General features: G+C 40.5%; 3 protein-coding genes across 3 annotated transcripts; 1 reads left to right on the forward strand and 2 right to left on the reverse strand.

Annotated features, from left to right (window-relative positions):
* Nucleotides 1-3,963: 3,963 nt before the first annotated feature.
* CRLF3 (cytokine receptor like factor 3) lies at nt 3,964-43,085 on the reverse strand. Its single transcript, XM_080825310.1, has 8 exons — nt 42,908-43,085; nt 30,206-30,413; nt 27,310-27,397; nt 26,649-26,826; nt 23,080-23,302; nt 22,227-22,359; nt 6,514-6,626; nt 3,964-5,411 (listed from the first exon to the last, which is right to left on the reverse strand). Exons 1-8 carry the CDS (start codon nt 43,022-43,024, stop codon nt 5,155-5,157), a joined length of 1,317 nt encoding a protein of 438 aa, XP_080681436.1. The 5' UTR covers nt 43,025-43,085; the 3' UTR covers nt 3,964-5,154.
* Nucleotides 43,086-50,940: 7,855 nt separating this feature from the next.
* Nucleotides 50,941-95,374, forward strand: ATAD5 (ATPase family AAA domain containing 5). Its single transcript, XM_080825311.1, has 23 exons — nt 50,941-51,391; nt 55,505-57,405; nt 58,601-58,709; nt 61,035-61,199; nt 62,960-63,086; nt 63,585-63,666; nt 70,015-70,199; nt 73,395-73,552; nt 74,353-74,512; nt 74,969-75,295; nt 77,201-77,297; nt 78,618-78,697; nt 78,928-79,070; nt 79,168-79,318; nt 82,782-82,955; nt 83,233-83,366; nt 84,269-84,362; nt 85,506-85,570; nt 88,303-88,483; nt 91,441-91,622; nt 92,568-93,427; nt 93,877-94,035; nt 94,139-95,374. The coding sequence occupies exons 1-23, from the start codon at nt 51,326-51,328 to the stop codon at nt 94,215-94,217; spliced, it is 5,679 nt and encodes a 1,892-aa protein (XP_080681437.1). The 5' UTR covers nt 50,941-51,325; the 3' UTR covers nt 94,218-95,374.
* A 2,379-nt stretch (nt 95,375-97,753) lies between these two features.
* Nucleotides 97,754-105,248, reverse strand: TEFM (transcription elongation factor, mitochondrial). The gene is made up of 4 exons (XM_080825312.1): nt 105,170-105,248; nt 103,718-104,181; nt 100,537-100,686; nt 97,754-98,597 (listed from the first exon to the last, which is right to left on the reverse strand). Exons 1-4 carry the CDS (start codon nt 105,234-105,236, stop codon nt 98,160-98,162), a joined length of 1,119 nt encoding a protein of 372 aa, XP_080681438.1. The 5' UTR covers nt 105,237-105,248; the 3' UTR covers nt 97,754-98,159.
* Nucleotides 105,249-111,661: the final 6,413 nt, after the last annotated feature.

Raw genomic sequence — 111,661 nt, forward strand, 5'->3', positions numbered from 1 at the left:
GAAGGGAAGCAGGCTCCCCACTAAGCAGAGAGCCCGATGTGGGGCTCGATCCCAGAACCCTGAGATCATGACCTGAGCCAAAGGCAGAGGCTTAACCCACTGAGCCGCCCAGGAGCCCCTGAAATTTTTTTTTAATGGTCAAGGCAACATTGTCTAGTAAGGTTGTAAATGTATATAGAGAAAATATTTAAGAAAGAAAATTTTGCTGTAAATGGAGAAAGATAGAGATGTAAGGATTATTTCACTTGAACAGATGAAATGATGACATCAATTAACTGGTAAGTTTTATATCCCCTACTCTCTGAAAGTGGAGTGTTCCTACGACACTTTTCATAAGCTCAAACGGGGTAAAGTGAACAATATCCCCTGCGTTCCGAAAGTTCACATTAAGCCACTTCACTTTACCAAGGACCTACATTAGTACCTGTTTTCGCTAACGCAAAGAAATCCAAACAGGACTTTCCTGATTAAAAAAGCTATTACCATACTAATGTAGATGTAGATATAGCTCCACACAGATCTGTATAAACACACATACACAATACATATATGTAATATATATAATACACACATATTAATGTATATATATACACGAATATACATGTGTGTTTATATATATATGTGTTATATATACATATATATGTATATATGTTATATATACATATTTTTAATACCTAGAACAATTACTGAAGAAGCTACAAAAAGAGACACTCAAAAACACTACAGATAAATCAAAATGGAATTCCAAAATATGTTGAAGTAACCCATGAGAAGGCAGAAGAAAGCAAGCCACGGGCGCCTGGGTGACTCAGGGGTTAAGCCTCTGCATTCAGCTCAGGTCATGATCTCAGATCTCAGGGTCCCGGGATAGAGCCCTGAATCTGCACTGGGCTTCCTGCTCAGCAGGGAGCCTGCTTTTCCCTCTCCCACTCCCCCCCCGCCCCCCACCCCCACTTGTGTTCCCTCTCTTGCTGTGTCTCTGTCAAATAAATAAATAAAATCTAAAAAAAAGAAGAAGAAAAAAAACCCAGAGAGGACAGAAAACAAAAAAGAAAAATGACCAACTTAAGCCCTAACGTATCAATAATAAAATTAAAAGTAAATGGTCTAAAAAGACCAAACAAAACCTGGAGATTGACAGAATAAATTAAAAATGAAACAAAAAAACCCCATGACTCAGCTATATGCTATCTACAAGAAACTAACTCCAAATATATTAATACAGAAAAGTTGAAAGCACAGGATGGAAAATACATATCATGCAAACATTAATTAGAGGAAAGGAGAGGTTAGATTATTTTCAGATAAAATGGACCTTGGAGGAAAGAAAAATACCAGAGATAGAGAAGGACATTATGATAAAACAATCCTCCAAAAAGATACAGCAATCCTAAGTGTGTATTCGTAAGACAAAGGCGCTACAAAAGATATGTCAAAAACTGAAAGAACTAAAAGGAGAAACAGACGAATGCAGTTATAACTGGTGACTCTGACACTCCCCTCTAGAGAACTGATAGAGCAACTAGACAGAAAGCCAGCAAAGATACAGTAGAACTCTACAAGATCAAAACATTCTACCCATTAATAGTAGAATATGCAAGTCTTTTTTTTTTTTTTTAAGATTTATTTATTTATTTATTTGACAGAGATCACAAGTACACAGAGTAGCAGGCAGAGAGAGAGGGAGAAGCAGGCTCTCCGCTGAGCAGAGAGCCCGATGTGGGGCTCGATCCCAGGACCCTGAGATCATGACCTGAGCCGAAGGCAGAGGCTTTAAACCACTGAGCCACCCAGGTATCCCAATTTGTCAGTTTCAAAACAAACACGCCATGCGACTTCTCCGCACCCCTCAGCCCCTCACCAAGACCTCACATACCACGCCCCTCGACACGACACACGCGGTTCTCACCTCCACCAGAACTGTAAGTTCCTTCCCTTCTGCTTCAGATGCCAGCGCCGGGCTTCACAAATTTCCACTCACCTTTTGAGATTGACTTTGCTCCCTGAGATCTTCAGGCAGAGACAGTCAGCCTTTCCTTTCTCAGTGGCATTCCAGCAACCGCTACCTTGGATCCCACTGGGGATTCTTATCTACCCCTGAGCCTTTCCCCTTAGTGTCCACTCTTCCTGGGAGCACAACGGTCATGAGCAGGGGCCGCAGAGTGGATCAGGTCTGGGCTAGGATCCCAACTAGACTAGTTACTGGTTCTGACCTTAGATAAATTAGTTCACATCTCTTGAACCTAAGTTTTATTGTCTGTAGGGTGAAAAAACAGTAATAACAGGATAGTAAGGAGCACATGTGGATTAAATGATATAATAAATGTATTTTGAAAATTTAGCATTTGTGCCTGGCACAGAGTAGGAGCTCAATAAATGTAAATTCTTATAGTTGTTATAATTATCATCACCTAAACACTCTCGTCTCTCCAAGCACACAACGGACTTGCAATATAGGGTTCCTTTATCTGTTTAAAGAAAATGAGTTGGCTTTGAACAAAATTTTAAGTTCACAGTTCAAGGGCGGGGGGCACCTGGCTGCCTCAGTCAGTGGAGCATGAGACTCTTGATCTTGGGGGTTATGGGTTCAAGCCCCATGTGTGTGTAGAGATTGCTTAAAAATAAAAATCTTCAAAAAAGAAAGCAATATTTAAATTATTTTCAGAGGTTAAAATATTACAATCCACATCCATCTAGAATTAAGTTAGGTTTTAGTCATTTCTGCAAAAAGGCAGATCCTATATGTATAAATTTAAGACGTGACTCTCCTATGGAGGATAAGAAAAAAATGACATTCAGTAAATATTTGACAAATGAAGGGAACGAGATGAAGATGTTCTGGAGAAAATAATCCATCGCATTCATTCAACCCAACATTTACTGTACACATGTTATGTGTTGGGCACTATGTTCGGTATCAGATACACAGAATATAAGAAAGTATAAGTAACTTGTCACAAGTTACAATGAAACCCGTATTAAAATGACCAGAGAAAGGAGCGCCTGGGTGGCTCAGTTGGTTATGCATCTGACTTAAGGTCAAGATCTCAGGGTTCTGGGATCAAGCCCCCTGTCAGGTTCTGTGCTCAGGGGGAAGTGTCCTTCTCCCTCTGCCCCTCCCCCAGTTTGTGTTTTCTCGCTGTCTCTCTCTCTAAGTCTTTATTGGATAGAGAGAAACCACATTAGCAAGCACAAAGAGGGGGAGAAGAAGCAGAGGGAGAGGGAGAAGCAGGCTTCCTGCCAATCAGGGAGCCCAACACGGGGCTCGATCCCAGGACCCTGAGATCATGACCGGAGCCAAAGGCAGATGCTTAACTGACTGAGCCACCCAGGCACCCCAGTGGAAAAAAAAAAAAATTTTTTTTAAAGATTTATTGAGGGGCGCCTGGGTGGCTCAGTGGGTTAAGCCGCTGCCTTCGGCTCGGGTCATGATCTCAGGGTCCTGGGATCGAGTCCCGCATCGGGCTCTCTGCTCAGCAGAGGGCCTGCTCCCCTCTCCCTCTCTCTGCCTGCTTCTCTGCCTACTTGTGATCTCTGTCTGTTAAATAAATAAATAAAATCTTTAAAAAAAAATAAATAAAGATTTATTGAGAAAAATCTTAAAAAAAAAACCAAAAACCAAAAAACAAAAAACAGGGGCACCCGGATGGCTCAGTGGGTTAAACATCTGCTTTCTGCTCAGGTCATGATCCCAGGGTCCTGGGATTGAGCCCCACATCGGGCTCTCTGCTCAGCAGGGAGCCTGCTCTCCCTCTCCTTCTGCCTGCCTCTCTGCCTAGTTGTGATCTCTCTCTCTCTGTGTCAAATAAATAAATAAAATCTTTAAAAAAAAACAACAAACAAACAAAAACAGAGACACTAGAAATCCTTTTCTCCCTTTACCTAAAAGATTAAAATTGAATTCATCAAATCTCACAGAAGAAAAAAACACACACATTTAACTTTTTGTTTTTTATTTTGTTTCAGACAGCTGGACGAGGCATCTACATTCTAGCACATCTTAACAATCACTAGACAAATGAAAGACGGCTGACTTATATATAAAAAGGCAAGGGGAAAAGGTCATGATTGTCTAACAGGGAATCTGAATCCCCAAATAAATTATCTTACAAAAATATCAAACTTGCTTTTCCACATTTGTACTGTTAAAAATGAAGGAAAAAAATTCACATTAAAAAAAATCTGTAGGCTGGTATAGCGAGTTAAGATAATCATTTTTACATACCTAAGTAGGTCCTTCAAATAAATATCTTAAACAAATTTTAAGTCTTTCAAAAAAATAGGTCAAGTATTTATCTTATATCTGTTTGGTCCACTAAAAGACCGTTTATAAAACTGACATTAAACTGGACTGTAGCTCATACCCTACAGGGTGTAACATACACATCGCTGAGGCTGGCTATGCACATGTGCACGTTACATATATGTGAACGGCTACTGCTGTAATTACATACTACTTTCATGAGTAGTTTTACCCTGTAAAAATCCTCTAATCTAGCATGAATCAAACTGCACTGAGAGAAAAAAGAAAATATTCTGCCTATTGTAGACATTTGCTCCATAATTTTTAACGCAAAAATTATCACACTTTTGGGACTTTAAAGATTACTGAACGTGAGATAAAATTCAATACTGCTTACAAATACCTGAATATGGAGAACATATTCACCACTCATGCGGAGAGCACACAAGTGATGTTAAGTTACAGAACTCTAGCTTCTGGCTGCTCTAGTCCTACTGTTTGATCCTAAAGTGTTACATGGCCTGGGATCCTTAAAAAAGATAGAAATTTAATAAGATAATGTTACATTAAGTTTTTCTGTTCTAATAATCAACTTTTTAAGAAGTATACAGTGGAAGGGTGTCGGGCTTCCTGTATCTCCACATACTTTAAAAGCCAATTTCATTTTTATCATGATGCTGATATTTCAGTTAACACTATGCTGCAAGACTGACTGCACTACAATTTTGTCCACAATAGTCAAATCTCTTATCGCTAATATACTCCAAAATAAATCCAGTCAACAATTTCCATTTCCAATGGCTTAAATGAGAGATGAATCTAACAATTTTTTCTGAACCAATTAAAATTAAACTCCGCTGACGACAGCCACATTTAAAACCCTGCAAAACCAAAACCAATCACCCAAGAATCTAAAATACCAACACTTTCCATCCAGGATAGAAAAACGAGCAACCAAAATAAAGAGAACCACAAGACTGCTCAAGTAACCAATCAAAAACCACCTCTCTGTTATTTGAGCTAATAGTTACTCGAAGCTTGAAGTTTCCTCCTTCGTTATTATTGGTGGATCCTAGAGTCACAGCTTCAATGTCAAATGTGACAGTGGACCCAGAAGTAACTGCTGGCAACTGATTAGTCATTTCTTTTCCATTTACAAAAACTGCACCTAAAATGTTAAGGTAAAGAGTCATTTACATTTGAGCAATAATGAAGAATGGAAATGGATTCTAGATTACCGATAACATAGGTAATTTCCCAACTCAGATCAAGAAAACATTTTGGAATGACAACTGGTCAAAGAGAATGCATTTCAATATGTTAATTAACCCCCACCCCTCCCAGGCAGGAGAAAAAGCTAAAGCTTTAATCATATTTTAGAATTCTAGTCCAGGGTTCTACTCTTCTAGAATGGGAGACTGAGTTTCCCACATGGATGGTATCAAAAGAAACTTGACTCCATTACAAAATTATATCCTGTGGAATAGCAATATTGTTGCACATGAAATAAACAAGAATCTTGTTCTACCTACTGCTTGACCCATACCACAACATACTAACACATCTGGAGAGGGGATTTCAAAAGTGTGATTACTGTAGCGGCGCCCGGGTGGCTACACTGGTTAAGTGTCTGCTTTCAGCACAGGGCATATCAGGGCTCTGGGATCAAGCCCTAAGTTGGGCTCCTGCTCAGTGGGGAGTCTGCTTCTCTCTCTCTCCCTCTTCCCTTTCCCTTCTCCTTCTTTCTTTCGCAAATGAATAAATGAAATCTTTTTAAAAAAAATTAAAATAAAATTAAAAAAAAAATAAATAAATGTGTGATGACTATAGAGTAAGGGGCCAAAGAACCCTAGGGAGATATAACAAATTAAGTAAACTCTCTCTTCAGTTCACCAATTGTTGTTGAATTCAGATGACCTATGCACACGGAATCCAGACATAGACTGTCTAGTGCAAATCCCAACTCAGTCACCTCTGAGCTACGGGAGTTTAAGCGAGTCACTCAACCTCTCTGTGGCTTGGTTTTCATCACCTATAAAATGGGTAGAATACTACTTCCCACCTCGACAAATTGTTCAAAGGAGTAAATGATTTATTCTTTGTAAAGGGAAGAGAGTAATAATGCCTGGCACATAGGAGCCATACAGGTATGTCATAAAGACTTAAACTTTCTCATCTCCTGCTACAGATGTGTGGCGGCTGGAAGAGATTCATATCTTACTCCAGCACTTCACATACTTTGAAGAGAACAGCAGTCGTGCGTCTCTTACCATTTGTACTGATGCACACGGCTTGGTCCCGCTGCAGAGAGTCGTATCCATTCTGTTTTTCTGCACACACTCCTATACTGTCTCTTCTGTCTGGCTGCCCCACGGTTTCAACTCTGGAAATGAGGTAGAGAGAGATCATTAATTGTCTTCTTCTTCCCCTTTTGTTAATATATCTAATAGTCACTAAGGTTAAAAAGAGCAATCTCATCGGGGCACCTGGGTGGCTCAGTGGGTTAAAGCCTCTGCTTTCGGCTCAGGTCATGATCCCAGGGTCCTGGGATCGAGCTCCGCATCGGGCTCTCTGCTCAGGGGGAGCCTGCTTCCTCTCTCTCTGCCTGCCTCTCTGCCTACTTGTGATCTCTGTCTGTCAAATAAATAAATAAAATCTTTAAAAAAAAAAAAAAAGCAATCTCATCAAACTTGCTCTTAATAATACCCAACGATAATTCAGCAGTTCCTAAATTCCAGGCACTGAGCTAAAAATTTTATATCTATATCAAACATCTCACTGAATTCCCCTAATAACCCATGAGGTAGGTGCTGTTATTACCATACCCATTTTAATCCATGAGAAAAAACAAGATTAAAAAGAGGCTAAGTGGGGCGCCTGGGTGGCTCAGTGGGTTAAAGCCTCTGCCTTCAGCTCAGGTCATGATCCCAGGGTCCTGGGATCAAGCCCCACATCGGGCTCTCTGCTCCGCAGGGAGCCTGCTTCCTCCTCTCTCTCTGCCTTCCTCTCTGCCTACTTATGATCTCTGTCTGTCAAATAAATAAATAAAATCTTTAAAAATAAATAAATAAATAAAATAAAATAAAATAAAAAGAGGCTAAGTAACCTGACTCTGTTCACCTGGCTGAGTGCTGGACCCAAGACAGGAATTCAGGCATTCTGACTGTAGACGCTATGGGAGCTATTCACAGCTACGACGGCGCATTCCCATTTTTATGTTCTGGCTCTAGACACACAGAAAACTTGTCATACTTGCCATGATAAGACATGTGACTGTTACTGCCTGCCATCACACCTAAACCTTCAAAGTGAGAGTCTATGCAGTGGTTTGATTACTGTTTATCAACTATTAAAAGCCTCTAAAAATAGACATAACTTTTAAAAAGTAGGCAAAATAGTTACTAACACATTTTGCTTGCCAAACTTCATATGTGGAAGGTTCAAGCATTTCTTTTTGTGTTTTAGTCTCAAAATACATCCTTATGCACTCTAGAAATAGGAAACTTACATATAAAGTCAACCTGTATCTCTACTACCAGATGCATCTTTGCCTCCGTTCCAGAAAGCCAGACTTTGCAAGTATAGAAAAAGAAAAATTAGCAAGGAACAGAATGTAGCTGTACCAAGGGAAGATGTGATTATTTATACTTGTTATGTCCTGAAAATGTCTTTTGTTACAAAGTGGCAAACACGTAGGATCAAAATAAATATGTGGGCAGGTTTCTGAAGTCATTTCACTTAGTTCTAAGCCAGCAGTCTTAAGAAGTACAGAGGAGACTGATGTCAGCAAGATGGCAGACTCCTAAGTCCCAGTCCTCCTTCTACCACAGAAACACTGCTTTAACAATGATATACAGACCAAAAAACCTTTATGAGATTTCTAGAATCTAGTTAAGAGGCTGCAGTCCCTCAAGGGACCACAAGCTGAAAACAGCTGCAGTGAAATGAGTAAAAAGAAAAATTTCACTTTCCCAAGTCAGTCCCTCTCCGAAGCTACACAGCTCAGTGCCTGGCAAGAACACCCGGGCCTCTGACTTTTCCTTTGGGACAGGGAGAGAGAGAGGAGTGGAGCGTGCATCCAACATTCCAGCTCTTTGGAAAGTTGCCTGAAGGACTGGTTTCTGTTGCGCCTCATTTAGAGCATGGACAGAACAAGCACAGTATGGTTGCCTGAATGCTGCTAAGACCAAAGAAATGATAGGAGTGGCATCTAATAGCCAGTACATTTTGGGTGTGACTCAGAGCAGGTGCATAACTTGAGGCTTGTCTCCCTGGGAGGAAGAGAGAACTGAATGTGCTTCTGCGCTAGCTTTTCACAGGGATGCTATCTGTCTCATTGGATGTGGGCACTGACGGGGAGCTGGCAAACTCTGGATGCCTGGTGGCCACTGAGTACAAGAGAGAACAGGGCTGCTTGCTGCTGTGTATCAGAGAACAGGCAGTGCCACAAACAGGCACCAGAGGGAGCAAGAGATACGAGCTCCTGAAAGACCCAGGAAACTCTCTGGTTGAGAAATTGTACACGCTAGCACAGGGAAGTCACATCCTCCCAAAAGAGGTGTCAGAGGCTCCCAGCATCTCTAGCTGAATTCATCTGTGAGGGTCTTTTCCAGCATAAAACCAGGTCAAAAACTGGGAGAGGTAGATGTTTTCTCCTATGTATAGATCCCAACACAAAACCGTAAGACATTTGGAGAAACAGGAACACATGGGACAAACAAATAAAAAACTAAAGTGGATCTCAAAAAAATTATCCTTAAAGAGGGCACCTGGGTGGCTCAGTTGGTTGAGTATCCACCTCTTGATTTCAGTTCAGGTCATGCTCTCAGGGTTGTGAGCTCAAGCCCCATGTCGGGCTCTGCACTCACCCCTGGCAATTCTTTCCCCCTCCCTCTCCCAACTTGAGCTCATATGCACGCACTCTCTCTCTCAAATAAATAAATAAAGTCTTCTAAAAAATTATCCTAATAAAGTGGAGACATGAATTATCTGACAAACAATTCTAAACAACCATCATAAAGATGCTCTACAAAGTCAAGAAAATAAGACATAAGTAAAATTAGAATACCAACAAAGAGATGAAAAACATGTATCTAAAAAAACTAGACAGGTGTTCTGGAACTGAAGAGTACAATAATAACTGAAAAATTCACAAGAGAAGTGTAACATTACACAACCAAGCAGAAGAAAGAAACATCAAATTCGAACACAGGTCATTTGAAATTATCCAAAAACAGGGACAAAAGAAAAAAGAATGAAGAAAGTCTAAGAGACTTATGGAGGGGAGAGAAAGGGGCAGAATGTTCATTTAAAGAAATAACAGTTGAGGGGCACCTGGGTGGTTCAGTGGGTTAAGCCTCTGCCTTCGGCTCAGGTCATGATCCCAGGGTCCTGGGATCGAGCCCTGCATCGGGCTCTCTGCTCAGCAGGGAGCCTGCTTCCCCCCCCCCCAACCCCGCTGCCTGCCTCTCTGCCTACTTGTGATCTCTGTCTATCAAATAAATAAATAAATAATAAAATCTTTAAAAAAATAACAACTGAAAATATGGAGCAGGAAATGGACATTTAGATTCAAGAAGCCTAACAGACACCAAATAGGATAAACCCAAGAAATCACAGTGAAACACATTATAATCAAATTGTCCAAACTCAAAGACAGAATTTTTAAAGTAGTAGGAGAAAAGTGACTCATCATGTACAAGGAAGCTCACATAAGACTAACAGTGAGGGGACCTGGTGGTTTAGCCAGTTAAGTGTCTGACTCTTGACTGATTTCAGCTCAGGTCATGATCTCGGGGTCATGAGATCAAATTCCAGTCGGGCTCCACACTCAGTTGGGAGTCCGCTTGTCCCTCTCCCTTACCCTCTGCCCCTCCCCCTCCTCTCTCTCAAATAAATAAATAGCAGTAAAAAAGAAAAGGCCTTCAATGCAATGAGAAAAAAAAATCTTGGAAAGAAGAAAAAAACTAATTTGAATAAATTACAAAGTAATTCCTAAAAGCATCTGTCACTGAAACAGTATGTGATAAAGAAGACAAGCACAACATAAAAAGTTTACAAAAGTTGCTCTGAACATGGAACGAACCAGGGAAGTAAATAGCTAATATATCTGAGACACAGAATTATTTTCATAGTTCACTAAGAAAGAAAAGAGGTTTAAAATCACTGAATTTTTTTTAAGATTTTATTTATTTATTTGACAGACAGAGATCGCAAGTAGGCAGAGAGGCAGGCAGAGAGAGAGAGAGGAGGAAGCAGGCTCCCCAAGGAGCAGAGAGCCCGATGCGGGACTTGATCCCAGGACCCCGGGATCATGACCTGAGCCGAAGGCAGAGGCCTCAACCCACTGAGCCACCCAGGTGCCCAAAATCACTGAATTTTTAAGTTGCAAGACAAGTAGTGAGGACATCATAGCCTCAGACACTGCTGTAGCTGTTCTCTCACAGAAAATTAGTTTTGTAAGAAACTATATGAAAAAGAAAAATGCTATACAAAATAATTTATGGTAGCGACCTCCTCTATTGCATGTACAACTGAAATACAATTAATAAAAAATTAATTTACACGGGGCACCTGGGTGGCTCAGTGGTTAAGCCTCTGCCTTTGGCTCGGGTCGTGGTCTCGGGTTCCTGGGATTGGGCCCTGCATCGGCCTCTCTGCTCAGCAGGGAGCCTGCTTTCCCCTCTCTGCCTCCCTCTCTGCCTACTTACGGTCTCTCTTTCTCTCTGTTGGATAACAAATAAAATCTTTTATTTATTTATTTATTTTTAAAGGTTTTATTTATTTGACAGACAGAGATCACAAGAAGGCAGAGAGGCAGGCAGAGAAAAAGAGGGGGAAGCAGGCTGAGCAGAGAGCCCGATGTGGGACTCAATCCCAGGACCTCGGGATCATGACCTGAGCTGAAGGCAGAGGCTTTAACCTACTCAGCCACCCAGGTGCCCCACAAATAAAATCTTTTAAAAATATATTTTAAAAAATTTAATTTATGAACAAGTTACTAGAAATACATCCACTGCATAGAGTAAAGGAGTAGAACATCCTGGGTAATAATTTTTCTTAAAGGTAAAATATTCTGAGAAAACATGGCCCAAAACAGGAGCAATTTCGAAGGCAACTAGAAGGCTAATCCACTATCCCTATTATTCCGCACTTTGGCTCACCTTGTTTGGATTTTTTTTTTCTTTTTAAAGATTTTATTTATTTGACAGATGGAGATCACAAGTAGGCAGAGAGGCAGGCAGAGAGAGAGGGGGAAGCAGGCTCCCCGCTGAGCAGAGAGCCCAATGCGGGGCTCGATCCCAGGACCCTGGGATCATGACCTGAGCCGAAGGCAGAGGCTTTAACCCACTGAGCCACCCAGGCGCCCCACTTTGTTTGGATTTAAGTGACACATTCTCGTTCTTACACAGTCTCAAAAGGTTTTTCTTCACAGTCAATGCTTGGAGCAAAATCCAAAAATTCAGTTGCTTACCTGATAAATATACGAAAAATATCCAACTTCATGATAAATGTAAGAAATAAAATGAAATTTTTATTTTAGCCTAGCAGCTACAGACTGATTAGAAACAACAATACTCAATACTGACAAGTATGACATCAATTACCTTGGTGCAGTGACATCAGTACCCTCGCACACTGCTGAGAAGATTGCAGAGTGCTTCCAGGAACACAGACAGTCAGTCTGTGTGTCACTAACAGGAAAACTAGCCCAAGGAATAGAGAATGAGCCTTCTATCAACAAGATCCCTGCCCGGCTTGTCGCACCAGGAATAAGAAAAAGAAAAGGTGCCTTATCAAGTCATTGGAAAGAAGGATTTCTGAAATATATCTGAAACAGAAATACACTGATAACTATACAAATCCTAAAATAGCTTTTGTCCCGTCTCAAAACAAACCTGGTAACATGGATAGTCTTCTATCTACTACAGAAATTGGAAATCTTCCAACAAAGAAAATTCTAGGATGGCAAATTGGTGAGTTCTATCAAACATTTCAGGAAGAAATAATACTAATTTTACACCAAAAGTTCTGGAAACAAAAGAGGAAGAAACACTTCCCACCTCAATTAACTTTTTTTTTTTTTTTTAAGATTCTATTTATTTATTTGACAGAGATAGAGAGTACAAGTAGGCAGAGTGGCAGGCATAGGCAGAAGGAGAAACAGGCTCTCCGCTGAGCAGGGAGCCCAATGGGGGCTCGATCCCAGGACTCTGGGATCATGACCCAAGCCCAAGACAGCCACTTAACTGAATGAATCACTCAGGCGCCTCTCCACCTCACTTTCTAAGGCTGGTTAAAACCAAAACTGAAAATGTCATAAGAAAAAAAGAGAAATAGCTTTCTCATGAAGAGATATAAAAATCCCCCAAAAGTATTAAAAACCAAATCTGGCAGTACATATAAAGACAATACAAGACAAAGTGGAGGTTCTATGGGGAATGCAAAGCTGGTTTAATGTTCAAAAATTTATCAATTTATTTCACCGTATTAACAAAAGAAAAGCAGCATAATTACATTAACAAATGTATAAAAATTATTAGACAAAATTAAACATTTACTTATGGACAAAACTCCCAGCAAAGCGCAATTAAAAGGGAACTTTTTATTTTGTATATTTGAGAGAGAGAGTGAGAGAGAGAGTGCATGAGTTGGGGAGGAGCAGAAGGAGAGGGAGAAGCAGACGCCCCATTGAGCAGGGAGCCTGATGTGGGGCTCAATCCAGGGACTCCGGGATCATGACTTGAGCCAAGGGCAGACACCAACCAACTGAGCCATCCAGGCACCCCAAGAAGGGAACTTTCTCAACCTCACAGAAGGTATCTACAAAAACCTACAGCTCGGACACCTGGTTGGCAGTCAGTAGAGAATGCAATGCTTGATCTCAGGGTTATAATTATGTTCAAGCTCAATACTGGGTGCAGAGATTACTTAAAAATAAAATCCTTAAGAAAACAAAACAAACAAAAAAACCCTACAGCTAGCATCATCCCTAATATGAAAGACTGAATGCTTTCCTGCTAAGATGTGGAATAAGCATGTAAGCTTTCAACACTGCTATTCAGAATCACATTTCTTATAATAATAATATGAGACACGAAAAAGAGAAATGACAAAACAGTGATGAAAGACTTTTTTTAAAAACTAAGAAATTACCATATCTGCGGACTGAAACAATCAAAATATTAAAATTATTAAAATATTAAAATTATTCCCAAACTGATCTATAGATTCAAGTCAATCTTGATTATAATCCCAGTAAAAAAATTTTCTTTAAAATAGACAACCTGAATCTAAAGTTAAATAGAAAGAAAGAGGAACTAGAATACTAAAACAAAAAGAGAAGGAAGTTGGAAGAATCCTACTACTTGATATCAAGACTTACTATAAAGGTACAGTAATCAAGATTATAGTTCTGGGAAGGGGCGCCTGGGTGGCTCAGTGGGTTAAGCCTCTCCCTTCGGTTCAGGTCATGATCCTGAAGTCCTGGGATCGAGCCCCGCATCAGGCTCTCTGCTCAGCAGGCAGCCTGCTTCCTCCTCTCTCTCTGCCTGCCTGCCTCTCTGCCTACTTGTGATCTCTGTCTGTCAAATAAATAAATAAAATCTTAACAACAACAAAAAAGATTACAGTTCTGGGAAAGGAGAAACACATAGCTCAATGAAACAGAGTCAAGAAACAGATCCCCACACATACAGTCAATTGATCTTTGACAAAGGTAAAAGGCAATTCAATGGAGAGAGGACAGTCTTTTCAACAAATAGTGCAAGAACTACTGGACTAGATCCTAAACAAAACTGAATTCAACCCGTATTTCACATATTATACTAAAAGTAATTCAAAATGTCTCACAGATCTAAATATAAAATTTAAAAACATAAAGCGTCTATAAGAAAACAGGAAAAAAATCTTTTTTTTTTTTTAAAGATTTTATTTATTTATTTGACAGACAGAGAGAACACAAGCAGGCAGAGAGGCAGGCAGAGGCAGAGGGAGAAGGCTCCCTGCTGAGCAAGGAGTCCAACACGGGACTGGATCCCAGGACCCTGGGATCATGACCCAAGCCAAAGGCAGATGCTTAACCCATTGAGCCACCCAGGCACCCCACAAAGGAAAAACATCTTTTGACCTTGCATTACAGCAAAGACTTCTTAGATACAATACCAAAAGCACTGGATGAGAGCATAAATTGTACTTCATCAAAATTAACAACTTATAATCCACAAAATACAATGCTAAGAAAATGAAAAGATAAGCCTCAGACTGGTTAAAAAAAAAACAAACAAAAACAGAAGACTTATACTCATCAAATTTCAATAATTAAAAAAAAATGTTCTAAATAGGCAATAGATTTGAAAAGACACTTCACCAACGAAGATATACAAATGGAAAATAAGTGAGCATTGGAAAAGATACTATCTTTGGCTATCAAAAGGAAAATTAAAACCACAATAAGATACAACTACATGTATATAGAATAGCTGAAAGCAAAAATAAGAGGGGGTGGTCTGGCTGGCTCCGTTAGTGGAGCGTGTGACTCTTAACCTTGGGGTCATGAGTTCAAGCCCCACACTGGGTTTAAAGATTACATAAAAGAATGAAATAAAATATTTTTGAAAAAAGAACATAAACAAGGGGCGCCTGGGTGGCTCAGTGGGTTAAAGCCTCTGCCTTCGGCTCAGGTCATGATCCCAGGGTCCTGGGATCGAGCCCCGCATTGGGCTCCCTGCTCAGCAGGGAGCCTGCTTCCTCCCCTCTCTCTCTGCCTGCCTCTCTGCCTACTTGTGATCTCTGTCAAATAAATAAATAAAATCTTTAAAAATAAAAAAAAAAGAACATAAACTGACAATACCAAATGCGGGTAGGGATGAAGAACAACTGAAAATCTCGTAGGTGCTGGTGGGAACAGAAAATGACATGGCCACTCTAGAACACAGTTTGATAGTTCCTTAGATAAACCCAGTCTGACCCAGCAATCACAATCCAAGATGATTCATTTAATCTAAATTTTTTGATCTAAAAACTCTCCAACCTGGCTCTTTCCACTGAACTCCAGATTATCCAACTGTCTCCTCAGCATCTTCACTTGTAGGTCTAATAAGGAACTTAAATTTAATATGTGAAAGAACAAAATGATTATTTACCCAGAAATATGCTCCTCCTAGAGTCTTATAAACCTCAGTAAATGATAATTTTTCCCAACAGTTACTTAGACCAAAAACTTATCACACTTCACTCGTCATACTTGACTCACCTACCACAAGCAATCCACTAGTAAATCCTGCCAGTCCTTCCTTTAAAATATATCCAGATTCAGGGGTGCCTGCGTGGCTCAGGTCATGATCTTGGGGTCCTGGGATCGAGCCCCGCATCGGGCTCCCTGCTTGGCAGGGAGTCGGCTTCTCCCTCTGCCCCTCCCCTCTATTCGTTCTCTCTCCTTCTCTCTCTCAAATTGATAAATAAAAGTCTTTAAAATATATATAGATTTGACAAGATTCTGACCATTCATCATTACCTCCACTGCCCCATCCTGGTTCAAGCCACCATTAGCTCTCACCAGCATTATTGCTCTAGCTTCCTGACTAGTCTCCCGGCTTGTACCCATACCACTTCCCAGACTATTTTCCACACAGCAGCCAACCGACTTATAAAATATAGGTCAGATGAGGTTTGCTCTGTGTCCTCCAAAGGCCTTCGACCTCACGAAATCACAGCAGAGTCCTACAGGGCCAGACTGTCAAGATTTGAATCTTGGCACTAGTATTAATAGCCTGCACAACCTCAGGCAAGTTGCTTAATCTTTTTTTTTTTTAAAGTAGACTCCATGCTCAGTGTGGAGCCCAATGTGAGGCTCAAACTCATGACCTGATACCAAGACCTGAACTGAGATCAAGAGTTAGGCATTTGGGGAACCTGGGGGGGCTCCATCAGTTAAGTGTCTGCCATCCCTCTCCTTCCCACTCGCGTTCTCTCTTGCTATCTCTCTCTCAAATAAATAAATAAAATCTTTAAAAAACAAACAAACAAAAAGAGTAGGGTGCTTAACTGATTCACCCACACCCTCCAAGTTGCTTAATTTTTTGACATCTCAGTTTCCATATATATAAAATATATCTAATTCATGAGAATGTAATGAGGATTTATAGACATCAACTCATTAAGCACTTAAGAATTAACACACAGCGGGGCCTGGGTGGCTCTGTCAGTTGGGCATTTGCTTTCTGCTCGGGTCATGATCCTGGGGGTCCTGGGATGGAGCCCCACATTGCACTCCTTGCTGAGCAGGAAGCCTGCTTCTCCTTCTGCCTGCCACTCCCCCTGCTTGTGGTCTTTCTCTGTCAAATGAATAAATAAAATCTTAAAAAGAAAAAAAAAAAAACAACTAACGCACAGTAAGGTTCAACAAATGCTAGCTGGCTATTAACATTTTGTATAGTCTAGCTCAACTTGTGAATTCATGAAAAGTCAAATGGAAAGCATGTTCCTGTCCCCAAAATAATGGAACATAAACCTGATTTGGTGAGGCCTGTCTTGTTAGGGGGAGGGATGGAGATCTCTGCAGTATCAAATATCCTCCCTGTAAATGGGCACAGACGACCTCCAAAAGGGTATTTCTTTGAGTAATTAAAAACGAAATATAGGGACACCTGGGTGGCTCAATCTGTTAAGCATCTGCCTTCAGTTCAGGTCAGGATCCTAGGGTCCTGGGGTCGAGTCCCACACTGGGTTCCTTGCTCAATAGGGAGCCTGCTTCTCCCTCTCCCACTACCTGCCTTGTGTTCTCTCTCATGTGTGCTGACAAATAAATAAATAAAATCTTCCAAAAAAAATGCATGTTTAAAAAAAAGAAAAAGAGATATATACAGCCTGTTCAAAGGCTTTTCCTACCTCTCTGACCATACTGCTTGTCTCCATTAACCTGATCCAGACTTACTACTTGCTCTCTGTACTTTTTCCTGCTCCGTATCTTTGGTTCTTGCTTTGTTTCCCCACGTGAACTGTCCTTTCCACCTCTAGCTGCACTAAGCCTTAACCAATCCCTCAACTAAAAGTAACTTTTCCTTCCTCTGCATTGCAGAGCAGTCTAGATCTTTCTTTTTTCTTTTATTTTAATATTTTAAAGATTTTATTTATTCACTTATTTGTGAAAGAGAGACAGCATGTGTGTTGGGGGAGGAGAGGAAGAGGGACGAACAGACTCCACCCTGAGCTCAGAGCCTGATACAGAGCTCAATCTTATGACCCTGAGATCATGACCCGAGCCGAAATCCACAGTCAACCCACTGAGCCACCCAGGCGCCCCCAGATCTTTCTTATACTAATTTATAAACACATTACTCTATGTTGAGCCGAAGATTCTGGGGTTTTTTCCCCCCTTTTTTCTTAAATGCCACATTCCCAGCCAAGTATAATAGATACCATCTGAATGGAGAAAAGGTTGAACGAAATCACTAGCCTCATTCAAAGACTGGACTTGATTAGAAGATCTGTCCTTACATTTTAGAAAAGTAGTTTAAGACAGAGAGAAAATGGGTAGGAAAAAGGCGTAAGAAACATTCCTTAGATTATTTGGAAGAACTGTTATATGTGAAGACTTCAAAGCAGATACACTTTCATGATATCATGAAACACTCCATCTAGAGACAAACTAAAAGCCAGAGTATATAATTTTACAGGCCATCTACTTAGGAAACCAGCTCTCTTACTTCACCCAAGTCTATATAATCAAGAGTCATGAGGGAAAACTCTTCTGTCTGGCATTCCCATATCTGTCATAAGAATCAAACTCTAAACTGAAAGGTCTGTATATCATATTCCTAGGGGAAACTACTTTAGCAAAATATAAAACCTAACAAAGCTGTATTCTCCCCCAGGACAGTGCATTCTCTCTCAGTATAAGGAGAAACCAAAAAGATTTCAAAGACTCTAAATTAACTTTTTTTAAAAAATTTATTTAAGTAATCTCTACACCCAATGTGGGGCTCGAACTCATGATCCCGAGATCAAGAATCACATGTTCCTTTGAGCCAGACAGTCACCCCAAAACAAATTAACTTCCTAATCCTAGTAGGGACTATGCCCTATTCCTAATCTTCTCAGGAAAGATGAAATTAGTAAGTTTTTTTTTTTTTTTAATATGAGGAGCTAACAGAATTGAAGATACACCTGGTGATGAAAGAAACCAGCCTTATATAGAAAAAGATTTTTTAAGCTTAAATTTATTCAGAAAAGGGCATGCTAACACTTAACCAAAGGTAAGCATTAAACCAAGTGGCCCCTTTCTAACAGTTATCAACCGCAGAATTTCTAAAGTAAAGCCCCCAAATTCTTGGACACTTCTCCCATCAAGAAGCAGGGTCTATGGGGTGCCTGGGTGGCTCAGTGGGTTAAGCCTCTGTCTTCAGCTCAGATAATGATCTTGGGGTCCTGGGATCGAGGCCTGCATGGGGCTCTCTGCTCAGTGGGGAGCCTACTTCCCCCTCTCTCTCTGCCTGCTTCTCTGCCTACTTGTGACCTGTCAAATAAATAAATAAAATCTTTAAAGAAAAAAAAAAAAAAAAGAAGCAGGATCTATGTCCCTTCTCTGGGATCTAGACTCTGAATGAATGGTAGAATGTGGTAGAAGTGATATTATGTCAGCTTCTAGGCCCAGGCCTTAAAAACTGGCAGCTTCTGCAGCTTCCATTTCCTATCTCTTGGGATGCTCAATCTTGGAACCCAGCCACCATGCTGTGAGGAAGCCCAAGCAGCCCACAGAGAGGCCTGCACGGGGAGAGACGCCCAGAACCGGAATCCATTTGCCAGCCATGTGAGTGAGCCATCTTGAAAGCATCTCTAATCAAACTACTGCAGCTACTAACACAGAAGCAGGGATGAGCTGTCCTCACCAAGCTCTGCAAACTGCAGTTTCCTAATCTCTAATCTCTAATCATCTCTAATCAAACTACTGCAGCTACTAACAAAGAAGCAGGGATGAGCTGTCCTCACCAAGCTCTGCAAACTGCAGTTTCCTGAGTAAAATAAATGACTACTGTTTTAAGCTTCGAGTTTTTGGGTGGTTTGTTACACAGTGATCAATAACTGTAACTGTAACATTAAATTTTTACTTTTAAAGAAAAGGTTTATAAGAAAAAATAGCTAGCCTGTTCTTGGCTCTTGATTCACCACCTCACGTGACCTGTGGGGAGGTTAAGAGCACAGACTTTCCAGACTAGACTGGCAGGATTTGAATACTTAAAAGTCCCATGATCCCTGTGCTTCTGTCTCTTTATCTGTAAAAGGAAGACAGTAACCTCCTAGGCTAGGCTGTTTGAAAGGACGCTGTTTTAAAGAAAGCAGGTGGTAGAGAGGAGAAAGTAAAAATATGGTTTAAAAAACAAAACAAAACAGTAAGATCAGGAAATCTTGGAAGCAAGGAAAGGGAAAGTAGGACTGTTCAGACAGAAAATCAAAAAGAGGCCTAGCAGGAGGGGGTTGCTTAGCAGACCTGGCTGCCAAATGAGACCAGGCTCTAGAGACTGGTAGGGCCTGCCAGTAACAGGTTTCTTGGCTTCTACAACTCTGCGCATTCCAGCAACTTCAGCAGGAATGGACTGAGCTGAGTAACAGGGCACTGCCTGCAGGAGTAGAATCTTCCTTCTAACTGTGAGGCCTTCACACACCCTCAAAAAGCTGAATAAAGTTTTACCTTCTTTACTCAAGTGGACCCAAGTGCTCCTCCCCCATAGAGGCCGCCCTGCACCCCCATCTTCTGGCTTCACTGCTGATGCCTGCAATTCCTTTCAACAGGGAAAGAAGACATTTCCATTCCACATTCAAAAGAAAAATGACAAAAATGCAAAGGTCTGGCTACGGTAATAGTGAGCCAAATGAAGTTGGAGTTAATCACCCTTCCAAGTGGGGCCTGGTTAGACATCTTTGGAAAAGGAGGAAGAATGAATGATTTCTTGAGGCCTACCAAATGCACTAAATCCACCTAACTACCTACAGATAGTAAGTGGATTTTCATCCATTTGGGTAATTTCCAATGTCTTAAATATTTACTGAATGATAGAAAAAAACAAACCGGAAGTATGCCATCTATTAGACCTTCCTGTGTCCACAGAGGAAGGATTTAAAGTCAGGGGAGCATCAGGTCACCATCATCGGGGGGAAAGGGTCATAGAGGAGGGAAAAAGAAAAGAGGGAAGCATATGGACACAGAGAAACTACAGACTGCAACACTAACTCGAATCGCGTTTACTCACTCTGCTGTGAAAAAGACAGAAAGAAAAGATACAGGCTAGCTTTGCCATTTACCAGCGATGTGACTTTGGGTGAGTGACTTAACTTCTGTGTACCTTAGTATTCTCATCCCTAAAATGGGTAATTACACCTATTTCATTGGGTTATTGTAAGAATCAAATGAACTGATATAAGGGCTTAAAACAGTACCTCATGTGCAGTAAATGCTATTTAATTATTAACTACAATTAGTATTACTAAGATTACTATTCTTGCTGAGACACCTGACCTGAAGAGATCAACTCAGGAAGCCCTACCATTAGACAGGAGCACAATGTTCTCCGGAGATTCGCTAATGGCAATATTTCTAGAAACAAAGGACACAAGCCAAAAAAGGGCTTGTTAGCATACAAAACTCATGAATTCACCTTTGGGAAATAACTAAGTGGACTTCAGGTACTAGACTCTTTATTTCTTCCTCTCTTTGTCAGTATTTTTCTGGTTATTAAGTCATTCTTCATAATTTAAGGGGTGAGAGATATCAAAAATGAGACAGAGTGGGGGGATGGGGGGAGGCACAGGGTGGTTGGGTTATGGACACTGGAGAGGGTATGTGCTATGGTGAGTGCTGTGAATTGTGTAAGCCTGATGATTCACAGACCTGTACCCCTGAAATGAAACATTATTATGTTAATAAAATTTTTAAAAATGAGACAAAGTATAAACCAGTGCATTCTGAAACTGATGATAGTTCAAATGACTTGGCTGGTGCAGAACACGCCCACATTAGCTTACATGAAGCTTTCAGTTACTCTCCATGCTTCATATGACAAGGGACTGAGAACAGGAACTTGGAGCAAGCATTCACCATAAAACCTCATGATCTCAAGGCCTACAAATTAGAGGAGAGTTTGCTACCCTAATTTTCCAAATCAAAACTGTGGGTGCCTGAGTGGCTCAGTAGGGTAAGCGTCTGCCTTCAACTCAGGTCATGATCTCAGGGTCCTGGGATTGAGTCCCACATTGGGCTCTCTGCTCAGCAGGGAGTCTGCTTCTCCCTTTCAACACCCCCCTTCCCCCTCAAGTGCTCTCCCTCTCTCTCAAGTAAAAATCTTCAAAACAAATAAACAAACAAACTGGGCTTTGCTTTCTAGGATGAGCTATTCAGAAATAGGACTATAGAGAATATATCTCAGAACATGAAAACAAGGAAATTATTTAATACAGGAAGAAATGGATAAAGAAATAGAAAATAGATTGGTGGTAGGAGAGCTTGCTTTTGGTTTTACAGAGAATTATACACATATCTATGTACGTACACATGTATTTTATGGATAACTATATACATTATGTATGTAATTCTCACTACATTTACACTGAAAGGTTGTCTCTCACAGAGACCTGCTCATATCGCTTCACAAAGGAAAAAAATTCTTGGCCTCTGATTTTTTAGGATTGACTTTTGAGAGGTCGTCTACTTACCTCTATCTCTCCAGAAGAGATAAACATAGTATGTGCTATGTATGAGGCATAAGCAAGGCATCTTTTACACTTTATCTCAGTTCATCTTCGTAATAGCTCTATGAACAGGTCTGAGAAAACCACAGCAAAGAGAAAAGAGGAACTCTCCCCAGAGTAACACTGCCTATAAATGATGAAATAAACTCAAGGCTACTTTGAATCCAAAGCTCCTATGCGTTCTATGCACGTCACTTTACTGCCCAAGTCATGACAAACAGATACTGTAACATCTACTTGCCTGAATGTCAATGTCTGCCCACAGAAGTAAGTTGGAGCGCTGGAGTAGAGCACACCTGAGGACTCAGAATCATTCCGGAGGGCTATATTTCTTCGACTACTCAGGCTGTACCCCTCGAAGCCAGCGGTCCACTCTTTTTAGAAAGCAAAGAGATCAAAAATTATTAAAACCTTTTGAGGAGTATCTTCAACACAGACACATTACATATAACTTGGAAGCAGAAGAGGCTACACCTAGGGGTCATGGGCAAGTTCTATAAAGCAAGAGATTCAGTGACAGGGTATCCTGGTTAATCTTAAAAAAATCACAAAAAATGTGTTAGTCTATTCCTGCACAGTTCTGGCAGGAACAGACAGAAGATCAAGTGAGTGCTGTCTCCTGGCTAATGAAATCAGGGTGAAGCATAATTGAATGTATTCCAAGCCTGATTAACAACTAGTTAACAAATGAGTCTGAATATTTTCAAGCAGTTATACAGGACAGACTGATTTCAAATCATAAGACCTCCATTCAGATAGTCACTGCAGGTCTGGAAAATCAGTATCTTTTTTTTTTTTTTTTTTTTTTGGAAAATCAGTATCCTATCACAACACTTCAAATCTTCGGATTTGGGGGATGCTGATAATCCTCCTGGCACTATTTCTGGACTCTGGAGATAAGAACGGATGAAAAGGTCTCAAAATTCCCATCAAGTAATTTGAATAGGAGATGTTCCACGTTGTTCTCACCAATGCAAGTTTTACGGTCAGAAAACCTGGCTGGCGGTGTGCAAACACTGTGCTGCCTTGAGCACAGACGGCGCCAGCATTCTGAGACACAGCTGGGCTTCAGGAGAGAGAAGGCAGCAGCATACCATGAGGCACCAACGTGGAGTGACCCATCTGGGGAACGCTCCAAGGACTCCACTCCTGCCGGCCATCTCCTCGGGCGCAGACTCTGAACTGATAATCAACATTGGGGTCTATGTGCAACACTATGAACTCGGTTTCAGAGCCGACATATACGTCCTCAAAATGATTGGAAGTGCACTTGCGGAACTGCAGCCTGTAATCCTGGGCGGTGAAGTCGTCATCCACCTAAGGAGAAAGGCTTTGTTAGGTAAAGATCAGGGAGCAGTTTCTCTCAGCATCATGGCTTAAGAATTCTGGGGCCATGCACAGAAGCCCATGTGCTGAACATGGGCTATTCTCAGGAAAGTCATAGGAAATAAGCCATCATTACTGCCTGTCTTTTCTTTATTGAACCATGTGTTCTACACTTCCCTGTCGGATTTGCAGAACTTGGCTTCCTTTGAAGAAACGGCATGTTTTCTTTTCTTTTCTTTTTTTAAAGACTTATTTATTCATTCTAAAAGGCCTTAAACATCTTGACTGCCAGAGCACTATCTAGGTTCAATGGTTACAATTTTGTTTTTACCAGTTTTCCCAAGCAGCAATAACAACAGAGTTGACTAATAAAAATGAAGAAAAAACGTAAGAGCACACACACAGAAGGAGGTGGTGGCTGCTTCTTAGATATTGATATTGGGGGCCATGCTTTCCACAGCCATCACCTCGTAGCTGCAGAAACTCCTAACTGTAATGATAGTGTAATCTCTTTGAATCATATGCATTATTATATCAAGGAGTTAGCTATCTTGCATGACTGCGCTCTTCTGTGTTTAGGTATCCCATGCCACTCTTGCTGTGAAATTGAAGTTCATGTAGAAAAAAAACTTTTATTATACGAAACTTTACAGCACTTGTGAAAACAGTTCAGTTTGGTTTATGTACAGTGTAATATTTCTGCAGCTATCATCCAAAATTCCCCACAGACAAGGCTCTCATCCTCATTAGGCATTGGTCTTAGCCTAATCCTCTGGGACTGTTCTATTAAACTGCTGCCAGGATTTTACATCCTGTTACCTCCACTTTCTAGAACATATTCTCTACTAATATTACTGAAACCAGTTTCTACTTCATACAGATTTTTTTTTTTTACAACAGCAATTAAAGTTTATCTTCCACAAGTCAAGTACTCTTTTTTTTTTAAAAGATTTTATTTATTTATTTGTCAGAGAGAGCGAGCACAGGCAGAGAGAGTGGCAAGCAGAGCCAGAGGGAGAAGCAGGCTCCCTGCTGAGCAAGGAGCCCGATGTGGGACTCGATCCCAGGACGGTGGGATCACGACCTGAGCTGAAGGCAGCCGCCCAACCAACTAAGCCACCCAGGCGTCCCCACAAGTCAAGTACTCTTAAGAAAGTGATTACAGTTATCCATTTTGTGCATTACTATTTTAACATTATTGCTTCCTGTACCTGTACTTCCTTTAATTGATTTTGTTCCTCACCATGGTGTCTTGCCTCCCAACCCCCCCCATAAAGGAATACACTGTTAAAAATAATAATAAATAAATGTTAATGTACTTATTTATTCTAAAAGAGAGAGGAGAGAGCACAAGTAGGGAGGGGTGCATGGAGAAGGACAGAGAGAATCCCCAAGCAGAGTCCCCACCAAGTGCGGAGCCTGATGTGGAGCTCGATCCCAGGACCCTGAGATCACAACCTAAGCCAAAATCAAGAGCCGACCACTCAACCGACTGAGCCACCCAGGTGCTCCGAAATGGCATGTTTTCTACACAATAAGGCGAAAGATAAAATATTGGAAATTCAAAGATAAGAATCCCACAACTACCAAAACCAAGATAATTCATATCCAGAATATATAAAGGACTCCTTTAAAACTTAATAGAAGAGAAACCACCCAGTAAGAGAATGAACAAAAGGCACAAATAAGCATTCTAAGGAATTAGAAATATATGCTACCAAAAAATACATTTAACTATATAACCTAATTGGGAATACGGATAATGTAATCTGAAACCACAATGAGATACCATACTGGCAAAAACGTAAGGTTGGACAATGCCAAGCATTGGTCAGGATGCTGAGTACCAGGAACTCATACATTGCTGGTAGAAGGAAACCCTGGTGCAATCACATTGAAAAGAACTTGGCGTTTCTGGTACAGTACAGATCCAATACTCTAGGACCTCAAAAGTTTACCAGGTATATACTTGAAAAATTCTTAGCCATGTATACAAAGGAACATGAATACTACCATTTATAGCAAAAAAACTAGAAACCCTAGATCCACCGACAGGGAAAAGAATAAAAATGCAGTAAGAGTCTTTGTTTTGAACCAACAAAAACATCTATTTCTTTCTTCTACAACAAGGCTTCAGTAAAAAAATCCATTGAAGGGGGGCCTGGGTGGCTCAGTCAGTTAACCATTCGACTCTTGGTTTCAGATCAGGTCTGATCTCAGGGTTGTGAGATTCATCCCCACACTGGGCTCCACGCTTGGCAAGGACTCTGCTTGTCCTTGCAAGCAGAGGGGAGAGGAAGGAGCCCCTTCTCCCCTTTTCTCTCTCTGTGTGTCTCTCTCTTAAATAAATCTTTAAAAAGAAATCCACTGAGGGAGCCTGGGTGGGTCAGTTGGTTAAATGTCTGCCTTCGGCTCAGGTTATGATCTCGGGGTCCTGGGACCGGGTCCTGTGTCAGGCTCCCTGCTCAGCGGGGCAGTGCTTGTCCTTCTCCCTCTGCCCCTCCCCCTGCTTATATTCGCTGTCTCGGGCATACACTCTTTCTCAAATAAATAAAATCTTCAAAAATCCATTTAGGAAAAAGCAATCATTTCCAGACACCCACTCTGAATGATGTATTTGTCAACAGCCAAGACACTTAATGACTTATTTGGACATGATTTCTATCTACAATATGGTAACTCATATACATAATATGATTTAATACAGAAAATTCTCAGCAATGTTGAGAATATGAAGAAACCACATTTTAGGATTTTTTAAAAGATTTTATTTATTTATTTGAGAGAGAGTAAGACAGGGAGAGAGAGAGAACACAAGCAGGTGGAGGAGCAAAGGGAGAGGGTGAAGCAGGCTCCCCACCAAGCAGGAAGCCCCATGCAGGGCTCCATCCCAGGACCTTGGGATCATGACCTGAGCCAAAGGCAGATGCTCTACTGACTGAGCCACTCAGGTGCCCCCCAGGATTTTATTTCAGAAGTATCAGTTCAGTGTGGAACAGAAAATATCAGATACCCAATATTAGCTATCATCTTTTGGCTTTTGTAATAAGCAAAAATGGGAGAGATCTTCAATTTACTAAGGGTTAATTTTGGGAAATCTGTGATGGGAAATACTGTTGTGATACAGAGATTGTTAAATGTACCTTCAAAAACAATTTACCTCAAATGGGAAGAGCTACCTGCTTTTGAGTTCCTGTGAATTCAATTGTAAAGCAAAAGGGACTTTTGTTTGTGAAGAGAAGAAAACGTTCAAAGGTAGTTAACAAAAAAATCTAAAATGCCCTCAGATTTCAAATCCATAATGTTGAAGCCGCTTCCACAATTCTTAATCACGCACCTTACACCATCGAACAATGATGCCTCCTGGTTTCTCTATTAGCTCTTCGATCTGGACTGGTGGGCGAGATGCTACTGTCCCATGCTTGAAAATGTGGTCTTTCACTATGTTCAGAATTGAGTCATCCAACTGAGCGGACAAACAAGGCACATCAACCAGTAAAGGCACTTCTGGTAAGCTGAGGAAACAAAGCTTATGTGTTTACGAGGATTTTAATGAAGGGTTAAAAATATGAAGCATAGTTTAGATCAGTCACATACTACATAATGATGCTGAAGCCCTCAGGAAATAATGCTAATGACAGTAAGGGCTGTGGAAGATATTACATAAAGATTCTCTTCCCAAATGAATATAAGCAAGAAAAGAGAAAATTGGTAGGATCACCACTGTCAAGTTTATACCAAAAAATCAGTTTCAGTACGTTTAGAATTTCTTAAAATTTAATTCTTTTACATATTAGAATTGAAGAAAATCTATAGTAATACTATACCAAAAATTACAATGGCAGCTATTTCATACCACTAATACTGGTATTGGGCAGTGAATCTTGAAATATATATTTTCTATCTCATTTACTCAGAATCTTTAATGGGGGGGAGGAGAGGGAATGCAGGCAGTTTAAATGCTTAAAACTAAGCCTGAACGGCACTAACTCCTTTACCTGTCCAACTGAATGTGTGAGGCCTTTTTGGTAAAGTTCCACAGTTTTTCATTCTGTTCTCCTACACCACCAAGAATGGCAATCTCCCCTACAATCAGGAATGAGAGAATAAATACACCAGAAAAACGGTCACATTATAAAGTAATCACTACAGCTCATGTCTAGGTGGTCTCTGGTTTTCTTGCAAATAATTCTTAAGTGATTCCACAGTCAAGTTCCCAAAAAGTGAAAGTAAAAACTATTTTAGAAGTGACTCTAAGGTGAAGCTCACAAAGAAAAGGGATAAATAATGGTAACATTTTACCAGGAATGAAAGATTCTGCTCTGTATGAAGAAATCTGATCTGTTGACCATTTTTACACAAAGGAGAGGGTCTAGGTCCTTTTTTCCATCTCTCCTACAGAATCTTGATTTACAGAACTCCAACATGAGCCAGAACAGATATTACGCTGATAGAAAAATAGAGCATGGGATCTTTTTTTTTCTTAGAGAGAGAGAGAAGAAGATGCGGGGAGGGAAAGAGGGAGAGGGAGAAGCAGACTCCCCACTGAGCAGGGAGCCTGATGTGGGGCTCAGTCCCAGGATCCTGGGATCATAACCTGAGCCAGAGGGAGACACTCAACTGACTGAGCCACGCAGATGCCCCACGGGCACGAGGTCTCATAAAATCAAATGATACAGCTGTTTTCCTAAAAGAATATCACATATTAGAAATTATTCCACAGAAAAATAAAGAAGAAAAATTATCTAAAGGCATTAAAAAAAAATGACCAACTTCTATGGCCTTCCACACCCCCCATTCCCTCTGAATGTGCCCTGGAATGCCTCAAGTTTTTTGGGACCACAGGACAGGACATTCTCCCTCAGCAAGAGGAAAACAGGACATATTCAACACTGCCTCAAAGACCTCAAAATTCCATAAATAAGTTTTTATCCCTTGGGAGGGAGGAAAGAGGTTGAAATTCAAAATATTTCTGAAGTCTAAAACCATTTAAGCATCAGATGCTGTAACAAACAAGTTTGTGCCTCAAAGGATTTCTTTTCTAAAATAAGAACTTTTGTCAGTCCTCGGGGTGAGGAGTAGATACCCCTGACCCATGAACTGCTTCTGGGTTTGTTTCCCAATGCAAAGTCTCTCAGGAAAGACACTCTGTGGCCCCACGAAAAAGAATTTTCTCAAAGGCAGTGTTATGGTCAGTGGCAAATATGCAGTTCTCACTGAAGATGAGACAAAATGTCATTAGCACGTAAAGATAACAGCAGTGCCGATGAGTGCTGTGAAATGTGTAAACCTAGCGATTCACAGACCTGTACCCCTGGGGATAAAAATACATTATATGTTTATTAAAATAAAAAAAATTAAAAAAAAAAAAGATAACAGCAGTGCCACATTCTAAATGGGACTGAAAGGAGATGAATTTCCAGCAAGAGTGACAGACCGGTGAGCCGTGCACCCTCTTCGTCCCATGTCATTCACAGCACTCAGGGCAGGATGGGTACTTTTCAGGCTCTGGCTCCTTTTTCCTCAATTGTCCTTTCAATGCTGGCATTGCCTACCACGCTCTCTCCTCATAGGACACACTAGCTTTGGAAGATTTACTAGCTCCCATGGAGTCAGATTCGATGTCCACACCATCAATTACCATCTTGCCACACTGATCTCTCTCCGAAGCCACACACCACATGCCCAACTACAGCATCTGGGTATCCTGAGCATCTCAGACTCAACACACCCCAAACTGAATGCCTCACTACCCAATGAAGCCCACCTTTCTCCTTTGTTTCCTACATCAGTAAACAGCACAATTCAACCTGCTCATCCAAAATCCGGCTGGTTTTGGTCATCCTAAATCCTTCCCTTTATTCTTCAACCTAGCTCCAGGCAATCACCAATAATCGACGCTCACTGATAGGTAAACTCGTCAATAATTTTATCTCTAAAAAGTCTTAAAATCAGCTCCACTTTGTCTCCACCATGATGAAGCTCACTGTCTTCTTCATTTCCTGCTGGAGTAGTGCTACATCTTCTCAATTGGCCTCTTTCACCTCCAGTCTTAGGACCTCTAATACAATCTCCAAACTACAGGCAGCATCATTTTTTTAAAAATGCAAATCCGATTGTGTAACTCTGCTGCCTAAAATACCTTCAACAGACCCCTGATATGCCATTCACTTCCTGGTGATGTTGCTTCTGCTTCCAATCGTGCTGTTACCTCCATTTCTTCCTTTGTCGCTTAATGAATTCCTTCAAGACTCTGTGAACTTCTCCCACAGAAAGCTATCCTTCACTCTCCCACAGCTAAGCGCTTTCCCTTCCGTGCTCTTGTAGGTCTTAGATCTCTCTCAGCACGTATGCCTCTCACTGTGCTGTGAGCCCCTAAAGGCAGTACATTATTTAATGTACTTGACAAAGATCTGTGTAAGGGAGGAAAGCGGACATGAAGACAGGAAGATAGCAAGGCAAGATCTGGGCATGCTTTAACCACAATAATTGGCTGCAGATAGGTATATAACCACTACGATTTCAGGAGTAAACACCAATTATAATTTTTAACCTTCTAAAACAATGGAATTAAATTCTATGAACACTCTGAAAAATACATGAACAGACTCAAAAGGACCTTAAAGTCACAGTGTTAGCAGTGAATAAGATACTACCAAAAAACCACCTGAGAAAAACCATTATCCCTTGTCTTATAACTGATTATAATTAACATTTTAACTACATTCACCCTGGGAGACCTCACTGTGTATCTGTCATCCTATATTACAAACTATTCAGAGGTAGGAACATGCTAAGCACCCCACAGATGGCAACAAACCTGCTGGCACCCTGAGAAATTAGCGAAGAGCCAAACTGAATGTGCCCCACTTGATAGGCTCCCTGGACTCCCACCTTCTTGGACTAAGTCCTCTGCAGTATTAACTCCGTGCTCTATGAGCTTCTGGCAGTCATCTAGAGGTTTAATGGTTTCCTGTTCAATCGTGTCCACCTCTTGCAAAAGGGTCACCAATCGCTCATCCAGGAGCTTCCCAAGGGTTCCCTTTAAATCATTAAAATGCTGTTTGAGGACATCTCTTGTCTGTGATGCACTTTCTTTGATCTGAAAAGAAAGAACACAAAAATTCAGAATTGGAATCTCTAGAAAAGGTTAATCCCCAGGTACCACCCCTAATCCCAAGGCACTACACAACGATCACCTTCCATTTGTTGATAAATCAAATGTGATTCATTTGCACAAACTTGCAAAAATGCACAGTACTGGCCTTCATGTAAGACAGAATGGGCTCAAACCGTGATTCTGTCATTCACAAACTACATCCGTCTGGTCCTGTTAATTAAGCACACCACACCTCAATTTCCTTATTTGTTAAATGAATATAATGCTTACTTCATGGAGTTGCTGTTAACAGAATTAAATAATCTATGTATTATATGCTTTGTAAAATTACTGGCACATTGTTGTTCCCAATTTAAAAAAATATTAGAAAGTATCATTATCACACAAAGTAGTTCTTGGCAATAGTATGTTTCAGTACAAAACAATTTTTAAGTAGGAGGGGGTTAAAATTCATTTTACTGAAAAGTAGTACATAAATGGTAAATCAGAAAGCCATACTATAGGGGCATCTGCGGGGCTCAGTCAGTTGAGCATCTGATTCTTGGTTTCAGCTCAGGTCATGATCTCAGGGTCGAGGGACAGAGCCCTGTGTCAGACTCACACTCAGCATGGAGTCTGTCTGAGAGTCTGTCTCTCCTTCTCCTTCTCCCTCCACTCCTCCACACCTCTAATAAAAACTAAATAATAAATAAAAGAAAGCCATACTTTTAAAAAAAATCGCCTAAGGGATAAAATGCTCTCATTATACTAAGAGAAAGCTAAGAATTTATTTAAAATTCAAAGGGGCTCATAGCAGAAAATCTTAATGAAAACACACCTCTGGGACAATAATTTAATCTTTTCTGAGTCATTTTCCTCTTTGCAAATCTCAATGAAAGGTTTACAGACCCCCTCTTCCCAGTAAATGAATATTCCATACCCTAAAGAAATTCATTCAATTTCAGAACTTACAAATTCCCTCAAATCTCAACCATGGCTGGCCTGCAGCAGTAATTCTGAAACTCGGTTTGCAGAAGAATCATGTAGGCTGCCAGATACAATTTAGAGTACAGGGCTCCATCCCAGACCTACTGATCCAGAACCTTTGAGGAGGGCTGGAAGGTATGGACAGAGTTCTTGTCCACAACCACCCCTGTGATTCGGCAGCTCACACTTTGAGAAACATTGCCCTCTGGTCCACAGAGCTCAGATTAAGAGCTGCTGCTCTGGGAGATAGGAGAGGGGAATCTTTACAGCTCACACATATTTTGAAAACGAACCAGTTGTCTACACAGATACACTTTCTTTTTTTCTAAGATACAGACAACACACAAGTCACTCACTTAACAGGAAAATTCTAAAAACCAAATAGTTCTGAATCAAAGCAAACACACATTTTACTTTGGTGATATTACCATATTAGTTTCATAATAACATTACTACATTTATTACTCTAACCCTTTGGCTAACTTTCTTTCCAAGAAAGTCCAAGTTTGAAGTCCAAGCAAATCCACAAAGCACAGGATTTCAACAGTTAATAGAGAAATTTAGAAAGTTTTCCATTTATTCTCTAACACTAAATTTAAAAAGCAGAATACAGGGGCGCCTGGCTGGCTCAGGCAGTTAAGCATCTGCCTTCAGCTCAGGTCATGATCCCGGAGTCCTGGGATCGAGCCCCGTATCAGGTACCCTGCTCAGTGGAGAGCCTGCTTCTTTCTTTACCCCTGTCTGCCAGTCTGCCTACTTGTGCTCTCTCTCTCTGTCAAGTAAAAAAAGCACACACACACACACAAAAAAAAAACCAAAAAAAAAACAACCCACCACCACCAACAACAAAAAAGTTTAAAAATAAAAATTAAAAAGCAGAATATAAAATTGTTTTCCAGAAACGTTCACAACCATGTAAAAACAAAAAGTGTCAATGCTCAAGGAGTACAAAAACAAAATACAGGGGAAAAAAAAAAGATGAGTTTGATTGGCTGAAGTGGATAATGGAAATAATTTTTTCTCCTTTTGACAATAATGTAACTTACAATAGTGTATGTGCAATAAACGGTGGAATTCGTTAAATCATAAAGAAAAAGAGAGACCCTACTATAAGTTTAATTGTTAAGTAGTCTCTGTACACTTACAAGGGAGCTTCCATGAATTAAACCAAAGCCGAAATTTAAATAGAAAGGGAGGGGGCCGTACTCAAAATGTTCTGGTTCATTACTCATCTGTGGGATCCTGGGTCCTTAAGACTCACACCCTAACATACATAGCACCTGGGAAATACATGTTGTTGAGTAAAAATGAAATTAACTGTGTACACGTATAAGGCCTTTTAAATTTTTTTTTAAAGATTTTATTTATTTATTTATTTGATAGAGAGTGAGAGAGAGCAGGAACTGGGAGAAGGTCAGAGGGAGAAGCAGACTCCCCACACAGCTGGGAGCCTGATGCAGCACTCGATCCCAGGACTCTGGGATCATGACCTGAGCCGAAGGGAGTCGCTCAACCAACTGAGCCACCCAGGTGCCCATATAAGACCTTTTTTAAAGAACCAGGGAGAGCATGTCTTATGATTTTGATACATCGCCTGAAATACTGTTAGAAATACAGACTGTTAGGCCCCACCCAGAACTACTGAATCAGAACGGACATTTTATTTTTATTTTTTTAAAAGATTTTATTTATTTATTTATTTATTTATTTGACAGACAGAGATCACAAGTAGGCAGAGAAGCAGGCAGAGAGAGAGGAGGAAGCAGGCTCCCTGCTGAGCAGAGAGCCCGATGCGGGGCTTGATCCCAGGACCCTGGGATCATGACCTGAGCCAAAGGCAGAGGCTTTAACCCACTGAGCCACCCAGGCGCCCCAGAATGGACATTTTAAACAAGATCCCCAGGTGAATCACGACAGACCTTATAGATACCAAAATAAACGAAGACATGTTGAAGCACTGTAATACAGTTCACACCCCCACCACCAAGAGGAAATTCTGCAGTTCAGAAGCATACAATGAGGTCCTGTCTCACTCTTTAACGGATACAGCACACACAGGAAGTGCATTGGTTAGGTAAAGGCAATTTCCTCTTTAGAAAGAATTCAAAAGCTTGAACAGTTTCAGTGTGCAACTATGTTTTGTTTTTGTTTCAGAACCACAGAGGAAAGAAAAAGAGGAAGTACGTGAACATAAAGCAGTGAGAAGACTGGCCAGGGGAGACTCCATTTCCAAGCGCACCTCCTATACTTTCATTATAAACATAGTCCCTTTCGTTTATAGAACACCAACCACTGCTGTTTCATTTGCTTGGCTTGAAGGAACTAAATAAACCATGCGTACTTCTCTGCTAAGTGATTCTTCTTATCTGATGTGGTACCACGGTCCGTGTGTGCCCTGTCTGCTCATTAACTTCACAAGGACTCTGAGAGGTGGGTCTCTACTGTCTACACTGAAGAGGGTGAAGCTTGAAGAAGTCAAATAACTTTCCCAAGGCTTCACAGTGCCAGAAAAAGTCTGACTCCAAGGACCATGGTCTTCCCACTTTTCCCATTTTCAGAAGTTCCCAGGCAAATCTATAAATGATGTACAGACTGCAAACACTTCCTGCTGTAACTTTTATTTCTTATCCTTGCATATCAAGAATCATGTGGTAGATAACCACACAGCCCCAAATGCTACCTAGCCTTTCTAGGGCAAAACAACTGCGATGTTAGTAACAAAGCAGATTTAAGTAGAACAAATGATACACAACTCAAGGTCTTAAAAAGGAAACTGTCATATACACTGTTTATGCTGATTAATAATATTCAAACCAATTTTTCACTAAAGCCTCTACTATAATAGACCATTAAAACTCACTTCCTGGGGCACCTAGGTGGCACAGTTGGTTGGGCATCCAACTCTTATTTAAGCTGAGGTCATGATCTCAGGTTGTGGGATCAAGTCCTGCATCAGGCTCCAAACTTTGTGCAGTCTGCTAGGGATTCTCTCTCCACTCCCTCTACCCCTCTTCCTGAGCGCACACACACACTCTCTAATAAATAAATCTTTAAAAAAAACAACAACTTACCTTTACTGCAGTTTAATCCGTAAGCAATTGTATTTTTAAGGTTTTAACAGGAGGATGAGTTCACAAAATGCCAAAAAGTCATCAAGTTTACACATCGGTACTAAGGTTTGCAAAAGCCTAGTAAATATATACTTCACAGCCCTTGAAGACAACAGTGACTGACACATTTTCCTCCACAGTTTAGCTACTAAAAAGCTCATAAAACCTATGTAGAATTTGACTTAAAACATCTGTGGTCTTCAGTAGCAATATAAAATTGCTACATCAATATAATACAATAATAATAAATATAACAGCATATTTTAGAAAAAAGTACCAGAATCTCCCCTATCTCCTCTAAAACATGCATTTTTTAAAAAGATTTTATTTATTTATTTGACGGAGCTCACAAGTAGGCAGAGAGGCAGGCGGTGGGGGCGGGACGCAGGCTCCCCACTGAGCAGAGAGCCCGATGTGGGGGCCCAATCCCAGGACCCTGGGATCATGACCTGAGCTGAAGGCAGAGGCTTTAACCCACTGAGTCACCCAGGCACCCCTAAAACATGCATTTTTGTAACTTTATAGAAGAAAATAATTTTTAACCTCCAAGTTTAAGAATTTATTTTCCCAACTGGTAATAAGAAACTGAAATAATTTCATTTTATTTTTAAGATTTCATTTTTTAGGGGCGCCTGGGTGGCTCAGTGGGTTAAAGCCTCTGCCTTCGGCTCAGGTCATGATCCCAGGAACCTGGGATTGAGCCCTGCATCAGGCTCTCTGCTCAGCAAGGAGCCTGCTTCCTCCTCTCTCTCTGCCTGCCTCCTCTCTGCCTACTTGTGATCTCCGTCTGTCAAATAAATAAATAAAATCTTAAAAAAAAAAAAAAGATTTCATTTTTTAAGTAATCCCTACACCCAAAGTGGGGCTCAAATTCACAATCCTGACATCAAGAGTCACATGTTCCACCCACTGAGCCAGCCAGGCACCCCAAAACTATTTAAAATTAGACACTGGCTTTAAACACTTAGCTAATAAGAACATAATGATCAAAAATAAAAGACAAAGTAAATATATAAAATAGTCAACTGAAATTGAAAAAGCCAACCAAAATGTTTCTTCTTGGTTCATGTGAAATGTACTGCATCAGCTCTTCATCTTCACACTGACACCAAGACCTTAGTCACTAAAAATAATGATGACGATGACGATGATGATGGTGCAGCAATAGTAATACGGCAACAGCTATCATCTACTGGACACCTGCTGTGTGCCAGCCCCTTACACACATGGTCTCACTTAAATGCTACCACAACCCTATGAAGAAAGCATCTATAAATAACTAACATAGTGGAGTCAGAGACATAAACATGCCCACATCAGAAAGCTAGAACAGTGATAGAGAATTTGAATTGTATGACCCACTTAGGGACTTGTAAGTGCTGCCACATGTCCTTCTTGCCTTTCTTACAGTTAGGCTTTCTTTTTCTTAACGCCTATTTGAAAACATTCAAAAAGAAAATTTTTATTATAGGATTTGGCAGTCTGTTATGTGAGGGGCCCCCAGTGAACCACGAACCACATCTCCTGATACTGTATCGCCGTGCAGTCCTCCCCCCAGGAGCACAGCAGGGCCGTGACGAGCACTTGCAGGCCTATGTGCATAGCCACAGAGTGGGATGGAGGCTGTGCCAGCTCCAGGTCTAGCAGCCTAGCAACTGCCACTCGTGCACTTTTGAGGGTCCTGACCCACCACGTAAGATGTCTGGCTACCCTTCTGGAGAGTGGAAGGGGGAGATGAGAGGGAAGGGTGGGAGGAAGGGAAGAAGGCTGGCAACCAGGCCCAGCCATGCCAGCATTCCAACGGAGTCCTGCAGCCACTGAGGCTCCAAACAGGTAGGTGAATGTTCTTTCTTGAACATTCCAGCCTTAGCTGCCATCTGACTGCAATTACTTGGGTGTTGCCAGCAAAATCAGAACCGCCCAACCCAAGTCCCAGTCACTCCCCAGAATAGTAAGCAAGTAAGATGGCTTTTTAAGGCGTTACGCTTTGATATAGTTTATTATGTAGCAAAAAATAACCAAACCATACGAGAAAACAAAAGTTTAATTCTTGATTATCTGCATTAATGATTAGGGTGCATATGATCAAGACCACGAACAATCTAAAAAGAATGTGTGCAAAATTACACCCACGACATTCATAAAGGCACTTATTCAATATTTATTGAGGTCTAGTATGTGCCAGGAGCCGGGATTATAAAGATGAATAAAGCATGGCCCTGACCTCAAAAAAACTGTCATTCTGGTAAAGGAGCTAGTTGCCTGCACACGTAACTACGATAGAAAGTATTAAGTTCCTTTTTTTTTTTTTTTTTAAGATTTTACTTATTTATTTCACAGACAGAGATCACAAGTAAGCAGAGAGGCAGGTAGAGAGAGAGGAAGGGAAGCAGGCTCCCTGCTGAGCAGAGAGCCTGATGCAGGGCTCGATCCCAAGACCCTGGGGTCATGACCTGAGCAGAAGGCAGAGGCTTAATCCACAGAGCCACCCAGGTGCACCCCCCCCTTTTTTTTAAGATTTTATTTATTCATTTGACAGAGACTGACAGCAAAAGGGAACAAAAGCAGGGGGAGTGGGAGAGGGAGAAGCAGGGTTCCTGCTGAGCAGGGAGCCTGATACGGGGATCGATCCCAGGACCCTGGGATCATGACCTGAGCTGAAGGCAGACACTTAACCAACTGAGCCACTCAGGCACCCCCTCCATCAAAAATTTTTAAAGATTTTATTTATTTTTGAGAGACAGAGGAGGAAGAGCAAGGGGGAGGGAGAGGGAGAGAATCTCTACCAGACTGTGTGCTAAGCCCTAAGCCTGACACGGGGCTCAATCTCACAGTCCTGAGATCATGACTTGAGCCAAAACCAAGAGTTGGAGGCTTAACTGACTGAGCCACCCAGGTGCCCCTTTCTCTATCAAAATCATACCTATACTACAGTTACATTGAAAAAAAAATATCTACACAGAAAACCTGGGCACCTCTGTGACAAACAGTTTGTCATTAACATCACTGATTTTAACATTATTGATTCAGAATACAGGTTTTAATTCTCATCTATATCCTATACCTCAAGTGAGTTTTGAACTCAATAAGCGGCTTTCAGAGTGCCATGTTTAAAGACATTTGTGAAAAGACTTATTTGAGAAAAGACAACTAAAAAGCCAATATAAACATGTGGTCTTCTGAACACAAATATGTGTGTGCAGCTTTTCTCCCCACTCTTGGCTGCTGACTATTTAGTTTTGCTTCTAGAGCATTGCTTCTAGTATTTTGGCACACCTAAGTCAATACATCTCAGCCTACCACCAACAAATGCTCCATAAGTTGCTAAATGCTCCATATAATACTAGCCAAAAGAAAAAAAGATGGATATGAAGTTGCATATACAGTAGTCCCTTAATTTTGCAAAATAATAGGTCTAGAAGGACACAATAAATGTAACAGTGGTTGTCAGTAAGAAGTAGAATTATAGGTTATTTTAAAATTATTTCATCTGGTCTTGGTTTCCCCAGTTCTAGATTTAACCTTTCCTTAGGACAATTCGGTAAGTACTACTACAGTAACATCATTTTCAGACAGATTTTTGGGCTGTTTTGAAAATGGGTAACAGAAGGGGAAGTGGGAGATAAAAGAAGCAATAATAGCGTTCTTTTCTCTGCTGAGCTACTAAGGCTTCCTGCCCTGGTTTTCTGAAATAACATTTCTCCCCCCACTGACTTCTAGATCTGTCCCAGTCTTTAACTAGCATGCTATGAGTTTTCAAACCCCGTGGGAATAACCACCTAGAGAAGACACGGTATTGTATATTAAGAGTATCAAGACTGCTCGTTAAATCTTCAAAAAATTATATGAAATCAACTATTAAAAAATTGAAAACAAAACACTATAAAGACAAATGGTCACATTACAGATATTAAGACATGATAGGATAAGCACTAGCTTATTGTCAATTACTCACTTGTGTATCACTGCATAATTATCTAACAAACCTATGATATTTCAAATGACATTTTGTTTTGTTTAAAGGAGGCTCTATGGGCGCCTGGGTGGCTCAGTTGTTAAGCATCTGCCTTAGGTCATGATCCCAGGGTCCTGGGATCCAGCCCCGCACTGGGCTCCCTACTCAGCAGGAAGCCTGCTTCTTCCTCTCCCACTCCCCCTGCTTGTGTTCCCTCTCTTGCTGTCTCTCTCTTCGTCAAATAAATAAATAAAATCTTTAGGGGGAAAAAAACCAAAAACAATAAAAAGGAGGCTCTATGCCTAACGCAGGGCTTAAACTCATGACCCCAACATCAAGATCATGTGCTCTACCAACTAAGCCAGCCAGGTTTTAATCTTGAGGATAAATAACAGCAATTTATAACAACACACTTACAGTTTGATTAAACTATAGAAATCAATGCAGAGCTGACAAATTGGTAATGGTATACTCTAAGGCAAATGTGCCTCGATTTTTAACGTGCATTTGTATCACACCTGACAATCTTGTTCAAGTAGACTGTGATTTAGTAGGTCTGGCCTGATTCTTGCATTCTTTGCAAGCTCTCAGGTAATGGACCACACCTGTGGTAGCAAGGACCAAAAGGACACCACTGGCCGGAGGTAGGTAGGCTCTTCAGCAAATAGTATCTTAATTAGGTAACAGGATCGGGCCCTTTACTCTGAAGAGAAGAGACTTGCTTGCTTTCATCAAGGCCCTGAGAGATACTGAATCACACTAAAAGGCACATGAAGGCCGAAACGTTCATTTTCTAGCAAGAATTGTAACTGTATACAGACGAGAACAGTAGTATCTCTCACTATAGGCACCTCCATGCCTCAAACTAATCCTCCTTTGATAATGTACAAAGAAGGAGTTTCTGGACCTGCAAAGCTTAAGGATTAGGCCCCAGACGATGGCAATATCGTCCCGGTAGTATCACTCTGTGAGGCCCATCTGACTGGCCAGCTGACATTACCATGTGACATCTTGATCAGCTATCACTTAAAATGAGCGGGAAAGTCAACCCTGTACAAATAAACAAGTAACAAAACCACAACGGAAGTGAAATTAAAAATGAAGACACAAGAATTTAGGTTTTTCCTATTTGTTTTGTCTTTAGGAGTAATAGTCCCAACACCCACGAACAAAGGGAAGAGTAAATCTGCGAGAGCACTAGTCTATTTCCCCTCACCATGGTATTTCTAAGAGCTAGAGGTATCTCTGACCCACCCGGTAAATATTTACTGGGTGAATGAACAATTGAATTTAGGGAGAGTGGGTGTTAATTTCTTCGGTATTTATATCTTAGTACCAAGGATTCCAGGGAACTATAGAGAACTATTCTTAATGATTTCAACATCATTTAGGCCAGGTTGGCTGTAAACATTATCTGGTTTCCTGAAGACAACAAGAACATCTCTCTAGCCTTTAACTTATTTGAACAGTAAGAGTTACAGACTACCAGTACATTCCTACACAGCACTTCCTTTTCTGTAAAGACAGAGGGTAGGGCCTAAACTTAACCACAAGAGAAACTGCCACATGCTGGCAGTTGTTTTTGACAGAATAACAATGTATGTTTGCTCTTCTCCCTTCTCGATTTTCATAGACATGGCTTCTTAACATGAGACAAATTTCATCAGAGATTTTTAAAGCATAAGAAACAAAGGCAAAGACAAAAAGGATCCCAAGGGCTTGAAAGAGTTAAAGAGAGTTACCATACAACTCTCCGATTCCTAAGTATACACTGAAAGAACTGACAACATATCCACATAAAAAACTTGTAAATGAATGTTCACAGCAACATTATTCATAATAGCCAAAAAGTGAAAGTAATCTAAGTGTCTACCAATTGATGAATGTATAAATAAAATGCAGTATATCCATGCAACAAATATTATTCAGCCATAAAAAGGACTGAAGTACTGACACATGCTACCACATGGATGAACCTTGAAAACACGCTGAGTCAGAGAAGCCAGTCACAAGGGGCCACAGGTCGTATGATTCTATTCATACAAAATGTTCAGAACAGGCAAATCCAAACAGAGAAAGTAGTTTATAGTGGTTGTCAGTATGGGATTTCTTTCTGGGGTGATGAAAATATTCTGGAATTAGGTAGTAGTGATGGTTGCACAACTTTGTCAATATACTAAAAAATGCTGAATTGCATATCTTAAGGCATGAATTTTATGGTATGTAAATTATATATCAATTTTAAAAAATCATACACCAAAAGGAAATAAAATCAGCAAGTAAAAATATACACAAAGAGGAGCATCTCTCCTCTCTGCTCATCCTTCCCCCCATGCAAAATCTTTCACTAAAAAGCCAAATTTTAGGTAGTTATTCTGAAAATGACTGAAACCCTAAAAATAGCCTAACCACCAAACAAAAGCAGCTGTTTATTTTGATAACATTCTTGTAACACGGACCTTCCTTAGAATCCAAGCTGACAGAGGACTTATTCTACAAACCCAAATATACACAGTCCACTAGAATTAGCTTTGAGGAGAGACGCCTTGTAACTGGCACAAAACACAATTCAGTTCACAAAAGAGAACTACACTATTAGTCTAGTCAGAGGGCAATGTCATCAGGGACCTGTGATGGATGTTCTCTCAGTGTTTTCGGCCTCCAGCCTGAGACAGTGGGCCTCAAATATAAAACAAAAACCCATTCTGAACTACACTAACTTATAGGAAAGTATCTCCTGTGTTTACATTATTGGATATAACATTTAAAAGAATACAGGCCTGGAAACTGAATTCTAAGCCATTCAGAATGTGATCATTCTAAATGTGTTCAGTGAATCCAAAATTACAGAAGAAATTAATAAGTACTACTTTCAGGTGCTAAGCTCATTCATTTAGTGCCAACTTTACTGTTTCTTAGTTGCAGACACAGTTAAGTAAACATCCTGCTCATATAGAAGATACCTTAACTGGCTGAAACATTAGTCATATAATAAGAGATACTTTAATCTCTTTTGAAACAATGTCCTAGATTTAGAAACTCTATTTCAAAACAGCAGAAGGAATAAGGCAGAGGTTTTCAAATGGAAGTCAAGATGAATACACTGGAAGACTATGAAAAGCATTCACCAAACTGGATAACCACATCTAGGTTTTGCTCCCAGTTTTGATACTAGACTACAAATAATGTCCAGCCTACAGGAGCTCTACAAGGTTTTCAAAATATAGAAAACCTAGAGCATGCCAAGTATTCTTAATGATGAGGATCTCCAAAGATACTGTTTTCACAGCACTATTCTACCAGCTGTACATTTTCAGACTAAGTGCAGTATGGGAGTTACTAGAATGACAACATAGATTACTATCAAGTGCGGGTGCCTGGCTGGCTCAGTTGGAAGAGCATGCAACTCTTGATCTCCAGGTCGTAAATTCCAGCCCTACTGGGTGTAGAGATTACATAAAAATAAAATCTTAAAAAAAAAAAAAAAAACCCCACAGGATTAATATTAAGTGTGATACAGAAAAATCCCACTCACTCAAATGATTCTACTCAGCTGAAACCCAACTCACTGGAAAAACATTTATGAAGATCCTGTGTTAATAGTTCTTTGAGGATTATCTGTGCTATTACACGTAGGCAGTGGGTTGTATCTTTTTTCTGTATATGTTCCAGGGTGTTCCTATGTCTTTGATAACCATGTCCCCACAGAAGAGATAATGCTGTCACTTGAAAGCATAGTTAGCTTAGTTAGCTTTTCCTTTCAGCACTCCTTTCTTTAAATCTTTTTCCATTTCCTTACACTTTTGTACTCCAACCCTCAATTTTCCTTCTTTTGCCCTTCCAACACAGCTCCACCTAAAAAATTCTAAACCATCTAGAATAGGGTTATGTTAATTTTTTTTTTTTAAATGCACTCAAGGTTACATATTAAGTACTACTCTCAGGCATTCATCCCATTCATTTAGTATTAACTCTACTGCTTCTCAATTAGCTCTTTAGTCATCCCCTTCCATATATCCCATTCGGGTTCTCTAAAATCAGTCTTCATCCCCAAGGCAGGTTTGCCCAAAGAATGTCCACCTCCCCCAACTCTCCCCAGTCCTCAGTGCCCTCTGTGCCGACGCCTCGGTTTTTGCTCTGCTCCCCCGCTCCCCCCAACTCCGCCCCTATCCCCATGACCGCCTCATACAGTTTAGGGAACGCCCCTCACTCTCTCCCTCGATCCCCCAAACTTGTCTATTCCCCTTAAGACCCCTCCACCCACCCACCCCCAACTCGCATCCACCTCCCCAGTTCCCAGACCCTGCTGGGTCTCTCGGTACCCTCAGAGCCTCCGCCCTGCTCCCGCCCCTTGGAGCCCTCCTAGTCCTCCACCCCACCCGCCCGACCGGCACCCCGCGCCCTCCCCGGGGCCCTCCGCACCCCCACGGGCGAGGCCCTCCGACCTGCCTCCGCGCCTCCCGCAGCCCCTGCAGCCTCTGGCCCAGCTCCCGCCGGTAGCTCTGCGCCGCCTCCACGTTCTCTCGGGCCTCCTGCAGCAGCAGCTCGGGCTCCAGCTCCATCGCCCCCTCCTCCGGCCGCACGGCCGGCGGCTGCGGGCGCGGTTCCCCCACACTCCCCGGCGCCGGCGAGCGGCCGGGCTTTACCACGCGCAGGCGGAAGCACCGCCCCGCCCCGCCCCACGGCCGCCTTGATTGACAGCCGCGCCGGCTCCTCGCACGACCAGCCTCCGGGTCCCAGCGCCGCCCGTCTCCGTGACCACGCGGCGCTAGCCTGGTTCCCGCTCAGCGCCCGACCGCAGTGCTTCCTCCTGAGACGCGTGGGGTCAGCGAAAGATTAGTAACTGCACCTCGCGGAGTGCTTGTCCCATCTTTCCGCATTTGGGCCTCACGACCAGTCCCCCTTGCGTCTCCATTTCACGGAGGAGGAAACGGACAGAGAGGGGAATCAACTTTGTCAAGCCATCGGTATTTCAACCCAGACGGCTCTTAAATGGTCATTATCCCACCTCCCAGGCAAAGGAACGTCCCCGCAGCCGCAGGCGTTTTAGAAGGTTACTGTGAATCAGGCACCGTGCTCAGAGGGTCAGGCGAGAGCACACCACCCAGAAGCTCGCAGTCTAATGAGCCAGGAGCATGACCAGCGGTAGGTACAGCAATCCCGGCCGAAGTCCAAGATGGGTGTTAGCAAGCTCGTTCTGTAAGGGCAAGTAGTAAAACGCGGGAGCGTGGTGAGCCATCCTGTCTCGGCTGCAACTCGGGGGTAAATGGGCGTGACCGTGTGCAGATAAAACCTTACAGATACGGATTTGAACTCCACATAAGTTCCGCGTGTCACAAAATATTCTTTGCATCCTTTTAAAGCCATTTAAAAATAAAAATGTGGGTGCTTGGGTGGCTAAGTCAATTAAGCAGGGGACTCTTGATTTCGCTCAGGTCATGAGTTCAGGGTGGTGAGATCCACTCCTTGTCTGGCTTGGGCAGAGCTTAGATCCTGCTTAAAAGATTCTCTCTCTCCCTCTTCCTTCCTCTGCTTCCCCCACCTTCCGCCACGTGCGCTCTCTTCCTCCCTCTTTAAAAGAACTAAAGAAATAAAATAAAAATCATTATTCCCTAAGGGGTCATACAAAAATAGGTGACGAGTGTGGGGTGCCTGGGTGGCTCAGAGTCAAAGCGAGCGCTACGCAAGCGCCAGGCTCTTTCTTTCAGCTCGGGTAATGATCTCAGGATTATGAGATCTAGTCCTGCAAGGGGCCTTGAGATCAAGCCCCTTGTAGGCTCCAAGCTCAGCACAGAGTTTGCTTGTCCCTCTCCCTCTGCTCCTCCCCTCACCCGCCCACACACATTCTCTCTCAAATAAATAAATAAATAAATAAATAAATAACATTTATTAAAAATACAGTAGGGGTTGGCAATAGTAAATTCACCATAAATATTTCTTCAGTGAAATGAAAATCTGTAGGATAGATTGATGGAGTGGTAAATAAGGAAAGACCATAGACATTAGTTCAGCTATGATATGATAGAGGCTTGAATTAGGATGTTGACCTTTACAGAAGTTTTGACAGTAAAGGAGGGGAAAAGAGAGTCAAATGGTCCAAGGAAATAGGAGGGTTTCCGCATGGATTGAGTCAGTAAAGAACATTTATTAAATGTTCTTGAACACAGTATGTTCTGTGTGCTTTCTAAAGCTCATTGAATAGAATTTGATCCCACCCTGGAAGACTTTACTGTAGAAATTTTTTAAAAAGAGAAAGAAAAATTGGGGGCGCCTAGCTGGCTCAGTCAGAGGAGCCTGTGATACTTGATCCCAAGGTCAGGAGTTGGAACCCCATGTTGGGTGTAGAGATTACTTAAACAAACAAACAAACAAACAAACTGGGCGCCTGGGTGGCTCAGTCTGTTAAGCCTCCAGCTCTTGATTTTGTCTTAGGTCATGATCTCAGGGTCCTGGAATTAAGCTGCACATCAAGCTTCATGCTCAGTGGGTAATCTTGAGAATTCTCTCCCTTTGCCCCTTTCCTCTCCACCCCCGCCCCAACTCAGACTTGCACTCTTTCTAAAAATAAAAAACTTTTTAAAAATAAACTTAAAAAAAAAAAAGGAAAATTAAAAGAAAACGTCCACAAGGCCAAGACACTAATTTTGGTCTCATTCAAATTTCTTTCCTTGACCTGATTGATGGGAGGCAGGAAATATGTATTTAATATAGCCACATTATACAGAAAAATAATACAAAGAACACTGAAGAAAATCTCGTGAAACCACCCCTCCTGGGCTTAAAATTTGGGGATGTTTTGTTTTCAACTTTGGAACAAAGTAAATACTCTGGTTAGTAACCAGAGGAGGCAATGATAGAAGCCAGCTGGTTAGCAGGCAGGGTTGTACACATTTTTATCTCCATCACATCACACTGGTCTAGAATTGACTTTTCAAGTTTACCCAGAGGTGAGCAGATTCAGGGTCACAGACTCCTTGTGCTAATAAGTCTTCCAAGAAACACATAAAGCAACTTGCTAAGTTATTTATTTACAATAAGGGTATAATTGCTCTAAAGATTACAACAGTTGGAAAATCAAGTCGTAACCAGAGAGTTGTTTGGTAAACAGGGATTCAGTCCAGAAGACTTTGGTTATCTGGTCAGCCAAGGCTTCCTCTCCCCTCTCTCCAGCCTTTTCTCAGAAAGCTTCTAACTGTATTGGGCACATACTGACAATGTTTTTTCTTAGTCTCTTCATTCCCCTGTGGGCACCCTTAAAGCTATTAACACATTCTTTAGAATCAACTGGCTACAACTAAGTAAGTCATAGTACCTAGTTTTTGAATAGGGACTCAGACAAAGAAATACTACTGTCCAATCAAAAATAATTAAGAGATAATTCTAATGTACATTTTTTAAAAAAGATTTTATTTATTTGTCAGAGAGAGAGCAAGCACAAGCAGGGGGAATGGCAGGCAGAGGGAGAAGCAGGCTCCCAACTGAGCAGGGAGTCCAATGCAGGACTCCATCCCAAGACCCTGGGATCATGACCTGAGCCAAAGGCAGATGCTTAACCAACTGAGCCACACAAGTGTTCCGATTATTTTTATTTATTTATTTATTTTTAAGATTTTATTTATTTATTTGACAGACAGAGATCACAAGTAGGCAGAGAGGCAGTCAGGGAGAGAGGGGAAGCAGGCTTCCTGCCAAGCAGAGAGCCCGATGCAGGGCTCTATCCCAGGACCCTGGGATCATGACCTGAGCTGAAGGCAGAGGCTTTAACCCTCTGAGCCACCCAGGTGCCCCAGGCATTCCAATTAAGAGATAATTCTAATCTTGACTATAACTCGTAACATTTTAATTAATGCTGTATATGTTTAATTTTGAGGACTCAAATTTACAGAAGCTCAGACATAAGAAAAAATCACAAATACAATGCAATTTTTTCCCCTCAATAAACCATTTGAGAGTAAGTTTGCAGATTCCTTTAGTACATCCTTCTGTGAACTCACAATGCACCATGAAAAACAGGAGTTTAGGGGTGCCTGGGTGGCTCAGTCCTTTAAGCATCTGCCTTCGGTTCAGGTCATGATCCCAGGGTCCTGGAATGGAATCCCATGTCAGGCCCCCTCCTCCATAGGGAGTCTGCTTCTTCTTCTGCCCCTCCCCTCTCTTGTGTGTGTGCGCATTCTCTCTCTCTTTCTCTCTCTCTCTCTCAAATAAATAAATAAATGAATCTTAAAAAAAAAAAAAAAGAAATTACCAGCTCATCTGATCATCTCTATATTAGGGACAGGACCCCACTAATGCATCTCCCCTATGCTGAAAACCTTCAATTAGCTTTAACAATTTTTAAAAACAGCTTTATTGAGGGAACTGATTTGCAATAAACTGCCAAGTATACAGCTTAATGAGCTTTTTCCTGAGTAGATACCTGTGGAACCATCACCAAGATAAATATTTCCCTCGCTTCCCAAAGTTCCCATATAATCCATCCCTCCCACAACCCCTGAATGCAAGTAAGGACTGGTATGTTAGATTAGTTTGCATTTCCTCAGTTATAAAAAAATGGAATCATACAGTATGTATTCTTTTTTTCATCTGGCTTCTTTTACTCTATAAGGATTCTGAGACTCATCCGTGTTTCATGTATTAATGGTTCATTTCTTTTTTATTGCTGAGTAGTATTCCATAGTATGGATGTGTCACAGTCTGTCTGTTCCTTTACCTTTTGATGGGCTGTTCCCAGTTTTTTACTATTACAAATAAAGCTGCTATGACCATTTGTGTACAGGTATACACTTCTTTATGATATAATTATATTGGGAAGGTGGGAAGAGAGAAAGTTTGGAGGGTGCTGTTATAAGAGAATTAAGTCCTTAACCAACATAAAAGGACATTAATGAATACTGTTCAAAATTGTTAAATCAAGAAATAGCTGTATAAGCACATTGCTCTATTTAAAAATAAGAAGATGGGCGCCTGGGTGGCTCAATTGATTAAGCAGTGGCTCTTGATTCAGCTCTGGTCATGATCTCAGGGTCCTGGGATCAAGCCCTGCATCAGGCTCACTCTTAGTGTGGAGTCCGCTCGGATTTCTCTTTCCCTTTCCCTCTGCCTCTCCCTGCCCTCCGCTTGTGCATGAGCACTCTCTCTCTCTATCTCTAATAAGTAAAAATCCCTTAATAAATAAGATATTTAGGGGTGCCTGCGTGGCTCAGTGTGTTAAGCCTCTGCCTTTGGCTCAGGTTGTGGTCTCAGGGTCCTGTGATCAAGCCTGGCATGGGGAAATTTCTGCTCAGCAGGGAGCCTGCTTCCCCCTCTCTCTGCCTGCCTCTCTGCCTACTTTTGATCTCTCTCTGTCAAATAAATAAATAAAATCTTTTTTAAAAAATCATTTAAAAAAATAAATGAGATATTTATAGTGTTAGAAGAGTTTTGAAAGTGACTGCCTCTGGGAAATTATACTAGGGTATAACATAGAAATCAGCTCTTTTTTGGGTTACCTGACTGGCTTAGTCAGTAGATCATGTCACTCTTTTTTTTCTTTGTCTTTTTTTAAAGATTTTATTTATTTATTTGAGAGAGAGAGGGTGCAAGCAGGGGGAGCAGCAGACAGAGTGAGAGGGAGAAGCTGGCTCACTGCTGAGTAGTGAGCCCAGCGTGGGGATTGATCTCAGGACCCTGGGATCATGACCTGAGCAGAAGGCAGACACTTAACTCACTGAGCCATCCAGCTGCCCCAAGATCGTGTAACTGTTGACCTCAGGGTGGTGAGTTCAAGCCCCACTCTGAGCAAAGGGCCTACTTTGAAAAGAAAAATAAAGGAAGAAATCAGCTCTTTTTTAAAAAATTAAGATTTATTGGGGCACCTGGGTGGCTTAGTGGGTTAAGCCTCTGCCTTCGGCTCAGGTCTTGATCCTAGGGTCCTGGGATCGAGCCCCACATCAGGCTCTCTGCTCAGCAGGGAGTCTGCTTCCCCCATCCCCGCCCCCTCTGCCTGCCTCTCTGTCTACTTGCAATCTCTGTCTGTCAAATAAATACATAAAAATCTTTAAAATTAAGATTTATTGATTTATTTTAGGGTGAAAGACGGCGAGCAAGCGTGAACAGGGGGAAGGGCAGAAGCACAAGGAGAGGGTAAGGATCTGAAGCAGACTCCCCACTGAGTGTGGAGCCTGACATGGGCTCAGTCTTGCAACCCTAAGATCATGACCTGGGCTGAGATCATGTTGGACTCTTCATTGACTGAGCCACCCAGGTGCCTAGCTCTTTTCTGGTAGTAAGTTTTATAATGCTCTTTGCCATTTAGTAACTAAATACAGGCATTACTTTGATAAACATAAAAGTTAATTTTTAAAAGGGGATGGGGCACCTGGGTGGCTCAGTCAGTTAAGCCTTGGATTCTTGATTTCAGCCCAGATCATTATCTCAGAGTCCTGGGATCAAGCCTGTGATGGGCTTCCCACTCAGCGTGGAGTCTGCTTATTCCTCTCCCTCTGCTCTCCCCCTCCACACATGCCCCTCTCTTTCAAATCAGTCTTTAAAAGCAGCAGTTAGCCAGATGGGGGAAGATAATAAAAAACCCCATGGACATCTCATAAATGCTAACTTGTTTTTTTATTTTATTTTATTTTATTTTTTTCATAAATGCTAACTTGTTATACAAATGTGAGAGCTCATTTAGTTTAAAACTTATAAATGCCATGAATTCCTAAAGAAGAGTTGTGTAAAATACCAACTACGTACTTAAAAATAAACTCAGTGCAAATGCTGAACAAACCAGTGCAGTTTAAATGCTTAGTAGTTGAGAAGAATAAAAAGCACTAGAGATATGTACCCTGATAACCCAGCAATTCCACTTTTAGGTGTGTCTTCTGGAGAAACTTTACACATGTTCAAGGAGACACAAACAGGAGTGTTCACCAGCTCACTGAAATAGAAAATTGGAGACAACTCTAAGGAAATGGATAAATAAAATGTGTCTAGTTGGATAGAATGCTGAGGAGTGAAAGGAAGTGAATCAGATCTCCATGGATCATGGATAGCTTTTGAAAACAATGATGAATGAAGATTGCTGAGTGATATTTACAGTGTAACCTTTTCTGTAAATAAAAACAACACAAGATTTTTCTGTGGATACATATATGTATCCATATAAAGGCATAAATGTTTGCAGTGCTACCCACCAAATAGGTAATAATGACCACCACTGGGGCCAAGAGGAGTTTGGGGGTTGAAGTCAAATGGACTTTTTTATTTCTCCTCCTTGTCCTCTTCCTCATCCGTCTCCTTGGGCAATGTTCTTACTCTATGGTGAGTAATAAAAAAAAATTAAAAAATTAAAAAAAAAAAAACCCGGAACAACAAAACAATATATAGAAGACTGAAGGTAGTGCAGTCTCCCTTCCTGAAAAACCTTATCCGGGGCTAATAATTGTAAAAGAAAAAAATAACTACCTCCAGTTTTCTTTTCTTTTTTTAGATTTTATTTATTTATTTGCCAGAGAGAGAGAATGCACAAGCAGCAGAAGCATCAGGCAAACGGAGAAGCAGGCTCCCTGCTCAGCAGGGAGCTCAGCCCAATGCAGGACTCCATCCCAGGATCCTGGGATCATGACCTGAGCCAAAGGCAGACGCTTCACGGACTGGGCCACCCAGGCATCCCTACATCCAGTTTTCACTGGAGAAATGTAAACCCTTCATGCTGTCAGAACAACAGCAATACCATCTTTATGGTATAGAGATGAACACAATTACATCAATAGTTCAAATCAGTATGCATAACCCGATGTAACAAAGTGGCTTCCCATATTATTTGATATATCCTTTTACTTGCCTTACTTCACAATATCATGCAGTTAAAACTATGCACTCAAAGTAAACATACTCTACATGTCGCTGCAACTAATGTAAAAAAAAAAAAGTCAAAGCTAAACCAATCCATGAAAACAATGCAAATGACGTATGAGATTATCATCACCACAAACTAGCAGAGTACTGGTACCCTGCGACAGCTAAGCACTCCCACCAGCTGAGGCCATGACATTGGGCTCCTAGCTGCGCGCGAGGATGAAGTCCACGGGAAGAAATGCCTCTTTTAGCTCAACTGAGGGTTAAAAGTTGCAATCTCGGATCCCGAAAGAGTGTATTTCGAGATAGGACGCTTGGCAAAATCCAAATAACACTCCTTCTGGGGAAAAATGTAATCAATTACTTCCTTTCCTGTATTTTTCAAATTTACACTCTTGAAAAAGAGCTAGCTTGGGACGCCAAAAATCTAGAGTTTTAATTCTGCGAAAACGGACTTTAGTCAAATCATATCCTCATCCGTGAAACTGGGTGTCAGAAGTTCGAATCTCCAAAATTCCCGCTAGTTTGAAATCCCCAAATGAGACGAAGCCCGCCTCCTGCATTTTCGCCCAAGAAGTATTTTGACCCTCTCTACTCACCGTCCGCGTAGTCTCCCGAAGCAATCGTAAGCTCCGCCCCCTGCGCTCCGGACGGCGCGAAAACCCAATTGACAAGAACTCCCTCCGAAGCCCGCGGGTCCGATCTGTGTTCGGCCTGCTTTCCCAGCCGAGGTTGCGGTCCCGGACGCTCACCCTGGGGCGCCCGCGTCGAGGGCACCCCGCGCTCGCCGGCCACGTCCCAGAGTCCTCGCTGCCCGCGCTTTCTTACCGCCTCTTCCCGCGTCCGACTCGGCTGAACTGGGCCCAGCCTCCGCGATCGCTCCGGCCGGGTAGGCGCGGGGGAGTCGGAGACGGACCCCGCGGCCCCGGCTGCTCCCTCTGCGGGAGCCGGCCGCCTCCATGGCCTCCAGGCTGGCGGGGCCCGGCCGCGCAATGCCCTAGGAACCGGCATTCCGGAAAGCTGGGAGCATGGTGGGGGTCCTGGCCATGGCGGCGGCAGCTGCTCCCCCTCCGGTGAAGGACTACGAGATTGAGGTGAGCTAGTGTATCTTTCTGTCTGTAGGAGGTGGGTGAAAGGTAATCCCGACTTTGGATCTAGGAGGGGAGAGGAGGGACCAGGTGAGGCCCCACGGTTGTGACATTGTGTGCAACAATTGCTGGAGTGTGTCGCTTCCTAAAGCCGTGATAAGTGCTAACAAACATTGGAAAGTCAGGATTCAAAAGATACCTCGACCAGTTCCCAGATCCTGAAATGTTGGTGGAACCTGATGTTTTGGACTTGTGAAATGTCACGGAGGATCCCAGGATCAAGTCTGGGTTCATCGTAAGGAATCAGAACTTTAGTTTGAAAAGAATCTCTGAGTTCACCTAGTCTGTCCACCTTAAAGACCTTTAAGAACAACTAGTCCGTTCAGCTAACCTAAGACGACTGCTTAGATTGTCATTACGGGAATCAAAGTAATTTTTTAAAGAATCAGTTTCTCATCTCATGGCTTTAAAGCTTAAGATACTGCTATTAGTAGTCCCAGCACGGAATGCTGTTATTCTTATGTTTTCACCAAGTTTCAGTGAAATGCTCTAAGCAATTGTTATAAAGATACTTTAATGCCATAAAGTGATGGGAGTAGCATCAAAGTGATAATTGTTGTATTTTTACACCTTTTCAACTCAAGCTAGCATTCTAACTGAAATACACATACGGGTGTCTGAAGTGAGCCAGGATGTACCTTCACTTATTTAACTCGGACTTTCTTATTTTTTAGAGTTGAATAATTTTGTCTATTTGCTAATAGTTGTTATGCTGATATTTGTTTGCCAAATCAAGGTGGTTGCTCAGTTTTCTTGGATGTGAAGAAAGACTTTTGGTACTTGAGTTAGACAGTTCTTGATTTTTGTATGGTCAGTTTATCAAGCTTTTCCTTACAGTTTCTGTTTTTGGTGCCCTGCTTACCTTATTTCGTAGTAGTGATACTTTCCTTTTAGTATTGCAAGGGTAGGGGCCTTGTATACATTATTCTGCTTAATATTAACTGTGCTGAGGTATCATTATCTGTATACATACAGATGAGGGAAGAAGGTCAAAAAGTAATTAAAAGTGGGGCGCCTGAGTGGCTCAGTCTGTTAAGGCATCTGCCTTTAGCTCAGGTCATTTTCCCGGGGTCCTGGGAACCCGGCCCCACACTGGGCTCCCTGCTCAGCAAGGAGCCTGCTTCTCCCTCTCCCTCCGCCTGCTGCTCCCCCTGCTTGTACTCTCTCTCTGTCAAATAAATAAATAAATAAATAAAATCTTAAAAAAAAAAAAGAAAGAAAGAAAGAAAAAGAAAATTAGAAAGTTAAAAGTGGGCACCTGGGTGGCTTAATTGGTTATGTGTCCACCTCTTGATCTCAGCTCAGGTCTTGATCTCAGGGTTATGACTTTAAGCCCTGCGTTAGGCTCCACAACTGTGGAGCCTACTTTAAATATTTAAATATTTTTTTAAAAAGTTAAAAAGTAATATGCTTAGGGTCCTATGCTAGTAGATGTCAGAGCCAGCACTTGAACTTAGATCTGCCTGACTCCAGGGCCCATAGTATTGTGCCTTTGATAACCATCTCGGGGTAATAATACTACTAACAGCTCACTAGCATTTTCTTCCAATGCTTTTACCATTTCATTTTAGCATGTGAAATTTTAATCAGTAATTTATTTTGCCTTATATTTATCCAACTGGTTAGAAATTTGTCCCAATACCATTTATTATCTACTTATTTGCTCACTAACTTAAATGCTACTGTTCTCATATACCAAGTTCTAAATATATACTTATTTCTTTTTCTGGTTTTCTAATCCATTCCATTATGTTGGCTACCTTATTCATGCATCAGTACTATGCCTTTTTTTTTTTTTTAAGTAGTCTCTACACCCAAGTGGGGGCTCAAACTCACAACCCCAAGATCAAGAGTCACACGTTCCATTGACTGAGCCAGCCAGCTGCCCCCCAGTACTTTACTTTTAATGACGATAGCTTTGTGATACCTTTTAATTTTCTAGGAGTATAATTCCCCTATTCACTATTTTTTTTTAGACTGTATTTATTTGTCAGAGAGAGAGAGAGAGAGCGAGCACGTGTGTACAAGCAGGGGGAGCAGCAGGCAGAGGGAGGAGGAGAACCAGGCTCCCCACCTGGCAGGGAGCCATATGAAGGTTCGATCCCAGGACCCCAGGATCATGACCTGAGCCAGAAGGCAGATGCTCAACCAACTGAGTCACCCAGGCGCCCCTTCCCCATTCATTACTTACCTTTTTTTTTTTTTTAAGATTTTATTTTTAAGTAATCTCTACACCCAGCATGGGGCTGGAACCCGCAACCCTGAGATCAAGAGTCACATGCTTTACCAACTGAGCCAAGCAGACACCCCTCATTACTTACCTTTTAAAAAATTTTCTTGTCACTCTGGAAAGTTTAGTTTAACGAATGAACTGAGGGAAGTTAAAAGAAAAGACTGATGGAGCTTTTTGTACTAATAGTTTTTTCTAATATGTAAGTTACTAATTTATGACCAACAAAAATATAACTTTGTGGTATTATAGTCAACTTGATATGTGAGGGTAATAACATAGGAGGCAGGCAGTAACTTTTAATAACAAAACACAGGAAAGTTTTGGTTTTTTTATTTGTGATAAGTGTCCTTCATAATTTTTACTTGATTAGTAAATTTGAGGATCGTCGGTTTGTTCACTATGTGTCTGTTTCTTAGAAATAAAATGATTTTTTTTTTAAGATTTATTTGTTTATTTTAGAGAGAAGAGGAGAGTGCAGGGGGAAAGAACTGAGGGAGGAGAGAGAGAATCTCTCAAGCAGTCTTCCTGTTGAGCACAGAGCCCAACGAGTAGGGGCTTGATCCCATGACCCTGAAATCATGACCTGAGCCGAAATCAAGAGATGGATGCTTAACTGACTGAGCCACTCAGGCGCCCCAAGAATACCTTGTTGTTGTTGTTGTTGTTGTTGTTGTTGTTTTAAGTTATTTATTTATTTATTTATTTGTTAGAGAGAGCGAGCGAGCACAGGCAGACAGAGTGGTAGGCAGAGGCAGAGGGAGAAGCAGGCTCCCCGCCGAGCAAGGAGCCCGATGTGGGACTCGATCCCAGGACGCTGAGATCATGACCTGAGCCGAAGGCAGCTGCTTAACCCACTGAGCCACCCAGGCATCCCGAATACCTTGTTTTTAACTTAAAAAGGAAAGGGGGCACCTGGGTGGCTCAGTGGGTTAAGCCTCTGCCTTCAGTTCAGGTCATGATCTCGGGGTCCTGGGATCGAGCCCCGCATCGGGCTCTCTGCTCAGCAGGGAGCCTGCTTCCCCCTCTCTCTCTGCCTGCCTCTCTGCCTACTTGTGATCTCTGTCAAATAACTAAATAAAATCTTTAAAAAAAAAGAAAGGGAATGGAATTAATATTTGTAGAGTCTCCACCATGCATTTGACTTTACACATTCTTATGCAACGTGTTCGTTACAAATTTTGTGCGATGGGTGGTACTATTCAGAGGTTATAGAGTGAACAGAGGCCAACAGAAATTAACACATTTGTACATAAGTATAGTGGCCTTGAAACTTTTTATTCAAGTATACATAAAGTAAAACACAAATCATAAGTGTATGGCCTGATGTGATGTTGAGATTTGAATGTAGGTTTAATTTTAAAGCTCTTTCTTTAGGGCATCTGGGTAGCTCAGTTGGTTAAACATCTGCCTTCAGCTTGGGTCATGAGTCCCACATCGGACTCCTGCTCAGTGGAGAACCTGCTTCTCCCTTTCCCTACCTCTTCCCCCAGCTTGTGCGCTTGTGTGTGCGCTTGCTCTGTCTCTGACAAATCAATAAATAAAATCAAAAAAAAAAAAAAAAGGAAAAAAAGCTCTTTTTCCCCTAATAGATCAGGTTCATTACCTAAGGGAGCCTTCCTTTTATTATCCAAATATCTAAAATATCCAAGTATCCAAAAATCTAAATATCTAAAATGTTAGATCCGTATTTACAATTTATGTTTTGTATTATTTTGTTTGAAATAACTGCTTTTTTTTCTTTTAAAATATTAGATCCGTATTTACAATTTATGTTTTGTATTATTTTGTTTGAAATAACTGCTTTTTTTCCCCTTTTAAATTGGTAGGCATGCAAAAAGCGAAGGAAAGATGATGACAGATCTTCCTGCAAAACAATTACAAAATATTTATCGCCAATAGGGAAGACTGGAGACAGTGTCTTCTCTCCACCAAAATCCAGTAATATTCTGGATTATTTTAGAAAGGCTTCCCCCACAAATGAGAAGACACTGACAGCAAAAGAGTGCAAGATAAAGTCATCTGCACCATTGCCCTCTGACAGCGGCAAAGACTGTAAACCACCATTGGAAATGTTCTCAAATCTAGAGTTTAAGAAGAGAGGAAAGAGAGTTAATTTATCTCATCGGCTGAATAGTGTTAAAACTGAAAATGAATGTCCAATTAAAATTAGTAGTGATGATAGCAAAAAAGACTCTAGTCTAAATCATGATTTTGTAGAAAGTAATACTTCTCTTTTACTCTACAAGAAACATGTAGAGGTCCTGGCAGAAAGTATTCAAGATAAAAAACAGCCAAGCACTATGACTTCCATAAAAAGCTCTAAGAAAGTGAATCCTAAAAAAAGGATCACAAAAAATGATTGCAAAAAAATGAGAAAAAGGAAGCACAGAGATATAATAGATCTATCTGAAAGCTTACCATTGGCTGAGGAGCTCCATCCAAAAGATGGTAGAGATAGGAAACAGAGTCTGCCTTCCCTAACTAATGAGATGGAGAGTCCTGCAAATGATGTGGACTCCAGAGGTGACAGACCCAGAATAGCCCACTTACATGATAGTACAATTACTGTCTCTTACGAGGAATTTTTAAAAAGTCACAAGGAAAATAAAGCAGAACACATACCAGACTCTACAATGTCAATCTGTATTCCCTCTGAAACTGTTGAAGATACGGTCAAAAGTGGTTGTATAAGTGACCCAGAAGCCTGTGACATTTCCCAACATGGACGCTATAAGACAGTTACTGTTCTTGCGCAAGTTCACCCCGTCCCCCCCAGAAAGACAAGGAAAATACCCGCCATTTTCTTGAAACAGAAGCAGTTGGAAATGGAAAATAGTCTGTCTGATCCCGAGAATGAACAGACCGTTCAGAAAAGAAAATCCAATGTCGTCATCCAGGAGGAAGAGTTGGAATTGGCAGTGATGGAAGCTGGAAGTGCCGAGGCTGTGAAACCAAAATGCACTCTAGAAGAAAGACAGCAGTTTATGAAAGCATTTAGGCAGCCAGCAGCCGATGCACTTAAAAATGGAGTCAGGAAGTCTGAGAAGCAGAAAGAGCCCAGTGAAAAATCTTTAAACGAGGAAGGAAGAGACAATAATTCTAAAAAAATCACAGAAAATCCTAACATCCAGGTGGTTTCGAATCATGGCAATTCGCCGTCACACACTGAGAAAGGAAGTTTTTCTAATGAGAAACGTAAAAAGTTGAAGAAAAAGGATAAGAAAATGTTAGATAGTGGTACTATCGCAGGTGAAAATAGACAGGGAAATATTCTAAAGAAAGCAGCCACTTTTTCCCTTAGAGATACACAGAATCAAAATAGACTTAGAATGAGTTTAAGACAAAAGAAAATAGAAGTTTTCAAAAACAGTACATTATTTAACACTGAAAGGCTTATTTGTAAAGATTTATCAAGTGATGACCTGAAGATTTCCTCTCCGTGTAACAAGAAGTCTTCAAGAAAAACCAGCATGCCGGTTAAGGATAACGTTATAAGTTCTAAAGCTGAATCTGAAGACAGTTTGGTAAATGTTTCCACACCCAAGCCAACCAGAAGGTCTATAAGAACCAGCAGCACGCCTACTACAATAGTCATTAGTGGTACCGATTCTGAAGAGGGTAGTCCAACAAAGGCATCCACTCCAAAAGCAGCCAGCTTACTAGAAAAGCACAGTTTATATACAGCAGAATTAATAACAGTACCTTCTGACTCAGAGAGCCCTATTAGGTAAACATTTGTTTTTGTTCTGAAGTTCTGAGTAGTCTGTATTTAATATTATCTGGGAAGGAAAATACTTCAAGCATTGGAGACTGTTATTTTTTCTAGAACACAGCTGATTACTATAAGAAAACAGTTTCAAAAATGGTGTTTGTTTTCCACATTTAATTTAAAGTCAGGAATGATTTCAGAAGGATTTTAGATGTATTTTAGATGACTTCAAGCTCTTATCACGGTTGCTAACTCCCTAGAGAAATATTTTTCAAATATGAATTGTAGGAGTGCCTGGGTGGCTCAGTGGATTAAACGTCTGCCTTCAAGGGGCGCCTGGGTGGCTCAGTGGGTTAAAGCCTCTGCCACGGCTCGGGTCATGATCCCAGGGTCCTGGGATCGAGCCCCGCATCGGGCTCTCTGCTCAGCAAGGAGCCTGCTTCCCCTCCTCTCTCTCTCTGCCTTCCTCTCTGCCTACTTGTGATCTCTGTCAAATAAATAAATAAAATCTTTAAAAAAAAACAAAAACAAAATCTGCCTTCGGCTCTGGTCATGATCCCAGGGTCCTGGGATCAAGCCCCATCTCAGGCTCCCCACTCAGCGTAAAGTCTGCTTCTTCTTCCTCTCTCGCTCCCCCTGGTTGTGCATGCTCTCTCTGTCAAATAAATAAAATCATAAAAAAAAAAAAAACAAACCAAATATGGATTCTGTGCATCTAACAAACATGAGATTAAAAAATAAGAGTTTTTTTCCTCAGATAAACTGAGCCATACACTATGATGGTTTTGGCCAATGGGAGAATGATCTTAGGAGGCAATTTTCTGTAAAGCTTATGACTTCTAAAAGGAAACATTTTATATTTTCTGAGAGTTTAGCTTGAAGTTTGGCTTACGTTTGACCAGTAGTTTGAATCTAATTGGGAGTAATTTTTTTTAAAGAACTATCCAGGGCGCCTGGGTGGCTCAGTTGGTTAAGCAACTGCCTTCAGCTCAGGTCATGATCCCAGGGTCCTTGGTCAGTGGGAACCTGCTTCCCCTTCTCCCTCTGCCAGCTGCTCCCCCTACTTGTACTCTCTCTGTGTCAAATAAATAAATAAAATCTTAAAAAAGAGAACTGTCCAGAAATTGGAGCCATAGTTGGTTCTTTCCTATATTTAATCGAAATTCTTACACATAATCATGAAAATGCTTCTGATTGTCTTTTTTTTCCCCAGAATGAAATTCACCAGAATTAGTACTCCTAAGAAGTCTAAGAAAAAATCTAAGAAAAGATCTGAGAAATCTGAAGCCACCGATGGAGATTTTACTTCTCAGACTAGAAAGGTAATTGAAATCTCAGGGGGTTGTTTAAGTGGTATTTTGTTTCCTAAAACAACTGCTATTGGAAGTAGTATGCCAAAAGAAGATACACAGATTTTATAGATTGGTAATATTAACTACAGTCATAATACTGTTACTATTATTCTGTTCCTCTGGTTAGTTTATTAAGCTGTCAACATAGCTTACTGTGAGATGAAAGCAATTGATAAGGACAGTATAATTTACTTAGAAAAAGTTTTTTGGGGGCACCTGGGTGGCTCAGTCATTTAAGTGTTCAACCCTGGGTTTTGGCTCAGGTCGTGATCTCAGGATTGTGAGATTGAGCCCTGCGTCAGGCTCCGCACTCAACCCTGAGTCAGCTTGTCCCTCTCCCTCTGCGCCTCCCTGTGCTTGCGTGTATGTGCGCTTTCTCTCTCACTCTGTTTCTCTCTAAAGTAAATAAATAAACAAAATCTTTTAAAAAAGAGTGAAAAGAAAAAGGCTTTTTATTTATTTATTTATTTTTAAGATTTTATTCATTTATTTCATAGACAAGAAATAAGCAGAGAGGCAGGCACAGAGAGAGGGAAGCAGGCTCCCTGCTGAGCAGAGAGCCCAAAGCGGGGCTCAATCCCAGGACCCTGGGATCATGACCCGAGCCAAAGGCAGAGGCTTTAACCCACAGAGCCACCCAGGCCCCCCAAGAAAAAGGCTTTTTAGTAAGAGTTACATTCTAATCATTTTCCTTTTATACATCATGATTGAATTTTTGGTTTATTTCTATAGATCAGAGGCTAAAAAGTGGGGTCTGTAACTCTGGTACAGGTCTAAAAACCCTGGTACTGTTGACATTTTGGGCTGGATAATTCTTTGTTATAGCGGACTGATTGTGCATTGTAGGATGCTTAACAATAATGGGGGCCTCTACCCATGAGATGCCAGTAGCTCTCCAACTTCCCTGGTTATGACAACTAAAAATGTCTCCACACATTACAAATATCCCTGGGAGGGAAAGAAATCCACCTCCCACCCTACCCCACTGAAAACCACTACCCTAAAGGGAGAAGTAGAATAAATGAGAATACTATAGGGGCGCCTGGGTGGCTCAGTGGGTTAAAGCCTCTGCCTTCAGCTCAGATCATGATCTCAGGGTCCTGGGATCAAACCCCCACATCGGGCTCTCTGCTCACTGGGGAGCCTGCTTCCCTTCCTCTCTCTCTGCCTGCTTTTCTGCCTACTTGTAATCTCTGTCAAATAAATAAATAAAGTCTTTAAAAAAAAAAAAATACTATAGCTGCTTTTACAAACTACTCCACTTTTCTCCACTGTGAGAGAATTGGATTCTCCCCAGGGTGAGTAGGAACAGGTGTGTGTGTGTTGAAAAGCCCCCAGTGTGATTGTGACATAGTCCTTGCGTGAATACCACTGCGAAAGAAGATTGGCATCTCTTTTGTTGTTATTAACAGCTGTCATGTTTTTTGACTGCGTATCACATTCCAGACGCTATGCTTAGTACTTACCATTAATCTCATAAAGTAAATATTTAACCCTGTTTTGAAGGACAAAGGAGCCAAAGGAGGTGAGAACATTTTTTAAGAGTAGTTGAAGTGGTGTACAGTGGGATCCAAGCTGCGTGGGTGCAGTGAAGGCTGATAAACAGGGAAAAAGTAGTGAGTGCTGTTGAGAGGTTTCTTACTTTTTTTTTTTTTTTAAGGATTTTATTTATTTGACAGAGAGAGAGACAGCCAGAGAGGGACCAAAAGCAGGGGGAGTAGAAGAGGGAGAGGCAGACTCCCTGCTGAGCAGAGAGCCCGATGATGCAGGGCTCAATCCCAGGACTCTGGGATCCTGCCCTGAGCCCAGGCCAGATGCTTAACAACTGAGCCACATAGGCGCCCCTCAAGAGAGGTTTCTGATGTAGTCAGGAGTAAGTGGGGCTGGGAGGATGGGTGGCTAGGTCAGAATGTAGAGTGTTGGAAATTACTTATTTTCAAGGTAATAGGATTATGGTTGGTTTTAGTTTTCTTTATTTTTCTGTTTTCTGTTTTTTTATAAACATGAACTTTTTTTTTTTTTAAGATTTATTTATTTATTTATTTATTTGACAGACAGAGATTACAAGTAGGCAGAGAGGCAGGCAGGGAGAGAGAGGAGGAGGCAGGCTCCCTGCTGAGCAGAGAGCCTGATGCGGGGCTCAATCCCAGGACCCCGGGATCATGACCTGAGCCAAAGGCAGCCAATTAACTGACTGAGCCACCCAGGCATCCCAGCCTTTTCTGATTTTTTTAATCATTAAATATAAAATGTTTGCCACTAACCTATATTAATATTTCATATTTTTTTGTTTAGGCAAGCAGTGCTTCCAAAAATGTATCTAAAGCAAAACAATTGATTGAAAAGGCAAAAGCTTTACACATTAGTAGGTCAAAGGCTACTGAAGAAACAGTGACACCCTTGAGACGTTCATCTAGACATCAGACACTTCCTGAAAGGAAGCCGTTGTCAGAAACAGAAGTAAGTATTAGAAATATTTATTGGTATGAGTTCTATCCTCTTCTGCTGCTTAAAGTGGGAGAAGGAAACCATTACAAAATTATAGGGTAGAACTGTAAGATACCCTTGAGGGCAATAGAAGGAATATCATTTTCAGTTGTGTTTTAGAAGCTTTGGGTTCTTTTGCCTGCAGAATACAGTCTGAATCCTTGTCAAGTCATTCATGATCCTTTACAGTCTGAATAAGCTCTTCCCTTTCCTCGAAGCAACCATCTTCCTCATACACACAGTTTGCTGTAGTCACACTAAATTATTCATTTCTCCCCCAAATGGTGCAGTTTTTACTTGTTCCACTTTGTAGTCTTGGCTTGAAATGGCTATTCAGAGTACTCTCTTCTACCTGAGGAATTCCTGCTCAAACGTTAAGTCCTGCCAAATGCTAACACTTCCTCTTTTTTTCTTTCTTTTTAAAATATTTTATTTATTTGACAGAGAGAAGGAGAGATCACAGGTAGGTAGCAGCCAGAAAGAGAGGGGGAAGCAGGCTCCCTGCTGAGCAGAACCCCCCCTTCTATGCCCCCTGATGTGGGGCTCGATCCCACAACCCTGAGATCATGACCTGAGCTGAAGGCAGAGGCCTAACCCACTGAGCCACCCAGGTGCCCCGCTTCCCCTTTTTTTCAAACCAGCTTTATTATAGAGATATGAGTCACATACCATACAATTCACTATTTAAAATGTGCAATTCATTGGCTTTTACTATAGTCACAGAGTTGTGCACCCATCACCACAACTTTAGAACATTTCATTACCCCAAAAGAACCCCTGTTTCCCTTAGCTGTCACTTCCCAGTCTCTCCTCCCCGAGCCGCACCCAACCACTAATCTACTTCCTGTCTCTGTAGATTTGACTATTCTGAACATTTCATATAAATGGTATCATACGTATATTATATGGTCCTTTGTGTCTGGCTTCTTTCATTCATCATAATGCTCTCAAGGGTCATCCATGTTGGAGCATCAATATTTCATTTCTTTTTATTGCCAAGTAATACCCCATTGTATGGATATATCACATTTTCTTTACCCATTCATCAGTTGATGGACATTTGGTTTATTTCCACTTTTTGGCTATTAAGAATAATGCCTCCTCTTGAAACCTTTGCTGATGTCTTCAAGACAAGTAGTTTCCTTCCCTACATGTACTTTACTTCTGTGGTTTTTGTATTTTGGTCGATATTGAATTCACCATACTTATAGACTAGCTCTCTCCATCACCTAAGCCATGGTGTAACCTTGAAGCCAACTCTTGTTTCATTTGTATATATGCTCAGTGCCTGCTGTATTGCCTGATATACAGTAGATGCTCAATAAATGTATGCTGACCACATGAAAATGTATCAGATTTTCATCTAATACGTTTATAGAATGTATAGCTTTCCAAGAATATACCTAAAATTTGTATAGCTTGGTCATATTGATTCTTAAGTCTATTGGTTGCTTCTTTAAAAAAGAAGGCCAAAAAAAGGCCAAAAAAATAAAAAAATAAAAAAGAAGGCCATGGTCATAATAAATCCACTCTTTGATATGTGAACTTGTATGATGTAATGTAGACTATTGTCACTGTATGTTTTCTGTATTAGGTAGTGTCTGATGGAGAGAGGTATGGAGCTGCTAATGTCATTCTCTTAACCTGGGGCTTCTAACGTCATAATCCTCTTGACATTTTAAAACATCAATTGTATGACATATTTTTAAAATGTTTTTCTTATTCTGTCTTAGGACTCTGTAATAATAATCGATTCAGATCATACTTCTTTAAAGCATCCTGAGAAAAATCAGAAGAAACTTCAGTGTCTGAATGATGTGCTAGGAAAAAAACTAAACAAGACTCCTAAAAATGTACCTGGTAATCAAATTTGATAATGCTTATGATGAACATTAGAATGTTTTAGAGAGATTATATTGTTCTGAGTGCTGTCAATTTAATTCCTTGCCTTCTGTGGTGCAAACTTTTAATTATATTAAGTATTTCTATCTATCTGTTTAGCCTCAGTTAAGTTTAGAGGTTCTCAAACCTGATGAATCATCAAAATCGTCAGAGTAAATTAAAAAATTTCCTAAATCTTGAGGTCCTTCCCTAGGCATATTGACTGAGAATCTCTGGAGGGGGATTATGGGAATCTGTAGTTTAAAAGTTGCCTGGAGATTCTGATAATGATATTGGGAGACCAGGTCATTGTATAGAAATTTTTTAAAATAAAAAGTTAGTCTTTTTTAAGATTAAAGAAAGTAAAAAGGTTTAATTTTTTTTAAGTTTAAGAAGGTAGTGGTATAATTTGGAAATAGCTGGAGGTAAGAAGAGATGATAAACATTGACACTAACCTAAGTATTTATTTTTCTAAGGGAAAATGAAAGTTGCTCCTTTATTTCTTACCAGAAAGGCTCAAAAAACAGCTGATCCTGTTCTTGGTTTTGATGAAAGCAGGTCAGTCCAATACAAATTTTTAAATGCTGAAATATCTTACAGAATGTTTTTGTATTTTTTTTCCTTTACTTTGATGAGAAAGCATGTATATTATCATTTGAGGCTTTAATAAGTTCACTTTTAAAGATGACAATATTGACAGTGCTACAACTGCAATTTGAAAATCATTTTGTGGCCCATCTCTAGGTGAAACAGTGGAAACATAAACCAAAAGCACCAATGAGCTGATTCTGAACTTATTCAGTAAATATTTAAATACCTGCTATGGGGTACCTGGCTGGCTCAGTTGGAGGAGCATGTGACTTGATCATAAGCTCATGAGTTTGAGCCCCACATTGAGGGTAGAGATTACATTAAAAAAATAATAATAAGTAAAAATAAATGAATAAAATAAAATCTTCCAAATACCTGCTATGTACCAAGCAGTATATTTGGCACTGGGAATATTATTTTTTTTTTTTTTTGGCACTGGGAATATTATGGGGAACAAAACAAGACACATTCTCTGTCCTCATGAGGCTTATACTCTAGAGGAAGGATAATCTATAATTAAATATTAATTGAGCCAACAAATGAAAAATTGCAGTTGTACTAAGAAGAAGAGGTGTCAAGTTCTATTAAAGTTTATATTAAGTGGATTTGGTCTGGTCAAGCAAGCCTTTGCTAAGCGAGGTCACCTGAACTGAAGGATGAGCAGGAGTTCATCAGGGTGCAACAGTGTTCTAACCAGAGCGAACAGTCTGCAGAGTCCCTATAGCTGGAAGGAGCATGGCAGATAGAGAAGGTTGAAAGAATGCCAGTGTGACTTGAGCACAGAGAGCAGAGGTGAGAGAATTGTAGGATTAAGCTGGAGAGGTAGATGCCAGTCCATGTAGCACCTTTGGACCATGTGCAAGAATTTTGTCATTACGGCAAGGGCCGTAAGAAGCAGTCAGAGGGTTTTAAACACACGTCTGGACATAAATATTTGGAATTTTGGAAAGCTTATTCTGACTGCTAGATCAGTTTGCTAGATCAAAATCCATAGTGATTGGGGCGCCTGGGTGGCTCAGTGGACTAAAGCCTCTGCCTTCGGCTCAGGTCATGATCCCAGGGTCCTGGGATCGAGCCCTGCATTGGGCTCACCGCTTGGTGGGGAGCCTGCTTCCCCCTCTCTCTCTCTGCCTGCCTCTCTGCCTACTTGTAATCTCTGTCTGTCAAACAAATAAATAAAATCTTAAAAAAAAAAAAAAAACATAGTGAGTGATTAGATCTGGGGGGTGGGGGTAAGAGAGAGGAAGGTGCAAAGATGACACTTAAGTTCTAGTGTCCCTGTGCAAGTGGATGGGATGTTGGCAAAAGACCAGGTTTAGGGACATCATATTCAGGTTATTTTTTTCCTCTTTCACTTTTATTGAGGTATAATTACATATTGTTAAATGCACAAATCTTTTTTTTTTTAATATTTTATGTATTTATTTGACAGACAGAGATCACAAGTAGGCAGAGAGGCAGGCAGAGAGAGGAGGAGGAAGCAGGCTCCCTGCTGAGCAGAGAGCCCGATGCGGGGCTCAATCCTAGGACCCTGGGATCATGACCTGAGCCGAAAGCGGAGGCTTTAACCCACTGAGTCACCCAGGTTCCCACAAATCTTTTTTTTTTGTATTAAAGTATAATTGACGTACAATATCCTGTTAGTTTGAGATGTACATAATAATGATTCGATGTTTTTATATGTTACGAGAAGGTCCCCATGATAAGTCTAGTTACCATCTGTCACTGTATAGAATGTTGCTACAGTTGCTTGTACTCCCTATGCTGCACATTTCATCCCTGTGACTTAACTTTAATGACTGGAAGTTTGTACCTGTTGATCCCCTTTCCCTATTTCATCTGCCCCCTCCCCTTCCCCACTCTGGTAACCAACTCTTTGTTTCCTGTGTCATGAGTCCATTTCTGTTTTGTTTGTTCATTTGTTAAATGCATCATTCTAAAGCATAGTGGTTTTTGTAAGTACATTAAATCAAGATTTAACATATTTCTTTTACTCCTGAGAGGTACAGGTACTCTTTTTCTGTTATTCCCATCCTACCACAACACAAGGTTACCACTATCCTGATTTCATCACCATTGATTAGTTTGATTTCTGTTACCAGGGATTAGTTTTGTCAGTTTTAGAACTTTGTGTAGACTTTACATGTATATTCTTTCATGTCTAATTGCCTTTGGTCAGTACACACACACACACACACACACATTTTTTTAAAAATCACTTTTATTGGGTGCCAGGGTGGCTCAGTTAGTTAAAGTCATGATCCCAGAGTCCTGGGATCCAGTCCTGCATCGCGCTCCCTGCTCAGTAGGAAGTCTGCTTTTCCCTCTGACCCTCCCCCCTCTCATGCTCTCTCTCTCTCTCATTATTTCTCTCTCAAATAAATAAATAAATAAAATCTTTAAAAAAAAATAAAAAATCACCTTTATTCAGGAATAATGTACATACAATCATATGTATATAATATCAAATAAACAGTTGGAGGTTTAATAAATATACACATCTGTGTAATCTCCACAACAATAGAGAACATCTTCATCACACTCAAAAAAGTTCCTTTGTGTCTCCTTTCAGTTAATCCCTACCCCCAACTCCCATGCAATTTCTGATCTGTTTTCTGTTGATAGAGATTGGTTTGCCTTTTCTAGAATTTCATAGAAATGAAATCATACAGGAGGTACACTTTTGCCTCTGGCTTCTTTCAGTTAAGGTAATGTATCAGTAGTCTGTTCTTTTTTATTGCTGAATAGTATTCCTTATATGAATATACTGCAGTTTGTTTATCCATTCTTTTATTGATGGCCATTTGGGTTGTTTCCAGCATTTGGCTAGAAATTAGGCTGCAGTTAGGCTGCTGTGAACATTCCATACACATGTATAGACAGTGTTCTCATTTCTCTCAAGTAAATACCTAGAAATGGAATTGCTCTGTCACTAGGTGGGTGTATGACTAACATTAGAAGAATCCGCCGAGCTATTTTCCCAAGTGGTTGTTCCATTTTACACTCCCACCAGCAGTGTATGAGAGTTCTGGTTGCTAACACTTGGCATTATCAGACTTTGTGATGTTAGCCATTCAAGTAGGTCTCTAGTGGTCTATTTTTTTAATTCTTTTACCTTTTATTATTATTTTAAATCGATTAAATTTTTAAACCTTACTGGGGTATAGGGGTGCTTGGGTGGCTCAGTTGGTTAGGCAAGTGCCTTCAGCTCAGGTCATGATCCTGGAGTCCTAGAATCGAGTCCCACATTGGGATCCCTGCTCGGCAGGGAGTCTGCTTCTCCCCCTGACCCTCTCTCCTCTCATGCTCTCTCCCTCTTTCTCTCTCATTCTCTCAAATAAGGAAATAAAATCTTAAAAAAAAAAAAAAGGTCACCTTACCGAGGTATAATTTACGCACAATCACCTGTATTGGAAGTGTATAACTTGGTGAGCTTTGTCAGTTGGCTACACAGTGAACGCAGTGCACCACTCCTGCCATGCAGACACAGATTTATTTCCATGGCCCTCCGAAAGACTCCTTGGGCCCTCCAGCAGTCCTCCTTCTAGTCCCAGCTCAGACAAGTGCCAGTCTCTTTTTCTCTGTTAATTTGCTTTTTCTAGAATTCTTTTTTTTTTTTTAAGATTTTATTTATTTATTTGACAGACAGAGATCACAAGCAGGCAGAGAGAGAGGAGGAAGCAGGCTCACCGCCGAGCAGAGAGCCCGATGTGGGGCTCAATCCCAGGACCCTGGGATCATGACCTGAGCTGAAGGCAGAGGCTTTAACCCACTGAGCCACCCAGGCGCCCCTCTAGAATTCTTTATAAGTGAAATCATATATATTCTTTTTCACCTGGCCTCTTTCATTCAGCGTGCTGATTTTGAGACTTATCCATGTCCTCAAATACAGTTGACTCCTGAACAACGTGGCTCAGATGGCGCAGGCCCCCTCACATGGATGTTTTACATTATGGTGCTGTAAAAATGGATTTTTCTTAGGACTTTCTTACTATTTTTGTCTCTAACTTCCTTTATTATAAAGAATATAGCATATAATATAAACAACATAGACTGTGTGTTCATCAGTGGTTAATGTTAGTCAGGAAGGCTTCCAGTCAGCAGGAAGCTATTATTGGTGGGTGTTTTGGGGGAGTTAAACATTACACATGCATCTTTGTGCAGAGAGTCGGCACCCAGAACTCCCATGTTGTTCAAGGTCAGCTGTATATCGGTAGTTCATTGTATTTTTGCTGAGTAGTATTCCATTGGATGGATACACCACTCACCTGTTGGTGGACATTTGGGTTGTTTCCAGTTTTAAACTTGTCCAAGAATGTGATATTTCTTTTTTTTTCTTTCTTTTTTTTTTTTAAGAATGTGATATTTCTATTTGAGGTTTTAATTTCTGTGGTTCTCAGTGCAGAGGTTCATCTTTGATTTACTCGGCCCCAGCTCTGTAAATAGCCTTTTCTCCAAAGAGCCGTGGTTCCTTTTAGTGGAGGATCTAGAGACCAAGATCTAAGTGCTTATTTTACTCATTGCTTCTGAGGTATCAATGCTTCTAGACCTCCTTAAAGCTAGGAAATGCACACACACACATGTGCGTCCAAGAATCCAAACTATAATTTTATATAATACATATCATATAACATATGTAATACGTATATATGCGTAATGACTCCCTTGTACCCTTCTTAAAGTTTATCTTCTGCTATAGGTGCATACTCTTTTTTTTCCCCTAAGATCTTATTTTCTTTTTTCTTTTTTTTTTTAAGATTTTATTTACCTGTTTGACAGACAGAGATCACACAAGTAGGCAGAGAGGCAGGCAGAGAGAGGGGTGAGCAGGCTCCCTGCCGAGCAGAGAGCCCAATGTGGGGCTTGATCCCAGGACCCCAAGACCATGACCTGAGCTGAAGGCAGAGGCTTAACCCACTGAGCCACCCACGTGCCCCCTAAGATTTTATTTGCAAGTAATCTCTACACCCAACATGGGGCTTAAACTTACAACCCCAAGATCAAGAGTTGCTTGCATGCTGTACTGACTGAGCCAGCCAGGTGCCCCAAGCACATACTCATTTAGCTACAACTTCATCCATCTTTTCCTCCTTCCCGCCAATTAGCAGCAAAAACGTACACCTCCAGGGCGCCTGGGTGGCTCCGTGGGTTAAAGCCTCTGCCTTCAGCTCAGGTCATGATCCCAGGGTCCTAGGATTGAGCCCCGCATCGGGCTCTCTGCTCAGCAGGGAGCCTGCTTCCTCCTCTCTCTCTGCCTGCCTCTCTGCCTGCTTGTGATCTCTGTCTGTCAAATAAATAAAAAAAATCTTTAAAAAAAAAAAAAAAGATACACCTCCTGTTTTTTAAGATTAATTCCTCCACTCTGGCTTTAGGTCTCATCTTTCCCTCATTTGTCTCAGATAGAAAAGGAAAAGAGAAATGGAAGTTTTTGTAGCCTCTTTTTAATTACCAGCCCAAATCTCTGTTTGTAGAGAATATGACAATTCTCCCTCTGCATATGACAGGCTCGGAAAGGCAAATAAACTGTGATACCACACTCTCTCCCCTCCACTAATCCAGCATCCCATTACCTCCCTCCCACAGAAGTCAAGACTCTTACGATTAACAATATGAAGATAAGCCAGGTAAAACTGAGGCATCAGTAATAAGGGCCCTCATGTTCTTGCTATTATTTAGGAAACAGTATCACATTAGAAATTCTTGGGGAAAAAAAAAAAGAAATTCTTGGATTAACTTTTTGAACTATAACACTTATTTTGTTTTCTGATTATAATATAAACACTTGTTTTTTTTAAAAAAGAAGACAAAAGACTCAAGGGGAAAAACTCACTACTCAAAGATAGCCTCTGTTAACATTTGGTGGATGTCCTTTAAATCATTTTTCTTTTCTCTCTTTTTTTTTTTTTTGGTAAGATTTTATTTATTTATTTGACAGAGAGATAGAGAGACAGCACAAGTAGGCAGAGCAGCAGGCAGAGGGAGAAGGAGAAGCAGGCTCTCTGCCGAGCAGGGGGCCTGATGCGGGGCTCGATCCCAGGACACTGGGATCATGACCTGAGCCGAAGGCAGACACTTAACAACTGAGCCACGCAGGTGCCTCTTAAATCATTTTTCTATATAAACTTATATTTACTTAATTTCTTACAACTGGTAGACTTGTTTTTATGATAAGCAAAAATGAATTTGACCACCTAACATCTCAGGTAGCTGATTTTTTCAAATTAAATTGAAAGTGTTTTAGAGTTGGTTGTTTTTTGTTTTTTTTTTAAGTGTGTATAACCTTAGCTTTCCTCTTTCACATCATTTTCTTAAAAGTCAAGATACATCTGAAAAGGCTCAGGATTGTGAAATGCAGTTTAAAGCAAAGCGGGACTTCCTAATGAGTGGTTTGCCGGATTTGCTGAAACGACAGATCGCAAAGAAAGCTGCTGCATTAGATGTGTACAATGCAGTGAGTACTAGTTTTCAGAGAGTCGTCCATGTACAACAAAAAGATGATGGTGAGTTTCTTATAATGAGATATTTTTAAATTAAAATATTCTTAATATTTAACATTCTATATATTTTATATTAATATTTAAAATTTAATATTATGATGTATTTTTAAATTTTAATTTAAAGATTCTAAAATTTTTAAATTTTAGAAGTAATGTGAAACCGTAAGTTGACTTAAAACGAGGCTAAGGTTTAAAGATAATTCTTAAGGGGAATTTAGTGGGAATTCAAAGGGTGTGTTTCACTCTCTCTTCCTCAGTCTTGGACTCACTTGACCAAGGATGGGGGGGTCGGGGCAAGAGAGCCAGCGGCATCCTCAGCCCTCCCCCTCTGTGCAGTGGGGAGCAGGCACGGGGGTGGGACCTCAGTGGATGTTGTTCTCCAGAGAGGCCCCATGTTCTAAATGGAAGTCCGTGCTCTTCACACACGTAGCCTGTGTGTGAACAGATCATCTTTTAAGACTTTCTCAGAGGAGCTCCGGCTCTGTTCTTTCCAGTGGGCTGTTGAATGTTCCAGTACAGCTTTTCCTCTCTCAAACCATATAAATATCTGCTGGAACAGGTAGCAAGTCTCAGTGCTCCACACTCCAATTCAGCCTTCCCTCACACGCACCATGCCTGGGGTGAGCTGTTCGCATAGGCCACTTGCACAGTGGCCTTAGTGTGGTCAGAACCTGCTTCTGTTTGGATTCAAATGCTAGAGCAAATACAATCTTATTTTACTTACCTAGTTTAGAATTGCTGAAAGTGTGTACAACTTTATATCTTCCTCATTATTCCTGCCTAGAGGTGTTTTTGTTTTATCAGCACAAAAGCACTTGTATTCTTCTCAGGTGGCTTTGAAGTTTGGTTTAATGCACTCCCTCTACCCACAAAACAGACTCTGTGTTCTCTTTTCCTTTCTTTTTTTGTTTTGTGTTTCTGACCTTGATAGTTTTTGCATTCTGTTCAGCCTCCCATTTAGATTTTATTTATTTATTTATCTGTTTTTAAAAGAGAGGGAGCATGAGCAGGGGGAGTGGGAGAGGGAGAGGGACAAGTAGTCTCCTGCTGACTCGGGGGGCCCAACACGGGACTCAATCCCCGAGATCAAGACCTGGGGCAGAAGTCAGATGCTCAACTGACTGAGCCACCCAGGCGCCTCTCAGCCTCCCATTTATACAGGGAACTTCCTAGCCAGTCTGTCTACCTATCTATCTATCTATTTATTTATTTATTTTAACTATTTTCATTAACATATGATGTATTATGTTAATGAAAATAGTTAAAATAAATAATGTATTGTTTGGGAACTTCCTAGCCAGTGTTTCTATTTATTTAAATTATTTTTATTGACATATAGTATATTACTTTCCCCAGGGGTACAGGTCTGTGAATCATCAGGCTTACACATTTCACAGCACTCACCATAGCATATACCTTCTCCCCACCACCCTCTCCCTACCCCTCTCCACCGCTCCCGCCCCGCCGGCAACCCTTAGTTTGTTTTGTGAGATTAAGAGTCTCTTACGGTTTGTCTCCCTCCCGATCCCATCTTATTTCGTTCTTTCCTTCCCTGCCTCCCAACAACCCCCCGCCCTGCCTCTCAAATTCCTCATAGCAGAGAGATATGATAATTGTCTTTCTCTGATTGACTTACTTCACTCAGCATAATACCCTCTAGTTCCATCCATGTCATTGCAAATGGCAAGATTTTACTTCTTTTGATGGCTGCATAGTATTCCATTGTATATACATACCACATCTTCTATATCCATTCATCTGTTGGTGGACATCTAGGTTCTGTCCATAGTTTGGCTGTTGTGGACATTGCTGCTATAAACATTCATGTGCATGTGCCCCTTCGGATCACTACAGTTATATCTTTAGGGTAAATACCCAGTAGTGCGATTGCTAGGTCATAGGGTAGCTCTATTTTCAACTTTTTGAGAAACCTCCATCTAACCAGTCTTTCTTTTTCTTTTTCTTTTTCTTTTTTCTTTTCTTTTTTTTTTTAGATTTTATTTATTTATTTGACAGACAGAGATCACAAGTAGGCAGAGAGGCAGGCAGAGAGAGAGGGAAGCAGGCTCCCCGCTGAGCAGAGAGCCTGATGCGGGCTTGATCCCAGGACTCTGGGATCATGACCTGAGCCAAAGACAGAGGCTTTAACCCGCTGAGCCACCCAGGCGCCCCATAGCCAGTCTTTCTAATGATATTTTACTTTCCCACTCTTCTCTAGCTCTGCCACTGGCCATTCAGTTAATGAAAACTTTCTTGTTATTTTCACCAGTTCAACTTTATACAGCATTTTTTTTCATGGTACATTCAACTACAGAAATTAGTTCTACTTTTCTTCCCTGATGTTAATAAACACATTTTCACACAAGTGATACCGTAAAACTTAGCATAAGTATTTATAGACGAGGAGATGAAGCAAGCACAGAGAGAATCTCTTTTAGAACCTGAAGAGTTATTGCATGTCGGTTTACTAGTATCTGGCATTCTGCTGAGCAGTTTGTATGCATAACTAGTTTGATCTCTGTAACAACTCTAGGAGGTTGACTATTATAATTGCCACCCCTACTTTACAGAGGAAGAAACTAAGGTTTAGGATCTTGCCCATATTCACCTAGCTAGCAAGTGGCACAGTCTGGATTTGAACTCAGGTCTGACTTCAAAGTTTAAATTTTATTTATTTATTTATTTATCTGAAAGGTGTTTTTTTTTTTTTATAGATTTGACTTGTGAGAGAGAGAGGTGGGGGGGGCATGAGTGGGAGGGTGGGACAGAAGGAGAGGGAGAAGCAGGCTCCCCGCTGAGCAAGGAACCTGATGTAGGGATGATGTAGGATCCTGATCCCAGGATCCTGAGCCAAAGGCAGATGCTTAACCTATTGAGCCACCCAGATGCCCCTCAAAGTTTAAATTTTAAAACAGGATGCTACCTGCCCCTGAAATTTTTACCCTGAGTAGCAAGGTTGGTTTAAGAAGAAAAGAAAGTTTGCTATTACTTGGTTATTTTAAACAGTTGGATCAGAAGGCTCAGTAATTTTTATTAATTGTATTCGTTGGAAGTAAGAATGGGTTCCCTGTGCACTCATTTGAGTTTTGGTATTTTTGTGTTAACTATGTAGTTGTCAGGTCTTTTCATGTTTGGGTATTTGGCATTTGATGTGTGTGAATGAAAGTAATTAAGATATTTGTTTTCGTTTTTCTTTAGGATGCCATTTGTGGCATTTGAAACCACCCACTTGCTCTCTTTTAACTAAACTTAAAGAACTGAATACTAAAGTAATAGATCCCTCAAAATGTGTTCTTGCTCTTGGTGAATTTTCAACATTGAATTCAAATTCTAAAAGGACTAATTCTGCTGTTGGGGTAAGTACTGGAGAGCTCCTCCATCATAGGGTGTTTCCTTCGCATCTTTTAGAAAAAAAATTGGAAATCTACTATTGTGGCCTAAAGTTCATTTTTTTCCCCTAGAGTCCAGTTTTAAAAAATAAATCCTGATTGAGGTAGACATCTCTTAAATATTCCTAGAGTTTTAGAAATGTTTTAGGAATTACTGGTAGCCAATTTCAAAAGAATATTAGGTTATATAGCACATTTAGATATTAGTCAGCCTTCTAATCTAATAAATGTGTAATGTACAATTAGTTGAAAGAGGGAACAATGAAAATATGAACTAAGTCCTTCAAAAGTATGCAAATGCAGCTTCATTGTCAAGGTTGTATTTAGTCACTGAAGCTACTCCTACATTAATACTGATTTATTATAGACAGAAAGTAGTTGGTGACTAATTTTAATAGTGTAGGGGGCACCTGGCTGGCTCAGTTGTTGGAGCAAGATACTCTTGATCTCAGGGTTGTGAGTTTGAGCCTCATATTGGGCATACAGATGACTTTATTTTTTGTTTATTTCTTTTTAAGATTTTATTAGAGAGAGAGAGAACAAGCTGGGGGAGGAGCAGAGGGAGAAGTAGACTCCCCACTGAGCAGGGAGCCTGATGCTAGGCTCAGTCCCAGGACCTCGGAATCATGGCCTGAGTTGACAGCAGACACCTAACTGACTGAGCCACCCAGACACCTGAGATTACTTAAAAAAAAAACAACAAAACAACAACTTAAAAAAAATAGACAATGTGGGTTTATTACTGAGCATTTTATTCTCCATTGCAGTTTGTGGAGAAAAGGAAAGATTTGACTGAAGAAGTAAGAAATCTTTTGCTGGAGGAAATTAGGTTGTCAAATCCTGAATTTTCTTTGAGGAAATATTTTTCCTTGCTTCTAAAAAAACGAAGTGAGCACCAGGGGCTTTCTGAGTGTCATCGTAAACAAGGTTAGTGATAATTATTATCATTTACATTGACATTTTGCTTTTGAAAACATTAAGACTTGGTCATTGACTCTTACAAGTCCACAGAGAGAATATTGCTTATGGTTGGCAGGAAAAATTGTTCAACTGAAGTAAAGCATCTTGTTTAAGTGCAGTGTTGGCCCCTGCCGTTTTCCACAGATGTGAACGCAAAGGCTGCTTTAATTATATTAAGATATTAATAGTTCATTTAAGGAAAGCATTAGATAAGATTATTTGAATTTACACAGCTTGTACAAAAGGCAGTCTAAATAACAAGATAGCCTGCTTGCTTTCCGTGTGCCATATTTGATTCTTGCTTCTTCATTTTGTGGTATTAAGATTATTGGATATTCAGAAGTGACATTAAGATGGTTAGATATTAAAATTTCATTTTGGTTGATTGGTTAAACACATGCGTTTCTGTGATTTCTGAAATAGAAAGTCCACAACGAGAGCCCGATGTCAATCAAAAAGAAACTAAAAGGAAACGAGTGGAAACGGAAATTCAGAAGTCAAAAAGAAAGAAACCAAACGAGTATTCACAAGGTCCAAAAAAGACAAATGGGAAGCCAGAAGAACTTGACAAAAGAAACAACTCCACCGGGATAAAGCTAGACTCTTGTAAAGGCCTTCTTTGTAAAACATCCAGGAAGAAACAGACTGCTCTGAGCACAACATGTAAAGTAGAAACAGAAGCAGTTGAAGATCCTGATGTTCTGATGATAGACGATGGCAGAGAGTCTCCCTCAGAAAGATCTATTCCTGGTAAATCAGATCTTCTCCTTCCGGTCCTAGAACACTTCTGTGTACATAATCTCTCATCTTCTCTTCTCTTTAATATATGTTCATGCAACATTCAAGTGATATGTGTGTATAAAACAAGTGGGAGCCTTACTAATGACAGCTTTAAAGAGTACCACATTTAATAGATTGGTGTTTGATGTTTGATTTTTCTGTGCTTCTATAAATACGTGTGCTTTTGTAAAAACCTGGAGTTATACTATGCCGTTTATTTTACATTTGTTTCACGTGTCTCTGACATGTTCCCATTTGGGTTACCTAGCTTTTTCAAAGTATTCTGTTGAATTGATTCATTCTGTTAGATAGCTTTAGAGTATGTTTTGATACTTATACAGCAAGTCTCCTATCATTTTTTTAAACTATGTTCATGTAGCTATACTGCTGAATGAACTATAGGTTCTCCTACCCCCACAGATCCCATTGGGGTTTTGATTTTGGATTAGTGTATAGATTCATTTGGAGTGAATTGGCATCTTTACAACATTCAGTCTTCTCAAATGGGAGTGTCGCACATCTCCATTTGCCCTGGTTGACTCAATACGACAGTTTAATGTTTGGTTTTTTTTTAGGAGTCAAAAGAAGTTGCACTAGAATTATGCTGCCATTGCTCTTCAGATTATTTCTTATAGTATAATTTATTTTTCATATTTCATGTTTTTTAGTGATTATTAAAATTTTAAATGTGTACTTTTATTTATTTCTTAATACTTAATATTTTTAAGTATCTGCAACCCCAATGTGGGGCTTGAACTTGTGACCCCAATTGAGCCAGCCAAGTGCCTCTTTTTTTTTTTAAGATTTTATTTATTTATTTATTTATTTTTAAGATGTTATTTATTTATTTTTAAGATGTTATTTATTTATTTGTGTGAGAGAGAGAGAGAGAGAGAGTGAGCGCACATGCTCTAGAACACAAGCAGGGGGAGCAATAGGCAGAAGGAGAAACAGGCTGCCCACTGAGCAAGGAGCCTGATGTGGGACTCAATCCCAGGATATTGGGATTGTGACCTGTGCAGAAGGCAGACAGCTAACTGATTGAGCCAACCAGGTGCCCCTAAAGGTGTACTTTTAAACCTTACTGCCATGAGACTTCATGGTGATTAGCCTTTTTTTTTTTTTTTTTTTAAGATTTATTTATTTGAGAGAGAGAGAGAAAGCACACTGGGGTCAGGGGGCGGACAGAGGAAGAGGGAGAGGAGTGGACTTCTCTATGTGCCAAGCCGGACATGGGGCTGGATCTCACTACCTGAGTTCATGACCCTGAGATGATGATCTGAGCCAAAATCAGAGTTGGATACTTAACTGACTAAGCACCCAGGCCCCTGTCCTTTTTTTTTTTTTTTTTTTTTTAAGTAAGTTCCATGTCTAGTATGGAGCCCAACTCAGCTTGAACTCACAATCCTGAGATCAAGACCTGAACTGAGATCAAGAGTTGGGCACTTATCTAAGTCACCCAGGCATCCTAGTGGTGGTTAGCTTTTAAGGAGAAAGGGTTTTGATATGCAAAATTTAGATGTGGGGTACCTGGATGGCTGAGGCAGTTAACGACTCTGACTTCAGCTCTGATCATGATCTCAGTCCTGGGATCAAGCCCATGGTTGGGCTCCCTGGTCATCAGGGAGTCTGCTTGTCCCTCTGCCCCTCCCCCCATTCATGCTCTCTCCCCTTCTCCCTCAAGTAAAAATACCAAAAATTTTAAAAAAAAAAGAATTTAAAATGTAATGTTAAGTTTTGAAATTGCCCCTTTTGGCATTTTATAGATATAAATACCTAGATAAATACTCATTGTTTATATGAAACAATACCGTAAATGTCAAGAATATATACTTATGTCAAGGAAAAATGTTTAATATGTATTTTTTGCTTTAGATTTTGGAACTGAAGACATGCTTTGGACAGAAAAGTATCAACCTCAGAACTCCAGTGAACTCATAGGCAATGAGCTAGCTATAAAAAAGTTACATAGGTTGGTAAAACTTATAAAAGAATTAAGAAATTGTTTATGGATCTAGTTTTAACTTAGTCTGTTTTCTTTATACTAAAATCTAGAAATTATAAAGTAATACATTACATGGAAAATCTTAAGAAAAATGTGAAAAATAAATATCCTTCTTTTCTCCCACTTCTGCTTTCCAGAGGTAACAACTATTAAAGGTTTCTTGTATGACTTTACAGAAAAATGTAAGGTTATACATATATTATGCATATATTAGCTCCTTTCTTCCTAACAGATAGGATCATATTACTAATTCAGGTCCAGAATCCTTTGTCTCTGATTCCCACATCCAAGAAGTTTTGAAAACCAAAAGTTACTAACTTTATTATATTTTATGCTTTTTATGGATTCCCACTTAGTAGGAGTTCATACATTTTTTTAAACAGAAATATTAAGTGATTGTGGATGTAATGTTACAGACCCCATTAGAGGTATTGTGTTATATGTGGTATACGTACCAAATTACTTTTATAATATCTGAAAATTTTTGAATTCTAAAATTCACCTGGTCCAAAGGACTTCATATAATAGGGACCCACAATAATAGTTAACACTTTGAGCCTAGCATTATTCTAAGTACTTGCATTGTTCTCAGCTCATTTAATCCTTAAAACTATGAGGATAAATACTGTTGTCCTTATCTTACAGATGAGGAGTGGGCCTACAGAGGTTGAATGATTTGTCCAGAGTCACACAGCTCGGAAGTGGTGGAGCTGGAACTCAAACTTGGGCAGTCTAGCTCCAAACTAGAACTTCATCTTTCTACTTTTCCTTAGGATCGTGTATTAGACATCTTTCATGTCATCACCCCGTCTCCTTGTTTCTTTTTTATTTTTTTAAAGATTTTATTTATTTATTTGACAGAGAGATCACAGATAGGCAGAGAGAGAGGGGGAAGTAGGCTCCCCGCTGAGCAGAGCGCCCGATGTGGGGCTTGATCCCAGGACCCTGGGACCATGACCTGAGCCAAAGGCAGAGGCATTAACCCACTGAGCCACCCAGGCGCCCCACCTCGGTTCTTTATAGCTGCTCTATACTGGTTTTTTAGGTAACTGGACTATGTGTATCTTTCCTTCTACTGAGGTACTTCTGGGTTTTTCCCTATGGAAGCTAATAGGAACAATGTTGCTGTGAATAACTTAGCTCATACGGTCTTGTGTTTTGGTAAAAAAATTACTTCATTTAAAAATATTCATGCCCATGTAAAAATATTTCACTATTTAGTTGATTCAAAGAGATACAGCTCTATTCTGTGCATTATTTTTATTAACATACATTTTCTTATGGCAGTTGGTTGAAAGACTGGAAGAGAAGAGCTGAATTGGAGGAAAGACAAAATTTGAAGGGAAAAAAAGATGAGAAACAGGAAGGTATTTTGAGTCATTTTCTCCGTTTGACTGGACATGTTGAGTTAGATTAGCTAAATATTCATATAAAATTTCCTAACTGGTATTTTATATTTGATTTTCTAGCTTTTGTAAACTAAATTTCCAGCATTTACTGGCAAGAAGTTTGTAAGGTTTGATCATTGGGTTTCATGAGATAGAGTTGCTGCCTGAACAATTATCAAATGATAATTTGCATTTGAATAATTTTTCAGATCCATCGGATAGCATAGATTTTAAAGGCAGTTCAGATGACGAAGAAGAGACTCGCCTTTGCAATACTGTTCTTATAACAGGACCAACAGGAGTGGGAAAAACTGCTGCGGTGTATGCTTGTGCTCAGGAGCTTGGATTCAAGGTTAGTAGGAGATACACTGGGAGAATGTTAATGTCATAGTTACACTTGAATTAAAGGAAAACCAACCATTCTGCCTTACTTTCATATATTCTTTTAGATATTTGAAGTCAATGCATCTTCTCAGCGCAGTGGTAGACAAATTCTATCTCAACTGAAGGAAGCCACTCAGTCCCATCAAGTGGACAAGCAAGGTGTGAACTCTCATAAACCTTGCTTTTTCAATAGTTACAACCTAGGCAAGTCACCAAGTAAGTAAACTGTTGTCCTTAGGTCATAATATCTTTGGAAAAACAAAATCTGGGTGGCTCAGTGGGTTAAGCCTCTGCCTTCAGCTCAGGTCATGATCTCAGGGTCCTGGAATCAAGCCCCGCATTGGGCTCTCTGCTCAGTGGGGAGCGTACTTCCCCCTCTATCTGCCTGCCTCTCTGCCTACTTGTGATCTCTCTCTCTGTCAAATAAATAAATAAAATCTTAAATAAAGAAAGAAAATATACAAAAAAGAATTTTAGTAATTAGCTTTTTGTCATTCATTTTTTTATCTTTTCCTACACACACACACATGCTGTTTTAATTTTTGCCTGTACAGTTTTAAAACAAATCTTAAGACCATCATATAATTTTACCCATATATCCTTCACAGGTCTCTCTGATAAGGACTTTACTTATTCATTTATTCATGTATTTATTAAGATTTTATTTTTAAGTAATCTCTACATGGAACGTGTACAGCCCCATGACCAAGAGTCACATGCTCCTCTGACTGAACCAGTCAGGCACCCTTGATAAGGACTTTTTTTTTTTAAGATTTTATTTATTTGAGAGGGTGAGTGAGAGAGAGCGTGCGAGCACACCAGCAGGGACAGAGGGAGAGGGAGAAGCAAACTCCCCAGTGAGGAGCCCAGTGCAGGACCTGATCCCAGGACCCTGGGATCATGACCTGAGCCAAAGGCAGACACTTAACTGACTGAGCCACCCAGGCATCCCTGGATAAGGACTTTTAAAAAAGCATAACCACAGTATTATAATTAAACCTAATGAAATTAACTTTATACCTTAATTTGGTTTAATATATACTCTTGTTTTGGCTTTCTGTTGTTTAAATATTTTGTGCAAATTTGGATCCAAACAAGGTTTACATCTACATTTGATTAATGTTTTTTAAAATTTCTTTCAGTCTCCCTACTAATTCCCTCATCTTTTTCATACCATTTATTTGTTGAAGAACATGGGTCATTTTTCATAAAATTTTTCACATTTTTAGATATGGCTGGTTGTATCTTTATGTTATCAGTTAATATATTCCTCTTCCCTATTTACTTGTAAACTGGCAGTTAGATCTGTGGGCTTGATTAGATTCAGTTTCTGTTTCAGGGCTATGTACACACATAGGCAAGGCTGTGTGCTTTGTGATATTAACATGGACTGATGAGTTCACTTGTTCCCAGGCTGATCTGTCCATTAAAGAGTTCCCCCATCACTCTTTGAACTAATAGTATTTTGTAGCCATGAACGATCTTTATCGAGTAGATTATTTCATTAATCAATTGATTTTGTAATTCACTTAGCCTTTCTGAATTTATTAGTTAAAATTCTGAGAAGCACTTATCAACTGTCTGGACACTTTGACATAGAGTTTGTACAGGAAAGGCACGAGAAATGCTTCATTCTTTCCTTTTATTTATCAGTTCACAGAGTAATGATGCCCTAGTAATCTCTGAGGTTGTCCAGTGAGTTTTGGGGTAGTTTACTTTTTTTCAGTATTATGATGAACTCATAGATTTGTGTGTTTCAGTCATCTGCTTCTTTGCTTCTTTTAAGATTTTTCTCTTTGTCACTCATTGTTAGCAACTCTGACTTTGATGTGCGTTCATGTGGTTTTCTTCATGTTTCATGTGGTTGGGGTTTGTTGAGCTTCTTGTATGAATGGGTTTATAGTTTATCAAATTTGGAAAATTCCAAGCATTATTTTTTTTCTTTTAATTAAAATATATCTAACATAAAACATTGTATATATTTAAGGCATACAACATGTTAATTTTATACATTTATATAGCAGTATGTTTGCCATTGTATTGATAATTAGTAATTAGTACCTCTATCACATTACATAATTATTTCTTTTTAGTGGTTGGAATAATTAAGTTACAGCCTCGGGAAGTTTGGTGATTATAATATATTGTCTATATTTACTATACTGTGCATTAGGTCTCTAGGATTTATTTATTACTCATTGCAAGTTTGTACTCTTAAACATTTGTCCTATCCCCCTACCCCATCTTCTGGTAACCACCATTTTACTCTCTGTTTTTATGAGTTTGGCTTTTTTAGAATCCACCTATAAGGAATGTCATATAGTACTTGCTTTTCTCTGTCTGACTTAACTTCACTTAGTCTGATGTGCTCCCGGTCCATCTGTGCTGTTCCAAACAGCAGAATGTCCTTTCTTCAGACTGAGTAATCTTCCATTGTGTATAGAAACCACATCTGGATCCATTCATGGGTGGGCACTCAGGTTGTTTCCATACCACATTCTATTCTTTTTTTTTTTTTTTTAAGATTTTATTTATTTATTTGACAGCACAAGTAGGCAGAGAGGCAGGCTGAGAGAGAGGGGGGAAGCAGGCTCCCCGCTGAGCCGAGAACCCGATGTGGGGCTCAATCCCAGGACCCTGAGATCATGACCTGAGCCAAAGGCAGAGGCTTAACCCATTGAGCCACCCAGGCGCCCACCACATTCTATTCTGAATAATGCCGCTAAGCTGTCTCAGCTCGATGATTGTTCAGGTTTGCAGTTTTCTTGTTCCTCTCTTGGATAGTTTCTAACTACTGAAGTTCACAAATATTTTCTGCAGTATGTGGTATGCTGTCCATGCCATCTAATGTATTTTGTATTTCACACATTGTAGTTTTTATTTCTAGAAGCTGGACTTGGGTCCTTTTATATCTTCTGTGTTACCATGCCCAATTTTTTCTCTAAGTTTGATTGTTTTGGGTCTTTTATGCTGTATTAGGGGAGGCGATAGCAGCATTTGGTTTAGGACTAATTTTGTCCCATTACTTAGCAAAATCCTTCTGAGTAATCTATCCTGTCCATGTCGTTGCAAGTGGCAAACTCAGTTTTCAAACACCTATAATATCCAAAGATATGATAAGATCTGTGGAAATGGGGTGTAAAAATAAACAGAATTTGAACATATGAAGACTGAATCAGAGCACTTAGAGGGGAGTAAAGGACATGCTCTGGAATAAATGCTTGGGACTGTAGAACTTCTTCTATCTGTCCTTCACTACATCTCTAGAAAAACGTATTCTCTGCTTGCAGTATGCATTTACTATAGGGCTAACCTGAAGTTGGATAACTGTTCTGTAATGCTCTCCATATGTACCATTATCACGTTTCCTCCAGCCTCTTCTGAACTCCAGCCGATGGAGAGAAAGTGAATGGAGGGATTCTGAACATTCTTTGCTTCAAGGATGTATGTTTCTTTGGAAAAGAATGTCTTTTCCAGATGACTGGCTTTACCTTCTCTGATAATAGAATAACTGTAACAGTACAGTACTATTTGTATACAGTATTTGAATATGAGAATGAAAGGAAATGTCTATATTAATTTTTAGCTGGTAAGAGTAGAAGTATAGACTGAATAACTCGATCTCACCATCCGTTTAACTTCTAGAATACTCATCCTTCAGTAAATTTGTTTTTGGCAGAAAAATTAAGTTCCCCTAAGAAAGTTCTTACATCGCCAAGGAAACTTCCTCCACCGTCACCACAAACTAACGTACCGAAGCGAACACTTCCACCTAAAACTTTGGCAAATTATTTTAAAGTGTCTTCCAAGCCAAAAAATAATGAAGAAGTAGTACTTCTGGAAAATAATAAAGGTAAGGCATTAAATGTACAATATGTATATGACAGTTTTTAATACTAATGACCCTGATACATAAAAATTTTATCATATTTCCTGAGTTTCTGTTGCTATTTGTTAAACCTCAGCTATACTGAAGGTCCTACATATAAGAGTTTTGATATTTTGTTTCAGTTTTTTCCCCCTTGTTTAATTTTTGATAGGGGGTTTCAGTTTGAGTTTATTCTGCAGAAGCATCCAGTGTTCTATTAAAAGTTGATTTTATCTAAAATACCAGTATTTTATTTATACAGGAATAAAAAATTCTTGTGAACAAAAACCAATTACTCAGACTAAATCTGCAAACACAACTAAGTCAAATGTCAAAGAATTTGGAGCTGAGGAACCCAACAGGAAAAATGCAACATCTCTCATTCTTTTTGAGGAGGTAGGCTCATGGGCATATATTTATGTTATCTCATAATAAGAATTTACCCAAAGGGTTACTATATGTGTTACTATAAAGTATTGTAAAATAGCCGAGAAAGTTGGGAATACTTGTATCTGTTTAAATGTTTAAAAAATTTTTTAAAGATTTTATTTATTTAGAGAGCATGCTTGTGTGTGCACGAGTGAGGGGAGGGGCGGAGGGAGAGAATCTCAAGCAGACTTCATCCTGAGTGTGGAGTTACATGTGAGGCTTGATCTCAGGACCCTAAGTTCATGACCTGAGTGCAAATTAAGAGTCTGGTGTTTAACTGAGCCACCCAAGTACCCCAATGTAATCAGTTTGAATTTAAAGTGAGTGAAACTGTCAACCATAGAAGAATTTTTCAGAAAGATGATTAATGCAATTCAGGATTATTAATTATTGTTCAGTGATTGTAGAAATTATTCTGACTCATACTTGTCCAATTATAGGTGACTCCATTTTTTTGGCTTAATATTTGGTAATTTTTTTTTAACTTTTAATAGTTCAAAATATTTTAAGCTTTCAATATGGGCTGAAACATACTGTTCATAAATTTCATAAATTCGGGGCGCCTGGGTGGCTCAGTGGGTTGAGCCGCTGCCTTCGGCTCGGGTCATGATCTCGGGGTCCTGGGATCGAGTCCCGCATCGGGCTCTCTGCTCGGCGGGGAGCTTGCTTCCCTCTCTCTCTCTGCCTGCCTCTCTGCCTACTTGTGATCTCTCTCTGTCAAATAAATAAATAAAATCTTTAAAAAAAAATTTCATAAATTCATAAATTTTGTCTCTAACAGACATATACTATATCTATTATGTATATGTAACATATCCAGTAAATGTTTTGTTACTCAATACAGTATTATTGTCATAAATGGCTCTTAGGTTGATGTCATTTTTGAAGAAGATGCTGGGTTTTTGAATGCAATCAAAACATTCATGGCAACAACTAAGAGACCTGTGATTCTTACTACTAGTGGTAAGTAACAGTGATTTTGCAACTAATTACTTTTGGTTTAAATATTTTGAGAAAGCTGCTCATTTTAGTTAAAAATGTTCCTTTAAAAGTCTGGTAGTAAATTAAGTCTTTTTTTCCTAAAATTTGGAGGCTCCTAGATCATTTTTTAAGTGAAGAATTATTTAAATTTGCTATCGATCCACAACCTTGAGTAATTACAAAATTACTGTATTACCCTGCGAATAGCAGTGGTGTGGAACTGGATACTACTTTGAATCACTGTGTAGAGTATTAGATATTTAGGATGCCTGCAACAGCGTAGAATGCAGGTAAAGAAATTTTATCCAGGAAAGGGGTTTTGGTAGGGGCGATAACAGATCCTTCTCTATGCCTCTTCTTCGTACTTACAATTAGATCACCAAATGTTACTCGCTGGTCAGAACTTTTTATGGAGCGCATAAAAAGTTTTTTTTGCAGTGCCTTAACATTGAACTTAGCCATTCCTTATTTCCTGAGAACACTTCCATATGAATTATTGCATATTTTGTCAAAGTAACCCATAGCCAGCCTAATGGAATTGGTCCACTTCCTTTTTTTTTTTCCTAAGATTTTATTTTTAAGTAATCTCTACACCCAATATGGGGCTTGAACCCATGACCCCAAGATCAAAAGTCACACACTTCACCAATTGAGCCAGCCAGGTGCACCTGGAGTTGGTCCACCTTCCTAATAATTCACATTCAGTGTTCAATTTTAAGACTCATACAGGTTTGTTTGTTTGTTTGTTTCATTATAAATACTGAATTATAACACTGTTTTCTAATATTTTTTCATTGCACGTATTCAGTAGTGTATCTCCACTGTGGATTTCTATAGGAAATGTGTTTATGTTAGACTCCACTTACAAATTAATGGCTCATTTGACTGTTAGTGATTGTACTCTAAAAATACTGATATAAATCATGTTACTCAAAGGGTACATGATATTTTAATTAAAGATCACAAGTTACTTTAGGTCAAGAAAGAAATTCAGTTCCTTTATTGATTTATAATTTACATGATATTTTCGTTACCCATGAAATATAGAATATTTTCATAGAAAAAGTAACTGGAAAAATGAATTGAGTAGTCTTAATGGTTTTTTAAAAATTCTTTTTCCTCTAGATCCAACATTTAGTTTAATGTTTGATGGCTGTTTTGAAGAAATTAATTTCACTACTCCTTCGCTTGTAAGTTTCATTCTGATCATAAATCACGTCACAACTCTATAAAAGGTGGTTTAACGTGATAGTGCCAGCAAACCTTCAGTACACTGTTGAATAGGAGTTAAACATGAACATCTCTGCCTTGTATCTGAATTTGGGGCTAAAGTAGGCACTCTTATCAGCAAGTGTGGTATTAGCTGATTTTCATAGATTTTCATCAGTTAGCTGTGTTTTTATTGTCAATGGTGTTGAATTTTGTCAGATACTTTCTACCTTTGAAGCAATCATATAGTTCATCTTTTTAATTCTATTAATATGGCAAATGATGTTAGTTGATTTTTGAATGTCAGAGCAGTCCTGCATTCTTAGGATAATATGGTCATGATGTGTTATGTCTTTTTGTAGTTCTGGATTTGATTTGCTCATATATTGTTGGGGACTTTCATGTCTACATTTATGAAGGATGTTGGTGGGTGGTTTCTAGGCCATTTGAAATGGATTAGGACATAGATTTTAGTAGTTTCTTCAGAAATAATATGCATTCTTAGTTTTTCATAGTGTATTTTTTTTAATTTTTATTTTTTCTTTTTTTTATTTATTTGACAGACAGAGATCACAAGTAGGCAGAGAGGCAGGCAGAGAGAGAGGAGGAAGCAGGCTTCCTGCTGAGCAGAGAGCCCGATGCGGGCCTCGATCCCAGGACCCTGGGAATCACGACCCAAGCTGAAGGCAGAGGCTTTAACCCACTGAACCAGCCAGGCGCCCCTAAAGATTTTCTTTATTTGAGAGAAAAAAGAGCACGAGCTGAGGGGTGGGAGGCAGAGGGAGAAGCAGACTTCCTGCGGAACAGTGAGCCCGACACAAGACTCGATCCCAGGACCCCAAGTTCATGACCTGAGCCGAAGGTAGACGCCCAGCTGATTGAGAGCCACCAACGTGCCTCAGTTTTTCATAGTGTAGTGTTAGTATTACACTAATTTATAGAGAAGCTAAGAACCTTGCAAAGATATCAGTCTGTTTGCCATCCCTCTATCTTGTATGCTTTAGTTTTCAAATGTTTTACATTTACACATTACAAACTCCCCAATATAATGCTCTGCTTTTTTGCTTTAGCCAGCTGTGTATGTTTGAAGGTAATTAGGAGAATAAAAAGTTGACTTGTATGTTTACCTATATACTTATAATTTCTAATAGACTTCATTCCTTCCTAAAGATCTGACTTTTTCTTAGATTTTGTTTCTCTTCAGCCTGAAGAATTTCATTAACAATTTTTATAGAGCTAGTCTGCTGGCAGTAGATTATATTAGGCTTCATTTACTTGAAAATGTCTTTATTTTTATTCATTTCCAAAGAGTATTTTCCCTTGGTATAGAAATCTGAGTTCTCGGGGTGCCTGGGTGGCTCAGTGGGTTAAGCCACTGCCTTCGGCCCGGGTCATGATCTCAGGGTCCCGGGATTGAGCCCCTTGTTGGGCTCTTTGGTCAGCGGGAAGCCTGCTTCTCTCTCTCTCTCTGCCTGCCTCTGTGCCTACTTGTGATCTTTCTCTGTCAGATAAATAAATAAAGTCTTTAAAAAAAAAAAGAAATCTGGGTTCTGAGTTTTTCCATCAGTACTTTTTTTTTTAAGTAGGCTGCACACCCTGCATGGGGCTTGAACTCATCACCCAGAGATCAAGAATCACATGCTCTACCAACCGAGCCAGCCAGGTGCCCTGAGTCAGTACTTTAAAGATGTCATTATTGAAAGCAGAATTCCTAGTTTGTGAAGCAGAAGTCCCAGAAGTATGCAGGAGTAATGTATGTACATAGAATGAGGTCAGAGATTTAATAGGAGAAATCATTTTTTAAATTGTCTTGTTTAAGGTAAAAATGCTAGTGGTCTTGTAAAATCTGCAATATGTAAATGTAATTTTATTTGTTTTAGCTTTTCCAGGTAAGAAGCTTTCCATAAACAGTGGGAAGAGAATAGTATATGTTTTGTTGTTTTGTAAAAAAATATCATAGCAATATTGATGGAACATTAAATAAAACGAAAATCTGGGGGCACCTGGGTGGCTCAGTTGGTTAAGCCTCTGCCTTCGGCTCAGGTCATGATCCCAGAGTCCTGGGACAGAGTCCTGCATCGGGCTCCCTGTTCATGGGGAGCCTGATTCTCCCTCTCTCCCTCTACCTCTCCCCCTGCTTATGCTTTTTCTCTCTCTCTAGCTTTTCTCTCTCTCTTTCAAATAAATAAATAAAATCTTTTAAAAAATAAATAAAAAGAAATCACATGGGTTTTGCTTTTTGGTTTTTTCCCCTAATGTTTCTTGTTTATTTAAATTTATGCATTTGTACATGCATTGATAGAATTTTCTAACTCTGATATTTAAAAACTATCAGTATTATTATAGTATTCATATTTATAGTTTTAATGGCTGTAAAATATTCCATCAAGTTGTACCATTATTTAATACTAAGGGAATTTCTCAAGGTTTAATAAAATTGCCTTCAGGGTTTATAGAAAATCTCCCATAAAAGATTCCTTGATGTTTTAGACTGTATACAGTTACTGAAATAAGGTTATATAAAATATTTTTAATTTGGGAAGTATATTCCTTTATTTTATTTTTCCAGATCAGTTTCATTCTCAAGAGCTAAGATAGCGTGAATTTTAGTGAAATTTGTCCTACTTTTAAATGTGTATTACTGATGTATTTCTGTTAACTCTGCCATTCACCGTGTTTCTTTTTTCTTTCTCTCTGTTTCTCTTCTTCTCAGCTAAATGTTGCCAGCTACCTACAGATGATCTGCTTGGCTGAGAACTTTAGAACTGATGTGAAAGACTTTATAACATTGTTAACTACAAATGCTTGTGATATCAGAAAAAGTATCCTTTACTTACAATTCTGGATTAGAAGTGGAGGTGGATTTTTAGAAGAAAGGCCATTATCCCTTTGTCGTAAGTTGATCTGTTATAAAAGAAATTTCGACAGTAGGACCCTACATTAAAGTACGTGCTGTACTAAAATATCTGAAAGATTTCCAAAATTTTGAGCATCCAGATATCGTGTTAATCTTGAAAATATATGTATGTCAACTTTGTTGGTGAAAATTTTACAAACATTAAGTGTGGGTAAAGTTAAACTGCACATGGAACAAATTGTTACTTATAAATTTATTAGCATAGTTTATTTTTATTTAAAAATTTTTTTCTTTTAAAGATTTTATTTATTTATTTGACAGACAGAGATCACAAGTAGGCAGAGAGGCAGGCAGAGAGAGAGGAGGAAGCAGGCTCCCTGTCAAGCAGAGAACCCAATGCAGAGCTTGATCCCAGGACTCTGGGATCATGACCTGAGTAGAAGGCAGAGCCTTTAACACACTGAGCCACCCAGGCGCTCCTCTTTTTTTTATTTTTTAAGATTTTATTTATTTTAGAGAGTGAGCATGTGTGCAGAAGCAGGAGGGGCAGAGGGAAAGGGAGAGAGAATCTCAAGCAGACTGTGTCCTTAGCGTGGAGCCCCACTTAGGGCTCTATCTTACTACCCTGAGATCATGACCTGAGCCAAAATCAAGGATCAGACGCTTAACTGACTGAGCCACTCAGTCGCCTTATAATCACAGTTTCTTGCAAACAATTAGAATACTGTTATTTAGCAACTAGCTTTTTCTTACTTATTAAAAAAAATTGGTGACTTTTCCATATAGGTAAATTATTTTTATATGACTGTAAGTTCTCTTTTAGCTTCTTCAGTGATCTATAATTCTATTTTTCTTAAGAATTTATCATTCCAGGGCACCTGTGTGTCTCAGTGGGTTAAAGGCTCTGAGCTTCTGCTCAGCTCATGATCCCAGGGTCCTGGGATCAAGCCCCGAGTCGGGCTCTCTGCTCAGCGGGGAGCCTGCTTCCTCCTCTCTCTCTGCCTGCCTCTCTGCCTACTTGTGATCTCTGTCTGTCAAATAAATAAATAAAACCGTTAAAAAAAAAAAGAATTTATCATTCCAGAAATGTTTTATTTCTTATCGATCTTTAGTCATTGTTACCTAATTGAAGTCACAAACATTTATTGAGGGCTTTCTCCATGCCAGGTCCTGTGTTTACATGAATAAGACATGGTTCCTTCCCTGGAGAAGTTGAGTTTGTGGTTTTCATGCTCCATAGTCACAGTTTTGTAGTTACAGATTCTGCTCTGGGAAATACACAAATATTTAAATAAAACAAAGGTGAAGTTCTGTAATATTAATCCCCTGTCAATTTTTTTTTCTCTTTGATCATTTCAGAATTTTAATATATTTTTCTTTTTCAAAGTCCAAATGTATATATTTAATTCCGTGTGAGCTTGTGCCTTTAACTTTTTCTTAGAAGTAAATATGATAAATAAGACATGGTAAATATCCTTTTAGAACAAATTAAAAAAAAAAGAAAAAACAAATTAGGGGCGCCTGGGTGGCTTGGTGGGTTAAAGCTTTTGCCTTCAACTCAGGTCATGATTCCAGGGTCCTGGGATCGAGCCCCACATCAGGCTCTCTGCTCAGTGGGAGCCTGCTTCCCCCTCTCTCTCTCTCCACCTACTTGTGATCTCTGTATGTCAAATAAATAAATAAAATCTAAAAAAAAAAAAAAGCAAACAAATTAGTAACTGTTGCCATACTATTGGATATAAAATGCTATACCAGAAACTTTAAAAGATAATAATTAGATATAGCATTCTTTCTTTTCTTAAAGATTTTATATGCATTTTATTTCTGTCTTTCCTAAAAAACACAGGTAGGTACTCATTGGAAATTGAAATAGTGCAGAAGTATATAAAATAGAAAGTAAAAGATCTTCTGCACTTCTTAAAGTTAGCCACTGTGAGAACTTTATACATGTACAAATATCGCTACCTACTTATTTAGCAGAATTAACCAATACTATATATACTGTTAATCAGTTTGCTGTTTTTTGTTTGTTTGTTTTTTTAAGATTTTATTTATTTATCAGACAGAGATCACAAGTAGGCAGAGCAGCAGGCAGAGAGAGAGGAGGAAGCAGGCTCCCTGCTGAGCAGAGAGCCCGATGCGGGGCTCTATCCCAGGACCCTGGGATCATGACCTGAGCTGAAGGCAGAGGCTTTAACCCACTAAGCCACCCAGGCGCCCCTCAGTTTGCTGTTTTTTACTTGAGAATTTTTTGTTGGTATGTACAGAGGGGTACAATTTTTCACAGCTGTGTGCTATTCTGTAATAGGGAATGGATGTGACATAATTTATTAACCATTACTTATTAGAGGAAATTGAAGTTATCGTCAGTTTGTCATTAAAATATGCAGTGAATGTCTAGACACATATCCTTGAGCATATCTGTGAGTACTGCGGTTGGAGAGAATTCTAGAAGTATTGTTGCTGGGCCAAAGGCTGGAATACATTTTTACGTTCCAACAGGTATTGTCAGGTTGCCCTCCCAAAGATGATTGTCCTGATATATGTTCCCATGAATAGTTTATGGTGGCTTTTTAATATATACCTCTGAGAAAACTAGGTTACCAAGTTGTTTTACTTTTGCCAATTTAAAAGGTGAAACATGAATGGTATCTTATTTTTTTCTGCATTTCCATGATCACTAGTGAAATTGTCCATCTTTTTATGAGTTTATTAGATATTTGTATTTCTTCTGTAACTTGTCTGTTCATAGTCCTTTGCACTTTTTTCTTTTGGATTGTTTTGTAAGCCTACCACCACCCCTCTTATCCCCTGTATGCTAAAAATAGTGTTTTATTGTACTTTTTATGAATTAAATACATAGGTGGAGAAGAACAAAATGGGAGTATAGGTCTCAAAGATGCCAAAGGATCTTAGATCTTAAATAATTGTTTGCTACAATTTATTAAAAATATAGATGGCTAAGGGTGTTTTTTTTTTTAATTAATTTTGTAGGAGGAAATAGCAGAAACATTCAACTTGTTTGCTCTGAAGATGGCCCTGATTCCAAAAATAAAGCTAAAAATACTAAAAGGAGTCCTACAGACCTTCCCAAATGTGATACTGGCTGTGTTGAGACCTTGTTTGGCCTTAAGAACATTTTTTCCCCATCTGAAGATTTATTTTCATTTCTAAAGGTATTTTCAGTATCTAATGTGGGATATTAAATATTTACTCCTTTTCATCTTCCTAACACTCATTCCTATCTTTTGAATCTTTTTTTTTTTTTTTTTAAGATTTTATTTATTTATTTGTCAGAGAGAGTGAGCACAGGCAGACAGAGAGGCAGGCAGAAGCAGAGGGAGAAGCAGGCTCCCTGCTGAGCAAGGAGCCCGATGTGGGACTCGATCCCAGGACCCTGGGATCATGACCTGAGCCGAAGGCAGCCGCCCAACTAACTGAGCCACCCAGGCGTCCCCTATCTTTTGAATCTTAAGGTTAACTTAAATTTGCCTATAATTTTTATAGGCTTTAGATTTCTGATTTTAACATACTGTACTACTTTGACAAATGGTACATACACAGTGCTCTAAATGCATTTTACAGGATTTTGACTAGAATTTAGAAAGACTTCAGATTAAAAAGACAATTTTCAGAAAAGTAGTTTTTAAATAAATGAGGTTCTCACTATTGAATTGGGGTATAAAGAATTAGAAAATTTCTAAAGAATTAGAAAATTTAATTCTTGGGGCGCCTGGGTGGCTCAGTGGGTTAAAGCCTCTGCCTTCGGCTTAGGCCATGATCCCAGGGTCCTGGGACGAGCCTCGCATCGGGCTCTCTGCTCAGCAGGGAGCCTGCTTCCCTTCCTCTCTCTGCCTGCCTCTCTGCCTACTTGTGATCTCTGTCTGTCAAATAAATAAGTAAAATCTTTTAAAAAAATTTAATTCTTCAAATATTAATAGTCTAAATCTATTTTATAGACTCAACTATTCTGATGAATTTAAGGAGTACAGATTAATAAAATTATGAGAGGGTAGCAACTCATTACTTTTCAGATAGAATAAGGATGCCACTGTATTCATATAGGTAGAAAAATGTTCAGACTGTGTTCTAACACTTCTTCGTTCAAAATTGTTTTTCAGCACAAAATCAGAACAAAGGAAGAATGGCATCAGTTCATCCAGCTTCTTACAGAATTCCGAATGCAGAATGTTGATTTCTTATATAGTAATCTTGAGTTCATTCTACCACTGCCTGTTAATATCATTCCAGAAACAGAAGACTATTATGGTTCATCAATTAGTGTGGACACCAGTGCAGCAACAAAAAATATGAAATGTCTTGCTCGGAAACATTCTGAAGAAGAGAAACCATTGAAAAAGACACAAAAAAAGAAGAAAAAGAAAAAGATAGTAATTCTAGATGATAGTGACTTATTTGACACTGAACTGACCTTCTCTAATGAATTTCTTAGCCTTTCCCCTGCATCTTTCTCCTCAAATTCAGAAGAAAGCAAAGCCAGAGATAAAGCAAGCAATCCAGAGACAAAGAAACTGAACCAATGCGTAGAGTCTAACATGAAATCTGTTCCTTGTCCACCTAAAACACCGGCAGAAAAGAAACATTCTGCCCTTATTTCTCAGTGTTTAAATTCCCTCACTGAGTTCCTGGATAACATGTCCTACTTAGATGCCCTTTTAACTGATGTAGGAGATCAAAAGGAATTTGGTCAAAATGACTTCAGTTGGACAAATGTGAAAAGCGGACTCTGTGATGAGTTTAGTCTGGAGACCAGTGATGGATGGACTTCTCGGAGCTCTGGAGAATTAAAGGCAGCTGTAGAAGCTCTCAGCTTTACCAAGTGTTCGTCTACTATTTCAAAAGCACTGGAAACCTTGAATTCTTGCAAGAAATCAGGAAGAGATCCAACAAAGGAGCTTACTCTTCATGTTCCACAGAAGCGCAGCAATGTATATTTCAGTCAGTCGGCAGCTAACGTAGAGTAAGTCTTCCTTTTACTTTTGATTTTTCAATAATAAATGATAAAAAATAATAAATGATAAAGAGGAAACTATTAGTTTCTTTTTACTAATTTTGAAATGCTGGGCTTTATCGATCATGGTAAACTCTTAATATTAATAGTGGACTTCTAATAAGACAGGGAGACCAGCCTGATTGCTGGGAAGAAAAATCAGAGAGATTAGAAGACTCCTCAGTGACAGGGAATGGAGTTTGGATTTGCTGGGGCAGAGAGCGGGGAGCCATTCAAGGTTCTTTTCGGTATGGGAGTGATGTGTTGAAAGTAATATAGGACGTTAACCTGGAATCTGGTTGATCTCATCTAGACCAGAAGCAAAGAGAAGCAGAAACCAGAAGCTGGTTGTGATCGGGACTGTTGCATTTCTCTTGGACAGTAAAAATCCAAAGTAATGCACTACTTTTCATTTACAGCAGTGCCTGGAAGAGGATAGCAGTCATTAAAAGTGTATTTTCTAGCCGATCCCTTCTGAACCTGGGTAACAGACAAGCTAGTATAATTGAGTACCTGCCAACTCTTCGGAACATTTGTAGGACTGAGAAGCTAAAAGAACAAGGAAAAAGTAAAAGAAGGTAAAAAAGCTCGATATAAATAACAATGTAGACAGCTATTTCAAGATTAATAAATATTCTCATCTGATGGTTAAATTTGAATTTCTCCTTGTAATTTTGACAGGTTCCTACACTATCTTGAAGGTATTCATCTTAACATTTCGAAAGAGACTGTGAACACTTTGGCAGCTGGCTTCCCTTAATATTCCATATTAACAATGCCTTGTACAGATTATTATGTTCCTCAAGATACATTTTATATTGATTTTCATGGAAGAATTTCTTTTCTCAATGTACATTTGAAACGGGCTGTTTGTATATTTTTTTATTAGTGTTCAAATATTTAAAATGAAAAAATTTGAGTTACGAATTGTATTTATGATTGTGGTGGTATTTTTTTTCTGAAATTTTTTGTATTATTTGAGTTAGCTTTGTTGTATTTTGCATGTGAGTTGTTTCTAGAAGGTAGAATTCACTATATTTCTAAACATGTTTCATTATTAAATTAATCCATAATTTTTCTTTTTCCCGTTACCTTTAATCCACCTCCCTGCCACCCAACCATCAGTACTCTGACAAGTTGTATATATGAATCATCCAGGTGGTAATCAAGTTCCTACAGTACAAAATTATGTAATACATAAAAACTTCCTAGGTAAGAAATTATGCCTCATTTTTCAAAAAAAGTACCATCTTCTGGATAAGTTTATTTTTAGTGTATTCCTCCAGTGTATTTTGCCATTGAATCATTGAATGTTTACAAAGTGAAAACAAGATTATGAATTGTCGTTTTCATAGATATTTTTAGCAACCATACATATGTGATATTTTGTATATTTTGCCAACTCACATCATTTGCCTTGTACATTTTTCTTATATTTTTATATCAGTGATGTTTTATTTCATAAAGATATTAATGATGTTAATATATCTATTTTGGACAAACTGCTATTCATTAAAATTGTAACAAAGGAGGATTCTTCGATGGACTTTCTACATCATAGTCATTTCCACTTAAGGTTGTTTTTTGGCAAAAGTATGTATTTTTTAATTACGATTTTAAAATCCCACATTTCACTTAAAATCACTTTTGTAATCATATAATCAGGTGTATCTGAAAATAGTTTCCTATTTCAAGTGTTTATATATGTATTAGCCTTGAATTCAGTTACTTTATCTGGTGAGTTACATATTTATCTCAAAGGTAAGGATCCTAATTTTGTACAGATGGAAAATATTAATGTATATCTATTTACAAATGTGTATGAAGGTATGTTTTTACCTCTTATTCAGTCTACTTTTTTGTTGATAGTATATGATTTAATTAAAGGTAAAAGCTAAAAGACTTAATGCAATGTTTAAATAGGTGGTCCAGATGTAGTCATTTGGGTAAATATGGGTATTTTATAGGTTTGGATATTATAGGCTGTATCTTACAGGTTTTGTCCTCGTACAAAAGAAGAGATCTGAAGTTCTGTGGGTGTTTTTTTTTTTAAGTATATGGATTTTCTTCTATTGCATACTAGCATTCACTATTTGCAGAGCACTTACCTGTTAATTTGGTCTTATCATTAGAAAATTCTGGTAATAGAGTAAAATAAACTAACTTCAGAATTTTATTTAAGATCAAAAATCAAGAAACAATGGGGATATTTTCTTCCCTAATAGGGACACATTTAAGATTTTCTTGTAGGTTTAGCATAATTTGGGGGGGAAATTTTTTTTTTTTTTTTAATTTATTTGACAGAGAAAGAGAACATGAGCAGGGGCATCAGGAGAGGGAGACCTGGGGCTCAATCCCAGGATCATGACCTGAGCCAAAGGCAGATGTTTAACCAACTGAGCCACCCAGGTGTCCCAAAGGTTTATTTTAGAGAGAGAGAGAGCGCACGTGTGCGCAAGCGGAAGGGTAGGGAGAGGGAGAGAGAATCTCAAGCAGACTCTACCCTGAGCGCAGAGCCCAAAGTGGGGCTCAATCTCACGACCCTGAGATCATGAGCTAAAACCAAGTCAGATGCTTAACGAACTGTGCCACCCTGACGCCCTGAAAATTATGAATTCTTAAAGGTGATAAATTCCTGTAAGATTCAGATTCACTTTTAAGATAAAGCAAGCAAATTCTGATGGCTTTTTCAGTACTTATCCTATAAATGTCTACAGTGAACACATTTTCACTTAAAGCTATTTCCAGAAATATGTGGGAGGTAGAATGCCATGTATCTGGCATGAACCACTGGATGGTTGGTGAAGCTGTTTATCAAATTATAGAACAATGGCAAAGGAGGCAATTTGAAGGAATGAGGATTATTTGAGATAGATAGTTTGAGATACCTACAACACATCCAAGGTGGAGATGTTTGCATACAACCATGTATGTAAACGTAGAGATTTCCAAGTGAATGGCAGTAAGTCTAGGCTACATCCCTAGAGATGGGAAGTGCTGGAAGAGAGGACTTCTACTTATTTCACTTTTTTTTTTTTTTTAATTTTTCAGTGTTCCAAGATTCATTGTTTATGCACCACACCCAGTGCTCCATGCAATACGTATCCTCCTTAATACCCACCACCAGGCTCACCCAACCTCCCACCCCACCATATTTCACATATTTGATTATTCAAATGTTTTTCTAACAAGTATATTTCACTCTGTAGATTAAAGGAAGGACGTAATGCTTTGACATCATACACTTGGGTTCAGGACTACTAAGATATAATGAGGGCCTGAACTGAGGCAAATATAATAGTGGAAAATGTGAGATGTGAAAAAATTACGTGCTACTTTTCTCAAAAGGTAGTCTATCTAAGGGCACCTGGGTGGTGTAGTAGGTTAAGCACCTGATTCTTGGTTTCAGCTCAGGTTGTGATCTCAGCATCTTGGGGTGGAGCACAGCATCAGGCTTTGAGCTCTGCATGGAGTCTGCTTGGGATTCTCTCTTCCCTCTCCCTCTGTACCCCTGCCCCCACATACTCATTCTCTCTCTCTCAAATAAATCTTTTTTAAAAAGATGGTCTGTCCAGGGGCGCCTGGGTAGCTCAGTGGGTTAAGCCTCTGTCTTGGGTGAGCCCCACATTGGGCTCTCTGCTTAGAGGAGCCTGCTTCCCCCTCCTTCTCTGTCTGCCTCTCTGCCTATTCATGATCTCTCTCTCTGCTCTGTCGAGTAAATGAGCAAAGTCTTTTTTTTTTTTCCTCAAAGATTTTATTTATTTGACAGAGATCACAAGTAGGCAGAGCAGCAGGCAGAGAGAGAGGGGGAAGCAGACTCCCTGCTGAGCAGAGAGCCCAATGTGGGGCTCAATCCCAGGACCCTGGGATCATGACCTGAGCCGAAGGCAGAGGCTTAACCCACTGAGCCACCCAGGCGCCTGAGCAAAGTCCAAAAAAAAAAAAGAGATGTTCTGTCCAAGTAAAGTATTTCAAAGTGGGAAAAATAAAGAATGTATTAGACAAACCTTCTTTGTTCTGGGCTGATAAAACTGAATTGATGAAAATCACCTTTTGGAAGCAATACATCAAACCACATGCTACTTACAGAATTAAGAAGATGATTTCATAAGTTGTGTTCTTGATTATATTTAGCGTTATTCCCATATTGAGCACCACCCCCAAAAATCATTACTCTCTATTAACGATAGAATGATGCAGATCATTGGTATGGGATGGAATCTGCTTTTCAGGTGAGATAACTTTGTTCTTGCTTTGGCTGTTTAGGGGGCATGTTACTATTTAACCCTTATACCCAAAAGGCACAGAATCTCCTAAGATATTTATTGATTTAGCTTATTATTGTGTGAACAATTCAACAGTCGAAAGTCTGACTTTAAATTCAAACATATTTTCTTCTCCATAAACATGGATGTTAAAAACAGTTGGCTGGGGCACCTGGGTGGCTCAGGGGGTTAAGCCTCTGCCTTCAGCTCAGGTCATTATCCCAGGGTCCTGGGATTGAGCCCCACATTGGGCTCTCTGCTCGGCGGGGATCCTGCTTCCCCCTCTCTCTCTGCCTGCCTCTGTCGACTTGTGATCTCTCTCTCTGTCAAATAAATAAATAAAATCTTAAAAAAAAAAAAACAAACAGTTGGCTGTATAGCTTTAGGGCTAATAAATATAAATTAATATAACCTAAGAGCTCTTTAACCTCAGCATTTTAAGGTTCAGTGTCAAAAACTGCTAATTCATAGAAGGCAACAGCTTGCAATAATGAGTCATACAACTCTTCTGCTCTGTGCTGTTCAGTAGATGAAAACATCTGTCTGTAGAGGACAATCTTCTCAGGGGGGAAGACGACCCGAGGCTGCTCCTTCAGAACAGACTCTGAGAGGAACTGCTTCACCAGCTCTTTTCCACTAGTCCGTGTGTCCCCAATCATCAGTTCAAAGTGCTTCCCCACTCCATTTCGATTCATGCTCAGCACCTGATGCTGGCCGTCCTGGGCAAAGGTTTTGTTTAGTAAGGCATACAGCATGGCTTCCATGATATGAAAATGTAACACTACAGGAAACCGAGATGAGTTCTGAACTGAAAACCCGATTTTTTCCAGAACATAGAAGTCAGCTTTAGGCATCTTTGAAATGACTGAAGAAATCTTAAAAAAAAAATAATAATAAAAATAAGTAAACAGAAATAATTCATTAAGTTTTGTTGTTTTGGTTCCCTCTCCCATTTCTTTTTAAAAATATATCACTTATTTTATACTGCTACTGACAGGTTTTTTTGTTTCATTTTTTAAAGATTTTATTTATTTATTTGACAGAGAGATCACAAGCAGGCAGAGCGGCAGGCAGAGGGAGAGGAAGAAGCAGGCTCTCTGCTGAGCAGGGAACCCAATGCGGGACTTGATTCTAGGACTCTGGGATCATGACCTGAGCCAAAGACAGACGCTTAACTGACTGAGCCACCCAGGCGCCCCTGCTACTGACAGTTTTGAAGTAACTGAAAAATCAGCATTTTATGGAGAGTCAGGAGTCAGGTTCTGCCCTGGTTCTATCAGGAATAAGCTGAGCTAAGGCAGATCATTCAGTCCTCCCAAGTACCAGTTTCTTCATCTTGAAAATGGGCTTCATAATTTCTAAAATCTATAGTAAGATCAGACAACTTAAAACATTTAGTAACCTTTTAAAAATGTCTAGGGTAGAGCATAGGGTTAGAATACCTAGCCTACGATCAGGGGCACCTGAGTAGCTCAGTAGGTTGAGTGTCCAACTCAATCTCAGCTCAGGTCCTGACCTCAGAGTTTTGAGTTCAAGCCCTATGCTGGGCTCCACAATGGATGCAGAGCCTACTTAAGAAAAAAAAAAAAATGAAGGCCTAGCCCACAATCCATTATCTGCAACTGACTAATCCTATCAGATGCTTCATTGATTATACCAGTTTTCATATGTGTAATCAGGATGGTAATTATTACCCATCTCACAAGGTTCTGAAGACTCAAATGAGACAATTAGTGAAGCATTTTGAAAAACAAGCTTAGGGGCACCTGGGTGGCTCAGTCGGTTAAGTGTCTGACTCTTGATTTCAGCTCAGGTCAGCATCTCAGGGTCCTGGAATCAAGCCCCATGTCGGGCTCTGTGCTCAGCAGAGAATCTGCCTGAGGATTCTCTCCCTTTCCCTTTATGCTCCCCTCACTAAAACCAATAAATAAAGGGTGCCTGGATAGCTCAGACAGTTGAGCATCTGCCTTTGGCTCAGGTCTTAATCCCAGGGCCCTGGGTTTAAGCCCTGCATCGGGCTCTCTCTTCCTCTGCCTCTCCCCACTGTTTGTGCTCTCTCTCTCTCAAATGAATAAATAAATAAAATCTTTTCTTAAAGAATTAAAAATAAGCTTTATAAATATAGTGCTGAAGTTCTGTAACGTTAGAATAATGTATTTTACCATCAGTTTTCTCAGTATCTGCCTTTGTACATTAAGGTAGTTCATGAACTAAATGAAGATTCAATTTTTTAAAATCATAGGTGATGAAAAACATGATAGGAATGGGTGAGTAGAGGCGCCTGGGTGGCAGTCGGTTAAGCGTCTCCCTTTGATGCAGTCATGATCCCGGGTCCTGGGATTAAGCCCCACATCAGGCTTCCTGCTCAGCAGGAGGTCTGCTTTTCCCTCTCCCTCTGCCTGCCACTGCCTCTGCTTATGCTATCTCTCGTGTTCTCTCTCCCTTTCTCTGTCAAACAAATAAATAAGATCTTAAAAAAAAAAAAAGGAGGGACGCCTGGGTGGCTCAGTTGGTTAAGCAGCTGCCTTTGGCTCAGGTCATGATCCCATCGTCCTGGGATCGAGTCCCACATCAGGCTCCTTGCTCGGCAGGGAGCCTGCTTCTCCCTCCGCTTCCGACTGCCAGTGCTCGCTCGCTTTCTCTCTCTCTGACAAATAAATAAATAAAACTAAAAAAAAAAAAAAGGAATGGGGGAATAATAAGCAGCCAAGGGAAATCCATCTGCAGTACTATATTCCATTCCCTTTAGAACTTTAAGATTAAACTACACGAGGAGTTCTAGCAAGGAGGAATTTGGAGGTGCAGTTGCTTTACCTCTTGTAAATAGACAGATGATATGTACGTTCCTTTCATCAGCTGGCAGCACTCATTCTGCTGCCAGTCCAGCACTGCCAGTTTACGATCCACGTGAGCCCAGGCAACTCTTCGAGTTCCAAAAACGATGGATACGATACTATCAACTGCCTACAACAAAAAGGCTGGTTTAATTACAAGTATAAACATTTTAACATGCAAAATTTAAGCTATAAACTCAGAATGCCAAATCAGTTTACATGATAGAAATATACCAGGGAGCCAGAGTGGCTCAGTTGGTTGAGCATCTGATTCCTGGTTTCAGATCATGTCGTGATCTTGGGGTCATGAAATCAAGCCCCATGCCAGGCTCCACGTGGAGCTCAGTGTGGAGTCTGCTTAAGACCTTCTCTCCTGGGCACCTGGGTGGCTCAGTGGGTTAAAGCCTCTGCCTTCGGCTCAGGTCATGATCCCAGGGTCCTGGGATCAAGCCCTGCATCAGGCTCTCTGCTCCGCAGGGAGCCTGCTTCCTCCCCCCCCCTCCCCGCCTCTCTCTCTCTGCCTGCTTGTGATCTGTCAAATAAATAAATAAAAATCTTAAAAAAAAAAAAAAAGACCTTCTCTCCCTCTGCCCCTACCCTGAGGTTGCACTCTCTAAAATAAATACATAAATCTTTAAAACAAATAAGTATACTTCTACTTTATGAACTGAGAATTGTTAAGGAAATGCAGGAATAATTTTTTAAAAGACTATTTATTTATTTGAAATAGCATGAGTGGGGGGCAGAGAGAGAGGGAGAAGCAGGCTCCCTGCTGAACAAGGAGCCCAAACTGGGCCCTGATCCCAGGACCCTGGAATCATAACTGAGCCATCCAGGCACCCCCAGGAATAATTATTACTAAAAGATAACCAGTAGCAGTCAGTTTAAAGACAACCTTTACCTAGCCCAAAGTAGGCATTCAAATATTCCAGTGTTGCTGGGGACCGTGCTAGATACTGGGAAACAAGGAACATGGCCATACATTGTAAGAAATGCCACCACACAACAGTTACACCATCAGGAGAAGACATGGTCTGGGAAGACTTCCTAAAGGACTAGGAGAATGAGTAAGTAAGTGGGAAGTGATTTCACCGGGTGTCCACACAGATAGGCAGTATGACACCTCACACACCCAGGCCCTGGAATAAAGTATGCAAGCGGGAAAGATGCGGAGGGGTAAGCAGATATTTGCAAAAGTACCTTACTTTATCCTGAGAGCTGCAGGAAGCCATCAAAGCATGTAACAAACATTCAGACACAAAACGAGATTTACAGTTCAGAACCATCACAGACCGCTGTGTGGAAGATGGACCACAGAAGGCTAGACTAGAGGAAGGGATCTATTAGGTGCCTGTTATGTGACAAAGCATTGAGAATCGAAGACAGTGATGATGAGGACAAGAAACAGGTCAGATATAATGCCAGTAGAACTGATATGCGGGGATGGGAGGGCTTAGAATAAGCCCACTTTTATTGCAGTATTAATGTTAAGACATTAATCAAGATGACGACAGGAAGCAGATCAACTTGGGAAGGTAGGGGAAGAGGAGTTTTTTAATGTACTGTATTCAGGTTGCCTATAGGGCTTCTAAGGGGAAATGTGTAACAGATAGTTGGATATGTGGATTTAACTCTGCCGAGGCTGGAGGTAAGAGTACCACAGCATCTCTGCACCCTCACACAGTTCATTTAGTTGTATGGATAAATAAATTAGTGTGCTCTGTAGATACAAAGGCACACAGGCAGGAACATTTTATAATTCTATACCCATCTCCCTTTCACTGCTAGGGAATGGGTAAAATATCCATTAAACACAGACTAGTTTGGATGCCCAAACATCTACAAAATACAGGCCTTCTTTTGATTCCTGAGTTCAACGATTCTCAAGCTTTAGTGTACATAAGAATTACTAAACCAGGTTACACATGGTACTTCATGGGCAAGAGATTTGAGGAAAAAAAATACTTTATTTGGAAGTCAGTATAATTGTTCTCATCATATACAAAATGACTTTAGAACCCATTCCTGTAAAAACGTTGCAACTCCACTATAATGACTATAAATAGTACTTGTAGCCAAATCGGAACAGAAATCCAAACCCTGAAAATTTTGGTTCAAATATGTTCCAGATCAATTGCAGAAGTTGTTCTATCTGTAGTCCATGAATGGACTTCATGAAACCTCTATGTCCTCTGAAAGTGTATGCAATATTCTATGTAAATGTGCTTTTTTTGGTTGTTTTTCTGAAAAGAAGGTCCTTAGCTTTCATCAGGTTTTCAGAAAGTGTCCATAATCTTCCCAAAACTGAGAACCACTGGTCCAGAGAAAAAATGTGCTTACTATTGGTACGCAATGAGAGAATATTTTATCACGTATTGCTACACAGGACCTAACCTCCTCCTCCAAGGTTTAATATTTGATGTGCCAAGTAATTCTAATATTAGTTTTTTAAGACAACACTGAAAAGGATTTGCTTGTAGAATGCCTTTTGAAAGGGGGAATAGAAAATAACTTTAAATCCTGCTGGAAAGACCAGTATAATGTTCTGAAGTCACTCCTTGGTCATAACCCTCTTTGAATCTTAATCTCAATATAACCCTCTTGATAGACACAGGTAGTTCCTCAATTCCTCTTCAATAAATCTTGCACAGACCTGTTTCTCTACAATTGTTCTTTCTTCCTAGAATGCCTGCCTCCTCCAATGAGCCTCATTCTCCTTCTCTGAGATCTAGGTTTTGGTCAACTTTCCCCAACAGGCATAGCCCATGGTTCTCTGTCCTTTTGACTGCCCATTCACTCTCTCCCCATCTCATTCTTCTGTACTGATCACATACCAACTAAACTATAAGCTGTCCTGCTGCCCAGAATAGTGCTTTGCAAAGTAGATTCTCCGTATGTAGGGAGCAGTGTAATGGACATTAAGAAAAAACAGTATACCAGGGCGGCTGGGTGGCTCAGTGGGCTAAGCCTCTGCCTCTGGCTCAGGTCATGATCTCAGGGTCCTGGGATCCAGCCACGCATTGGGTACTCGGCTCAGCAGGCAGCCTGCTCCCCCCTCTCTCTGTGCCTGCTGCTCTGCCTACTTGTGATCTCTCTCCCTCTATAAAATAAATAAATAAAACCTTTAAAAAAATAATTAAAAGAAAAGAAATACAGTATACCTTAAATCTCTCTCTCTCTATTTCTGGTTTGATGAGCTTTCTCAAGAGCCGGTTGTCCTGGAACTTTCTTTTTTTCCCTCCAGTCTCTGGACAAAGAATGGAGTTACAAACTTGAATGGTAGTTTTATACTGGAACAAGGGTACATTCATTAAACTCTCCAAATTCTGAAATGGCCCAAACTTCTCTCTGTGCTCTATAATATTGACAGATTTTCTTCCACGAAGCAATCTGAAAGCTTCAAGTTCTTTATTAGATGCCGTATTCAACACATGCAAGATGGAAGCCTGCTGTTCTGAGGAGAAGAGCTTGTCAAGTGCATTTCCAGGTTCCTTTGTATTTTCATCATAAAAAGCAGCATTGGGAGTAATCTTCTTAGGTGCAGCGGATTTTTTCCAACAGCAGGAACTATGTAGCGCCTGGAATAAGGATGACCTTAATGGAACTGGAAAACATCGCCCCCTTCCTAAAAGGAAAATTCAGCAAAATATAAGCTGGAATGTCCTACTTCTATTTAGTATTAGTTGTGGCTTGACTAGAGCCTTCACAAAGGGACAGAGACATTCCCATAATCTTAGAAGTAGTATACCATATTTGCAAGAGAAGTCTTCTGATTTTTGTAAGTCCCAAGTTTTACTACCTAGCAATCTTACTTTATGCCTATTAAAAAGCATGTATTTAAAACAATGATTTCCACCGCTGAACGTTTTTGACATTTTTAACTTTAGGGGGATCTTTGTGTAATTCATATCTCTCGTTAGGAATATTTTCACATCCATTTTCGCTAGTTTCTTACGCGGTGCAACCAAATAAAATTAAATTGTATACGTTTATAAGACGTGTTTTAGCTGAGTGATGGATGTAACGGGCGGTTTTTATTCTCACCAGTACACTTTTCCAGATTTCTACTACGACTGTTTCCGCAAGCAGAAAGATAAAACGCCACATTAAGAAATAATTCTGGGGGCGCCTGGGTGGCTCAGTGGGTTAAAGCCTCTCCCTTCAGCTTGGGTCATGATCCCAGGGTGCTGGGATCGAGCCCCGCATCGGGCTCTCTGCTCAGCGGGGAGCCTGCTTCCCCCCCCCCCCCGCCTGCCTCTCTGCCTACTTGTGATCTCTCTCTGTGTGAAGTAAATAAATAAAACCTTTTTTTAAAAAAAGAAAGAATTGTACAAAGCCAATGGGAAGTCACTCGGACACCGAGGCCACAGGAAAATACCACAGCCGGAGATGAGCAGACGGCGGTTGGCCTCTCAACCCTCCGCCCGCCACACAGTCGGAGAAAGGCCCGCCCGCGGACCCCTCCTCCGGGAAGCGCAGTCGCGTCGAGGCGCCCCGTCAGCTCAGCCAAGACTCCAAGAGGGAGGGCTGGACGGGCGACCTGTGGAAGAGGGTACTCCACGACCAGAGGCTAAAGACAGGCAGGAAATTAACCAGCATTCCAGGTACCCTACCTCCCGCCACGAGGAGACTACCGACGCTCATCCTGCCAGGTAAAGCACAAGGTTCCCGCAGTCCCATCTTCCTCCACTGACTTCCGGCCCGGAGGTGCTTCGCTTCATAGGGCCCGGCCTGGCGGCGGAAAGGTTCCGGCGGCAGCGGCGTTCCGGCCGGGGATGGGTCCGGCAGAGCTGCGCGGGAGCCACTCCTCCGCTGCGGGCCTCGCGGCGGCCTCCAGACCAAACGGTGTCCTCCGATCCCGAGCCCCCGGGTGGTGGTCTGCACATTCATTCCACCGCGTCCTGGAGACGTTCTGCCCAAGGCCGTCCCCTGACAGCTGACAGCCACTGCGTGGAATCTCTGGGAAGAAAACGCCTGGGCGGGTTTTAGTCCGTGGTTGGCCAGCTCCCTCCTTCAGGGAGCCTCCCTGGGTTTTTTCCAGGCACGTGGACTGATAAGGTCTTGTTGTGGCCCTGCCTGGGGCGAACTGGATACACAAATAAATAACCGTATCACTAGGCAGAATCGGGAGAGGCAGGGGTTCAGGGAAGGGCGAGTGGTAGGAGGAGGTGGCTTTGCCACTGAGACTTGAAAGCCACAGCCTCGTTCCATTTGGAAGGGATAGGGCGGAGGGGAGGGAGATGAGGCGGCACAAAATTTGGTTAGGTCTTGAATGCAAAAAGGGGTAGTTGAATAGGGTCATACCAGAGGTGTGTTTCTAGAAAATTTGCCATATATAAAAGTGTGAGGCTAGGGACTCCTGGGTGGCTCAGTCAGTTAAGCAGCTCAGGTCACGATCACAGGATCCTGGGATCCAGCCCCACATAGGGCTCCCTGCTCAGCAGAGAGTCTGCTTGTTCCTCTCCCCCTGCTTGTGCTCTCTCTCTATCAAATAAATAAAGTCTTTAAAAAAAAAAAAAGGATCTAAGAATCTTATTAATTCCTGGAGAACTTAGAACTGTAAGAAGAAATAAACTCAACTTTTTGTGCAAAATCCTCCAAATCAAATAATTTCCTTTTCTCCTGGCTTATTCTGCTTAATGAGGTGTTACAGGTTGAATTGCATCCTTCAGTAAAGGTATGTTGAGGGGTGCCTGGGTGACTCAGATCTTGATTCCTGCTCAGGTTATGATCTCAGGGTGGTGAGATTGAGACCCATGTTGGACTCTGCATTCGGTGGGGAGTCTGCTTGAGATTCTCTCCCTCTGCTCCTCCCGTCTCTCTCTAAAATAAGTAAATAAATAAATAAATAAAATTCTTAAAAAAAAAAAAAAGTTATGTTGAAGTCCTAGCCCTCAGTTCCCCAGAATGTGATCTTATTCAGATACAGGGTTATTGCAGATGTACTTAGCTAAAATGATGTCATCCTAGAGTGGGAGTAGGTAACTAATTCAATATGACTGGTGCCCTTAAAAGAAGAGGACGAGGGGCACCTGGGTGATTCAGTGGGTTAAAGCCTCTGCCTTCGACTCAGGTCATGGTCCCAGGGTCCTGGGATCAAGCCCGACATCAGGCTCCCTGCTCAGCGGGGAGGCTGCTTCCCCCTCTCCCTCTGTTTGCCTGCCTCTCTGCCTACTTGTAATCTCTCTCTCTGTCAAATAAATAAATAAAATCTTAAAAAAAAAAAAAAGAAGAAAAAGAAGAAGAAGAAGAGGACCATACGAATGCCATGTGAGAATGGAAGCAGAGCTGGGAGTGATGCATCCATGAGCCAAGGAAGGCAAGGATCAGCAGGGGGTCGTCACAAACTAGGAGGGAGGCATGGAACAGATTCACCTTTAGAAGGAACCAGCCCTGCTTATATTGTGATTTCATGCTTCCAGCCTCCAGAACTGTGAAAGAATAAATTTCAGTTGTTTTAAGCCGCCCTGTTCCGAGTACTTTGTTACAGGAGCCCTAGGAAAATAATACGTGGAGCCCTAAAGAGCCCTGGTGATTGAGGCTTTCAGAGATGATGACGTTCACTGGCAAGATGTAACAAATCACTCGCTAACAGCACAACCTTAGACAGTGTCTCATCCTCTCTGAACCTCAGCTTCCTCATTTGTGAAATGGAGATAATGGTACTTGCCTCACACAGTGGCTAAGAGGATTTCTCATTAAAAACGATGCAGAGAGCCTGGCACATACTAACGGTTCAATAAATATTAGTTCCCCCTTAAAAGCATTCACCTCTTCCTGGCAGCTAATTACTAATGACCTTCAGGGGAAACTCCCGCATTCATTCAGTATCCTTTGACCTGAAGGTGGAAGTGGTAAGGAAAGAGGCAACTACTGTAGGTGCATGATTTACTGCAAACCAGACTCTGTGTTCAAAATGAAAGTTGTAACTTTCCCCAGAAACCAGGTCCTTCTCGCTTCCCTGTCTGTAATGCAGAAATCCCTGGCTCCTCCCACTCCTTTCATCACTATGTCTAGCCTGTTATCTGGTTTCCGAGTGTTGGTTGTTTTTTTTTTTTTTTTTAAGATTTTATCTATTCCAGAAAGAGAGAGAACAAGCAGGGGGAAGGGGTAGAGGAAGAAGGAGACTCCCCACTGAGCAGGGAGCCCAAAATGGGGCTCCTCGATCCCAGGACCCTGGGATCATGCCCTGAGCCAAAGGCAGATGCTCAACCAACTGAGCCACCTAGGCGCCTCTGTTTTCTAGTTTTTATGAACTTTTTTGGCTGTGACACAGGATGCATAGGTGTATGATGTGAAACAAAAGCTTCATTAAAAAATACTTGCATTATGACATATAACGCACCTTTATATTTTCTATTTTATTTCATTAAAACACACACACACACACACACACACACACACTGGTCCATTTTTAAACTTGCCGGACATCAGGTGGAGACCTGTAGTAGATTGTTAGGTCAGTCTGAAGCTAAGGGAGAGGACCGTGCTGAGGTATAGATTTGGAGGCTGTCCACGTAGAGAGATGGTGTTGTAACCCATGAGTACATGGGATGAGCCAGGGAGAGGGTAGTGTGGGGAAACCACACCAAGTCAAGGAGAAAACTCTGGGAGCACCCGCACTGGGGGGGAGTAGACAATTCGGATTCTCAAAAGGACAAAGAGGCAATGTTTAGAAATATTTTTTTTTTTTTTAGATTTTGTTTATTTGTTTGACAGACAGAGATCACAAGTAGGCAGAGAGGCAGGCGGGGCAGGAGGGGGGGTGCGGGTGGAGCAGGCTCCCTGCTGAGCAGAGAGCCCGGTGCCGTGCGGTGGGGGGGGGGGGGTTGATCCCAGGACCTCAATCCCAGGACCCTGAGATCATGACCTGAGCCAAAGGCAGAGGCTTTAACCCACTGAGCCACCCAGGCACCCTTATTTAGAAAGATATAAAAGGAAACAGGACCAACTCAAGTGAAAGAGACAAAAGACATAAAGGATTTTGAGGAGTTAAGAGACTTTTTTTTAAAGCTGGGTTAGTTGGAACCACTAAGTCAATATTAACTTCATGACTCACTACTACATGGTATTGGGTAAATGCTTAAAAACACAAGAAGTTCTATCAACCTTAACTGCAAAATGTCCTTTATAATTTTTAAATATTTTTTAAATTTAAATTCAGTTAATTAACATATAATGTGTTGTTTGTTTCAGGAGTATAAATTGTTCCTTTTTTTTTTTTTAAAGATTATTTATTTATTTATTTGACAGATCACAAGTAGGTGGAGAGGCAGGCAGAGAGAGATGCGGAAGCAGACTCCCTGCTGAGCAGACAGCCGATGCGGGGCTCGATCCCACGACCCCGGGATCATGACCTGAGCCAAAGGCAGACACTTAACAACTGAGTCACCCAAGTGCCCCTAATATGTCCTTTTTAAACTCTCTCTTGCTATGGCTACCCTAGTGAGGGTCTCGCTGTCTCTCACCTGGGCTCTTGCAATACACCCCTCCCCATCAATTTTCCAGCTGCCTATCAACCTAACCCCTTCCCTGTCCTTCATACACACGCTACCTGCCCTGACCAACAGATTTGGTTGACCAAATCTCCCAGTTCCTGCCGTGAGGTGGGGCCTCACTTCCATCTTCTAGCTCTTTCTCTGCTCAACACCAGGCACCCGCTGTGGCACCCCACACCCACAGCGCTGACTCTCCTGATAATCTCTAATTGAAGGTGGGGAGCTGTTTCTTCAGGGAAGGCGAACCAGTTATGGTAATCGCACTTCCCTTTGCTAAGGATGAAGATTAAGAATGAGTGTGATTCAGGGGCACCTGGGTTGCTCGGCTCGAGTCGTGATCCCAGGGTCTTGGGATCAAGCCCCGCATCAGACTCCCTCCTCGGCGGGAAGCCTGCTTCTCCCTCAGCCTGCCACTTTCCTTGCTTGTGTTCCCTCTCTTGCTGTGTGTGTCTCTCTCTCTCTATCAAATAAATAAATGAGCAGGTATGATTCGGTTTGGGGCATATCAGGGAAAGATTTGATATCATCATAAAGAGTGGGAGGAGAAGCAGCCACCTCCCCTTTCTTCCTGAGGCCCTGAGGGTGGGATGAGGAGCTGAGAGGAGCCGCCTCCTGCTGCGGGACAGGCCATGCTGACAGGAGCGTGAAGAACAGAAAGAGGGGGAGTTCCTAGGCCTTGGTGACATTCAGCTGCTGGGCCATCCCTAAAACCACTCATCTGCAGACTTTTTGTTCAGTAAGAGAAAAACTGACCTAATTGTTTCAGCCACTTGTAGATCAGTATTCCGTTCCTTGAAGCTGATAATTTCCTGTTAAATACACCCACTCAGGAGACAAACGGGGCAACATGAAGTTCCCCACACATGTCTCACGCTGTCTCACCCCTGCACCTTTGTGCCTGCCAGTCCCTTTCCCTCAGATTCCCACCCCCCTCTGCAAAAAATGGTCTGAATTCTCACCTTCCGAGGGCCAACAAAGGTGCCCCCTGCCCTGAAGAGCCTCCTCTGTCAGACCAGAGCACCCTCCCTTTTGCCAAGCACTTGACTGATCTCTCTCAAAATACATCCTGTCTTGAACTGTAGGGCTTTTCGTTTTGGTTTGGTTTTGGCTACATGTCTTTGTCTCCTTATTTCACTCTCTATACCTTTTCTGAAAGGGATCTGGAAGCTGCCAACCAGAATATATCAAAAATTCATCCCTCAGGTCTCAACATCTCTCCTGGAGACAGAGGAGCTCAATGGTTATGCTCAGACTCTGGAATCAGTCAATCCCATGTTTTAACCCTGTGTTCCAATCCCACCATACTAAAAGCATGAACTAGGGCAAGTGACGGCACCTCTCCGAGGTAGGTCCCTCTAGAGTGCATGAGGGATATAAGCCACAATCATATCCCCTCTAATACCCAGCACATTGCCTGGCACAGTGAGGATTCAAGTGTTTGTTGAAAAATATTAATGCATTCCCATACCTAACATCTAAAAAGTTCATTGTGTTTGGGAAGAAAACATTTAAAAAATTAAAAATTAGTACTTCATACAGGGAGCCCCCTTCTCCCTCTCCCTTCCCCCTCACTGTTCTCTCTCTCTCTCAAATAAATAAATAAAATCTTTAAAAGAATTGCAATTCTCGGGGCGCCTGGGTGGCTCAGTGGGTTAAGACTCTGCCTTCGGCTTGGGTCATGATCTCAGGGTCCTGGGATCAAGGACCGCATCGGGCTCTCTACTCAGCAGGGAGCCTGCTTCCCCCTCTCTCTCTCTGCCTGTCTCTCTGCCTACTTGTGATCTCTCTCTGTCAAATAAATAAATAAAATCTTAAAAAAAAAAAAGGAATTGCAATTCTCCAAGTCATTTGAATTAGATATGCATCATATGAGGTTTAAGTGTTTATTTAGTGATATCATCTTCTTTATTTTTCTTCAAAGTCGATCACCTCCTCAAACATAGCCAGGATTCCCACAAAAAGGCTGTTGATTCTTGGATAGATCATTCTGGGCAAGGTGCACACAACATATCTCCTTGCTCCCCTTCCCCTAGTGATATTTTATAGAGGAAAGATAATTGGCCTTCCTAATCTTACTCTGGCCAAAGTTTTGGATTTCTTTTCTGCTTTTATGTTACACTGTCCTATTGTCTTTTTAAAAAGTATTACACACAATTAAAATGATAAGGCAAATGATCAAAACAGAAAGCAGCATTCGCAATTTGAAATCCAGAACAGAATACGTGGGCTTATGCCCCAATACTGCCTCATATAATATATGTGTATCTCAGTTTACATCTTTTTTCTTTTTTAAGATTTTATGTATTTATTTGTCAGAGAGAGGGGGGAGAGCACAAGCAGAGGAAGCAGCTGGCAGAGGGAGAAGCAGGCTCCCCACTGAACAGGGAGCCCAATGTGACTCTCGATCCCAGGATCCTGGGATCATGACCTGAGCCTAAGGCAGACACTTAACCAACTGAGTTCCCCAGGAGCCCCTCAGTTTACTTTTGTAAGAACAGTTTTCTCTTTTGCAAACTAAAGTTCAAAGTACCACTCTTACAAGGTTGTTGTGAAAATAAGATTATGGAAATCACTGGGAAAATAGAAGATGTTATACAATGGAAGCTT

The sequence above is a fragment of the Martes martes genome, assembly GCF_963455335.1.
Source record: "Martes martes genome assembly, chromosome: 16".
In the NCBI taxonomy this organism is placed as follows: domain Eukaryota; kingdom Metazoa; phylum Chordata; class Mammalia; order Carnivora; family Mustelidae; genus Martes; species Martes martes.

Coding starts and splice junctions, on each gene's coding strand:
- CRLF3 (XM_080825310.1), bottom strand. CDS start 43,024: ATGGAGCTGGAGCCCGAGCTGCTGCTGCAGGAGGCCCGAGAGAACGTG. Junction 30,414..42,907: donor TGCGGGAGGCGCGGAGGCAG/GTCGGAGGGCCT, acceptor CTTTCTTTTCAG/ATCAAAGAAAGTGCATCACA. Junction 22,360..23,079: donor CTCCACGTTGGTGCCTCATG/GTATGCTGCTGC, acceptor CTTTCTAAAAAG/AGTGGACCGCTGGCTTCGAG.
- ATAD5 (XM_080825311.1), top strand. CDS start 51,326: ATGGTGGGGGTCCTGGCCATGGCGGCGGCAGCTGCTCCCCCTCCGGTG. Junction 63,667..70,014: donor CTTGGTTTTGATGAAAGCAG/GTCAGTCCAATA, acceptor TTTTCTTAAAAG/TCAAGATACATCTGAAAAGG. Junction 79,071..79,167: donor CTCAGGAGCTTGGATTCAAG/GTTAGTAGGAGA, acceptor ATATTCTTTTAG/ATATTTGAAGTCAATGCATC.
- TEFM (XM_080825312.1), bottom strand. CDS start 105,236: ATGGGACTGCGGGAACCTTGTGCTTTACCTGGCAGGATGAGCGTCGGT. Junction 104,182..105,169: donor TAGTCTCCTCGTGGCGGGAG/GTAGGGTACCTG, acceptor TTTTCCTTTTAG/GAAGGGGGCGATGTTTTCCA. Junction 98,598..100,536: donor CATCTGTCTATTTACAAGAG/GTAAAGCAACTG, acceptor TTTTTTTTTAAG/ATTTCTTCAGTCATTTCAAA.